Consider the following 144179-nt stretch of genomic DNA (forward strand, 5'->3'; position numbering starts at 1 on the left):
GTGTTTAAGACTTTAAGAGAAGTAGGTAAATGAGACACATTGCCAATAGAACAGGACAATTTACACTTAAAATAAGAGAAAAAAAACGCATTTTCTCAATTCAAGTGAATATTATCTAATTATGATGTATTGCCTTCAAGTTGATGAGTCGATGCAATCAACTGGTTTTCCTTAGATAGAAAACTGTGATTCAATCTGACTGGATGATCTGGTGAACTGTAAAGATTAGATGTGTTGACATGTCCATTGACCCTGACCAAGGCACCGTACAGTAGAACTGCAGTCAGTCCTGGACTGGCATGGCTATCACTGCTCCTACATAGTTAGCATGGCTAGCACTGCCCCTACATAGTTAGCATGGCTATCACTGCCCCTACATAGTTAGCATGGCTATCACTGCCCCTACATAGTTAGCATGGCTAGCACTGCCCCTACATAGTTAGCATGGCTATCACTGCCCCTACATAGTTAGCATGGCTAGCACTGCCCCTACATAGTTAGCATGGCTAGCACTGCCCCTACATAGTTAGCATGGCTATCACTGCCCCTACATAGTTACACTGCAAAAAACATCTAGAAATAAGTACAACATTTCTTAAAATAAGTTTATTTACCCTTGATTTTGGTAGGTAAATAAGATGATTTGACAATGAAATGAGCATTTCTACTCCTAAAATAAGATAATTAGATACAGTAATATTCACTTGAAATAAGACAAATAAATTGCTTTTTTCTTATTTTAATTGTAAATTGTCTTGTTCCATTGGCAAGGTGTCTCACTTATCTCCTCAATTCAAGAAAGAAATCACTTAATTTGAGCAAAAATGAATCATATAGATTTCCATTTTTTGCACTGTAGATACAAATTTCCCGCTGGGATCAGCTTCATAGTAATCGTAGGACTATGATTTTATTTATTTTGCTCAGGCTACTCGTAAACGCACAGCCTGCCAAATGTTAAAAGGGCAATAATATTGCAATTACTGTTAATATATCGTAGAAATTTTACAATTTCAGTAATAAAATGATTTTTATTAATTTATTGAGAAGGGGGATGCTACCCCCCTATTCCCCTTCAACTCGACTACTGGTTGTAATGATCTGAACTTTTTCTGACCACTGTAAAAAGGAGAAATAGTGAGATGGTGACTAACTAAGGTATAATTGTTGAATGAAACCTTGAATATATAAAAAAATGTCTACATTTTTCTCTGTTATTTCAGAAAGAAAAACTCATCTGGGTTTGTTACACAGAGTGAAATTTTTCATTTATTTCTTTGATTTTTCTGGCTTACACTATATAAAAAAATGAACTCAGAGTCTCAGATAATTATAATCTTACATTAGATCAATAAAAAGGATATATAAAGATCAAGCATCTGCAAAAAAGGAATTAGGACAAGAAATAGCTTGAAATATATGAAAATATTCATCTTTCTTTTAATCTGTATTTTTATTAACAAAGATAAAAACGTAGAGGAAAGTCTGCTGTGCTAGTCTTTAAAGAATTGGGAGGATTTTAATTAAACTTGTGCTGTAAAGTCAGACTCATCCGACTGGGTTTCCTAAAACGGCGCCTCACCTGCTTCATATGATTAAGCAAGACAGGTTTAACTAAACAGCATAGAAAAACAGCATATTTAACTCTGTCAGTAAACACCTGTAACAGGTGAAAACGAAGGAATAAAACCTCAACGAAAGTTTAACTCTTAACTATATTCATAGTGATTAAATAGCAGTACAAAAAAACAAAAATTAAAGATTAGAGAAATTCAAAAAAATTAATTAGGCAAAGACTGGCAGAAAACCATGTCTTGATGAATCTGAAGAACATCCAGGTAATGACTGGACCTGCTCTGTGGGAAAGCTGAGCTCCAGCTAAGGCAGTGAGATAGTCTGTCAAAGTCGGGGGAAAACAAGAGGATCCTTCTTATCCTTGAAGAAACAATAAGGTTCTGCAATAAGCCCAGAATATTGAAACTCTAAAAAAGCTTTTTATTTGGTGTTTAATTATATTTTTCGCTTTCCAACTTTGTCTGATGACGTCAGCCGGTCCCATGTCAGCCTCCTTTAAACAATGAACATCATTTACCTGGGCAGCAGTAGCTTCTTGTTTAAAGCTTCATCTCACACTTCCTCAATTCTTTAATCTTGTTCTCCCCTCTTCAGCTTCATTGATTTCATCACGACTTTGCTGCAGAAACAAAGTCAAGGTCTGCTTCTGTCTCCTTGAACCCCAGTCGGCCTCAGCAGATGGTGGCTCACACTGAGCCTGGTTCTGCTGGAGTTTTGTTCCTGTTTAAAGAGAGTTTTTCCTCTCCACTGTCGCTACGAGCATGCTTAATGTGAGGGATTACCTTCGAGTCAATGAGTCGATGCGATCAACTGGTTTTCCTTAGGTAGAAAACTTTGAATCAATCTAATTGGATGATCCGGTGAAGTGCCTTAGAATGACGTGTTTTGAATTGGTGCCATAGAAATAAACTGAATTTAACTGAATTAAAGACAAACAGAGTTTCGCATTGAAGATTATATCATCCGTAATAAAGCTACTTCTTTGAAAATTGGTATTTATTTAAGTTTTTATGATATTTGACTGAAGAGCAAGCAGGAATAAAAACATCAATATTTGCAGCACCAAGCTAATCTGTTTTTTTTTTATTATTATTATTAAACAGCAGGAGATTGGCTGAAGATTTCTGTTTTCTCTACTGGGAAGTACTGGGCAAAAAAACTTTGATTAGTTTCTAAGAAAAGGCATTGTAAGAGTGACACAAAATTGAGTTTTTCTGCCATACTGAGGTTCCCCAAAGCTTCACTTTACAGGCTAATAGTGTACTTACTTGTGCTACTTTAGCCCTACACTGCAAAAAATGTCAATCTTAATAAGTCATTTGCAAGTCAGTGAGAAACTTTGCCAATGGAACAAGATAATTTACCTTTAAAATAAGAAATTGCATTGTCAGATTTCAAGTGCATTTTATCTAATTATCTTATTTTAAGAGTAAAAATACTCATTCCATTGGCAAATCCTCTTACTTACCTGCTCAAATTAAGGGTAAATACACTTAATTTAAGACATCTTTACTTATTTCTAGATTATTTTTGCAGTGTATCAGTAGGATACCCAGAGGGCTGAAGCTCAAAATGAATTGCACAACTGCTGAGAAAAGCCCGACACTGATCAAGATATCCCTTAAACAATATAGGGGGTGAAAGATGTGGCTCCTGAAGAACTGGTCTGACGGCAGGCGATGTAGACACGGATGTTATCGTAGGTGGAAGTGTGGGAGCAGGAATAGCCTGATGGTGCAAATGCGTTAGAATCTCCTGTAAGCTTGATTCAAGCTGGGAAATTAAATTTTCTGCACCAGAATGGCACTGTTTGTCAACTGATTGGTTCATGTTTTGTCCATATTACTCTGTCAAGGTTCAGAACAAAAGGACCCAGTATTTGAGGCGGAAGGACAGGTATCTTTAACAAAACATTTATTTTAGATGGGACTGTAGAGAACAGCGTTGGCATCAGGGGAGGATCTAGGATTCTAGGAGATCAGGGGCTTAGCCCCGAGGGTGAAGATGAGAGAGTAGACTTTCTTCTAAATCCCGTTCTAACGTAAAATATGACAGATTACTGGATTAAAGAAATTTCTACTATACTACATGCTATCACACATAACAATTCCCCCTCCATTACATGGGAATAAATGAATTCACCTGCAAGTGTGTTTATTCCTCTCTTCATCAGCAACTAACTCTGTGGATTTGGTCACATTTGATCATTATTTGCCAAAGTTATTAGAGGGAAATAATATATTTTAGCCACCTGATATAATCTGTTTCCCCATAACATGGGAAAAAATAGACAAATCCTTTGAAACTGTCATTATTTTTCATATATTATGTTTAAAACATTTATTATTTTATATTTTAAAATCCAAAATAGTTGTTGGTTTGATTATCTTTATTTAACGTATTTTAATTCTCAATTCCAAATGTCTGCAGTAGCATTGCTCCAGACATTTTGAATTGAGAAACATCTTCAAACTTGGAAAACAATGTCCAGTGGTTTTGGTTTTAACTTTTTTTTTGGAATATATGTGAATTGTTAGATAAACATTTAAACAGAAAATATATTTCATAAAGATCATCAAAGGGGGGATTTATTATATCAGGTGGCTAAAATATACGATTCCCCTCTCATAACTTTGGCAAATAATTATCAAATGTCACCAAATCCAGAGGAATATGAATAAATGAATAAACACAGTTAAAGTCCTGCAGGTAAATTCATTTCTTCCCATGTTATGGAGTGTTGGGAGCTGGAGAAATACACCTTTTCTCCAGCAGAGTCCGCCCTGGATCCTCCCTGCTGAGCTGCTCTGCACACCTGCAGCTGATGATCTCATCTGGAGGACCTGGACTACTTAAGCTGCCTTCAGACCTTGCCTCGACGCCGCAGTGTCTTAATCAGTTGGTTAGCACTTAACCCATAGATCCCTAGTGAACCAAGTCTCCTTTGAGTCCAACCTGGATTCTAACCCTTTTGTCTCTGCTTCCAGGTTTCCTGTTCTTTCTCCTGTGAAGCTCTGGAAGAGCTTAACCTGCCGAGCCAGCCCTCCGAGCCAAACCTGAAGACTCACTCTCTGGATTTCCTAGCAGCTCTGGATACCGAGCTGCAAACACAAGCCAAGGTCAAAACAGCCTTTAGAAGTAAGACGCTGAAACAGCTTAATGACTCTGCCAACCCAAGCTTTCCCCGGACCCAACAGTTCTGCTCCCAAAGCCTCCTCTACGTTCATCAAGGTACAAACCTGAACACAATCAGTCAAGTCTCAACCAAGCCTTCGCTAACCAAACTGTCTTTCTCACAGATGCCAGTGAACCGGTCCCAGCCCAGAACCATTGCATCAGTCTTTATTATATGTGTGAATTTGCCAATAAACTCTGTTAAACTTTCCATCCGTGTCGTCAGTGTTCTGCATATTGGGCCTCCCTGATACCCATCATGACATGGAGGAGGAACGGATTATTTCAGGCAGCTGAAACATCAAGCCTCTCCTCCTCCCATATCTTTGGGAAGTAAAAAGCATCTGTGTCCAGATTCTCAAAAATTGTTTGTGTGATATCATGTAGTATACTAGGAATGTCCTTAATCCAGTAATCTGTCATATTTTACATTAGAACGGGATAAATCAGAAAGTCTAAACTCTCATCTTTTCAGGAGCTCTTAATATTTGTGTCCTGCTTTCAGCCAATTTCCATCCTCTGATATCAGCAATGAAAAATGATAAATACTCACTACTTGTTGGAAAACTGTGTTTGGTGACTGACTTTTATTTCTGTCAGGTTTAAGTGACAGAAGTTGGAAAAAGACGATTTTCTTGGCGTTTAAAATAACACAAAATAGCTTAAAATGACCTCGTCTATTTATTTATTTTACAATTTTGTAAACAACAGCTGCTGATTAAACTGGATGCTACAACCGTGACATGATTATAGCTGATTTTAGAGAGAAATCGATCAGACCCGTCGTGAAAATGGTCCCATCCGCCATGTCCGCCTCTCTGGCTTCAATGCGCTCCCGACACAAGGGGAACAGAATTCCATAGAACACCGGGACAAACAACGTCTGGAAGTCAGTCAGAGTTTCACATCCATGGAACATCAGTCTGTTTAGCAACAGCCATTGGTGAGAACTTCTTCTTCTGCACGGGAATGCTACAGGCTGCTTTGCTGTGCATGCTGCCACCATCTGGTGAATTCCAGTACTGCACATTTTACTCAGATCAGCTCAGAAGCGAGATCCGGGGCTCTGGGGGAAACATCCGGGACTGCAGCCCAAGTAGCCGCCCCCTAGATCCGCCACTGGTTGGCATCTAAGGCAGGGACCTCTGCATGAGGAGAAGACCACATCAATCTGGCGGAGAGTGCTAATAAATGTGTGAGTCACTAACCTGGTCTTAAAGTTCAGTCCGTGCCCAGAGGATGTGGTTGGTTCCAGCCGGTTGGCTGCCAGACAAATGTGGAGGGCGCAGCTCAGATAGTCCCAGATGCTGATCCCGGAAATTGGAGAACAGGCAGGAGATCAAATCCAAGCAGATGATGGAAGGCAGGTTAATCCAGAATTTGAATCAAGAGCCAGTGTCAAAGACATGCTCCGGAGATAGAGCCAGAAGATCAGAGATCCAAAGAGGTGCCAAAGGGAAATCCAGGAAGTGTCGGAAAACCGTACCAGGCTCAGTACACAGACAGACAGAAATGCAGCAGCAGTCCAAGGACAGGTCAGGCAAACAGATCAGAACAGAAACAGGCAGGCTTAGAGGCCCAGAGACAGAACGGGTCAGGATCAAGCTATCAGAAACACTCAGGAACACTAGAGAACTCTCACGCTCACTGATGACTGGTTAGAAGGCTGGTTAAATAGAGGTGGATCAGATGAAGCGTAATGAGCAGGTGAATGAAATGAGTAATCAGAACAGTCATCAGTGCCTCAATCATGACAGAGTTCACTCTGATAGGAGGATCTTTTAAACAGGTGGGGGTACATGAAGGGCCAGAGATGCAGCATTAAACCCCGAGTACTTCTGCTTTTCTCAAACTTTGATGTTAAACAACAAGTGGTTATCAAAGCACAATGCATTTCTTCACGTTTCCATCCATTAATTACAGGAAACCTTGGAATTAAATTCCAACATTTGGCCTCAAGTAAGGGTCCATTTTGTTTCTGCAGGTAAGAAGATGAAGGAGGAAATGTGTCCGATGCTGAATGAGCTCCATCTGTGTTCACCGTCCGTGTCTGAGCAGCTGTGCATGCAGGAGCATGCAGCTAGCGAGTTACAGCAGCAGTTGGATAACATTACATTTCTGTAAATATATGGACAAGAAAAACAGGAACTGTATGATGATAAATAGACTGATAGCTGATCTATTCTCTAATTAGTTTCCAATTAGCAGCCATTAATGATTCCCAATCCTGATTTTCCGTTAAACCGAGCAGTGAACTCGGTGCCCTCGACCCTCTGCATCTACAATGCAGGCGGTTTAACGTCAAGAACAATGAGTTAGTAACAATGAATTGAGGTTCAACACATCAGGAACATAACATTATTACATTTGGATCATTTATAGGATTTTCGCTCACTTCAATTGTTCAACAAATAAGCTATTTTAATTATAAAAAAGGTTTGACCTTTGACTTTAGTTGAAAGTACTAAAAGCACAGAGCGGCTGTAAGTAGAAGGAGAAGGAGCAGCGATAGGTCTGCTGGTAATCTATGGGTTTCTTGGACAAACTGAAAGTATCCAACTAAAGGGATTTAGCGTATCAAAATGCTGATTCCTTTCTGTTAATTTGCTTAGTCCAGATTGATAAATACGTCCAAAATGCTTTTAAATGACTGAACAAAGACTGAGATTATTGACAATCTACTGTATGACCCTGTAAACCTTTCATACATTCAGTAAAAATTCATGAACAGCTCCATCTTTTCATTACATCCAAGGTTTTGATCAGAATAGAATTAAAATCCTCCTTCTCACATATAAAGACCTAAATAACGAAAATCCAAATGATATCAGAGATCTTATCGGTCCTTATGTTCCTAACAGAGCACTTTGCTGTCTTTCATCCCTTGACTGAAAACTGAATCAGAGATCATCTGATTAACTGTTTCTTTTCCCACCTATGAAGCTAGTTTACTATTAGCTTTTCTAACATAGAAAGTAGCTATAGATCAGTGCTTCTCTGTTCCTTTTCTATGTCTGCTTCTGTCTCCTTGGACCCCAGTCGGCCTCATCAGATGGCCGCTCACACTGAGCCTGGTTCTGCTGGAGGTTTCTTTCTGTTAAAAGGGAGATTTTTCTCTCCACTGTCTCCGCATGCATATTTTGGTGTGAGGGATTGGTGAAGATTTAATATCTATTGTCTCTAGCTGCTCATCCTATAAAGTCAATGACTGGATGCAATCAGCTGGATTTCCTTAGATGGAAACTTTAAACCTTTAATCTAACTGGATGATCTAAATGATCTAGATCTATAAAGTGACCTGATGTGACACGATGAGACTAGCCAGTAATTAAATAAACTGAATTTGAGGAGTACTATTAGTGAAAATCAGAGTTAAGTTTGCTGCTAAGGACGTCCCGATCAACATTTTAGTCCTCCTATCCCGATCAGATCTTTTAAGCCCAAATCTGATCCGATTTCAAGTCCCGATCTGATATTTTGCTTTTGGTAATAAAGTTTATAAACCTCTCTAAAAAAATAATATTTTGAGCAAGTAACTCAATAGTAAATTAAAGCTTTTGTATAAGACAAATAATTTCATCATTAAGCATTACTATTATTATTATCGTAAATCACATAAATTCTAAATCTAACAGAGCATTAAAAGTCAACGTCAAACTGATATTTCAGTTCACCAAAGGAACATCCAATCAGCGTTGGCTTCGAGGCGGGTTGAGGTGTGACGCAACGAGAAGCGCGACAGTTCAGTCTAAAGAACATGGCGGCTTCAGCCGATTAAAGTAGGGTTAGCGTGGCTATCGAGCAAGTTTTATCGGAATTACAGAGTATTTCTTCACTGAAAGAAGAGCAAAACACTGCTCTGGAGGCTTTTCTCAGAGGAAAAGATGTTTTTGCTCTTCTCCCGACTGGTTTCGGCAAGAGTTTGATCTTGTTGTGTTTTCGTCTGTTAGTACGTCATATGCTTCGTTGATCTGATTGGTTTATTTAGCCCGTCTATCACCAACATAGGCGAATCAGCTAACCAGTATTTTCGGCCCTTCCCAAAATTACTTCAATTGTTTCTTGTAACTTTTTCATACAGCTCTGGTATGACTGACGGCAATGTAGTGTCTTGAAGGCGGAGATTAGGGTGGGTCAAAAACTTCCAGCAGGCGGCTAAGTCCGCCATTCTCAGCTACTGAGATGGGCTGGTTTTCAGGACCAAATGAGTCATCAAGCCTGTCTGTATTCGTTTTTTGCACTATGGTTTTTGTCGGAGTATTTGTCTCTCATCATAAAGTCCATACACATCATGATGTTTTGTCTTTAGATAACGAATCAAGTTTGTGGTGTTAAATGTAGCTCTGCTGCTACCTCCTTTTGAAATTGCCATGTTGAAGACATTGTAAGTCGCTTTAGGACAGTCTTCACTTTCGAGAGTAAATATTTCCACACTTCTGACATTCTTGATTGGCACCACCACAGAGGTTTGTATTGCACAGCTACTGTCAACTGTAACTAGCAATACTTTATTGCAGTTGCCGAGCTCCGATTGCCGCAAAATTGAAAAAGATTGGGCTGATCCGATCTCGAGATCGGGACATCCCTAGTTGCTGCATCCTGCACTTTGTATCAGTCTGTAAAGGGGCAGGCAGAACCTGAGTTTGATCAGATATCTACGCATGTGATAGCAGCCAGTTGTTGGAAGGTTAACGATATAAACTGATGTTCTGGGAGAAATTAAAGTGCATCAATAATACATTGTTTTGTTGCAGCTGCAACATTGACCGTTATGGTAACAGAAAATGTCTGCTGTAATTGGTGCAGAATATTTTTAACCGGAGATCATTGAGTGTTAGCAGACTGACCTCCACCCGCTGGAGGTCATTTAGTCTGACCAGCCTCTTCTTAAGGGACTGCTGGAATCAAACTAAGCTGAGCTTCAGTGGTGCTGAAACTGTGTGGAGAAACATCCGTAATAATCCCTTAATTGGAAATATGACGTGCTTTACAGCTAGAGAGGTAAAAAGTATACCTCATGCTTCCTGTTCGGTTTTCAAAGAAGCTGATTTTTTTGTTTTCTGATTACTTTTGACAAAACTTCTACTCTAGAGACTGTGGCAACACCCCAAGACAGCATCTCAACAGACTGCATGAGGTTAGACAATTAACTGTGCCACTGGTTTGGAAGTAAATACTTGAATGCAACCAAAATACTCAGAGTGATTTTTCAGTGCAATGCAAAAGTGAGTGGCAGAGTTAATTAAAGTTGAAATGAGAAGTAGCTCTGCAACAATGTTTGGCAATTTGGGCTTTTTTTTTGACAAAAAAATATTACAGAGATTTGAGAGAACAGGAACAGAGGATTTAATTAAAGCTTTCTTGAAGCTCAACCTGTGAGTTTAAGGGTTCATGGTCGGTATCAGAAATCATTTGGCCTTCAGAGCAAAACATAAAAATTAAAACTTTACCCTGATGATGTGGAGGAATCCAAAGGCATCCAACCCGGTTTTCTGTGGGCTTGTCTCAAATTGATTTCTTGTTTCTAAATAGTCTAAACCTAAATGCTTCAGTTAGAGATTGGATAGAATTAAAATCTACCATCATCTAAATGATAGGTTGTCTTCAAATGAGGAGAGCAGAACTCTTACCTTTCTAGCAAGATAAAGCGTCACAAATTAAGTGACTTCGCAATCTCAGAAAATACATCTTCCCAAAAGCCAACAAATGCATTTGCGTCAATATAGAGATGTATGGACCAATGAAATGCAGCGAAGTGTATGAGGTCATCATTCAACCAGAGGCAGCTGAAGCAAAACAACAGATTTCTGTTCCTTGACTGTTCCCAGCATGATAACGTCACAAGGTGGGCAGGTATTACCTCTTTGCTCCTCTTGTCTTGTTGAACCAACTCCCTGTAAACCTGACACGATTTTAGGAAGTGTCAAAAAGTAAAAGATCCCTTCATCTGTTAATTTTTTTTATCCAGTCTCTGCTGTTTCAAACATCAACACCTTTGTTTATAGATGTTTGCCTGTTTTTCAGTGTAGTCCTGTTTCTCTGACTGTGACTAACTGGATGTGCTCTCTTCATCCTCTGGCATGGGAGCTGGCTAGGAGCTCGTCTGCCTGGCTGTGTGTTTCCTGGACGAAGCCGCCTTTTACTGTTGCCTTTTGTAGCTCTGCTTCCGTCCCCTTGAACTCACACAGAGCCTGGTTCTGCTGGCGGTTTCCTCCTGTTAAAAGGGAGTTTTTCCTCTCCTCTGTCGCTACAAGCATGCTTAGTGTGAGGGATTTCCTTTGAGTCAATGAGTCGATGCAATCAACTGGTGTTCTTTAGATAGAAAACTTTGAATCAATCTGACTGGATGATCTGGTGAACTGTAAAGTACCTTAACATTACATGTGTTGTGAATTGGCGCTTTTGAAATAAACTGAATTGAACTGAATTTAAATAGGTTATTCAAACATGATGTTTTTAAGTTGTGCTTTAATCTGATTAATATTCTGTTCTCAGATTATTAACAGGTAGCCGTTCGTCTTCTAAAATAATCTCTGAACGTGGCGTCAGGCCTTCTGATGAGAATAAAAACCTGTAATTCATTTTCTCAGATACCATCCCTACAGCTCTACTGGCCAATTTGATCTGCTTGCACACAGACAGTTCTGGAGGCTACAGCTCCTATCCGATCCGTTCTGATGGGTTTTAGGCCCCGATCTGTAAACCGCAGAGACTGTTTAAAGGGCACAAAGGAACAAAGGCTTCATTCAACCTGCAAGAAGTTTGAAAGTGACAGAATAATAGCTGCTGATGAGACAGTGAGATCCTCGTTGTTTGTTCTTTTGTGAGATGGCGACGTTTCCATCGTTGCGTGTTACTGACACAGACTGTCAAGCATATGTGATCAGCTTTCATCCCTTCAGTCTCCGTCTGGGATTAGTCATGAGCAGCCTGGCTATTCCAGAAATATGACAATCAAGCATGCGTGCCCCACCTACATCAGCCCAGACAACAACGACAGAGACTAAAGAACAACTTAAGAATACAGATCAAACCTTTCAGACGTCAAGGAAAAAAAACTGAAATAAGGTATGAAGTAACTTAGTGGTCCGATGTGATGGATGCAACAGTTGAATCCGTATCATCGCTGGGTTTAATGGCAGTAGTATTTAGATCTGAAAGTCAAATCCTACAAGCTTTACAAAAAAAAAAATATTACCAGAACATGGGGTAGTTAAAGTCATTGGGCCTAATGCAAAAACATTTTTCATGTTTTTGTCATAAATCTCTTGTCCCGTTTCTCCTTCAAAAGAGTCAAACCATCAGATTCAACAAACAATCTTAACTTCAGTTAAGGATCCTAAATTATCTGGAAAACCAGGTAAAACTGCATAATTGTTGGCCAAATAAAGCCATAGAAGCCTACGACTTGTTCATTGTTCAGAAGGCGTGTTCATTCATAGAAACGGCATTGAAGAAGAAAAACTTTACCAGTTTGGAGATGGAGGTTCTGCTGACTCAGAGTGGAGCAGAAGAATGTAGGTAGCTTGATCTCACATAGAGTCACTGACTGTTCTTTCTTTGGACGAAATAACTAATTAACCAGAGTCCACGGAAGCCAAGGAGTGACTAGTGAAGATGTCAACCTCCGGCAGGTTAGAGTGTTCCTTCAGGACATAAGGTACAGAATAGTGTGGTTACTGATGACAATGACAAAAAGAATGTTCTCCACTTGGTCGCATGTGCAGCCGTAATGCTACAGGTAGCAGCTCAATGGAGGTTGTGCAAAATCTCGGTAACTTTAACATGTTCTGAGATACACCAGCGGTTATTAATAAAAGCACTCCACACCTCCCTCTGCTCTCACCTCTATCGTTGGTCCATTTGGCTCTAATCAGATGGAACTGGTTGCCTGACCTGTCCGCTAGCTTCCAACTGACCTGACTACCTGCCTTATCTCTGCCTGTTGTGAACGGACTGGATTCGTTTCCTGACTACCGAGCCTGCCTGCCCTCGTACAGCCTGTCTACTGGTCTGTGACTCGAACCTGGAACTGTGAACCAGATCCTGGATTCTCCTCTGGCACCTCACCGGATGTCTGACTTTCTGGCTACAACATCCAACAACGTCCCCGGCCTTGTCTTTGGCTTTGCACTGCAGCTCATCCTACTCAGATTCATCTTTGTGATTCTGACTTCCTGACTCTGAGTGGCAACCTCTGCACCAGGTTTGCAGCCCCCCAGCTGGGACCTACCTCTACTCCTGGACTAGAACTGGACATTAAAGGGGAACGCCATTTTTTTATTAGGTTGGGTCCTTGATTTTACGTTATTACATCATGTTCTACTCCCCTTCAAGACTAGGTTAGGGACCCAGTGCAAAGACTGGATCATAATAGATCTACGCAATGGACCGCCTACTTAGATCTTTAAACGGCGCTTCTCCGACTGCAACTGCATTCCAATTGGCTGGTCAGTAGATGTTGGTTGTAGCAGCTGTCACACGGTGCGACGATATAAATATCAGACGCTGTCAGATAATAGTTGTGGTTTGTTTCCAGTTAGAAAACACAAAATGGCCCTTGAACTTGCCTCACTGTGCAACAAAAAGCAGCTGATTTAGAGCCAATGATTCGTCATTAAATCATGCAGCGTAAACATGGCTATACGTCCATTCAGCCAAAGTCTCTCCATTCTGTAAATCAGAACATGACTCCTACCTTCCAGGGAAGCAGCTAGCAATCCTCTGATCCTGTTACCTCTACAATTTCTTCCCAGCTACTCCAACCGCTGCAAACGCAGTCGTCAAACCCGTCCCTGGTATTGCTAAGCTCATGTACGTGTAACCATTCATTTTCAATAAATTCAATTCTATTCAGTTTATTTCTATAGTGCCAATTCAAAACACGTCATCTCAATGCACTTTACAGTTCATCAGATCCTACAGTCAAATTGATTTAAAGTTTACTAAGGAAACCAGATGATTGCATCGATTCATTGAGTCGAAGGCAATCCCTCACACTAAGCATGCTTGTAGCGAAAGTGGAAAGGAAAAACTCCCTTTGAACAGGAAGAAACCTCCAGCAGAACCAGGCTCAGTGTGAGCGGCCATCTGCTGAGGCCGACTGGGTTTCAAGGAGACAGAAGCAGAGATACAAAAGGTAACTGTAAAAGGCGGCCCCGTCCAGGAAACATCTATAAACAAAAGTGTTGATGGCAGCAGCACAGCTGATATTTCACAGCCAATTTTAGATGGCGCCTCTTTTGTGAACCCCGGAGCATCAAGCAACCATGATCCAATGAGATGAGAAGGGGTGAAGTAGGATAGATAAAATAAACCTGACCATCAGGGGGCGCTGGTAAGTTAATGGTTAGATTGCATCACTCAAACCTGGCAGTATTTCAGCGTAGAGACAACATGAAGGTAAACAAGCTTGTTTTTCTCTCCTTCGGTGCCACTTTAGAAATGAAGGACATTAATGAGAACCTCACTAATAATGATAATAAGGATCAATTAAAATCTGAAGCAATATCTAAAATATTTTACTATATACAGTTTCAGGCATTTAAGGAAAAATAAGTAGATAAGAACAGATTGCATGAAATGAACTATATAGTGGATAATAAACCTAGACTGCAGCCCACAGTCGGAGGATGGGACGCTGAGCCTGAGGCCATTTCCTGTCCTCCTCCTTAGAGTGAAGGAGCAGGATGGAGCTTTATGGAGCCGCAGGCTCTCAAAGCATCTGCTGATTGGTTTAAGCCAAAGCAGCTATCAGATTGAAGAGGATATGAAGCACAAGTTTCTGGCCTCCAATTCACCAGAGAGCTGTTGGATGCAGCACCACAGAAGCAAGGAGAGGACAGCAAAAAGAAAAGGAACCAAACCAGAACCTAAATTACAATCAGGATTAAAACCAAGAATCTGAAGTGAAAACTGATGCTAAAACCAAAATAAATGTTTTTCGATCGAGGTTCATTTTAACTGAATTGTGGAAGTTTCAATCACACAACAGCAGGTGGTTTAAGAAGTCACACCTTTATGATATTTTATTAATAACGAAGAATAAACCCAGAAGTTATACAGTTGTCTAAGAAAGTTTAGACCAGATGAACTTCAGCAAACCACAGATTAACCCAAATTTTCTGTCAATCAAAAGGATTATTCTACAGATAAGAACTCCAGACGGTTATTTTACAGTCACCCCCATTTACTCCAAAACCTTTAAATAAAATCCAATGCAACATATTTCCATCAGAAGACAAATGATCTGGTTCTAAATCCACCTCTTCTGTTTTTTGCCTTACAGGAACTTCAGAGAACAACCAGAACCAAAAAGAGAAAGGAGCCCAGCAAAAAATTTATGTTTTAGAGACATTTAAACCAGGGCTAGGTTCTAAAGCTAAACTAATGTTCGGCCATAAACCATTGTAATAATTTTGGACATTGAGAACCAATGTCCCTGTATCGTCTTACCATATTCACTGGAGTAGATGGTGAAGTTCTGCTCCCCAGTGCTGCTGGTCTATATAAGCTTCTACAAACCTCCCCAGAATTACCTCACAGAACTGCTCCCACAGAGGTGTGGCTTTCCAGACACGGGCAAAGGTACCAGGTCTGGCACACTTAGGAACAGATTCCAGTTAAACATTATTTGGCAAAATAATTTTCTATTCTCCTCATGGAATTGCATTTAGAATTGGATTATAAAACATTCCAATCGCTCTAAATTAGTAGAAAGATAATTTGATCTCATCACAAATTCTTCCAGATAAACTTCTTCCATGCTAAACTGTGATACGGTTTTCAACAATGTTTTAGCTTCATCTTTGTACATACTTTAATTTAGTTGAGTTTCACTAGTGTTTTATTCAAGAGTTTTTAAAGGAAAAGTCCGATCAGCAAGGAATAATCAATGGATCATTATAAACACCTAAAACTAATTCATTGGCAGGATATAATGAATTTAGCGTTAATTAGTAAAAAAATAAAAAATAATAGTTTTCCATGCGATCATTGAGTCTGGGAGCGGCCATTTTTGCCTAAATATCAGAGATGGCAAAAGTACTCACTTTCCGTACTTGAGTAAAAGTACAGATACTTGTATTAAAAAATACTCTGGTAAAAGTGGAAGTACTGATTAAACTTCTTTACTCAAGTAAAAGTAACAAAGTACAGGCTTATAAATTTACTTAAAGTATAAAAGTAAAAGTAGAAACCACTTTTTTCATGCCGTTGCCTACATTTTAAATGGATGTCTGCCAATAGGACTAGATCTCCGTTGTGTTCATTTTCAATCATCTCGTCGTCCATGCTACTATGCTAACGCCACCGCCACCAAGCTGCAATGATTTGCCGCGAATGAATACCGCCGAATCTGTCGATTCATCTTGTAGTGGTGCGTCAAATGCAACGTAGATTCCCATCCAATTAGATTGAATTTGGTATTGATGACGTGAAAAATGACAACGGTAACTCCATTGAAATGATTCAAAACTAAAGTAACGAGCCAATTTTTTAAAATGTAAGGAGTAGAAAGTACAGATATTTGTGTAAAAATGTAAGGAGTAGAAGTAAAAAGTCGCCATAAAAATAAGTAGTAAAGTAAAGTTAAAATATCAGAAAAATCTACTTGAGTACAGTAACGAAGTATTTGTACTTTGTTACTACCCATCTCTGCCAAATACAGTAGCCCCTCCCTCCTGTCATCTTCCAGCAGTGACGTCACGGTGCGGTAAGCCTAGCGCCATTCTCCCCGCTTTACAAGCAGAATCAATGGGAACTACTAGACACATCTGCAATCAACAACAATTATTGAAGATTTCCAGAGGACTTCACCATTGAAATTCACCAGAGCTATAGTTAAGTTAGGGTTATTTTACCTTTAAGATTCCTGATCCTCCACGGACGGGTTCGTCATTGGATTGCCAACTTGAAGAGTGAGGATTTACCATCGAACTTCTGGCCAGAGAAAAAACACGTAATATGTAGCCAACATTTGGAAGAAGAATTTTTTCAAGATGACTTGGATAATAGCGCGTTGTGACAAACACCAGATACAGCACTGGGACTTGATCAACAGCCGATACCGCACCGTGACGTCACAAACCAGGAGGTGGCAGTAGTGTTCTTTGACAAACATGGATGCCTCCAGTAAAGCACATTCACATGGAAATTACTCTTAATTAAACATATAATTTATTAAACATTATGTATTAATTTCATATTTAAAGTACTTTCAGAAGTTTGAATTCTGAATATGACCGGACTTTCCCTTGAGCTGAAGGATTTTTATTAATAAACTCTTATACTGTATGGTTGTGGTGAATTAATTCAACGTATGTGCAGAATTATCTGTTTGACCATGATTTGAGCTCCATTTACACTTTCATTTATAATTCTAACACACAGCCAGCTGGTCGTGTTTGTAAACAATATATGAGAGTCTGAAAAATATCTGATTAAATAAGATATTTACCTCCCCTACCAAGTTGGGTAATAAATGTGTAATTTTCACAACACTGGAAGGCTGGACAAGGAGAGAGATGATCAAAGAAGCAGCCCAGAGGACGGCGGTGACACTGGAGGAGCTGTAAAGATCCACAGAAACATGTTAGCTGTGGACTTAGCAAATCTGACCTTTATGGAAGATACACAGAAAAAAGTTCTGTTTGTAATGAGCCATAGATCACAGCAAACAGGAGGAAGAAGGTTCTACACTGGAAAAAATCCAAATCTAGATCAGTCATTTTTTCTCAAAATAAGTGCATTTGTTCTTGAATTGAGGAGGTAGAAGAGACATTATGCCAATGTACACTGCAAAAACAATCCAGAAATAAGTAAAAAATGGCTTAAATTAAGTATATTTAGCCTTAATTTGAGCAGGTTAATAAGATGATTTGCCAATGGAATGAGTATTTTCACTCTTAAAATAAGATAGTTAGATAATATTTACTTGAAAAAAGACGATAAAATAGTTTTTTCTTATTTTAAAAGGAAATTGTCTTGTTCCATTGGCAAAGTGTCTTACTTACCTCCTCAAATCAAGGAAAAACACACTTATTTTCAGAAAAAACAACTTATTGAGATTTATATTTTTTGCAGTGTAACAAGACAATTTACCTTTATAACAATTGCATTGTCTTATTTCAAGTGCATTTTATCTAAATATCTTATTTAAAGAGTAAAAACACTCATTCCATTGGCAGATCATCTCATTCAAATATTCAAATTAAGGGTAAATACACTTAATTTAAGAATTTTTGTACTTATTTCTAGATTGTTTTTCCAGTGTACATAGAGAGAAGACCAGAACTGAACTTCTGGTTAAGATAAGAAATTTTAGTAATGGAGAAAAAACAAGCCTGAATGTCCAGCCACATACATTATTGATGGATTACAATGGCCTAGTCAAAGTCCAGACTGGAGACTTTCAAAAACCAGCTCAAGTCAAACCTGTTTTTTTCCTTATAGTGAAGTAATGGATCATTATTCTGTTCATCTGTCACATTAAATCCCAGTAAAATCCATAACTGGCTGGTTATGATGAATATGGCAAAGATCGGAGGTCACTAAACCTTTGCAAAACTCTTTATTTAGCAACAATAAGGCTGAAGGCACTAGAATCCATTAGTAAATAAAAAGGCCTCAGTGGGAGAAGAAGAGGAGCAAACAAACAGGCTTTGGAGGTAAAGAGTGAGATATGTGGAACAATCAGATGAGGGAATGTTGCTGCAGAGCTTTGGAGCCGCTGATGTGTTTGAGAGGTGGAGGGCCAGCATTATTAGAGGTCATCCCTGTGGATTACAGAGGCAGAGTTCAGCGCGCAGCGGTGCCAGGCAATTTACCTCCATGAAAAATAGATGCAGCGCAGGAATGAAGTGACACATGCACTTACAGAGGCAGACGGACAAGAGGCCGAACGGTTCAGAAAACAAACTGAACGGCCTGGGGAGATAGTGGGCTATCTGAGAGGGTAGGGTCACAACTTCTACTGCATCTTTACTCCGTGGCTGCAGCTTGTATCTAAATGGAAAACCAGCCAACAAACCCACTGGATGCTTATATACAGGCAACATTATCCTGACGCAGCGGAAGCAATAGCAAACATGAGAAAAATAAACTAAATGTTTCAAAAGGAGATGGCTCAGAGTCAGTGGGTGGGGCTTAAACCAATCAACCAATGAGATTTAGAGGATATGTGACAAATCATTTGACATTTGCCAGCAACACAAGAACAATGACGTTATATTATAAAAGTATTTAATCTAAATGAATCAAATCAGAGTATTTTAAATGTACTAAATAAAAGCTATACATTTATGCATCGATTAATATGCATTTTATGTTTGTTCATCATTCTGCCCTATGATTTTTCCTTAATTAGCCCTTAGCTGCTCCTTGGCTGCTCTTTGGCTGGTCCCATACAATTCCTTTTTAAACATCTAAAATATTCTTTCTGTAATGATTTGGGGACATTAAGATTTAAAGAGAAGCGTCATCTCCTGGTCAGACGCTGTAATTCAATTAAAGGGTGGAGTCATAGTAAAAGAATATGCACACCCAGGAGAAATCCAGTGGCTGGAAGATGGAGGGGATTTTGCTGGGAGCTGCAGGGAAGTGGGCTGCCATTGGGCTGGCATTTGACAGGATTTTGACAGGAAGAGTTAATTTGAATGACTGCATCAGAAGAGACATGAAAAACTAAGAATTTTTACAAAACATGAGATGATGCACCGGGGGAGAAGGTCCAGGTATCCAGTTACTCTGGAAGGCTTCCTGCCGAAAAACTAGATAATACTCAGAGAAACAAAGCTTAGGTTAGACTATGCTAATTTCAGCTTGGCTAGAGTATCCAAAACTGGCAACCACTCTGGCGTCGAGGTAGTGACAGCCCACTACTCAAATACTCCTCCAGTAATGATCCAACGAGCCGCAGGTGTGCAGGGAGGCCCAACGAGGAGGGGCACCACCTGGTGGTGGAGAGAGAAAAACACACAAACAACCCACACAAACTGGATTCCTAACACTTTCCGCTCATTTACTTTAGCAAACTTAACAGAGGTTGGGTGCAGCTAACTGTATTCAGAGCGTTTTGAGTCATTGTTTTTTTCCTCTCTCGCCCTGCTCCAGTGTCCCGCCTGTCGGTGTTACATCATTGGATTTGTCATTTTGAGACATCTGATTTGCAGTCGCATTTCACTGATGCACTGAGTTGCTACGTGGTTGGAGGAGAGACACACAGCAGCATTAAATAGGAGCTGCTTCGATGTATGTTTAAGTAAAAGTTAGGAGACGGGTTGATTAAAAAATTAGAGATGCCACCGAAAAATCATTTGGTTAGACATATAAAGAGCTTTTTTTTTTTAGCTAAAAATGGCAACGGCAACAGATTGTAAGATTATACAAGTTAGTATCATAATGCAAGAACAGAAGAATCAGACTGCAGAGCTGCTACAAATCTTGAAATTTAGTTTCTGGCATCTTTATATTAGTAAAGAGGTTCATAAATCTTTTTAAACAGAGAGAAGTGTTGGGATCTGGAGGTCTGTCCACCTTTCTCCAACAAAGGGCGCCCTAGGTCTCCTGGAGCTGAAGGCTGACGACCACACCTGCGGCTCATTGGCTCATCAGGAGACCAGCCTTTAAGCAGCGGCAGGACAACACTCCAGTGCCAGAGTGTTAAGCCAGTTATGGTTAGCAAGCCTGAGCCAACCAGCCTGTCTGATTCTCTGACTCCCCTGAAACCAGAATCTGAATCTAACCAGTTTTTGCCCTCTCTGCTTCTTAGGAAGAAACCTGACTGAACCCTGGAACTCTGGAAGAGTTTCTCAGCTGAAACCTGCCTGCCTGCTCTCAGAAGATCTGCTGAGCTCAAACTATCAGAACCTGCCTGTCCGCTCTCAAGAAGAGAACTGGAAGAAACTCTGAACCTAAACACTGACAAGTCTGAAGTCGAGCCCTGCCGTTGCCTAGCCCTCTGCCGACCATCTGCCTCTGGACCCTCCTGGTTCCCTACCTCAGCTGCTTAGCCTGAACCGCATCACAGGTACAGACTTGCACAACTCCTCTGACAAAGATCATCTGCATCCTGGCTAACAAAACTATCCCTCTCTGCAGAGAACCATGTGTGACCAGTCCCGGATCTGTTTCCCCAGCTTCAAGTTTATTAACTTTGTGTTTTTTCAATAAACAGTCAAACTTTTCATCTGACTCCGTTTGTGTTCTGCATGTGGGTTAGGAACCTTAATCCCATCATGACAAGAAGTAGGGAGAGCTGCAGATTTAAAAGTGAAACTGTTTTACTAGGATATACAACATGTCATAAAATATATCTCCAAGTTTACCAGAAAGTTTACAGGGTAAAAAATATGCTCTGCTATATTTAAAATGCAGCATATCCATAATTTTCTGGGTGGATGGATGAAATTGAAATTGTACTTCTAGGGTTGCATGATTTATCGATTTTGGCATCGGAATCGGCTGTTATTCGTTATTTTTTTAATACATTAATGTTTTTGGGCCCTATATATGTAATGCACTAAAAGGCATCTCTCTAACTATCTATAAATATAAATATCAGTGTATTGTGGTTTTCTCGTGTTCTCAACAATAGGAAAGTGTTCAATAAATAGATGTTTGAGCTCATTTTTGGAAAATACAAATACCTAATAAAAGAGTTCGGGTCGAGTAACTGTAGCTCCATCAGCCCCCACCCTTAGAGTGTCCCCACCAACTTTCATTACAAAGTTACACCATTGACATGATGGATGGATATTTTAGATAGATTAATTACTAACCACAACAGTATAGCTTCTAGTTTTAGACAAACATTATTTCATTTAGGGAGGAACCAAAAGTTCCAGTCAACAGAGGGAATCTCTAAAAGCTGCAGGAAGGTTCCTGAAGCCTTTTTATTTTACCGTAAGAGACTAAAGGAAATCTATGATTAAAACAGAGCAGAAGATTGATTCCCTAAAAGTACTTCAAAATGCCAAAGAGAAGAAAACATCTTATTAAGTAAAGGGAGACACAGCTGGGGTTGATAGTTCATGTCAGGGTGGAAAAGCACCTTCTCTGAATGACACAATAATGTTTATATTTTATTTTATTACAAGGAGCGAATTTGACAAAACCTGTCATCCTCTCTTTATTTCCTGGTACTAAAAGACCAAAGGTCTGATCCTGGTTCTGATCCCGGTTCTGGGTCCGCGTGGTTTGGACTAATGATCTAATGAGATTATATGACGACCAAGATCTGGATTCTCTTTGTTCCAAATCTCTAGGCCAGGGGTAACCACTTAAAAATCAGAAAAAGTAAAGAAGATCATCAACCAGTAAAGGTCTAATGACATTCTTAATTATAATCCATTACTTTAAACAGCATTTAACCATGAAATAAAATGAGGTTTTTATGAATCCATGTTATACAATGGATTTTTAAATGAAAAAAAAAATATATATATAAAAAATTGAAATTTTAAAATCTAAAATGTTGAAGTAGAGAACAACAATCTTGGTATATAGACAATTTCCTGATTCACATATTTTATAAAATACCTGAACCTTTCTTTTTCCTGGCTTAATGTTGGCAGTGGGCTTTATGCTGCCCTGCACGGCTTTAAACCTGGGTTTAAATGGAGACTAAGCCATTCTAAAGCACATATCAAAGAGCTCATTTTGAGCCTGGATCCATATTTATTTTTGATTCTTTTCACGGTGGAGAATCCTGCTTCACAGCAGCAGGTTGAGCCAAACATACTATAAATTTGCAGGGTCATCTTTGAGCACCATTTCACTTTTCTTTCACCAGTTCAAGGGAGCTAGGAGCTCAAGAAGTAATGTAATGTTAACTACCTAAATGATGCATGCAGTATATATAGCCCTTCCTTGTCATGCACATCCTAGTGACGGTTGGCATATGGTGTCATTTTCTACTTCTTCAAACTGTAAAATCCTTGCAACAAACTAAATTATAACAAAACTAAAATTCTTTATTTAAACCAAACCACGATGTTCTTCTTATATTTGAGGAATTTATGTTTGAATATTTCGCAAAAATAAGTTGCAGTGCATGATGGGATTTTGCATCTAAAGGCTAACGTTTCCCTATGTCTTACATGCATTGTTGCCAGGTTGGGATGTTTCCCAATCTGGCAGTTTAGGATCGCCGTCTATGGGTAAAAAGTGTTTTTCCTTTAGATTTACGGCCTAAGAGATCAAAGAGATCTTCAAATTGGGTGAGATTTCATATTCTAAGTGCCAAAAGAGCCAAAAGTCGTTCCCAGTCCAAGCCTGATCACGTGTAGCCTGGTCCCGGACACTCTGGATGGCTTTACCGTATTAACAGGAGAAGCGGCGCAAGTGAAGTTAGACACTGTAGTCGGACAGCATGCGGTAATTTATAAACGTTTTAAATCAGGTTGAGTCCGGATTAGCCAGCAGGTGGGTCCTGATCTGGACCCTGGTTCGCTAATCCGTGACCTCTGATCTAAGGTCTTGCTGAAGACCCATTTATTTTCATTTAGCAGAATGAAGGCATTAAAAACTTATTTCAAAACTATTTTTTTATTATTAATAGTCTTTTAGACAGCTGTGATTAGCTTCTATTGGAATAAATTCACACCTCAGATGAACTAAATCACCAACTCGGCCTTATAGCTCAGACCCTCGAGGCAAAGCTGAAGACCCAAGGCTGAGATTAGCTCCCAGCACCTTGAAAAAGCTTTTAGGTTCCAGCTGCTTTGGTCTAATATGTGTAAAAGTCAGAGGAAAGCTTTTATTTCTTGGATGGAAGAAAGCCTGATGGCTAGTGGCACCTTTTAATGCGCCAGAGGAACCACAGATGGTACAGAAAGGTAAATCCAAGGCCTTCCTACAGGAAGTTAGATGTTCTGTAAATCAATAACAAGAATAGTGTCTGTCGTGGTCAGAGGCTTTGCTACGGACCACACCGAGGGGACAAGCAGAGCTTTATAGCCGGGCAGGCATGCATGTCCGCATCCTATTATAGGATGAGTCTGGATTCATTTAACAAACTGCAGCTCCTTCTCTTAAGCTCAGAGCACCAGGGTGCGATGTACTGCTGCTTCCTGAGCTAATTTGATTCATGGTGCCACATTCTGACTCGTGGTGATTCTCTACCACCCACATAAGGACATTATTTTTCTCCTGGGAGACTCGGAGCTTCTGCAACTCGACAGCTCCAGACTGTACCCTCTGTCACAAAACTGTCAAAGCGCCGCAGGGCAGAAAACAATCTGATAATGTATTCTTCCTAATCCAACACTGATTCCAACTTGGCTCTACGCTTCTTACCACCCAATTTGCCATCAGTTAATGAATGAATAAATCATCACAACTGGGCCCTCATGTGAACCGTAAGTGTGCCTGTGTGTGGCTGACCAGAGGGCCGGCTGAGGTGTATGCTCTGCCTCCTGCTTTGTTGACAGAGGATAATTTGGTTTTGACAGCAGATGCTGCTTGTCCTCTCCTGTGCCCCTATTAGAGGCAGAGAGGTATCAGCTCTGACAAGCAGCAGAATGTGGAAAAGCTCCCTGAACACAACCCATTCTCTGGCTTCTTTTCTCCATTCAGAAACCCAGCAGGCGACAGGACAAAGGAGGCATACCAGTTTCCTCACGCCACACCAGACGCCCCCAACAAAAAAACCAGGGTTTTACATTTGAATTATTGTCACCACAACAAGCGATGTACCAGATGTAGGTTAGAACAACTCAGAGAGGAGAAATAAACGTGCAGCATCCGATTCATTTACCATCAGATGATAACCAAGTCTCAGATCTCTGATTAGTATATCAGCAAATCAGACTAATTCTGTCTTTCCAATCAAACATTATAAGGCATTTCCCGATCAGGGGCTGATTTAGGAAATTAGGGACCTTAGGCAAAGACAGGCAGGGGGCCCTCTGAATTGAGAACACAGCACATAAATCAAACCCATTATACAGTTAAAGACATTTTTATAGAATAGACATACACTATTTGTTCTAGGTTTTACCCCTCTCTTCTTCTTGTTTTCCTCTCTATATTTTGTACTCAGCTGACTTTTCATGCTGTCTTAAAAGGAATGAAAGATTTTTTCCAAGCACTAAGCTCACTTAGCTGATTGCTCCTTCCTGTGTTTCCAAAAAGGCCAAAGTAAATAACCCAGTCCTTCTTTTCACTGTAGACAAGCCATGATCTGCTTCTCTGTTCTCCATTTTTCATTTGGATGAAATAATAGCTGCATGAATCATGACAGCAGACAAGATAGAGGAGAGCAGGAGGCGGGGTTACCAATCTACTTGCTCTGGAGAGCAGAGTTCGCTGCTTTTAGATGTTGTCGCCAAAGTCTCCAGTAGCAGAAAAAAGTTGCTAGATTTGGTGCTAGGTGCTTTTTCAAAATAAAAGTGCTAGAGGGGTCTGGAAAGTCACTAAATATAGAGACAAAAGCGCTCCGTTGACAACGCTCCTCTTCACATCTTTTGTTTTCAAATGGTTTGCTGCTGTCTGTTAGGACTTTTCTGAACATGTGCAGCAAATGGACTGATCCAATTTTGGGGACACTGAAGGGGGGCTGAGACACAGTTAATATTATAGGCATTCTGATGGCATTTTAGCGAAAGGATTTTGATCAAAAACATAATTTATGTGCACAAATAAGTAACAGGAGTATTAATGGCAACTGCCATAAAGTACTAGTTATGGTTGACGGTAGATGTGCAACACAAACCTTAGTGTTGGTGCAATGCAAGCATGTCAGAAGTGTGGAAATATTTTACTCTCGAGAGTGAAGACTGTCCTAAACAGGGGTTGACGTTAAGGATTTTTACCACTTGCCCTTTGGGCAAGTGACTTTCACATTTCATTTGCCCAGAAACAATTTTTACTTGCCCAGTATAATGTTTGATAAAGATAGTTCCTAATATTAATTTTTGTATATATATCAATGAAACATGTTTGTTTTTTAAATTTTTTTGTAATTCAGTATTTTTTAAGTTTACAGGGTGTGTATATGCATGCGTCAGATAATGGGCTCAAGCCGCCATCTGGCGGAAAATCACGCAGCTTTTTCAAATCACGTGAGAATGTGTACAAAACAACAAAAATGGCGCCGGCAACGCTTCCAGGTCGTTTTCATCGAATGTCATTGATTTTAAAGTAATTTTGAGTGATGAATAATTTTTTTGCAATTGAAATTTGTACTCTCCCAACAATAAAAACGACTTGCCCCGGTAGGCGATGGTTAACATCGAGCCCTGGTCCTAAAGACTGTCCCTTGGCAATTTCAAGAGGAGTTAGCTGCAGAGCTATGTTTAACACCACAAACTTGATTGGTCATTTTGGTCATCATGAATCCTTTTTTAAAGCTGCAGATGGAAAGACTGCTAAAGCAAAGCAAAAAAAGCTTGACTCTATGATGAGAGACAAATACTCCAATGAAAACCATAGGGCAAAGGATCACAGAAAGGCTGGTTGAATCTATTGCTACTGAAAACCAGCTCATCTCAATAGTTGAGAATGGCGGACTTAGACATCTGCTGGAAGTTTTGGACCCGCGCTAATCTCCGCCGTCAAGACACTACATTGCCGACAGTCATACCAGAGCTGTAAGACAAAGTTACAAGAAACAATGCAAAGTCAGTTGGACCGGAATGTTCTTGTTAGTTTCACTACAGACATTTGGAGCGCAGATATTTGCCTGATGTCCCTACTGAGCCTCACATCAGGGGGGGATTTACCATTAGACAAAACTAGGCAGTTGCCTAGGGCCCCAAATTCCTGGGGGCCCCATAAAACTCTGTTTACATGTATGGTTATGGAGGTTTTTAACCACCATTAGCCAAAATCCTCCAGAAATAAACTCTTGAAATGTTTCACTGTGTGATTCTATGAGCTGAACCTTTAATTCATCCTCTTTCTGTTTTATGCCAGCGCATGCTCCATGTTACACCAGTTTAACTTTTTACTCCCTCGCCTTAACCAGCAGCCCTGACATTTAAGGCTTTAGACCTGGAACAAGTGTCTTACACATGTTCACACACACACTTCCACTGTCGACCCCTTGGGAAAATCAACTATATTCCTTCTGCCTCCTGTTAAATATTTCATCCTTTGAGTAGGGAGGGGGTTATTGAACCAGCCGCTGCCATTGTAGGGGATCTACTACATTATGCAGCATCATTTATGAATGACTGCCAATCAGTGTCTGACCTTAATGTAACACTCGACAAACAGGGACCACCGAACCACTAGCCTGAGTAACAGAGAGAGGGCTGTTCAAATGAGAGTTAGAAGCTCCAACTTGCTCTTAATTTGCTCAAAGAAAGGGATTTTCCTTCCCCCTCTTCTTAATGTCAACTTCTGGCATAATTATTTTACTTTGTTCTGTTTGCTACGCTGCTTCACAGGAAGATGCACACACAGCAGATAACAGGCATAAAGCTAACCCACTGGCTGCAGGAATAAAGGGGTTAAACAGCCATAAAACTCATAAAAAAATATGGAATAGCACCACTGGAGAGCAAACCCTGACAGTTCTTCTTTTGGGTGGGTGTTTCCATGAACCTGCTCAAACATCAGCACAGTGACACCAGGTGAAGCACTTTTAGTCTCCATAACTGGCCACTTGAACACTGTAATCAAACAGCTCCACAGAGCAAAAAGCTCCTGTAATTATGGACTGTTTGGTCCCCTGCATGAGGAAGACCTCGGTAAAAACCCACATGGGGCGTGCACTGCCCTGCGCTACGGCAGACAGTTCGGTTTGAGATGACAAATCCACACAGAGCAGGACGGGGAGGCCGGTGTGTGCACACAGACCCTCAGTAAAAGACACTAATAAGTCCAAGGAGACCGAGGGCGGGGGGGTTCCTGAAATTAACCGCCTCGGAGAGAAGGACCAGGCAGGAACGGCGGGCGCTGGGGGGGGTGGGGTGATGGGAAGATGCTTCAAGACGCAAATACAAGAAACAAAGAAAACAGGGAAAGATAGGGTGATGAATGCGGACGGAAGGAGAGCAAAATGATGGTATCCATGTTGGTGATGGTGGGTGTTGGGTTGCCAGGGACCGAACTGTAAATTGCCAGCTGTAACCATGGTAACAGGTTCCCATGGTGTATAAGTTTTGGTCTGGGGGTGTGCGGTGCTAAATGCATGGAAAAGGAAGCACAGACCTCCGTTTTGGTCCGGCCTTTATATGCGGCAATGGAGGGCCATATGTAATGGCGCCGCCTCTGAAACATACGGCCTCATTTCAGCAGATAACTCATTTACAAGCAAAGAACTGCGAGCAGCAGGCATCTGATCCACTGGACCCGCAGCGTTTCAGTGGCCTCAATGAATGGAAGCTTTGGGCAAGTGGTGATCCACATCCACGGTCGCCGGGAGCCAGGCTTCAGGGCGGCCAAAGGCCCAGAAAGGACTGGGACCTACCGGCAAGGAAGGACTCAGCAGGGGTCCAGTGTGGATGGTACTGGGAATAGAAGAGATCCACAAACAATAAAAATGGAAAACTTAAGATTCAATATGTTATACCAGTCCAATAAAAATGACCTTTAATCAGGAATTTCTCTGTTAATGAGCCAAACAATCCTGAGAAAACGAATCAGCAGACATGCTGGACTCTGGGAACCATAACCTGAAGTTCAGGTAGGGCCTATTCACCAGGCTTTATAAAACCACCAGCTACATTTGACCTGGGATGACTGGACACACCCCACACCAAATTAAGACTGCAGGGGGCACTGTATGTAATACTCCTTTATATTATTATATTTCAAATAAATATGCACAGCTAAAATCTAAATATTGAAATTTTGAATGACTTAGATGCCAAGATTAAGCATTTTCCCTCTCAAGTAGGCCCATATATGGGTAGTGATGTCATTGGTTGAACACAGATTCTTTTTAAGAAAAAATAAACCTACCATAACAATCTTTTCATAAAAACTCAAAATGGCCTCGTTGTTCTGGTCTGTTGGTCTAGGCAGTATTTCTCAAACTTGTTTCTCAACTCTGCATGTTTTAGATGTCTCTCTGTTGCGGCACACCTGATTCAAATAATTGCTGGACCCCTTAACCTGGCCTAACCCAGATTGATCCGTTTGTTAGGTTTCTACACATCTATCTGGAGAGACTACTGTGGAAAGGGTTCGCAAAAGGGAGGGACATTTAGTACAATTCTTTGAGATGATTGGTTAAATCATCAACTGTCACCCCCTGCGCCCATGTAGAGCTTTTAGCCAATCACAGCAGCTGTAATACATTTCATTCTGGTTTCTTTCACAACTAGAGGAGCTAACTGATAAATCAAATCCGGTCAGGAGGAACATGCAAACATCTTCTCCTTCCATAAAGGCACAAATCATTTTGCCAATCATTAGCCATGTTTGTTTTACCTCAGCTGCCTCTGTTGACATCAAACATGTCACTGCATTTCATTGGTCCAAAACCCTTCTGCATTCAAGCCCGAAGCATCTATTGGCTTGATAAAGATGTATTTTTGGGAGTGTGTAAAGTCACAAATATTAGTACAGTTAATCTTGCTAGGAAGGTGAGGATCTACTTAGCAACTTTCAATTGCTTCAGAAACCTGTCAAACATAAGTCTACATAAGTCAGGTGTTTGACATTAAGGAGGAATCCAAAACATGCAGTGCAGTGGTACTTCAGACTGGAAAAACGATCTAGAAATAAGAAAAAATGTCTTAAATTAAGTGTATTTACCCTTATTTTGAGTAGGTAGGTTAGATAGTTTGCCAATGGAATTTGTATTTTTACTCTTAAAATAGGATAATTAGATAATATGTACTTGAACTAATCAATGAAATTGTGTTTTCTTATTTTAATTGTAAATTGTATTCTTCCATATGCAAGATCTCTCTTTTACCTCCTCAATTTAGATTATTTTTTAGTACAGGAACTGGAATGAGAATCCCTGAGAGAGAAGACATCTCAAACTATGCTGGTGTTGGCAGGTTTATCTCATGGAATCCATCTCAGATATCTAATTTTCATTGTCACATTTAAAGTTATAGCCTGGCATTTTACATAAACAACCTGAAATTGTTTCTGAATGTAGTTTAAACATTGTCAAGATTGAGGCCCCTTTTCTGGTTGGGTATTCAGGAGAATGTGACCTGTGTGTATGCATGTTTATATGGATGTAGTGCTAGTAACATTAGCGGTTAGCCATGGTTGGTTTACCATTGTTTCCTAGTCTCCGACACCATGAGAAAAAGGTTATACAAGCAGAAACACTAAAGACTGCCTGCAGGTGACTTTCTGATTGGTGGAATAGAGAAAGGGTGGGGCCTGGTGACAGCAGGGCGGGCTAATGTTAGCATGGTGATAGCAAGGTGGGCTAATGTTAGCATGGTGATAGCAAGGCTTGCTAATGCAGGCCAGTTGATAGCAAGGCAGGCTAATGTTGGCAAGGCGATAGGAGACGAAGGAGCACTAACTTTGGCCTGGTGATAACAAGGCAGGCTAGCAAGGCTAGCTGATATTGACCTGGTGATAGCAATGGGGGCTAATGTTGGCAGGGCAATAGCATGGCAGGCTAATGTTTGCATGGTGATAGCAAGGCAGGCTAATGTTGGCATGGCGATATTAAGGCAAGCTAATGTTGGCCTGGTGATAACAAGGAGGGCTAATGTTGGCTTGGTGATGGCAGGGTGGGCTAATGTTGTCATGGCAATAGGAAGGCAGGCTAATGTTGGCATGACCATATCGTGGCAAGCAAATGTTGGGCCTGGTGATAAAAAGGAGGGCTAATGTTGGCAGGGCGATGGTAGGGGGGCCTAATGTTGTCATGGCAATAGCAAGGCAAGCTAATGTTAGCATGGAAGGAGCAGGGCTAGCTAATGTTGGCATGGTGATGGCAGGGTGGACCAATGTTGGCACGGTGATAGCATGGAGGTCTAATGTTGGCATGGCAATAGTAAGGTGGGCTAATGTTAGCATGGAAGGAGCAAGGGTAGCTAATGTTAGCCTGGTGATAGTAAGGGGGGCTAATGTTGGCAGGGCAATGGCATGGTCGGCTAATGTTTGCATGGTGATGGCAGGGGGGATAATGTAATGGCAACAGCAACGCGGACTAATGTTAGCATGGAAGAAGCAAGGCTAGCTAATGTTGACCTGGTGATAGCAATGCAGGCTAATGTTGGCATGGCGATATCGAGGCATGCTAATGTTGGCCTGGTGATGACAAGGAGGGCTAATGTTGGCATGGTGATGGCAGGGGGGTCAGATGTTGTCATGGCAGTAGCAAGACAAGCAAATGTTAGCATGGAAGGAGCAAGTCTAGCTAATGTTGGCATGGTGATGCCACTGCGGACTAATGTTGGCATAGTGATAGCACGGAGGTCTAATGTTGGCATGGTGATGGCATGGCAGGCAAATGTTGGCATGGCAATAGTAAGGTGGGCTAATGTTAGTTATTGAAGAAGAGGATGAAAATAAATATTTGTGGAATGAGAACAATTGTGGGAAATTCCTTCTAATTGGAAAATAGAGCCAACTCCACGGAGGCCAAGTTTTTCACACTCTGCTCTGTCAGGCAGCTCTTTACCGAGGTCCAACAATTAAAAATGTTTTCAAACCAACCTGATTCTGTGTTTAAAGAAGGAAATTCACTGTTAAATTGACTAATGTGGTTGACCACAAAATACTGACGGAAGAGAACAATGCTTTTATCAAAGGTCACACAAAGTCCTGCGGAAATATTCATGCCTAAAAGTTGGATTTGAACCCAGGACCTGCTTCCTGCAAGGCAACAGTGCTCCAAACTGGACCCCAATGCAGCCACTGTTTAATGTGAACTGGCAAGGTCAACATCAATGGGAGGTGGAGGGGTCTCCTTTTAAATTTTGGCACACTAGGATTGATTGGAAAGCTTTTCCTAATGATTTGTCTCTATTTACAAGGTATGTCAGAGAAAAACATGTCAGGAGCCACTAGATCTATGTGTTAGAAGGGATCTACTGAACCCAAAGTCCAGAAAGGGCAGTTGTACAAAATAAGGCAAGGTTGGAGTTAAAAAGAGACAATTAAAAAAGGTTTAATACAGCAAAACCATCTGCCACCCTCAGAGCTCAGCAAAGGGCCGGTTTCCTTCGATCTGCTTTCTGGCTGGGTCACAGACTGCAGGTCGGCACACAAACCAAAGATCCCTGAGGGGAAAAGAGAAGCGGAATCCAAGGTGTTACTGTGATGGACCGTACAGGGAAGTTACAAACACAGCAGCTGAACACGGAAAGAACAAGTTATTTCTGCCCGTCTTAGACGACCGTGATGTGTGTGGGTGTCTGCAGCTTGCCTGCAGGCATGCTTTAGAGTGCTGGAATGTGGATTTATGAACGGGGTTATGGATGGCGTGCAACATGAGCAAACAGCAAAAAAAAATAACACCCTGTTCATTGTTTATTTATAGCTGCTGTATAATTCTTTCTTATATTTAATGGTACAGCCTGATTTAGTTTAATTAAAACACATACATTCAGTGTCCAAACAATCCAAAGGATTAGCAGAACATTTATAGACGTTTTGTTCTTCTGGTTTTGGAGCAGTGGTGGGTCCAAAACCTCCAGATTCCGGAGCTGAGCAGTTTCAAGCAGCTGAAAGGATTTCAACCCTAAGCAAGCGTTTAAAAATTCACAGCTATAGTTATAAAGTGCTCCTTTATGCCTCATGTTTAATGTAGGAGCAAAAGATAAGCTACAGTCAGCTGAAGTAGTCAGCGGCTGGAAACAAACACAAGGATCTGACTTTAAACAATGAGCTCTGCACATCGCAGTATTTGTTGTTTTCGGGAAAAATATCTACATCAAATTAAATATTAAAAAGGAAAATGATGTGAGAGAACGGAGGATCCGAGGCGGAGGCTGCTGGCCAGTTGTTTCAATCTTGGCTGGAGAGTCTTTTATGTCAGGCTGTAATCCGGGCCGATCCATCAGAGAGCAGTAATGAGGTCTAATGTTAGGACCCGCTGCTTCCTAATGACACCGCGGCCGTCCCATCTCCCAACCAGCTCGTCGGAGCATAAACCCCTGCTGGGCGGCGCCTACTGGGACCTGACACCTGACCCGCAGTGAGACAGACCCTTCTATCACATCAACAGACCCGGCTGTGGACTACCAGCTGAAATACAACAGAGCTTGGCCATTTAAGGCTTTATATGTGAGAAGGAGGATTTTAAATTCTATTCTGGATTTAACAGGAAGCCAATGAAGAGAAGCCAGGATAGGAGAGATATGATCTCTCTTTTTCATTTTCATCAGAACTCTGGCTGCAGCATTTTGGATCAGCTGAAGGCTTTTGACTAAAGTTTGTGGACTTCCCTCCTTCTGCTATGCATCATTCATGTTTAGATTTGTTTAACATTGAACGTTTGTTTAGACTGAGACGTGTGTTCCATTTGTGTCGGTCTTGCAAATACAGAAGAAAGAGCAATACTAGACTGATGTCAGATAGCAGGCATCAGCACCGCCCACCCTGCATCCATAGATCTCTGGTTAGAAGGTCCCGGACCAAAGTTTGGTTTACCTGAACTGCAGAGATAGATACGCCAAACCTGTGATGATCAGCATTCATTCATCTTACATCCTTTTCTTTCACCAGGACAGTTTCCTTTGACGTGTCCTACTGCATCTTTGTAAGATTCAGCCACAATGCATCTGATGTTTATTTTTCCCTAAACCATCCTCTGCAGAAGGATGTCAGTGCAATACAAGCGAAACACGGCGTTTACAGGAGATTCATGAATTAGAAGCACAGGGGAAAAAAGGTGAAAGCACTGGGACCAGAGTGGGTTTGGTGAACCAGTCCATCCACAGATCACCGGTCCATCCACAGGTCACCAGTCCATCCACAGGTCACCAGTCCATCCACAGGTCACCAGTCCATCCACAGATCACCGGTCCATCCACAGGTCACCAGTCCATCCACAGATCACCAGTCCATCCACAGGTCACCGGTCCATCCACAGGTCACCTGTCCATCCACATGTCACCAGTCCATCCACAGGTCACCAGTCCATCCACAGGTCACCGGTCCATCCACAGGTCACCTGTCCATCCACAGGTCACCAGTCCATCCACAGATCACCGGTCCATCCACAGGTCACCGGTCCATCCACAGGTCACCGGTCCATCCACATGTCACCAGTCCATCCACAGATCACCGGTCCATCCACAGGTCACCAGTCCATCCACAGGTCACCAGTCCATCCACAGGTCACCGGTCCATCCACAGGTCACCAGTCCATCCACAGGTCACCAGTCCATCCAAAGGTCACCGGTCCATCCACAGGTCACCGGTCCATCCACAGATCACCAGTCCATCCACAGGTCACCATTCCATCCACATGTCACCAGTCCATCCACAGATCACCGATCCATCCACATGTCACCTGTCCATCCACAGATCACCGGTCCATCCACAGGTCACCAGTCCATCCACAGGTCACCAGTCCATCCACATGTCACCAGTCCATCCACAGGTCACCAGTCCATCCACAGATCACCAGTCCATCCACATGTCACCAGTCCATCCACAGGTCACCAGTCCATCCACAGATCACCAGTCCATCCACAGGTCACCAGTCCAACCACATGTCACCAGTCCATCCACAGGTCACCAGTCCATCCACAGGTCACCAGTCCATCCACAGGTCACCAGTCCATCCACAGATCACCGGTCCATCCACAGGTCACCGGTCCATCCACAGGTCACCGGTCCATCCACAGGTCACCAGTCCATCCACAGGTCACCAGTCCATCCAAAGACCACCGGTCCATCCACAGGTCACCGGTCCATCCACAGGTCACCTGTCCATTGACAGGTCACCAGTCCATCCACAGATCACCGGTCCATCCACAGGTCACCGGTCCATCCACAGGTCACCGGTCCATCCACAGGTCACCAGTCCATCCACAGGTCACCAGTCCATCCAAAGACCACCGGTCCATCCACAGGTCACCAGTCCATCCACAGGTCACCATTCCATCCACATGTCACCAGTCCATCCACAGATCACCGGTCCATCCACATGTCACCTGTCCATCCACAGATCACCGGTCCATCCACAGGTCACCAGTCCATCCACAGGTCACCAGTCCATCCACAGATCACCGGTCCATCCACAGGTCACCAGTCCATCCACAGATCACCAGTCCATCCACAGGTCACCGGTCCATCCACAGATCACCGGTCCATCCACATGTCACCTGTCCATCCACAGATCACCGGTCCATCCACAGGTCACCAGTCCATCCACAGATCACCAGTCCATCCACAGGTCACCGGTCCATCCACAGGTCACCAGTCCATCCACATGTCACCAGTCCATCCACAGGTCACCAGTCCATCCACATGTCACCGGTCCATCCACAGGTCACCGGTCCATCCACAGGTCACCGGTCCATCCACAGGTCACCAGTCCATCCACAGGTCACCGGTCCATCCACAGATCACCGGTCCATCCACAGGTCACCAGTCCATCCACAGATCACCAGTCCATCCACAGGTCACCGGTCCATCCACAGGTCACCGGTCCATCCACAGGTCACCAGTCCATCCACAGGTCACCGGTCCATCCACAGGTCACCTGTCCATCCACAGGTCACCAGTCCATCCACAGGTCACCAGTCCATCCACAGGTCACCAGTCCATCCACATGTCACCAGTCCATCCACATGTCACCGGTCCATCCACAGGTCACCGGTCCATCCACAGGTCACCGGTCCATCCACAGCTCACCAGTCCATCCACAGGTCACCAGTCCATCCACAGGTCACCGGTCCATCCACAGGTCACCAGTCCATCCACATGTCACCAGTCCATCCACAGGTCACCGGTCCATCCACAGGTCACCGGTCCATCCACAGGTCACCTGTCCATCCACAGGTCACCAGTCCATCCACAGATCACCAGTCCATCCACAGGTCACCAGTCCATCCACAGGTCACCGGTCCATCCACAGGTCACCGGTCCATCCACAGGTCACCAGTCCATCCACAGGTCACCTGTCCATCCACATGTCACCAGTCCATCCACATGTCACCGGTCCATCCACAGGTCACCGGTCCATCCACAGGTCACCAGTCCATCCACATGTCACCAGTCCATCCACAGGTCACCGGTCCATCCACAGGTCACCAGTCCATCCACAGGTCACCGGTCCATCCACAGGTCACCTGTCCATCCACAGGTCACCAGTCCATCCACAGATCCCCAGTCCATCCACAGGTCACCAGTCCATCCACAGGTCACCAGTCCATCCACAGGTCACCGGTCCATCCACATGTCACCAGTCCATCCACATGTTACCAGTCCATCCACAGGTCACCAGTCCATCCACATGTCACCAGTCCATCCACAGGTCACCGGTCCATCCACAGGTCACCAGTCCATCCACAGGTCACCAGTCCATCCACAGGTCACCGGTCCATCCACAGGTCACCGGTCCATAGCAGAGCTGCAGAGAAACACAATCAGGTACTCAGTTTCACTATGTTAAGCTCTGAATTAGATAATAATACCATATTTTTTAGTGCTGCTTGTTTTGGATTTTAAGATTGAAAATTTTTTATTTTGGCCAGTGACATAACCAACTTATCAGACGATAATGCTTCATGTCTAAAAAGGTCTTTTAGGATTAGTCCACTCGTGTCTCGCTAGCTACTGGATCCATGGATTTACCAGAACTAGCTAAAAAATCTTGGAATAATTCACAAAATAGTTATCAGATTTAGGCAATGATTTCAAAGCAGGTTAAGGCAAGTTTATATATATATCAGGGGTTGACGTTAAGGATTTTTACCACTTGCCCTTTGGGCGAGTGACTTTCACATTTAATTTGCCCAGAAACAATTTTTACTTGCCCAGTATAATGTTTGATAAATATAGTTCCTAATATTCATTTTTGTATATATATCAATGAAACATGTTTGTTTTGTAAATGTTTTTTGTAATTCAATAAGTTTACAGGTTCCTGGTGTGTATCTGCATGCATGAGTTTAATTTTAGAGTCACGGTATGTTTATACAAGATAATACTATTAATATAATGTGACTTTTCTATAGAATCATTATACATAGTTATTTTATACAGGGTTTCCACAGTCTGACATAATTTCAGAATTCCCTGACTTTTAATTGACTCAGGATTAGTTTTCCCTGACAAAATAAATGCAGCAACAAGACAATAATAATAACAGGTCACCAATTTAACATGTTTAGCTCTATAACATTTAAATGCACCTCTCCAATGTCTAAGAGAAAAAATGTAATGAACATTTTTTAATGTATGACCTGCATCACTGTACAGAAGACTGCCATATGATAGCCATATTTACACTGTGCGCATGGCATACAATTATGACAATTTTCATAATCATAGTTCATAACCAATAGTTTTTAATCTGGGGTTATCTGGGTGGTGAGTGAAATAGGTGGTGGATGTGTTACTGTACTTTTTTGCCTGCCAAGTCGAAAAAAAATGTGTCTGATTCGCGCCAATTCCTGGACAAAAATCACGCTGTCTGGCGGAAAATCACGCGAGAATGTGTACAAAACAACAAAAATGGCGCCGGCAACGCTTCTGGGTCATTTTCATCATATGTCGGTGATTTTAAAGTAATTTTGAGTGATAAATATTTTTTTTGCGAGTCCGAGTAAGGAGGGGCGATTTTTAATGGCTGCTACTGTAAAAGAAAGAAAGGCATGGATGGGAAACAGAAGGACCCCATATCGATGGCTGAGGCTAAACCTAAAGCTTTTTGCTTTTTCCAACCTTGGAGGCATTTTTCTGTTGTTTATGCCTCCATGTCACCTCAGCTAACAATCCGCTCTTAGTTCATCCCTTTCTTTCTTTCCTTTGAGTGTTTTTTCTTCATTTCGCATGAAGCTGCTTCACATCCATGGCTACCTTACAGGAGACAAAGATCTGCGCAGGAGATGGGAAAACTTGGAGGAACTAATGCGCATGTTTCTCCTTTTAATTAGCTTTGTTTGAGGCTGTGGCAGATTCTGTGGGATGAAGGCCCTTTTGAAGAGAGGTGCTGTGGAAAAACAATGATGAAACATGGTTATAAACACCGGGTGTCAGGCAGTTGAGGAGCAGGGATTTCATTTATCTGCGCTGATGACTGTGATCTCAGCAGCCCGTTTTAGTCAGAACTGTGATAATTTTAGGCGGATGGAAGTGACACTTCAAATAATGCAATAATAGAACCCCTGCTGCTCTTCCACATGTTTCCAGCAACTCATTCTTCACGCACTTACGCAGATAAGATTGAAATGATTGCCATTTCTAAAAATAATCAAATTTTCCTTTCAGGAATTCTGTCAGCAATAGAGGAGATAACAACAGCAATGGGAATTTTTTAAAAGATTTGGCGTTTCAGCTCAAAAACCTTGATGATGGAAAACTTCTAAAGTTGGAGGAAAGCAAAGCCGCTACCGCTGGACGCTGCATCCGGCTAAATGCAAGGCTGAGCTCATTAAGACTGGCCCTACATCACATGTACTTAAGCACACACATTTACACACGGACGCAGCAATCTGTCAGCTATTCTCACATTAAACAAGCAGAGAAAGAGGCGAGAGGATGGAGACAATGCAAGGAAGAAAAAAAAAAACAAGAAATGAGGAGAGCAGGGGGTAAGAGCTGGAAAAACAGGAAGGATCACACCAGAGTGGCGATGGAGAGAATGACAGACAGAGATGGAGAGAAAGACAGAGAAAGATGGAGACACGGAGAGACGGAAACAATGAGGAGAGAGACAAAGCAGGTGGCCTGGGTAATTGCCTGGGGAATATAATGAATGAGCCACAGTGTGTCTGACGGAATAGGAAATCGTCTCTATCTTCTCATTCCGCTCGCTCTATCCTCCTCGCTCTCATTATCTCTCGCCCTCTCCCATTCCACCACCCCCTCCCCTTATCCATCTCCTGTGCACCCTTTTAAACATATCTGCTAACCCAATCTTTCTTGCTCGGCGTTTGCCAGCATTCTTTTTCTCTCCACCGCAGAGCTTTTAACACCTTTTCCTTCCTCTCAACTTGACTCCCCACTAATTTCCACCCCCACCCCCGCTGCCTCCCTCCTCTCCCTCTGCAGCCTGGACAGCCGTACCTTTCATGACTGCATGTATCTGCAGGTTGGAGCTAAATTTCAATCCCCCCGATGAACACGCAAAGGGAAGCGAGCTTTTCACAAGCTGCAAACTTGGTACTGAGCGACTGCAGGACACATATCTTCTCATCATTTTAATTAAAGGTGATCTATAGATGCTTCTTTCACATATGAGCCTTATGGGTCCAAAACAAATCTGGGAGCAGAAAGTCAGGATAGGATGACACTAAAGAAAACCTTTAGATGATCCCATGCCTGGTCAGAAGCTACAGGATTCATCATCTTTGTAAAACAGGAAGATTTAATGAAACAATTAAAGTGAATTCCTCATAAATGTCAAAGATCCTCCTCTGGTAGCCCTGTCTACTTTTAAGGCTAGGCTTAAAACTTTCCTTTTTGATAAAGCTTATAGTTAGAGTGACTCAGGTTATCCTGAGCTATCTCTATAGTTATGCTGCTATAGGCTTAGACTGCTGGAGGACATAGGGACCCCTTTTTCATCATTCTACTTCAATTGCTTCATTCTGAAGCTGAAACCTTGGAGTGATTCTTCTGTTCTCCACACCATCTCTGCTCCCAACAACAACATAAAATGTTTTGTGGGTTTCTTGCTGGCTGTCCTGGTTTCGAGTCTCAATGTATGCACAATCCGGGCTTTGATTAGGACCTTGTTTGATCTCACATGTTTATGATTTGATGATAATTTGTCTGAAAGCCGTCTGATGTGACCAGGCTGCTGGAAGCGAAGCTAAGAGGACCAGTGGATCCAAACACCACTCCTTTACGCTCCCTCCTCATGCTGGCATTAAATCGCTGGAATCAGAGCATCATGATGAGAACATCAAGTAGAGTTGTCCTAAATCAAAGCTCCTGGTTTTTAGAAACCTTGGCCTCTTGTGGCCTGCATGTGACGGAGAACAAAGCATCCGCTTTCATCTGACCGAGGTGCTGAATTCCTGCAGCTGCAGGTAGAAGGTTAGATAGGAGGCCTGTCTGGGTGAGATACCTAAAGAGGGAGGCGGTGGGGACAGATAGCGTCCCCTGCCCCATTCATGGCCAAGTGATGGGATGTCTCCACCATCTGAGCGAAGGAAATGTGGGGGAAGGAAAGAAAAGGAGTGAAAGACCCCTTTCATCACGTCGCCTTGTGCTGCAGAACCCTCCCACCGCCGCCTCCCCGCCGCTCCCTCTTGCCTCCTCTTCCTTAGCACACGAAGATAAAAACACATTCAATCAGAGAGGAACGAGCGGAGGAGAGAAAAATAAAAGAAGGGTTCAATCACTTCCCCCTCTCCATTTCAAAGGCGGGAATCAGGTTGTTGGTTGGTGGGGGGCTTTGACGAGTGTTTGGAACACACCAGGGTGCTAAAAGGAAACTTTCATCCATTCTGGGTCATATGATATGCATTATGAAATACCTGCACTGGGATGTGGCACAGAGACAGAGCTGGCTTTAACTGCAAAACATCTGAAATAATAAGACAAAGGGAAAAATATGAAGCGTTGAGTAAAATCCTAAAAGATTCTCAGGGTATTTGTAGGTTTTGACTAGGCCATTCTGATGTAGCTCTGTTTGTTTGCTTGTTTAGTAGTTTTCTTGTCCGTAATTTACCTCCAACCATTAAAATAAAAGGTTAAAAAATTTCACTTCCCATCCAGGAAGCTTTTTCAATTCAAAATGTCAGGAATAGCGTTGAGTTTGATGTTTTATACAGTAGTCCAACAAAGCCTTGTTTTTGTTTTGAAAACATGCAAATAGAAACGGACGAATGGGTCCACCCCTTTGGAATGGGGGTCGTTTGGCTTCTTTAGTTAGCCTGCAATGCCCCATACCTATCTAATACAGTAGCCTATCAACCATCTTCAAATCAGCAGCGCAATGATGACAGATGGTGTGTTCAGGGTGGTGTATGGCGCTCCGACATCCCGCATGTTTGGATCCAAACAGAGCAAACATCTGTTTACAGCTAACTTTAATTCTTACATAAAATTTTTAAATTATATCTCTTAGTTACCAACAAACCCTAAGTTAGCCTGAAACAAAAAGTATCTCACATCATATTAAAGAGAGGATGAATGTAGGATTTAATTATTCTGGCTTTAATCTCATGCAAATGAAAAGGCTTTACATAATGGAGCATTTCCTAATAATAGCTGTTAAACACTCATCACCGTGACACCGAGCAGCAGGTAGAGCTTGTTGAGCAGCTGATGGTTATTTAACTGCTTTTATCACACAACCATCACAATAGTGACCCTTATGACTTCCCTTATTTCCACCACCGCTGGAAAACCCAAAGTCTGCTGGTCATACTGGTTAGAAAACTCACAATGGACTCTGCGTCCCTCCTGAACTTTCAGGCTTCGGTATTAATCAGGTTCAATTCATTTAAGTTTATTTCTATAGCACCAATTCACAACACATCATCTGAAGGCACTTTACAATTGAACCAGATCATCCAGTCAAATGGATTTAAAGTTTTCTATCTAAGGAAAACCAGTTGATTGCATCGACTCATTGACTAGAAGGCAATCCCTCACACTAAGCATGCTTGTAGCGACAGTGGAGAGGAAAAACTCCCTTTGAACAGGAAGAAACCTCCAGCAGAACCAGGCTCAGTGTGAGCGGCCATCTGCTGAGGCTGACTGGGGTTCAAGGAGACAGAAGCAGAGATACAAAAGGTAACTCAACTGTAAAAGGCGGAACACAGTTCAAATATTCTGAAATGGAAACCAGTCCAGCTTCACTGATATTTCCCAACTCAAACTTCTAAGGGTTTTTTTCCCCCCAGGAAAACACTGCAGCAAATGTTGGAACGTCCAACAGCAACTTTGTTCACTTTCTTCTTCATTTAACGTGTCTTTGACACTTATGTGAAGAAATTGTATGTTTTGGTATCAGGACACCTTTCTTTTGTCCACCTATAATTTCACCACAGCATCTCCTCCTGTTTAAACTGTTATCAAAACAATGTGCTGTTGGTTAAAACTATGTGTCAGATTTTAATGCATCACTTTATTTCTGCCATTAGATAGATATTTAAAGGAGAAGTCTGGTCATATTCAGGATTCAAACTTCTTTACTTTAAATATCAAATTATTCCATACTGTTCAATAAATAATAAGTGTTTTTAATTAGTAATTTTCATTTGAATGTGCTTTACTGGAGGCATCCATATTTGTCAAAGAACACTACTGCCACCTACTGGTTTGTGACGTCACGGTGCGGTATCGGCTGTTGATAAAGTCCCAGTGCTGCATCTGGTGTTTGTCACAACGCGCTATTATCCAAGTCATCTTGAAAACATTCTTCTTCCAAATGTTGGCTACATATTACGTGTTTTTTCTCTGTGGTCAGAAGTTCGATGGCAAATCCTCCCTCTTCAAGTTGGCAATCCAACGACCAACCCGTCCGTGGAAGATCAGGAATCAGAAAGGTGGAATAACTATTGATTTTTTCACTTTTAACGGATGTATTCCAGCATCCAGCTGCCATGCACGTGGGCATTGTCAGTTTCACTATAGCTCTGGTGAATTTCAATGGTGAAGTCCTCTGGAAATCTTCAATAATTGTTGTTGATTGCAGATGTGTCTAGTAGTTCCCATTGATTTTGCTTGTAAAGCGGGGAGAATGGCGCTAGGCTTACCGCACCGTGACGTCACTGCTGGAAGATGGCAGGAGGGAGGGGTTACTATATTTGGGCAAAAATGGCCGCTCCTGGACTGGTGATCACGATTATTTTCATTTTCTTACTGATTAACGCTAAATTCATGAAATCACCGCAAACGTATTAGTTTTAGGTATAAATAATGAACCATTGATTATTCCTTGCTGACCGGACTTTTCCTTTAAAAGCAGAGCAGGTGGGTCTGAAAGTGCCTCATTACGATGGTAACTGGGCGTTTTTGCATTATTTTGGTGTGAAGTGCTGTAGATCAGTCATTTTCTGTCTATAGAACTAAACTAGGCAGATTGGTACATCCAGCAGCAGAGATTTAACCAGCTTCCTATTGATGGTGATATTTCTACAGCCTGCTTAGAAGGACCAAAACGGCTTACATTAACAAGTACAAGTTCTTAAATCTGTGTTTATGGTTTGAATGTTATGGAAATCTAAAAAAAGGAACTCCTCTCGGGTCTTTGGACGTGTCTGAACATCTGTAAACTCACCCACAGCAGATTTCTGAGAGCAGCTTCAGTCCCAGAGCACAGCTGCCAGACCAGTCTGGCTATCAGCCGACTGCTGCTTCGTCTGCAGCCAGGCTCGTGTGTCAGAGCTGCGGTCAGACTGGAAGCTCTGGGAGCTTGTTACTCTGTCTTCAAGTTTTAACCAAGCAGCTGTGGGTAGAGGGAGCCATATATAAATGCCAGAGATCTGTCGGCCATTTGGACGGCTGTGATCCCGCTTTTCACGAAGCGCAAACAGCTCCAGATGTTGATATTTTTAGGGAGGGTTAAATATTCATGTCTTTGCATCCAGATTAATGTCTTTACAGGTAAACAGTTTGGTACAGTCCTCTGAATTATTTACCTCAATGCACAGAATAAGAGAATGCATTAATAAAAAAAATAAAAAGGTGAACAAGAATTGGAATTTACCTTTCTGTCATTCCAGAAAACTCTGCTGTGACACAGAGCTGATTCCATCTGTTATTGCCTGATCATTTTAAATGTCAAATGACAATGAGCTCCTAAAGGGACCACGGCAGTCACGAACGATTTAGCTCATTTAAATAAGGACAAATGTTACAAGAAGAAGAGCTACACAGCATCCAACTCCTCCTGGAAGGTCTTCTTCTTCTAGTTGCCCTACCAAGCTGATGATTACAGAGTAATCATTTCTTATAAGTGAGACACTTTAATAGGTCAGACCATTTTCACAGTCCTGTCTGACTTTTTATTTCCTGACAATTCTTTGTGAACAGGAGTTAGAATGATGTACCAAAGCCATGGGCTTTATTTTAACTTCTTGCATCTGAATCTAAACAGTTAAATTGAAACAGCTTCTCTACCTGATGGAGTAACTCAGCTTCTCTCAATGTTTACTCCGCTCAGATTAAAAGCTCCCATCCAGTCATAGAACAGTCAATTTATTCTATGACCTCATCGGTAGTAATCAAACTAAACAATGTTTAGACTTAGATAGTTGATGATACAATAGCGATATTTTCTAGTATTTTTTTTTGGAGACCAAAACGTTAATACAGATGATCAATTTAATAATTTCAAAGGCGACCGCAGTGGCAGCACCCCCTAATGGCGAGAGGGAGATTTTTTAAAAATGTATTGCACAATTTATACATTTCTTATAGATTTTGGGAAATGATTCAGACCTTTTTTTATTTCACTATTACGTGTATTTTGATTTTAATTAAATTCTTTTGAGGCCTAATCAACACAAGTTCACGGAAGTTAAGTTGTCATGGCAACGTCAAGCAAGGAAGTGGTCGCCGAGTAAAGAGATATCCCGCTCACGGCAGCAGACTAGTACATTTCCGTAGTCTAATGACAGAAATGAGGAGGATATATGGAGCAGAAATGCATTTCCGAGTTTTTTTAGAAACACAACACCAGCGAAGAAGAACACTAGCACCGTAACCCGACAACAGATAGACTCCGGAGTGAGGAGACTATCCGCCCGCCTCTGATGGCAGTGACGTTTAATTAATAGCACATATATTCACCGGAGAAGTGATGTCTGTCTGTTACAGACCCTGGTTGGGTGCACTAAAGTGTATACAACAATAAAGTAGTGTAACTCAATCTATTTATTTATTTTTATTTATGGTATTTTAAATAGGCTGATAGGTCTTTTGTCCAAAGAAAAAAAAATAAATAAATAACTTTCACAGCACCCCCTGTTCAAACTTCCAGCAGCCCTGCATTCAGAGGACTTTATCTCCTCTCAGTGACTGGGGAAGAAAACTGGAGTGAAGTATGCAGGATGACGACTCAGACTTAGAACATTGGTGTATTATGGACAGCTGCGTAAGTTTTCATAGATTCAGATACAGCTATGTCTTCGGGTGGGGTTGCAGCTTTTTGCTCCCACCCATATAATGAAGGTTGCGGCTTAATAAAGTTTCCTAAGCTGCTTTCAAAGTGGGTGAAGCAGGTCAGATGAGATTGGGAGAAGTTGAAGCTGTTGTACCTACACCATACTCCCTGTGAGAGAGAAAAATTATCCGGTGCTTGAGCCAGACATGGACCGATGTTTATTAAATTCGTAAGGAAAAGGCTCTTCCAACGGTTGCATTTCTGAATTATCCCGAGTGATGCCCGACTTTACACGAGTGAATGAAGTGAATGTGACTGGTCGATTATAAAGGGGCAGGATTGTTGTGGCGGAAGGTTTGCAAGCTTTTTGGTTGTGGCCGGTTTGATGGAAGCATCTTGCTAACCAGTTAGCAACTTAGTGCTAGCAGGTTCCCAATGGGAAATTCCATTGGGACCAAGTAGCACTAAATTGGTGACTTAGAAACGACACTGTCAAGGAACGCTATGGACAGAGGAAACATGCAAGAGGAGGAGAGTTTAGTGTCGGAGGTCGTGGATGAGTCTCCTCCGTCATCCATTTTTTTTTTAGAGGAGGAAACCGGAACTCAATGGGAAAGGAAATGATTCTTAGTTCTTATTTCAACTGTTGCGTATATTAGCTGCGACATATGAATCAAGATGCTATGACTGAAAAAAGTTGATTGACAGACGACCGTTGGTATATGATTGACCGAATTTAGGTGTTCAGGCTGATGTATAACTAACTGGCCGGCATAACATAATGAAACCCCCCCCCCCCACAGATTTTAAGACAGGATTCTTTTTTTTTTTATGAAATTTTATAAATTTTGAAACAGTATAGTTTGATAAAGAGTACATTTATATACATGTTTCAGCCAGGATGATTTGACATTCAAATATATCTCCCCTACGACTTTAAGAACCTGCCAATGTCACTACCAGCTCTTCACTTCCAGCTCCACAAGAATCAAGAAGCTTACTGTTATTAACTTCTGTAGAACTGCAGCCTGACGCTAACATCATGGTAACAACATCGCTCTGCATTCTTTGGTAAATGGCCTGTACTTATATAGCGCCTTTTTTCAAGTCAGGAGACTTGACCAAAGCGCTTTACACTACATTCATTCACCCATTCACACACACACTGATGGTGGCAAGCTACATTGTAGCCACAGCTGCCCTGGGGCTCACTGACAGAAGCGGGGCTGCCGTACTCTGGCGCCACCGGGCCCTCTGACCACCATCAGTAGACAATGCAGGTGAAGGGTCTTGCCCAAGGACACGACACTGAAAATCGGAGCCGGGGCTTGAATCGTATCAGGTGTTTCATAGGTTATTGGTTTTAATTGAGGGTGCAGAGGAATTTATGCTGTTTTTATTGAGGTGGGGGTTCACATTATTTTTGGGCTGGAAAAAGGCAGATCTGACCAACCCTTAATGAGAGGAACTTTCCTCTAACCAGAACAGAGTAGAACATTGAGCTATTAGGGCTTCTATGATTGTTTTGTTTTCTCTTTGCAAGGAAGCTTAATTAAATGCTGACTGAGTGAATTACCATCTATCTCCTTTATTTTACGGTCACCACACGTACCTGATTTCAGGGTACAGTCCCCGTCTTGGACCACCTGCTCCCAACTAAAGCCATCCAAGATTTTAGCGTTATATGAATGAGTATGGGTAAGATGAATGGGTAAAATGAAGCGTGTAGAGTGTTATCACGCGTGCGCATTACATGCTTCATGCAGAAATGTATAGATGAGGAACAGAGCACAGCACAATTTTAAAACAGACGAGGAAGTTCTTTGTCACAACAGGTCACAACTGCCCTGTATTATGGTGAGTGTGTTAATCGGTTCATTTGATTTGAATTGGGGTGATCATTGTGATAAATTTTTGGTCCATGCTCCGGTTAATAATAATAAAAAAAAGGCTTTCATGTGTTTTGTGTTATTAAAGATGAGGGCCGAATGCAGAATGTAACATAAACCAAGCTAATCAACAAAAATTAAGACAGACCATTGGCAGCAGCTGGCAAAGGAAATAGACTTGGAAAAAAATCAACAGAATGATCGAAAACTCCTTTTAAGGTCATGATCTGGTCTGTTGGTCCTCCAAGGATCAACAAGGGTATATCTAAAGATGTTTTTAGAACTGAATGGTGATCTTTAGATTATATCCTCAGATAGTTACTGTAAGTAGTTATAAGTTGTTTTATGGTTGTGATGTATGAGTGTAAATTTGTAGGCCTAGGACTACTTTTCCACCACTCAGTTTGGATATATGAAAGTTCTTCATTATAAAAATAAGAGTTATTAAAAGGAAACTGAATGAGACAAGATCTGCATGATCTGAGAATGATGGAGGAAGAGATAACCACCTTTTTAATGTTAATTTATTAGGTTGTTTTGACCATCATCATAATAATCATAATATGTATTATGAGAGTATATGTGTTTTCAAAAGAGTTTTATTGTCCGTGTTTTAGATTAGTGTAAGATTTATAGAAGAGGACAGAAAGAAGATTAGAAAACTGATAGAAGGAAGATTGAATGAGAGAGGAGAAAAATACGATCAGTTGAAAAGAAGGAAGAAAAATCTACTTAGAAGAGTTTAGTAGAGAACAGGCCTAAGTCAGTAAGAAAAATAAAAGATGGAGAGGGAAGAAAACAGAGAAGACCGAATGACCAGATGGCACTAATAAACAGTATCGATTTATTTTATTCATCTTAGGCAATATGAGAGGCAAATTCCTGGATTATACACGTGATTTTTGTTGTTAAAATATTAATAAATCTGTAAAAATGGATGAAAGCATCACTGTTCCCATTTCCTATTTTAATTTTGATGATATGTATTTTTTTTCAATCTATGAGTTTGATGGCAGATGGCCGCTCACACTGAGCCTGGTTCTGCTGGAGGTTTCTTCCTGTTAAAAGGGAGTTTTTCCTCTCCACTGTCGCTACAAGCATGCTTAGTGTGAGGGATTGCTGAAGAGTCAATGAGTCGATGCAATCAACTGGTTTTCCTTAGATAGAAAACTTTGTATCACTGTATTATCTGGTTGAACTGTAAAGTGCCTTGAAATTACATGTGATGTGAATTTGGCGCTATATAAATAAACTGAATTGAATTGAAATGTCCCCAGATTGAATTTCACGTTACTTTATTTGCCTAGATTACATAATCTAATACCTTTTTAAGCTTCACCACCCTCTCCTGAAGTTGTTGTCCTGGATGTTCCGGAACAATCATCAGTGCTTCCAATCATCTCCATTATAGCATGCTAAGCTAGCTCCAACAGTGCTCTCCCTCTGACGTCACCATGGAGATGGGTTTTTACCAGCTGTTAATCAGAGTGCTGTTAAATGTACGATATTTGTGTTAAAATAATAAGCCCGTTTTATTCCTTATAACTCATAAATAATTAATGAAACTTTTTCATAAACTGAATATTTTACACATGATAGGAGCTCAGGAGGATAGAAAACAGATAAAGTAGTGATTCTGTTTGAGGTTCACAAAAACAACGAGGGACGGCAGAAAGCGCAGCTTATCAATCTCCACTGGAAGAAAAAAAATACTTCAGGAGAACAGAAAATAAAGTGATCCTCTTTGAGAGTTGCAAAATAACTAAATGAGGGACAGACAGTGTGGGTAAGAGCAGCTTATCTCTCTCACCTTTTTATGAATAATCAAAAGAAAAACTTCCTCAAACTTCCCAGATCTCTCTCAGAATCTCATCACTTGGCCTCAGTAAGCATAAAAATTGCCCCACAGCCTTTTTTTCCTCTAGTTTTTTATTGTCATTACACTGTCACATATACGGCGCAACGAAATGTACCTCTGCATTTAACCCATCCCCTTGGAAAGTATCGGACTGCCATTGTGGGGCGCCCGGGGAGCAGTGTGGGGTTAAGGGTAGTTTGTTAATTTGAAAACAAAATTGTTTTCAGATTTAGGCAAGCATTTCAAGGCAAGTAAAGGTAAGTTTATATCTATAGCATAATTCAAAGTGCTTTACATTACTTGGATAATAAAAAATAAAAGCAAATAAAGATAAAGAAATGTTTAAATCAAATAAAGCAGTTGGACAAGAACTTTACCTAATGAAACCTCAGTGAAGAGTTTAAATTTAACAGTCAAAGGTAGACTTAAGGTAGTAGTCATTCAAAATTCCCCCACTTTCCTTGATGGGCCCTTTGATGGTCCCCTTAAATTCCTTTTTAAACATCAATATTTGTACTAAAATATTCTTTCTGTCATGATTTGTGGACATTATGATTTAAAGAGAAGCGTCATTTCCTGGTCAGACTCTGTAATTCAGTGAAAGGGTGGAGTCAGAGTAAGAACATATGCAAGTGGGGTCACTCCGGTGGTAGGAAATTGGAGGGGATTTCGCTGGGAGTTGGAGGGAAGTGGGCTGCCATTTAGCTGGGAAGGGCCATTTCTAATGGCTACTACTGTAAGAACCGGCTGATGTGCTCTACTTTCATAGTGCTAGTGAGAACACTGGCAGCAGCATTTTGGATCAGCTGCAGATGTCTGATTTCATACAATATTCTAACAAATAATGTTGTATTTATCTTCCCAGATCTGCATTGTGAATTGATTTGAAAACAATCAAATTATTTTAGTTTAAAAACTAAACTGACCTCATTTTAAATTCTTCAAAATTAATATTGGTTCACAAACTTTAAATCCATGCTGAACTTTGATATTAATGCTTCATTTTATTGATTATGGTTTTCAGCCATTTTAATTTCTTTTTCTATCTGTACATCATATTTATTAAGGGGTCCTCTTCAGACAAAAGTCTTGGTGTTCCTCAACTGATAGCAATGATCTGAGAACATCTGCAATCTGTCTGAGGTCTATCATCCTGCAGAGAGAAACATTCACCAGATGAGGAAATCCCAGGTAGCTTCTAACCTTCCTGGTGTGGACGTCCCAGCAGATTCAGGCCAAGGGAGTGACACTCGGAGCAATGAGCAGAAACCACTTAGCTCTATCTCAGAGGCTAAAGGCTTCAGTTTGCAGGTTAAAGTTCAACAATCTGTCTACTTGGAAGGAGTATACAAAAAAAATGACATTTTGTACAGCTCTCATGACATTCCCGTTCCTTAAAGTGTAGCAGTGATCAAATGTAAACAGTTTGGGAGAAAAAACATGGTGCCAAAAAAGCAAGGATATGGAAGTTCAGAGCATTAAATATATGTGGTGCAATTATTCAGTGTTTTGATTTGGTGTTGACAGTGTGATGCAGAGACTGTGACATGATTTATAGTTTTCTTAACAGTTCAGCTGTCTGGTGGGGAAGAAGCCGTTTTGGAATCTGCTGGACCTGCATGATGGTAGCAGGACCTTGGTTAGCAAAGCTGGATATGTAAAGATTTCTGGAACAGGAGACACCAGCTTAGAGAAGCACATCCACACGATAGCAACCACTGCTTATTCTGCAGCCTGGAGCTGGATGTCTGGGTGTGTCCTAAATCCTCTGTATGGTAGCGAGGTGTCAAAGGGGAAAGCTTTCTGACTGACAGCTGAAGTCCAAACTCAGTCATAAACAGAATCGGGATCCCCAAAACAGCAGCTAATCTACAAGAGCAGAGCTGCAAAAGGAAAAAATCAAGGAGTCTCAACGGAGCAGTCAAAGTCCAGGCCTGAGCCTGGCTGAGATGCTGCCTGGGGGGATTTACCATTAGGCAATACAAGCTAAGTTCCTGGGGGCCCCATAAAACCTTATTTGTGCACATTAATTATGTATTAGAACTAAATCCTTTCTCTAAAATGCCATCAGAACGCTGATAATATTAAGTGTGTCTAAGCCCCCCCCCCCTTCAGTGTCCACCATATTGGATCAGTCCATTCCCTGCACATGTTCAGAAAGGTCCAAACAGACAGCAGCAAACCATTGGTTGCCAACTTATCGTTTTTTTTCGATATATTTAGCGACTTTTTAGACCCCTCTTTTATTTCAAAAAAGCTCCTAGCGCCAAATCTAGCGACTTTTTTCTACTACTGGAGACTTTGGAGACAACATCTAAACGCAGCAAACTCTGCTCTCCAGAGCCAGTAGATTGGTAACCCCGCCTCCTGCTCTCCTCTATCTTGTCTGCTGTCATGATTCATGCAGCTATTATTTCATCCAGATGAAAAATGGAGAACAGATAAGCAGATCATGGCTTGTCTACAGTGAAAAGAAGGACTGGGTTATTTACTTTTGCCGTTTTGGAAACAGAGGAAGGAGCAATCAGCTAAGTGAGCTTAGTGCTTGGAAAAAATCTTTCATTCCTTTAGAGACAGTATGAAAAGTCAAAACATAGAGAGGAAAACAAGAAGAAAAGGTAGAAGAAGAGAGGAACAAAACCTAGAACAAATAATGGATGTCTATTCTATTAAAACTTCTGCATCTGTATAATGGGTCTGTTTTATGTGTTTTCTTCTCATTTCAGAGGGCCCCTTGCCTGTCTTTGCCTAGACCCCCAAATTTCCTAAATCCGCCCCTGGATACTGCTGATGTTAGACCTTCAGAAAACACTGTGGACCAAAACTTCTCCAGTCTAGAGAAAACCTCTGCTTAGAATTAGTCCATAAATATAGTTTAACATAAGAAAAAAATACATGAAGAATAAAGAAACAACATGTTCATATCTCTGTTCGTATGTCTGACCCTTTTCTTCCCTTACTGGCTCCATCAGAACTGCTGGTTGCAGGTTCAGCTTTCTAAACTGAGTGAATTCCTCAGTGAAATTCAACCACAATTACGTACAATCAATTCATTTATCATTCTCTATGAAACTAACTTTATTAATAGACTTGTTAAACGCTGGTAGATTGCAACATGCATCATTTATCGTATTAAATGCATCATCAACATTTCAGTCTGGTTGCTGCCAGCTTGTTTACATCAGTTCACTTCTGCCCTGAATCTGAAACATAAATCCTATTGAAGAACTACCCAAGAAAAGCTGTTATCCATGTTTGCATAAATAATTAGAAACGCCACTACGTCTCCAGCATCTCAAGGTTCTCCTATGGCCCCCTGTAACATTTTGAGGATGTCTCTGTGGGATGGAAGGAGTAGAGTGCAGAATGAGAGGTGCATCCACATGCAGCATGCATTAACTGAACAGTCCAATCATCAAACTCCTCCAGAAAGGGCTTCTTTTTTTGTTTAATTAACAAATAGCAGCTTCTCCAACCTGAGCTCTGGGTATCTGCAGCTCCTCCAGAGTCATCCAATGATATCAGATTCAAGGTTTGTTTTTATGATGTTATTTAAAAACCTAATATCCACTTTTTTCCAATAATGCCGTCAAGGTAAAACATTCTTGTTTTTGGAGGCTAGCTAAACAGACTGTAGATGAGTTTAGTGTGTGTTTCCAAGTGTGGCACAGGTTGCACATGATTTCACCAGAGTAGCCCTGATGGGAGAGCCATGGGTGCGTGCGCCGGTCTTTGAAAATCCAAATGCTTCTGCCTCCATTTAAAAGCTTCAGAAGGAACAGGCACAGCTGTCCTTTGATACTCCGAGGGTTTAATCATCAGAAGGGAAACGCTCGAGTTGCAGCGGATCACTGAAGTGTTACAGCGGACCGCCGAGTGTCATCCAGCTCCTGCTGTCACAGATATGCAGAGATGGAGGGGGGCAGGATTTTGTTCACAGCTCTAGAAAGGTCCTTTTTTTTCCAACAGCATATCTAAAAACATTCCTCTTAGTGACCTTCCTGTCCCACTGTTAGCCGCTAACGGCATAGACTGGTCAGCAGCCTTTCTGCTGGTTTCAGAAACAAGAGAGAAGAAGAAGAGAGGAGATAATTTTAATGTTACAGCACAGAGAAGAGGCTGAGCAGGAAGCAACATGCTGCAGCATCTAAGGAAAAGCTTCGCTCGTTGAATCCGTCCTGAAAATGTTCCTCCCCACTGTTGCCACATGCTTGCCCAGCAGGAACAGGGGCCTGATTCCCTCATATGGGATTCCTTCGATCGATTATGTTTTCCAGTTGGCATAACTCACTGTCTGCGTTATCAGACTGATGGAACATGTTTCTCTGCATATGTTTAAAGGAACAGCCAGGAATATCCAATGGATCATTATTAATACCTTAAACGAATACGTTTACAGTGATTTGATTAATTTAGCATTAATCAGTAAAAAAAAAAACATATATTACAGAAATATTTTTTGTCGTGATCACTGATTCTGGGAGCGGCCATTTTTGCCCAAATATAGTAACCCCTCCCTCCTGCCATCTTCCAGCAGTGACGTCACGGTGCGGTAAGCCTAGCGCCATTCTCCCCGCTTTACAAGCAAAATCAATGGGAACTACTGGACACATCTGCAATCAGCAACAATTATTGAAGATTTCCAGAGGACTTCACCATTGAAATTCACCAGAGCTATAGTGAAACTGACAATGCCCACATGCATGGCAGCTGGATGTTGGAATACATCGGGTAAAATTGAAAAAAAAGTTATTCCACCTTTCTGATTCCTGATCCTCCACGGACGGGTTCGTCGTTGGATCGCCAACTTGAAGAGGGAGGATTTGCCATCGAACTTCTGGCCAGAGAAAAAACACATAATTTATCCGTTACTCTCTGCTTTGCACTGCACTGGTCATCGCCATCATGGATAATAGCGCATTGTGACAAACACCAGATACAGCACTGGGACCTGACCAATACCGCACCAAACCGAACCGAACCGCACCAAACAATAATTGTATGCGAGTGTAAATATTTCTATTATATGGCCGTCTTCTGTACAGTGGTCATACATTAAAAAATTTTAAATTTTCTCTTAGACATTGGAGTGGTGCATTTAAATGTTATAGAGCTAAACATGTTAAATTGGTGAGTAGTAGTAGTGTAAGTTTTTAACATGTCAAGTTTTTTTTAGATTTTTAACATTACAATTTATATTTTTCCAAGCAGCCAACAGTTTAAAGCAAAGTTTAGTTTGTAAAGAATGTGCAGGAAGGATTGAAAAGCATGTTAACACGGTAATGTAGGCTTGAGTTCATTATCTGACGCATGCAGATACACACCAGGAACCTGGAAACTTAAAAAATACTGAATTACTAAAAAACATTTAAAAAACAAACATGTTTCATTAATATATATACAAAAATGAATATTTAGGAACTATATTTATTAAAACATTAAACTGGGCAAGTAAAAATAGTTTCTGGGCAAATGAAATGTCACTTGCCCCATTACTGCAGATTGAGGGCGGTCCAATTATCGGTACGGGACCACAGGACCTAAAGCAGACCAACGTGGACCGGCCCACAGATCAGCACCACTGGATCCCTCTCTAAACTCAGTATTAGACCCTTTGCATTCTAACAGCAGCTGCTTACTGTGATATAATATGGCTGTTGTTTATCTGAGCGTCTTTGAAGGAATAGGTTAATAAGAAATATTAATTTAGCCATATCTGTGCATTGATCAAACTCTTCAGTCATAAAACATTAATGTTTATGATAAATACCAGGGAAGGAGGATATAAGGTTGTTGAGGCTGAATCTTTGGTCCATTAGGATTTTTTTCAAAGAACAAAGAAGAAAACGGCTGCAATGATGGGAAAGTTACAGGCCTGATGTGTTTATTTTATTTCCTAAACAATTTACCTTGATTAAGAATATTATTCACCTGATACGTTTGATTCAGTAGCTGCACTTTCATTGCTGCTAATCGGGGGGGTAGAGGAGAGGTGTGCTGCAGTAAACTGGTGAAGTTCTGCTTTGAAATGGATTCACTTGACTTGATTTTCACATGCGGCTTTGCAGCAGGGGTCATATTTAAATCCCCATCCTGGATGTGTTTTTTATTCCGTTTGATGGAACAGATGCGTTCAGTTGTTCTGGATGAAGCTGTGAGCACAGGCGGCCTGACAGCCCACATCTTCCTTCTACTTTACATGAGAGAAGAATCCTCTTTACTGTTTAGCTGCAGCAGCATTTGGAAAAGGCATTTATGCTCCTGATAATTCCTCAGTTTCCTTTCAGATTCAAACCACTGAAAGCAAATCTGTTAGAAGTTATCTGGGGCTGTTGTTGTCGTAAGTGTGAAACTTTTTATGGTAAGATTCTCTTTGTTTGAAAACCGACAGAAAACTCTGAATCAGTCCAGGAGAACTGGGCATTGTCCTTTCAAAGTAAAGAGATTTAGGATCAATTAGAAAAGGAAAGGTTTACCTGAAGTATAACCAAAGAACGGATGAATTCCTGTCAGTCTTCAGAACAAACAACAGAACCCAAACTTCTAAATTATGATTGACTTTAGAGTTGATTACGCTCCAATGGAATCTTTTCTCAGCCACTTTTTCTGTTTCTACCCTTTATAGTGACTTCCTCTTCATGAAAAGGTCCCAACATTCATCTTCATAGTTTTTCTGTTGATGTTTGCTACGCTAGATGATATGCTAACTCTGCAATCAGTTAGCAGCTGTCCCAAACCAATGAACACGCTAATGATCAACTTTTTATGCTAAAATGAGAAACGGAAATCTCTATTTTTTTTTTCATTTACAGGAAACTGTTCTCCCACTCAGTTTACTTTTAAGGCTAGGCTTAAAACTTTCCTTTTTGATAAAGCTAATAGTTAGAGTGGCTCAGGTTATCCTGAGCTATCTCTATAGTTATGCTGCTATAGGCTTAGACTGCTGGAGGACATAGGGACCCCTTTTTCACCATTCTGCTTCATTCTATCTCTATTCTCCTACTCTGCAGAATCTGTTAGTTTAATCTCAAACACTATGCCCTCTTTGCTTTTTCTCATAGTAGCTTTGCCTCGTCTGTTCCTGTTTGGCTGTGACTCCATCCCGGAGAGAAATACCAGCTGTGGTGCTTCCATCAACACCGACGTTTATTGATGTTGGGGATCTGCCTGTTTTTTAATGTAGTCTTGTTTCTCTGACTGTGACTGGTTGGATGTGCTCTCTTCATCCTTATGGGAGTTATTTTACCTCGACCCTGATCCTCCATGGACGGGTTGGTCATTGGATTGCCAACTTGAAGAGGGAGGATTTGCCATCGAACTTCTGGCCAGAGAAAAAACATGTCATTAATCCGTTACTCTCTGCATCATGGTTAATAGCGCGTTGTGGTAAACACCAGATACAGTACTGAGACTTGATCAACAGCCGATACCGCAGAAATATTTATTATTTATTGAACAGTATGTAATAATTTTTATTAAACTTATAAATGTTCAGAAGTATGTATTCTGGATGTGACCGTACTTTTCTTTCAGAGAAACACCCCTACATTAACTAGCCGTAGGCAGCTGAACATCACCTCCCTCACCCAGGCTGCACCTCCATCATCATCTGCAGTTCAGCCAGCATAGACGGCAACCTACTGTCCATCCTCTGCTCCTTCATCATCATCTGGAAGCTGCTGTCACCAGCAGGGACCAGGGCAGGCTGCAGCAGATCATTGATTCTGCATTGAAGGAGGAACTGTACACCTCCAGGACCCAGAGGCCAGCAGGGTCTCCTCCCACCCTGAACACAAAGTGTTTCAGACTCTCCTCTCTGGCAGGAGGCTGCAGTTCTCCAGGACCACAACATCCTGCTACCAAAGCAGCTTCTTCCCAACTGCTACCAGCCTCATCGACAAGGCCGGTTGTCTGTCAGATGAGCATACCCAGTCAGACCAGCATACCCATATTCAATACCTGTTTAACCCCTTAGTTTTTCCTTTTAATTATGTATGATATATGTATGTAGGCGCATGCGTATTGACTACGCGTATGCTGGTCTGATGGAAGTATGCTCATCTGACAGAACACCGTGTCCCCACTATCACCTGTTCTCTAAAAATAACACAGATATATCTCCTTCAATTTGCAGCCTTGTACTACTTTTCTACATTATTCCTTTACGGCTTGCTTTTATTCCACAAAAAACCTTTAACATGCATTTATGTCATCTGTGTGTAGTAGTGCTGATGCCTCGTAAATGTTAAACATCTCTTGGCAGTAAAGTTTTTTCTCATTCTGATATCTACGTTCAGATTGCATGCAGCCATGTTGGAGTTTCTCCTTCTTCCTGTTGGAGGCGTTAGTTGGGATTGTGAGGAACCGAGCCAGCCAAGCATGAGGACACAATGGTGATTGTCAAGAAAACTGGGTTTTATTTCCCCAAAGTAACAATAATCCAAACAAAAAATGCAGGGCCCTGAAAAAAGGTCAAACGAAGAGATTAACTAAGGGCAAAAAATATCAAGTTCAAACATATGAAACCTCAAACTAACTGAACACACAAAAAACTGACCTGACACACAGCAAACAAAGGGGACTTAGGCCCAGTCCACACGAAGTCAAACCCTGGCCTAAATTCACTAATTTTTTACCAAACCAGCCTCTCATCCATACGAAGCCGGCGTTTCGGGGGTCTGTAAACGATCTTTTTTTTATTAAGCCTTCAGAGTTGGAAGATTTTGAAACGCCGTTTTCGCGTTTCCATCTTTAAGCTCTAACCGCATTTTTTTTTTACACGCATGCGTCATAGCGTCACCTCTAAACACGCATGCTCGACACAGTATCACAACAACAATGGCGCCGTACTGTGTTGAATGGTTGCTGCTCATGCTACTCACCCTGCTGTCGGGCTTACAACAGAATCTTCTTCTTCTGGAATATCTCCAGGAAGAACAGAGCAATATCGACGACATAGTTCATCACCTGAATTTGACTGAACCACGAAAATGGACCCGCAGGGCAACCATGTATAAATATTACTGCGCATGCCCAACATTTCGTTGCCTGTTTTCGCCTATTTTTGCTTTGGCACCACAGCGCCACTTACAGGCCTGGCATACATTTTGCACCGTTTTCATGCATTCGTGTGGACGATCACATTTATTTTACGTCTCCGTCTTTAAGACAAACGTTCTGGAAAATATTAGCGTTTCGTGTTTGTTTTGACTTCGTGTGGACGGGGCCTTAAATACTGGCTGATCAGACCAGACTGACACACTGAGGAAGAGATAGGGAGAACATCTACACCAATTTAACAAAAATAACTAAACAGTTAGCTTAAGGATTAAACTTAAATGACAATCATTAAACAAATTACAAAATGAGCAAATCACCAAAGCAAAAAGAAAAATTATGCAACATATTTAAAATTTGAGTCCACGGTCTTCCCCCATAGTGGAACTCCAGATTGTATCACCCAATCAGTCCATGATCATGTTAGCCACATTCTCCCAGTTGATGGCACTCTCACAACACCAGAAAAGAAAGCAGAAAATATATTCAGCATTTGACAAAATTAAATATACAAAAGTTAACCAAATGTGCGCGCTACAATTGGAACTAATGTCTTCAGTATTGTCAAAATAAACAAACCAATGTATTTATGCTAGTGTGTATTAAAACTTATGAAAAAGTGGTTGTGTGTGGGGTTACTGACCATGTGACCATCACAGGGATTCTACCATTTAAATCTTGTATATTTGTTGCAAAATTTTCTTTATAATCCCCAAAAACTTGATATTCTTTCATGTAATTGTAGGACTTTACTGAGTCGGAGAAGTTTTATAGTTGGTGAAACATGCCCAGTTGTGTTTTTCCAGGATTATTGAAGGACCTGATGACTCCGACATGTAGATCTTTTTAAGGCAGAGCAGTTATCTGGTTACATGACTCTAGAATCATTCTGTGAGCCATTTCAGCATTAGGAGCTGATTTGTTTCTGACCCCTCCAGGATCTGCAGATGAAGACAACAAGGTGACAGGTTGGTCGGGGAGCGAGGCAGGAGGTCGAGATGGAGAGCAGGTTTTTATAAATCTCATTTCTGCTGCTGATTTATCAGTGCGCCCCGGTCCCTGTCAGCCTCACACATGTGACCAGCATGGCAAAAGGCTAACTCATTAGTCTGCCTCATCACAGCAGGAAGCTTTGCAAGCGAGCCCATACACACCGTTACACACACAGTCCTCTTTTCCTCTCGTCGTCCATCTTTCTTTGCCAATTTCCTTTTCTCCACTCGGTCTCTCTCACCATAATGTCAGCTTTCCTCATTTTCAGCCCCTTCTTCTTCTTCCTCATTTGATTCTTCCTCTTTTTCTCCGAGGCTGAGTGGTGGGCTCTCCATCCAGGATTTAATTAAAGTAGTTTAAATGGCCAGAGGTGATCCTCATCATGTCATCCTCTTCCCTGTCTCTTCCTCTGGAGGTTAATATCAGACTAATCCAGTCTCACCCCCCTAAGCCCTTCCTCAATAATGCAAGGCTTCTCTCTGGCCTCCTAGAGTCGCTTCCTTCGCTTTGTACGGACAGATGCACCTCCGTCTTTCCTCTGTGTGTGGATCTACTCTTTGGGTCATCAGAGGTGCTTGAACTTGTTCAGTTTTGCCATTCATGGAAACATTTAAAACCGGAGTTGATGCAGAAGTCCAAGTGCAGCTTTAATGTGAATCTTTCAATTTGGCACCCTGCTGCTTTTTATAGTCGGTGGGTACATTTCCTCTGGATTATAGGAACAGAAATCCAAGTTTTGGGGATTAAAACATTACTGTAAAACAGGGCTGTTTCCATGGTGATACAAATCTGAAGCTTAGCTTCCTACTGGCTTTTGGGAGTTTTCATGTTGATAAAACCAACAACAGGTTTGTTCTGATCTCAAACTGTTTTCTTTGATAATCAAATCTGTTCGTTTTAAAATACACAAAAGTTTTTAGCTGAAGAAACAAGTTGAGGTTCGAACATAATTATTTCATCTCTTTACAAACTAAATGAATTAAATTAAAGCAAAGCTGGATTCAGATGTGAAACTGAAACCAAAATATTTGTAATTTATTCATTAAAAATATCCACATGGTTTACATACTGGGCTGCATTTTTAATGAGAGGTTCTGCAGGTCCTGGATCAGGGGTCCAGCTTTCAACAATCACCGTCCTGCTACTTTAATGAAATCAGAGTCAAACAGCAGATTTACTTCCTGAGCAGGTCGAGGTCTGCAGAGCTCATATTCAGGTGTGCTGCTGAAGATTCTCAGTCATCCAGGTCATAGTCATTCCAACAAATAATTTAAAAACAAACCACTTGACTTTCTTTCCAAGTTTGAAGACGTTTCGCTTCCCATCCAAGCTTTTTCAATTCAAAATGTCTGAAATAGCGTTGAGTTCGAGGTTTTATACAGTAGCCAGTAAAAACTGTGTATTTGTTTGGAAAACATGCAAATTGAAACAGCAGAAAGGGTCCACCCCTTTGGAATGGGGGTCATTTGGCTTCTTTTGTTAGCCTGCAATGCCCCATTTTCAAAAACCTACAATGCAGCAATTGAGTTGATCCCTTTCAGCTGTCAACGCAATCCCAACTCCTGTATATGTTGGGATCTGGAGGTCTGTCCACTTTTCTCCACCAGGGGGCGTTCTAGGTCTCCTGGAGCTGATTGCACCACCTGTTGCTCGTTTGCTCATCACGAGACCAGTATATAAGGAGGCAGAGGACATCACTCCGACGCCAGAGTGTTTCCCAGTTATGGTTAGCAAGCCTGAGCCAACCTGCCTGTCTGAATCTTTGACTCCCTGAAAACCTGAACCTGATCTGTTTTGTCTTCTCTGCTTCCCAGGTTGAACTTGTCTGAAACCAGAAACCCTGAAGAGTTTCTCTGTTGGAAATCTGTCTGTCTGATCTCTGAAGAACCCTGGAGAATCAAACCAGTCAAAGACCTGTCTGCCTGCTCTCTGAAGAATCAGAAAGGGAAACTCAAACCTGGGATCTGCAAGCACTCAAACCAAGCTCTGCCTCCGCCAAGCCCTCAGCCTGCCGACCGCCTCTGGACCCTCCTGGTTCCCCCCCTCTGCCGCTCCGCTCAAACTCCAGAACAGGTACAGACCTGCACACTCTCATCCTGCAAATTACCTGGACATCAGCTAACCCCTCTGTCCCCCTCTGCAGAGAACCCAGTCTTGACCAGTCCTGGATCTGATTATCCCTTGGATCAGTTCTTTATTGACACTGTGTTTACTCAATAAACCTTTGAACTTTTCTTCTGTTTCTGTGTGTTCTGCATGTGGGTTAGGAACCTTAAACCAAACATGACAGTATAGGAACAATAATTTTCGCCGCAATCATTGAGTCTTGGAGAGGCCATTTTTGCCCAAATATAGCAACATAGATTTGTATCACCGTGGAAAAAGCCCTGTTTTACAACAAGTAAAACAGTAAATAGGGTTTGTGCGGATGCTGGAAATCCTTGAAAATGCTTGCATTTTGACGTTGTGTTTTCAAGATTTGAAAAGTGCTTATATTTTGGATGAAATGCTTGAAAATGCTTGAAATTGTAACTATGTCTTTCACAACAAATACCTATCTAACTGAATCGTGCGTTTATTAAATGGAGGAATAAAATGTTGGAGAGCCCGAAAATGAAACCTGCTCGCTTATGTGTGACTGCGATCTGCTAGTCTATTTCCACGTGTGACTCCGCCCCCATGAAACCACTACTGCACCATGGCGGGAGGTTGTCGTTTCAATGAACGTTGGCTGGAAGATGAAAAATACAAATTATGGATTAAACGGGGACAAACCCCACGAGTTGCCTCTTGTAAAGTCTGCAAAAAAGATGTGCAGCTTTTCACAATGGGTGAGTCTGCGCTGTCGAGTCACATGAAGGGTAAGTCATAGACTTTTTAAGTAAGCCAACTGAAGTAGCCTAGTACATGTTAACGTTAGCGCCTATTTGTTTACGCTATTACCTGCTAGCTAGGAATTCACAGGCTAAGTTACTGAGTGACTGAGAGTACGGTGTGATAATGTAATGTTAGTATTGCAGCACTATCTTGGCCTGCCTCGCCAAACTCACACTACTGCCTCGCCAACGTTCCCAGAAAAACAAAAAACAAAACAAAAAAAAGAAGTTTTAATTCACTGCCAGGCCCAGACCTTAAAACAGCATTGATAACTCTACGTCTGATAAAACTGAATTGCAACACCCTCTGGTTGGTTATATTACTACGCCATGGCAGAGGAGTCATTTACGGCGGGGATTGGTTGACGTGTTCGTCGTCTTCTTCGTCGGTGAACTATATGTGGAAAGGTAAGTACTTAATTAAAACTGATGATAGAAAATGAATATCTGCCTCGTGTGCTCTGACAATTTAAGATAGGATTTAGTTTTATGTATTCATTTCGAACCCCCCCCCCCCCGGCAGTCATCCGCGTAAAACTGGTTCTGGCCGACAACACTAAATAATACTTTTGACTATGTATTGGTATGTGGTGTAAGGTGCTGGAAAAGTTTTAAAATGGATCTTGAATGTGCTTGAAAAGTGCTTGATTTTGACTTTGGAAAAGGTGTACGAACCCTGAGTAAAGCACATTCAAATTAAAAACACTTCATTATTGAACAGTAGGGCTGGGTAAAAAGATCAATTTAATCGATTTTGAATCGATTCCTTTACATTTTTGCAGAATCGAAGTCTAGGGAATGGGATAGATTAGTTTTATAGTGACGCGCGTGACGTTCACATTCAAATGAGCAGGAAAGATGCACTAAAGATGACTTCAAGCCAGACAGCTGCAAATATAGCCAATAGGGTGACTGAAGACACAAACAAATGGGGGCTGACCAGCTAACACCCTGTAGTTGATACAGACAATGCTGCAAATATGGTTTGTGCAGGGAAGATAATGCAGCTCATGCATGTCTGCTGTGTCACGTCTGCTTGCTCGAGTGACGCATCACTTTTTCACTTTTCAAAAACAAGTTTGCACTTTTGAGGCAGTTTTGTTCACTTCTCAAGCTTAAACCGTCTGATTTACAAGTTTGCACTTTGTGTTTAATGTGACAGGAAAAAATAAAATATATGTATTTTGAAACACAGTTGAACCACTTTCATTATTGTAAAAACAGATTGAATCGAAATGAATCAATTTAGAACTGTATGATTTAAAATCGAATAAAAAAAAAACCCCAGCCCTATTGAACAGCATGAAATAATTTAATATTTAAAATGCTTTCAGAAGATTTAATTCTGAATATGACTGAACTTTTCCTTTAAAGCTGCAAATTTTCCCGTTTCTGGGCTGAAAGCTGCTTTAATAAAAGACACACATCCTTCCACCTCTCATTTATATAAAGGGCCACATCACTACTGATTTAAACATTGTTTATTAAATATTTTTAACACAGACTGCTGTAAAGAGATGCTGCCAGTACACATTTTGGTCCAAACACAATAAACTTGTTTCCTCAAACTGGGTCCAAAAGTCAATATTCATTTAATCTGGAGGAATATTCCTACATTGGTTCATTTGAATGAAGAGTCTGGGAGACACAGGCAGCTATGAGGAAGAGCGTGAGATTAAATGAAGGAAATCTAATGACCTTTTCCCCCACTTCTAGAAAATGGGAGACGGAGCAGAAGCAGGTAGACTGAGGCCGCTAATGAAGACGGGATATACACCACAACCACCAATTAAAGTTGTCAGAGCCACGACGTTCCCGGAGTTTGGCAGAGCAGCCTGGCACATGCCCTGCAGAGTAATTACACTGTGGTGGGTGTGGCTGTGTGGAAATTACCCCCCACCTCATTGTCTTTACCACAGATATTAAATCAAAGCTGAGTTGTTTGAAAGTTTTAGACAAACCTCTAAAAGTCTCTGACAGAAAATCTCCATTTATAACGCAACAGGACATAATTGGATGCAGACATTACTGCAGGTCCCCATAACAGACAGAGGTCCCCGCATCCTCATCAGGTCCCCCCCCACCCCAATCGGGCTTCTGTAACCTGCAACCTTCTCCCTTGAGAGTTAAAGTGACCAAAGCACACAGCTAATAACGGCTTAATCCTCGGCCAGGAATGGCATTTCGGGGCCGTTCCCAGTAATTTATCATGGCTCAGATGATATGAAGCTATTAGCATTTTACCAGACTGACCTTATCCTAATGAGAATCTCAGATTTATATTAGGAAAACAGACAATTAGGGTTAGGCTCAGATACCAGGCTGATGGCAGTTTAATATAAGGGAGAAAAATGTAGATATGAACGTCTGACAGTGGAGATTATTCTCACCTCATCAGATGGACTTTCCCAGCTTCTACAGCTTCACTGACAGACGCTTGTTTGTTAGATAACAGATTCAGGACATTCGTGTCCAACTGCATCCTGATCTTTACCAATCCTGAACAACATTCCGGTCCCTGCTAAATAAAGGCTTAAACTCCTCTTCACGATTCCAACTCTACATTATCTGTTCATTGATTGAAATGTTTTCAAACTAAAACATTTGCTTATGATAAGTTGATGATTAATTATGAAGGAATCACTGATGGGGATCAAAAGATCTCTAACTATAACTAATATCAAAGCCAAACAGTTATTGGACTCATTTTGACTCACTGTAGAAATAATCTGCTGATAGAAACAGTCCCACAGAGATCAATGCTTAGCTAATAATGTTAGCCTGCATCGTTGGTCTGTGTTGTTGAGGAACATGGACAGACTAAGGAGGAGATGAAACCTCTAAAGCCTCAGGGCCTTGTTAAACTGAGCTGTAGATGCACACTGACAACCGCTGTCACCAGACCTCATATTATCCTCCAAGTCAAACAGAAACCTCCTGCAAAGCTATTTATAACGTCCATTTAAAGTTTAATACTTGCAGAGAAAGTTTAATGGAAACAATCAGGACAAAGCAGGAGAAATGCTGAAATTTTCATCCACCTCCTTCTGGGTTTTTCCTCACAGGAATCAAAAGACGGACCTTTTAATCTCAGTTTAAAAAGCTAATATCCTCTAGTTCCTGATAAATATCCAACATGCAGCAGGCTGGAAACTGCTGGTGACGATTCTCAGTAATCCAGGTCATAGTCATTCCAAAAAAGTTAAAGTTTGTCATGATTGGCTTAAGAGACTTAACCCACATGCAGAACACCACTGGAAGCAGAGTAAAAGTTTAACAGAGTTTATTGAAAGGTTTTCACATAGAGAACATGAACTGGTTCAGGCACTGGTCCGGGGCTGGAATCACTGATGTCTGCAGAGACGGATAGTTTGATTAGCCAGGCAGTCAGATGGTTTGTTGAGTTTAGATTATTCTGAATATACCTTGAAGAGGTCCAAACTGATCTTTGTGAGAGAGGGAACCGGTTGGGTCCAGAGACTGTTGGTTCAGCAGAGTGCTCAGCAGCAGCAGCGTCTAGCTTCTGACTTGTGAGTGGCAGACCTTGATTTGAGTTTCCAGCTCTTCCTTGAGAGCAGCAGGAGGAGTCCAGATTGAAATCTTCAGGTTTGGCTCCCTTAGGCAGGCAGGTTTACAGGCAAAGCTCATCCAGAGCTTCTAGACTTGAGACGGGTTTCCTGTGAGCAAGAAGACAGAGGCAGGTTAGAATCAGGTTTCTCTCTAGAGACAACTAAGATTCTTTTCAAAATAACAGAGGCTCAGGTTCGCTAACCAAACTTGGTCAACACTGTGGCGTTGAAGGAAGGTCTGGCTGCTGCTTATGTAGGAAGGTCTCCTGATGGGCTGATGAGCTTCAGGTGTGCTGGAGGCTCCAGCCCAGGAGACCCACAGCGCACTCTGCTGGAGAAAGGTGGCAAATCTCCAGATCCCAACAAAGTTATCCTAAAAAAATGCAGAACATAACGTTCAGAAGATTAAATGCAAAAATATTGCCATCCGATATGTATTTTGTCCAAACACAAAATCCTAGTACATTTCAAACCAAATAAGACCCTTAAACAGAGACTAGTGCAGCCTAAAGACCTAAGATGAGCAGAGTGGAGTATGCAGTTCAATGCAGTGAGCAATGCTCTGATCTTTATATTGGAGAAACCAAACAACCTCTCCACAGTTGCATGGCCCAACACAGAAGAGCACCCTTCTCAGGACAAGACTCTGCAGTACATCTACGCCTTATGGACAAAGAACATTCTTTAGAGGACCAGAACGTTCACATTTTGGACAAAGAAGACAGGTGGTTTGAGAGAGCATCAAGGAAGCCATCTAGGTTGCAAAAGAAAAAAAAACAGAGGGGGTGGACTCAGATTTCAGCTTTCAAAAACCTACAATGCAGCAATTGAGTTGATAGAGTATTTCTGAATTTAATTTTACTCCTGGAAGAGAAAAGAGTCAGTTCTGGTGGAGAACAGAAGATGAAAAGCTTAATTGCTGATTCTGCACGTGTGCATCAGAGAGGAATGAAGATGGATGAAGACAGTGGAATGAAGACAGGATGGCGAGTTTAGATGAAAGCAGGATGTCATGATGGTGACCAATGAATTTTCCCACGGGGGAATGCCGGGCTGCTGGTCTTTGAAGTCCATTTCAGCAGGAAGCCGCTACCTGTCAAAGCCTCCAGTCTACGGTTTTAGATGTAGGTCAATGGTTACACTGGGAGGCTCGGTACGTTTCAACTGGAGCTCACTGGGTTTAGGACGGGTTAGATAGGAACAATCAGCTGGTCTCTCCACTTCAGTCAGTATTTCCCCACAGTTCAGTCAGTCAGAAAGAAATAGTCAGACCCATCCGGTCCTCTTCTGGATCATTCTGGAAGGTCTTGGTATCTTGATGATGACAGAAAAATAGGAAATCTTTCAGGTTAAAATGTCTGTTGGGAAACTTGTAAACTTTGACTTTAAACCATCTGTTAGACGTCAAGAACCTCAGAAACTGAACTCAAAGTCTTTTTTTTTTTTATGAAGGGAAATTGATTTTCTTAAAGCTTTATTTTGCGGTGTCACTTTTATCAAAACAAACCAAAGTTAAAAAACATCACTGGCTCATAGGACATTTTCTGTTTAATAAAACCTCTAATATTCCCCCAAGCTCTGCTTTAAAGCAGAAGTCCAGTCAGCAAGCAATAATCAGTAGATCTTTATTACCTTAAACTAATAAATTTGTGGTGATTTAATGAATCAATAATAATAGTGAATTAATTAATTAATAACTAATCAGTAAAAAATAAAAAAAATAATTTCCGTCGCGATCTGACTTGTGATCAGGACTGAGTCCTGGAGCGGCCATTTTTGCTCAAATATAGTAACACCTTACTCCTGACATCTTCCAACAGTGACGTCACGGTGCGGTAAGCCTAGCTTCCCTCTGAGGTCATCCAGCTTCAAGGTTTTTTTTCTCAAACTAACGAGAGCTGAGACTTAATCATCTTCATATCATGAATTACCTCATTATATGGCAGCCATGTTGCTTTTCCTCTTGTTTTTTGTCACCATCCCCACCTTCACTGAGTGGGTACCTTGGGCTAAACGTCTCATACCTGATCTAGACTTGATGCAAAATCTAGAATTAAGTTGGAGAAGAGGCTCGCGGTCCGACCGGGGCCTGAAGGGATAGTAGTTAATCATCTGCTTTACAATGAGTGGAGGATATTGATACTGCTTGTTGCCGGCAAAGAAAAATGGAAAAACTAAGTGCCTTATCAGCATTAACACCTTCCCCACAATTCAATTCAGTTTATTTCTATAGCACCAATTTACAACACGTCATCTCAAGACACTTTACAGTTCAACCAGATCATACAGTCAAATTGATTCAAAGTTTTCTATCTAAGGAAAACCAGTTGATTGCATCGACTCATTAATCCAAAGGCAATCCCTCACACTAAGCATGCTTGTAGCGACAGTGGAGAGGAAAAACTCCCTTTTAACAGGAAGAAACCTCCAGCAGAACCAGGCTCAGTGTGAGCGGCCATCTGCTGAGGCTGACTGGGGTTCAAGGAGACAGAAGCAGACATAGAAAAAGAAGCATAGATACAAAAGGCAACTGTAAAAGGCGGCCCCATTCAGGAAACACACAGCCAGGCAGACAAGCTCCGAGCCAGCTCCTATATCAGAGGATGAAGAGAGCACATCCAGTTAGTCACAGTCAGAGAAACAGGACTACACTAGAAAACAGGCCGATCTCCAACATCTATAAACAAAGGTGTTGATGGCAGAAGCACAGCTGATATTTCTCTCCAGGATGGAGTCACAGCCAAACAGGAACAGACCAGATGAAGCTACTATGAGAAAAAACAGAGAGAGCAGAACGTTAGAGATTGAACTAATACATTATGCAGAGTGGGAGAATAGAGATAAAAGTAAGCAGAATGATGAAAAAGTGGGGGTTACCACTGTTGGTAACCCCGCCTCCCAGTGTGAGTGACGGTTCTTTGATGTAAAATAACTTTATTTTAACCAAATTTGAATCCAAAGTTGAGATCAATGTTATGAGATGACCCTGCATTATGTAAATGACTGACTGCTGTTATAGATATTTATGGGGTATATTTTCTCACTTTGGACATTTGATGCTCCTAATAGATCCTCAGAGATAAGAAAATGTAAGGAAGCCTGATCCAGAGGAGGTTTATTCTCCTCCCTGTGATGACAAATTCTGGTTTCATGGAGGGGGGGGGGACCCGACTCATCCTGCTAAGTTTATTTGTTTAACAAAAAAATAAACAAGAATGGGAACATCTCCAAACTGTGGTTAAATTGGTCTAAACTTGCTCAACTGTAACTGGTTTATGCTCCTCTTGGGTTGGGGAGGGGGGACAGTGTGCAGCCAATCAGATGGGGATATGGAGGTAATGAGGACTAAGGCTCTGAGAGGCAGCAGGCTTTTAGAAGCTGCCGTGAAGCTGAGCCCCTCAGACCTGCTCTGCCGTCTTCCACAGCTTGGTGGATTACTGGCCCAGTCGCTATGGAAACCTGCCCCACTTGAAAACACACACACACACACACATAATGAAGATTTGACTTCCCTCGTTCAGAAATGAAAGAGGATAATTTAAGTGCTACTTGTGATTTCCTGGTTCTTTGACATCCCTTAGCCTCCTGGATGTAGTTATGGAGTCATCAGCTCTACTGGGGCAAACAGAAACACGCAGAATAAATCCCAGAATGCCTCACTGTTCACCGCACTCAACACAAATGTTCTCAGGGTGTTTAAGAAAGAAATAACAGGCTGATAGTGAGAGTACAGTCAATCAGCTGAAGTACCGCTCTGCAACCACAATCTGCAGGCTCAATTAATTCCTCACCTGGAGGCGTATCTCTGCGTCTGCCGTGATCCGTCCTCATCCTGTGAACGCTGCAGCCGATAACCTTCAGCTCCTGCTGAAGGCTGCTGATCGTTTCCAAGAGGAAGAGCGGCTCTTTGGAGAAGAGCCAGAACATCCAAAACCTCCCACAGAATCTGAGGGCAAACATGGTGGGGAAAGGACAAACAAGTACGATGAGAGACACAAACGATGTACGATCCAAATACAGAGAAATAGGAGACACAGATTTGGAAAAAGGATCTCTGCTACATCTGTGGAAAAATTATTACAAAAGGAAACAGTTTGAACACAAAGCCATACATGAGAAAAATTAAGAGAAATAATAAAAAAATGGTTCTAAAGGGTTTCAGGATGAACTGCCTATTTGAGTTGATGACAGACCACAAACAGAATTGACTAGACCGCTCCAAGACCCTTACTTTCCTAACCATTCAGAGGTGGAAGAAAGCAGAACTCCTCATAAAGTCCTGCTCAATTATTGGATTATTCTCTAAAATGTTAGATTCTACCTCAGTGAAAATCTCTTTTGGAGAGGTTGACCTGTGACCTTTAAGCCAGCTTCATGTAGTGGAAACTCTTTTAATAAAGTTCCTGATTTTACAGGAAGTCAGTGATTACGATTAAAATTAAACTGTAACGATTCAGGGCAGAATGACACAGTATTCAGGAAAGACAGACAGTGGGATTACTCAAAACGCTTTTATGAAAAAAGCAGAACTGTAGTAGTAGCGGCTAGGACGTCTATCACAGGAAACCCTGTAAAAGGAAACAGGTTAGTGACCAAGCGAACCGAACAGAGAAAGGTCTGAGTCACTAACCTAGTTTAAAAGTTCAGCCCGTGCCCAGAGAACGGGGTAGGACGATTGGCCACCAACAAAATGTGGCGGACACCGCCCAGAGTGTCCAATACGCTGCAGCCTCAGAGAGCATTCAGGAGTCCGAAGCCGGGTCAGGCAAATAGATCAGAACATGCAGGCTCAGTGGTGGAAAGGCAGAAAATGTCAGGATCAGGAAATCAAAAACACTAAGCAACTCTAAAAAACACTCTCACCCCTGGATAGAGAGAACAAGACAATCGTGCCCAGATGACTGGATTCAAGCAGCTTAAATAGAGGCAGGAGCAGGTGAATCAGATAAGCAACGATTAGAAACTGGGCAGTTAGACAAGTGAAGAGAGTTAGTAATTAGGCCAGTCACCAGCACCAAGATCATGTCATAAACTGCTTCACATTTTCAAATTGACTTAATTTCATCCATCCAGCCATCTTCTAACACGCATAATGCCAAATGGGGTCATGAGGGGTGCTGTTGCCTGTCTCCAGCTGTCAATGGGCGAGAGGTCCACCTTGGACAGGTCGCCAGTCCATCGCAGTTGGACTGGCTTTCATAAATATTGTTGAAAGAAAATTTTGTTTTTACTCATATTAGAAGAAATCTGTAAAGAGAAAATGGTTTATTCTACTTCTGCTGCATGGTATTATTATTATTATAATGCAGTTAATTTAACCATCAGGGATCTGCATAAGGATTCCAAGGTGTCTGGATTGTGGTCTGCCACAAATATCTAATAATAACCAAGAATCTATTATTAACAAGAGGAGTTTGGACCACTGAGTAACAGCCCGGTCCTGTTTCTCCAAGGTATCAATAATAGGACTGATCTGTGCGTAGTGATTCTTGATGCTTTGACCTCAGTCTCATCCACTCCCTCAATAGATTATAATAACTATGCTCTCTAGGCTGCGGCTATTACTGATGCTGCCATACCTTTTCCTTCCACTTAACTCTCTACTGCATGAATATGTAAATCCGTTTATCGTCCCACAATGGGGAAAATTCACTCTGTGCATTTGACCAATCCCCTTGGGGAGCAGTGGGCTGCCATTGTGTGGTGGTCAAGGAGCAGTGAGGTTTTAAGGGACTTGCTCAGGAACCCAGAATGGAACCGGCCTAACCACGCTCCACTGCTCATCAACAGTGAGGATGAGGAGGATGAGGAGAGCCCACCTGCCCCCACCCATCCTCACCACCTACAGAAGCACCATAGAGAGCGTTCTGACCAGCTGTCTCACTGTGTGGTGTGGAGGCTGCAGCTCCTCAGACTGGAAGGAGGTGAGAAGAGTGCTGAGAACAGCAGAGAGGATAGTCATGGCTCCTCTTCCATTAATTAAGGACATTTCATCCCAGCGCTGCATGTCTGGAGACCGTTCCATCATCAAAGACCCCTCACACAGAGACTTCGAAGCATTGGATGCCATTAGACTGCTAGACTTTTTATCATCACGTCTTTATCACTGCTGTTTACCTTTATTAAAGCTGCTCTTTAAAAATGAAATAGTCTAGAGAGCTGTACTTAATGAAATTTCTTTTTGTTTACACTGTGTCCAAAAATACATAGTAAAATCTGTCTAAGCGTCTAAGAATGGAGGCTGTAGGGATCAAACCGGGTACTTGCAACCTTGTCAGAGCACAAGTGCACTGCACTGACCACTAGGCCAACACCCCTGGATAGACCACAATGAATAAGCAGCTTCTTCAGCAAAGGTCAGGAAAACCCTGCAGGTGTGTGGAGTTAATTGGCTCATTAAGGTGTGACATCATGATTTTTTAAATTTTTTTATATAAAAAAATCTTATATAAAACTATATGTGGTTTTAATTATCTGTGAGCCATAATTGTTGAGATTACAAGAGCCAAAAGCTGAAAACTTTTCCATCTATGATAATGAACCTATAATTAAAAATAAAACGCTGGAAAATTTAACAACATTGACTTTCTGAAACGAGTGTTTAAAAAAATACTGAGCTGGTTCCCTCTATAAAAAGAGATGAAATCTGCTAAAGTTTATTGTTTCCATCTCTACCAGCGACAGACAGCGGCTTTCTAAGAGCCAACGTTTGGAAGGAAAAGTTTGGTCCTATTAAGAATTCAAACTTCTGAAAGTAGTTTAAATATCAAACTATTACATTCTGTCCAATAAATGATAAATGTTTTTAATTAAGAGTAATTTTCATTTGAATGTTCTTTACTGGAGGCATCCATGTTTGTCAAAGAACACTACTGCCACCTACTGGTTAGTGACGACACGGTGCGGTATTGGCTGTTGATCAAGTCCCAGTGCTGTATCTGGTGTTTGTCACAACTCGCTATTATCCAAGTCATCTTGAAAACATTCTTCTTCCAAATGTTGGCTACATATTACGGGTTTTTTCTCAAGTTGGCAATCCAACAATGAACCCGTCCGTGGAGGATCAGGAATCAGAAAGGTGAAATAACTTTTTTTTCACTTTTCCCCGATGTATTCCAGCATCCAGCTGCCATGCGCGTGGGCATTGTCAGTTTCACTATAGCTCTGGTGAATTTCAATGGTGAAGTCCTCTGGAAATCTTCAATAATTGTTGCTGATTGCAGATGTGTCTAGTAGTTCCCACTGATTTAGCTTGGAAAGCGGGTAGAATGGCGCTAGGCTTACCGCACCGTGATGTCAATGCTGGAAGATGGCAGGAGGGAGGGGTTATTATATTTGGGCAAAAATGGCCGCTCCCAGACTCAGTGATAGTGATGAAAATTAATATTTTTGACATTTTACTGATTAACACCAAATTGATTAAATCACAGCAAATGTTTTAGTTTTAGGACTTTTCCTTTAAGATCAGTGGTAGAGGTCTTCCTTTACTCGGAGCAGACAGATCCAGTGACTGGGGTAAGCCACTTGTTAGGCATGGTAGCAGCCTAGTGATGCTGTGGACCCGTTCTTCCTAAGGCACTGGGAAACTTCCTGAAATCCATGACATCATGAAGCTTGGAATGAGTTGAAACTGGGTCATCTGTGGATCTGTCAGCCGGTCACAGCAACACAGAAATGGTTCAGCAGACATGAGGTCGTCTATCTCAGATTGTGATCCATTCAGGCTCTGGGCTGAGCTGAACATGTATGATGAGAGAAACCAGGACTTCGGACTTTCCAGAGGAAGCATTTAACCAAAGTTGAAAGTTTTATCTGGTCCTGATCAGCGGAACAAAGCTTGAAGGTTTTCCTTCATCTGTATAAATTTACTCAGACTAAAGGTCATTTGATCAGAGAAAGAAAAATCCTTTATTCAAAGCTTTAACATCTTTTAAATGTGTAAAATGCTCAGAGGATTTTTCTTGCTTCCTCCCCATCACCGTTTGATTCAGAAACTTCCTGACTTTTCCTCTCCACCGCTGACATTTGAATTACCTGCAGGAAACACACCACAAAAGAAGACGTTTGGTGGCCCAGCAGCCGGAGAGGAGATCAACGTGGAGAGGAAGCCGCTCCCGTCTCTGAGGACAGCTTTTTATATCCTCCAGCAGCTTTTTCTAAGCGGCTGAGTCGCCTCTCGCTAATGTTCCTCCCGTTAGTGTCGGATCAGATAAAAGTGAGGGTACAGAGCATTTCAGCTCTGCTGCTCGCAGCGATAAGACGCTGCTTCAGAAAACCCTGTTCAAACCTTAGAAAGAAAAAAGGATTGAGGAAACGACGGCTCAGCCGGGCGGTAATCTGCAGCGGCGTCCACTGTGGGCCTTTGAGGGTCAGACTCCAGGTTTGACCTTTGGGCTATCAGCCGTCTGCCTGGGTTCAGGCAGGAAAGGCGAGTCGGAACAGTGGATAGACGAGCGGACGGTAACAGAGGGTCACGAGGAAAACCGGAGATAAAGACAGGATCAAACTGGGGCTTCCAGATTAGAGTGGGAATAAAAGCGAAAGTCTGATCTCCACATCCACCATGTTGACCTTACAGAGCCTGCAACTGACTCTACTTCTCTAATAAATCTATTCTTCGGGTCTGCAGCACCTCTCCTCTTCTCTGCTGCAGCTTCTTCTGTCCAAAATGATCTGATGATGATCTCCAACCGCGAGGATTCAACGGAAAATCTCTTCCAGGTTGTTAAACACAGAAAAGCTGCTCCAGTCTCAACTGAACACAACCGTTCTGCTGCTCTGACTGATGGGGAAACAGGAGGAGTTTCTGAAACCCAGACATATTTGACATTGATATTCATCTTCAAAATGTTTTCATGCCGTCACATTTTTTAAAAGTTATATGTAAATAAAAATGTTTGCATCATCTGCTGGAGTTTTGTTTGACAGAAAGAAGTAAAGTCCAGAATTCAAGGAGAAGGTTTAGAGCAAGGTTAGCTTCTAGAAAAGCCATCAAGCTTCCAACAACCAAACATCTGAACATGGAGGCAGGATCTGTGGTGGCAGTATGATGCTGTGGGATTTATTTTTTTCTGCTGTAGTGAAAAGATGGAGGATGGAAGGAGCTAAATAAAGAGAATCCTGGAAGGAAACGGTTTTAGAGGACCTCCTCGTTTGGCTCAGAGGAGAAACCAACCTTCTTAACGGTTCTTCAAACCATGAAGCTGCTGCCTTCCTCTCTGCATGTTCCTCCTTCACACATTGACTTTAACATTGACTCCAACCTGCAGTAAGGAGCTCCTCAGCTTCACCCCTCCTAGACCACCATCCACCTCCTGACACCTTCAAACTACATCCCTCCTGAGTTCTACTCATAGTTCCCCGGCATATGATGGAGTCACTACCACCAAACCCAGTGTGCAGAAGAACAAGGCAGTTTCATGATTTTATCTAAGGCTCTGACCCACATGCAGAAGACCAAACAGAGAGACCAGGGAAAAGTTTAACAGGTTTTTTTGAGAGTTGGTGATAAGAGTCCAGTGCTGCTCTGAACACTGTCGAACCGGAACTGAAAAATGAAAGGGAAGATTCTGCGGTTAGTTCAGGCTCAGTGGGAAATTTGTGTCTTAGATTTGAAGAAAAGAATTAAGGCAGGAGGACTCACGTTTCCAGAAAAAGGTGTCTCTTGTTGAATCCAGTCGGTGTGGGTTGTTCCAGTGAATGACTTGCTCGTTGGATGGTGGACAGGGTTTACCCAGATTTTTTTACTTGAGGAACGGAGGTACTGACTGCCACTTAATTTTCCTGCGGTACTTGAACGGTACTTGTGGAGATGAATCCCCTGCTCAGAGAGACGTCCAAACAATCCTTGGGGGAAAAGTTGATCCAAACCAAAAGCTCGAATCCTCAGCTCAGTTTGGTGCTCAGAGAATCCTTTCAGGGGGGAGAAGGTCCAAAACATCCAGTTTGCAGGATGACTTCCTGCCGAGAGGCAAAGACAAAACAACAAGGTTAAACTCAGGTTGACAAAAACTCATTTTGACTCAGTAAAACTCAGCTGGGCTAGAGTACCCAAAACTGGCAAACACTCTGGTGTCGAGGTAGTGGCAGTCAGCAGCTTAAGAGTCCTCCGGTAATGAGGCAACCATCCGCAGGTGTGTGAGGAGGCCAACGAGAACCAGGCGCCACCTGGTGGTGGAGGGAAGACGAACAAAAGCACAACCCACACAAACTGGATTCCTAACAGGCAGAAGGAGAAACACTCAGAAGACCTGCAAGCAACGGTGGTTCTTCAGAACCGACCCAGGCTGCAGAGCGGAAATTTGTTTCACATTTTAAACACCAACTTCTTTCCAGTTTAAAATCATCCAAAACTTTGTTGCTTTTTGATACAATCTCCCTAAAATCCATTGAATTATACGTAGGAAGAAAAAAAGGAAGAGAGGGAATCTAACGACTTTTACTAAAAGCCTCCAGCTTGCCACCTCTGACATTCAGCGTGGATTGTCGGATTCTGATCTGCATCGCTGCCGGACCATCACCCACCGCTGGCCGTCAGGTTGACCGGTCCGCTGGGAAGAAAACCTCCAGCTTCTCCATATGGCTCCGCTGCTGTCCGACCCGAGGTCTGCATAATCACTGCCAGCTGGTTGGCCGGGTAACGGTGAGGTCAGCCCCCCCCACAAGAAGGAATTTAAAGATTTTCCAAGGATCCACATAGAGGCAAACTAAAGCAGCTGATCCATTTTCAGGTAACCCGGTCATCAAAAAAAAAAGAGAAAAATTTCAATATTTTTGCTAATTGAATGATTTCAGTCAGAGATACATAATCTGTCATGTATATATAATAATAATGTTGATCTAGCTTCGACCTATGACCACTTTAGAGCTCTTCTAAACGAAATTTCTTTTTGTATACACTCATGAATGTAAAATAACAAAAACTTGTCTAAGTCTAAGTTCGGTGTACAAACGCTGTATCCTTATCTTTGGGTTTCAGCAACTCATCTGGTTCAGGTGATCTCAGAGGTTGGTCTTTCCATGAAGGAGAAAGGAAACTTGTAGGATTCAGGGGATGGATTACAAAGCATTATATCATCTATATCCACTTATCTCTATATTTAAATACAGACAGCATCTCCTGCTGCAGTTACTGATGGGATTTTATTTGATGTAGGTTTTAAAGGGTATAAAACAAGCAGCTACACTGCAAAAACAATGTAGAGATAAGTGATGTCTTAAATGGAGCGTATTCACCCTTAATTTGAGTAGGTAAATGAGAGAGTTTGCCAATAGAATTGGTATTTATACTCTTAAAATAAGATAATTACATAATATGCACTTGAAATAAGACAATGTAATTGTGTTTTCTTATTTTAAATGTAAATTGTCTTGTTCCATTGGCAAAATGTCTCTTTTATCTCCTCAATCCAAGAACAAATGCACTTATTTTAAGAAAAAAATACTTAGCTAGATTTTGTTTTTTTCCAGTGTATCGAGAGCTTTTAGTTTGTCTAAATAGCCTGCAGTCAGCTGCTTTAGAGAAAGGCCCTTTGCTACCAACTCAGCTCTAAACATTTGGAACTAGTTCTAAAGTTAATTTCTTCAATATTAAAATGTTGGATAGCTAGATTTTTATCAGTAAAATGAAAACCACTTTAATCTGGATGTGCCAGACCTACCAGTACCTTTCAGCATAGCTTTAATCATAGTTTGTTTTATTACATTTGGTTTTAGCTACATTTGATTTAACTGAATGAATAATAAAGAAACGCCCTCATCCTCCCATCATGACCACCTTTACGTCTAAAGTGGAACCGAGGCGCTCTGAACAACGCAGGGCAAACGCGATGCTGCAGTAAGACAGAAGCGAGGAACATCAGACATAAAAAAAACTGCAGACATAAAAAACGATGGTCTGATGTAGTGATAGGTGTAGTTTTTTTTTGTTTGCAGTAGGGCTGTGCAATTAATTGCTTTTGCAATATAATCGCAATTCAACAAAACGCGATTTTCAAATCGCAGAGGCATTTAATTTTGGTAATCTCGCAATTAACAAGATTAATTAGCTAAATTTTTATCACAAGGCTGTAAGATACTTGGATTGGGTAAACAACCACACAGCAGTGGCAGTTAGCATCCAAATCCATGCATGCTAGCTCAATTTGAGCAACATTAAGGTTACAATAAAGTCCTGCAACGAAGGACCCTGGAAGGGAGCTTTCAAGGTCATTAAAAAACCTCAACTCTGCAGTAAAAAAATATTTACAGGATCGTGGTCTGGGCAAAGGGAAATCTAAAAAACACAATTGCAATATTGGTTTAAAGTAAACACAATGTTCATTTTTGGCAAAGTTGTCAAATTGTCATTTGCTCTAATCTGCAGTGCAGCAATAACAGGAAGGGGAGGAGGAAAACTGGAGGAGGTGTGTTTTCGTTCCGTGTTTTCCTGCATGTTTGGAAATGCCAGCTCCAGCAGTTATTTTATTTATTCCTTGGAAGCTGATGACCTTTCTCTGTGTGGCCAACCAACAAAGAAGAAATGTGAAGATGGCTCTGACACTATTTTGCCCTTATTAATCTGTTTACCGTATGTTAAAACATTTATTGAGACAATAGGTTGGGTTCACATTCTAAAATTGTTTTTCTTATTTTTTTTTTTCATATGGATTGGCCCAGATATTACTTGTGCATAAGGTTATAGTGTCTATAGGGACGGTTGCAATTCCACACATCAAGATAGAAATGCTAATAACGGGATTTTGGTAAAGCTGTCATGCACAATCATATCGTTGGGAAGTTGGTTTGAAAATGGACGCTCAAGCCGATTTTGCAATATTCATGTTTTAACAAAACAGTAAGGAAATCAGTTGTATTCATGTTTAACTAAGATATCCCAACATAATTTGTTTTAAAAACGTGGTTAATTGTAAAAATATACTTACGTTTGTTTTTTTACTTTTTTTTTTTTTTTTACATTTTTACTTTCACTTTCAGTTCTGGGAAGCCACTTCATTCCTCAACCTCCCCCTGGAAGTGATCATTAAATGGGTTTGGAAGGCACTTCCCCCATGCTCTTTAAATAATCGGGACACACTAACCTTACACGTTAACTCACAAAACCAAGTGCCAAGGTGCAAAACTAGTGCATGTGAGAGAAATAGGACCTATTCTCCCTAAAACCAAAACAGCAGGAGCAACATGATGGTCAGAGATGGGAAGTAACGAAGTACAAATACTTCGTTACTGTACTCAAGTAGATTTTTCTGATATTGTTACTTTACTTTACTACTTATTTTTATGGCGACTTTTTACTTCTACTCCTTACATTTTTACACAAATATCTGTACTTTCTACTCCTTACATTTTAAAAAATTGGCTCGTTACTTTAGTTTGAATCATTTCAATGGAGTTACCGTTATTATTTTTCACGTCATCAATACCAAATTCAATCTAATTGGATGGGAATCTACGTTGCATTTGACGCACCACTACAAGATGAATCGACAGATTCGGCGGTATTAATTGGCGGCAAATCATTGCAGCTTGGTGGCGGTGGCGTTAGCATAGTAGTATGGACGACGAGATGATTGAAAATGAACACAACGGAGATCTAGTCCTATTGGCAGACATCCATTTAAAATGTAGGCAACGGCATGAAAAAAGTGGTTTCTACTTTTACTTTTATACTTTAAGTAAATTTACAAGCCTGTACTTTGTTACTTTTACTTGAGTAAAGAAGTTTAAACAGTACTTCCACTTTTACCAGAGTATTTTTTAACACAAGTGAGTACTTTTGTCTACGGAAAGTGAGTACTTTTGCCATCTCTGATGATGGTTCTAAACCAGTATGACCCAGTTATCTGGATCCAAACCCAGGATAGCGTGGAACAGAACACAGGACGTGTACGCACTAACGGGGCTCTGTTAGCTAAGTGGGCTCTGTTAGTTCGTACCAGCAAGAGGACGACTGACCCAAATGTGGACCAGAACCATTCAATGAAAATAAGGTCCAACATACAACGAGCAACACGCTTCAGAAGCAGCAGCTGCTGGAGTTGGAAAAATAGAACTTTTACTGCTGGAGGAGAAACATCAAGCAATCAGAGAAGCTGATCTGGGAGCTGGCAGGGAGACGGACACAGTGCTGCTGATGCAGAGCGCTATGATCACTCCCTGGAAACAGTTTATTAACGTAAAATATATTCGATGTCATTATCCTGGTGCCTGGAGTTTGGATTACGTACGTGAAAAACACTAACATCTACTTTAGCCACCTCGCGCAGTTGTCGAAAATCGCAAAGAGGCGACCAGTGGCAGCGCTGTGCCGGTGTACACGGTCTTAGCGTGTCTCAGACAGGCAGGATGGTAATCTGGATGAACTGACTGCACAGATCAATTTAATTTTTAGGTGGACTTTCTCACTTAAAAGCATAATAAAACTACTGATCACAACAAATATAGCTGCCATTGTTACAGGCAAAGAAAGGATAGGGTAGCTCCGCCCAACAAGTGTCAGACCCAATTTATGACCGCGCAGCAAGAGCAGCAAAGATGCTTCAGCGGCGTATCAGAACTAAACTCATAAAAGCATAAAAAATGAAGCAGCAAGCGTGTTCACCACTTAACTTCAGCAGCCATTCAGACCCAACCAGGGCTTTTCTTTACAGTTTCACCCTAAAGCTGAGATCCCTGGTTCTGCTGCAGAGCCGCTCTGAAATAAAACCGGTGAGGCAGATCTTTCAGGCTGCGCTGTGCCGCAGTACTCGGAGCTGCAGGAATACGGTATTAAATCTGGAGTATTATGGGATGTGCTTGGGCTGTGATAGCCAAGGCCCCCTGCAGTAGTCACGAATGAATGAGTGAAGTATGAAATATCCGACAGCGTTCCGGTGCTGCTCTGGGTTCCAGGAGCCGGGCCTGGGCTCCTCTGCTCGGAGATCAGGCTTAGCCAATCAGAACCATTCCACTTCATTGGCCAGGGCCATCTCTTATCTCACCGCAGTGGAGAGGCTTTCCCTACTAATGCCACCCAGTTTGCTCGATCCTTCATCCTTTGCTTCACCTCATCCCCCCCTCCATTCCCCAGACTCTCTCTATCAACTGAAGCTCCCTCTTCTTCTACTCAGCTACTGCACTTCATCTGCTTCCATCGCTTTTCATTTCTCAGTCATGCACCTTTTCAGTTATTGGTTACGCATTGCTGAAGTGTGTGATAGGGCCTCTATGCCCGGGTGGAGAAATGGCTCTGGTCACACTGTAGATCCAAGGCAAATTCTAATGACTGTGTGTGAGTGCGTGGATGTGTGTCACGGGATTCACGGGGGAGCAAGAGTGAGAGACGCATAAGAAAAGTCAAGACTACTATTTCTTAAAAAAGGAAGAAGACAATCATGTTGGGCTTAAGGTGTTAATCTTTACATGGAGGATGGAGGGGGGTGTTAAATGATATACGGACTCACAGACAGATTCCGTTTAAGAACAGCTGATGGTGTGTTTAAATTTTTCCTCCCAGAGAAGCCAAAATGCAGCTTCCAGCCTGAAAATAATCGAATATCAAAAGACTCCTAGGAAGCAAGCGATGGCTTCAGCACAGAAACACACAAAGAACCGATGTGTTCGAATCCAGAGCTGTTATTCCACGCATGCTTCTAATCTTCAGAAAGGTTATGTGGACATGTTATGTTTTGAATGTTACATATCAGAGAGATGCTCTACAGGCATCAAACGGCATATTAAAACCGGATTCCCAGTCGTTCAAAGCTCGCCTAAGGACGTGCGCGACTCCATCGAATGCGACCCCCAACACACACACACACATGCAAATCAACAACAAATTCCCATTTATTTATTCTTGCACCATCACAGCGGCAAATTGCTTTGTAAATGGCACAGTTCCTTCATCCTCTTCTGTAAATACTATGTCATGGGCAATGTTAATAATCCTTTTGTTTGCTTGACCAGGAGCTCTCCAACGCCGCCCGTTTCTTTGATTCAATTACTCTGGTTGGGGGAGTGGGGAGAACGGAGGCCGGACCTTGAAGCCCCCCATGTTAATGACATTCAAATTGATCACTGTCACATGCTGTGGTGGTGTGGCCCACTTAAAACTGAGGGTAATGAAAAGAGGAGCTCTCCATTATGGAGAGCATAACTAAACATGACACCAACTCGCTGAGATTACAAGCCTCGCCGCCGCCTGCATGTACTTCAGCTTTGATGCTGCAGAGCCAGAAGATTGGAGACAAGGTTCCTCTTAGAACAAATAATAGATCACCTTTAATGAAAGGAACTTCTTGTCTCATGAGCAGGAAGACAACAGGGAGACAGTAGGAAGACAACAGGGAGACAGTAGGAAGAGAGCAGAAAGACAGCAGGAAGACAACAGGAAGACAGTAAGATGACAGCAGAAAGGCAACAGGTGGACACCAGGAAGGCATCAGGGAGACAGTAGGAAGAAAACAGGAAGACAGCAGGAAGGCAACAATGAGACAACAGGAAGACAGTGGGAAGAAAACATGAAGACAGTAGGAAGAAAACAGGAAGACACCAGGAAGGCAACAGGAAGACATTAGGAAGAAAACAGGAACTTAGTAGGAGGAAAACAGGAAGACAGCAGGAAGAAGGCAACAAGAAGACAGCAGGAAGTTAACAGGAAGACAGTAGGAAGACACCAGGAAGGCAACAAGAAGGCGGCAGGAAGTTAACAGGAAGATAGCAGGAAGACAGTAGTAGGACAGCTGGAAGACAACAGGAAGACAGTAGCAAGACAACAGGAAGACAGTAGGAAGACAAGAGGAAGACAGCAGAAGGGCAACAATAAGACAACAGGAAGACAGTAGGAAGAAAACAGGAAGACACCAGGAAGGCAACAGGAAGACAGTAGGAAGAAAACAGGAAGTTAGTAGGAAGACAACAGGAAGACAGCAGGTAGAAGGCAACAAGAAGACAGCAGGAAGGCAAAAGGATGACACCAGGAAGGCAACAGGAAGACAGCAGGAAGGCAACAGGAAGACAGCAGGAAGGCAACAAGAAGACAGCAGGAAGGCAAAAGGATGACACCAGGAAGGCAACAGGAAGACAGCAGGAAGGCAACAATAAGACAAGAGGAAGACAGCAGAAGGGCAACAATAAGACAACAGGAAGACAGTAGGAAGAAAACAGGAACTTAGTAGGAAGACAGCAGGAAGAAGGCAACAAGAAGACAGCAGGAAGTTAACAGGAAGACAGTAGGAAGACACCAGGAAGGCAACAAGAAGGCAGCAGGAAGTTAACAGGAAGATAGCAGGAAGACAGCAGAAGGGCAACAATAAGACAACAGGAAGACAGTAGCAAGACAACAGGAAGACAGTAGGAAGACAAGAGGAAGACAGCAGAAGGGCAACAATAAGACAACAGGAAGACAGTAGGAAGAAAACAGGAAGACACCAGGAAGGCAACAGGAAGACAGTAGGAAGAAAACAGGAACTTAGTAGGAAGAAAACAGGAAGACAGCAGGAAGAAGGCAACAAGAAGACAGCAGGAAGTTAACAGGAAGACAGTAGGAAGACAGTAGGAAGACACCAGGAAGGCAACAAGAAGGCAGCAGGAAGTTAACAGGAAGATAGCAGGAAGACAGTAGTAGGACAGCTGGAAGACAACAGGAAGACAGTAGCAAGACACCAGCAAGGCAACAAGAAGACAGCAGGAAGTTAACAATAAGACAGCAGGAAGACAACAGGAAGACAGCAGGAAGAAGGCAACAAGAAGACAGCAGGAAGTTAACAGGAAGACAGTAGGAAGACAGTAGGAAGACACCAGGAAGGCAACAAGAAGGCAGCAGGAAGTTAACAGGAAGACAGTAGTAGGACAGCAGAAAGACAACAGGAAGACAGTAGGAAGAAAACAGGAAGACACCAGGAAGGCAACAGGAAGACATTAGGAAGAAAACAGGAACTTAGTAGGAGGAAAACAGGAAGACAGCAGGAAGAAGGCAACAAGAAGACAGCAGGAAGTTAACAGGAAGACAGTAGGAAGACACCAGGAAGGCAACAAGAAGGCGGCAGGAAGTTAACAGGAAGATAGCAGGAAGACAGTAGTAGGACAGCTGGAAGACAACAGGAAGACAGTAGCAAGACAACAGGAAGACAGTAGGAAGACAAGAGGAAGACAGCAGAAGGGCAACAATAAGACAACAGGAAGACAGTAGGAAGAAAACAGGAAGACACCAGGAAGGCAACAGGAAGACCGTAGGAAGAAAACAGGAAGTTAGTAGGAAGACAACAGGAAGACAGCAGGTAGAAGGCAACAAGAAGACAGCAGGAAGTTAACAGGAAGACAGTAGGAAGACGACAGGAAGACAGTAGGAAGACACCAGGAAGGCAACAAGAAGACAGCAGGAAGGCAAAAGGATGACACCAGGAAGGCAACAGGAAGACAGCAGGAAGGCAACAATAGGAGAGCAGGATACAGCAGGAAGGCAACAATAAGACAACAGGAAGACAGTAGGAAGAAAACAGGAAGACACCAGGAAGGCAACAGGAAGACAGTAGGAAGAAAACAGGAACTTAGTAGGAAGAAAACAGGAAGACAGCAGGAAGAAGGCAACAAGAAGACAGCAGGAAGTTAACAGGAAGACAGTAGGAAGACAGTAGGAAGACACCAGGAAGGCAACAAGAAGGCAGCAGGAAGTTAACAGGAAGACAGTAGTAGGACAGCAGAAAGACAACAGGAAGACAGTAGGAAGACAACAGGAAGACAGTAGCAAGACACCAGAAAGGCAACAAGAAGACAGCAGGAAGGCAAAAGGATGACACCAGGAAGGCAACAGGAAGACAGCAGGAAGGCAACAGGAAGACAGCAGGAAGGCAACAAGAAGACAGCAGGAAGGCAAAAGGATGACACCAGGAAGGCAACAGGAAGACAGCAGGAAGGCAACAATAAGACAAGAGGAAGACAGCAGAAGGGCAACAATAAGACAACAGGAAGACAGTAGGAAGAAAACAGGAACTTAGTAGGAAGACAGCAGGAAGAAGGCAACAAGAAGACAGCAGGAAGTTAACAGGAAGACAGTAGGAAGACACCAGGAAGGCAACAAGAAGGCAGCAGGAAGTTAACAGGAAGATAGCAGGAAGACAGCAGAAGGGCAACAATAAGACAACAGGAAGACAGTAGCAAGACAACAGGAAGACAGTAGGAAGACAAGAGGAAGACAGCAGAAGGGCAACAATAAGACAACAGGAAGACAGTAGGAAGAAAACAGGAACTTAGTAGGAAGAAAACAGGAAGACAGCAGGAAGAAGGCAACAAGAAGACAGCAGGAAGTTAACAGGAAGACAGTAGGAAGACAGTAGGAAGACACCAGGAAGGCAACAAGAAGGCAGCAGGAAGTTAACAGGAAGATAGCAGGAAGACAGTAGTAGGACAGCTGGAAGACAACAGGAAGACAGTAGCAAGACACCAGGAAGGCAACAAGAAGACAGCAGGAAGTTAACAATAAGACAGCAGGAAGACAACAGGAAGACAGCAGGAAGAAGGCAACAAGAAGACAGCAGGAAGTTAACAGGAAGACAGTAGGAAGACAGTAGGAAGACACCAGGAAGGCAACAAGAAGGCAGCAGGAAGTTAACAGGAAGACAGTAGTAGGACAGCAGAAAGACAACAGGAAGACAGTAGGAAGACAACAGGAAGACAGTAGCAAGACACCAGAAAGGCAACAAGAAGACAGCAGGAAGGCAAAAGGATGACACCAGGAAGGCAACAGGAAGACAGCAGGAAGGCAACAAGAAGACAGCAGGAAGGCAAAAGGATGACACCAGGAAGGCAACAGGAAGACAGCAGGAAGGCAACAATAAGACAAGAGGAAGACAGCAGAAGGGCAACAATAAGACAACAGGAAGACAGTAGGAAGAAAACAGGAACTTAGTAGGAAGACAGCAGGAAGAAGGCAACAAGAAGACAGCAGGAAGTTAACAGGAAGACAGTAGGAAGACACCAGGAAGGCAACAAGAAGGCAGCAGGAAGTTAACAGGAAGATAGCAGGAAGACAGCAGAAGGGCAACAATAAGACAACAGGAAGACAGTAGCAAGACAACAGGAAGACAGTAGGAAGACAAGAGGAAGACAGCAGAAGGGCAACAATAAGACAACAGGAAGACAGTAGGAAGAAAACAGGAAGACACCAGGAAGGCAACAGGAAGACAGTAGGAAGAAAACAGGAACTTAGTAGGAAGAAAACAGGAAGACAGCAGGAAGAAGGCAACAAGAAGACAGCAGGAAGTTAACAGGAAGACAGTAGGAAGACAGTAGGAAGACACCAGGAAGGCAACAAGAAGGCAGCAGGAAGTTAACAGGAAGATAGCAGGAAGACAGTAGTAGGACAGCTGGAAGACAACAGGAAGACAGTAGCAAGGCACCAGGAAGGCAACAATAAGACAGCAGGAAGACAACAGGAAGACAGCAGGAAAACAGAAGAAAGGCAACAACAAGTCAACATGAAGAAAGCAGAAAGACAGTAGAAGGACAGCAGGATGGCAACAGGAAGAAAGCAGGAGGACAGCAGTAGGACAGTAGGAAGAAAAGTGGTAAAGAGCAGGAAGACACGTTCATCTAGTGACTGAACACTGAGGTCCAAACCAACCCTTCATAAACAAACTTGTTAAAGCTGAAGGAAAATTATCCATTTTAAGTTTCTGTAGAAATGGAAATCTAAACATTATGAGCTGCGTTGTAACAATGAACCAACAAATAGACAATTAGAGCAGCTGCCAAAAATAAAGCTGTTCCACCAGTAAACCCATATGAGGTTCTGTTCGCTAGAATCCATGCAGGAGCTCTAGAAATGGAGGAGATAAGACCAATACTCAAACTGGACAATCATGATGGGAGGATATGAAGGTAAATCCAGGGCAATCCTGGAAGAAAACATGCAGAGGTGCTCTGACTGAAGAGAGGTTCAATTTCCAGTAGGAGAACCTTCCTCAACATCCTCTAAGATACTATGGATGATTGAGACCAGAGCAGATCCATAATTTTAGAATGGACTTGTCAAAGTTCCTACTGTGAATCAACGTATGTTGTTTTACTGTTTAGTAAAGAAAAAAACAACAACTGTTCAGTCTGTAAAGCTTCAAGGAAGGTAGAGAAACCCATCTAGAAAACTGTGGTTAAAGACCATCCACATTATGATTAATTTATGCCGCATTTGCATAAAAATAAAATATAAAAAAACAATCAATTCAACTCAGTTTATTTCTATAGCGCCAATTCACAACACGTGTCCTCTCAAGGCACTTTACAGTTCACCAGATCATCCAGTCAGATTGATTTAAAGTTTTCTATCTAAGGAAAACCAGTTGATTGCAACGACTCGTTGACTTGAATGCAATCCCTCACACTAAGCATGCTTGTAGCGACAGTGGAGAGGAAAAACTCCCTTCTAACAGGAAGAAATCTCCAGCAGAGCCAGGCTCAGTTTGAGTGGCTGAGAGGCTGACTGGGGTTCAAGGAGATACAAAAGGCAAATGTAAAAGGCGGCCCCGACCAGGAAACACACAGCCAAGTAGACAAGCCAGCTATCACGTCAGGGGATGAAGAGAGAACATCCAGCCAGCCACAGGCAGAGAAACAGGACTACACTGGAAAAACATGCTGATCTCCAACGTCTATAAACAAAGGTGTTGATGGAAGCAGCACAGCTGATATTTCTCTCCAGAATGGTGTGGTGGATGTACTGTTTTCATCCCAGTCTACAGTTATGTATTAATCAGAGTTGAGCAAACAATGAAATACTCTGAGGATTGTTGGTGGAACATAGATAAATGTGGTAAAGCTTCAGGGGTGTGAATACTTCTACAGAGGGCTGTAGAGCTACACTTAAACCTGGCCTGGTGGGGGTGGAGGTGTACAAGTTGATTCGAGTAAATGCAGACACAGGTGGAGAACAGCATGGCGATGCATGCACAGCACCAGATAACTTAAATGAGTCTTCTGGGAAATATCAAAGCTGCCAGAAAGCGGGGCTACTTCAGTCATTTTCATTACACCTAATGGGCTCTCGTCTCTCCGCAGGGAAGCGCAGGGAAACCAAAAGCTATGGAATTAATCTCGCTTTTATCGACCAGCGCCGCAAAGTTATCATCTTTACCTGGTGTTTTATGTCCTACTGCTTATTTAAGCTTACTACCTTCAAAAATTTTTTTTCCAGTTTTATTGATTTACAATTTTCTTATAAACTATACCAACACTACCACATTAGAAGAAATAAAAATATGGAGCTCTCATTGCAGAACATGAAACAGGATGACAAAGACGCCAGAAAACATAACATTAAAAGAAAATAAACTAGGAGGAGTTTCCTTTAAGTGTCCTCATAAAAAGAGACATTATGGACGTTTGATGGAGGCAACATGTTTAAGGAAGAACACGAAACATTATCAAGCCTTTGACAAGAAGAATTTAAGACAACTTGCATTGTCAGGAGGACTTCCATCATTACCAGTGGAAACATGCAGAAAGCTGCTCAGCAGTCATAATGAAAAATATTCCACTGATTACTGAAAATTAGGTTCTTTTTAAATTTTGCATAAAACAAACTTTCATGCTTTCTTTTAGGGAAACAGACTGGTGGTTCACAGCAGAAGCCCGAAAAAACTTAAAGGAAAAGTCCGCTCATATTCAGAAATCAAACTCTTGAAACTACTTTAAATATAAAATTATTACATACTGTTCAATAAATGATAAGTGTTTTTAATTCAGAGCTTTACTGGAGGCATCCATGTTTGTCAAAGAACACTACTGCCACCTACTGGTTTGTGACGTCACGGTGCGGTATCGGCTGTTGATCAAGTCCCAGTGCTGTATCTGGTGTTTGTCACAACGCGCTATTATCCAAGTCATCTTGAAAACATTCTTCTTCCAAATGTTGGCTACATATTACGTGTTTTTTCTCTGGCCAGAAATTTGATGGCAAATCCTCCCTCTTCAAGTTGGTAATCCAACGATGAACCCGTCCGTGGAGGATCAGAAATCGGAAAGGTGAAATAACTCTTTTTCACTTTTACTCGATGTATTCTAGCATCCAGCTGCCATGCACGTGGGCATTGTCAGTTTCACTATAGCTCTGGTGAATTTCAATGGTGAAGTCCTCTGGAAATCTTCAATAATTGTTGTTGATTGCAGATGTGTCTAGTAGCTCCCATTGATTCTGCTTGTAAAGCGGGGAGTATGATGCTAGGCTTACCGCACCGTGACATCACTGCTGGAAGATGTCAGGTGATTGTGACGAAACAATAATTATTTTTTATTGATGAATGCTAAATGAAATCACAGCAAATGTATTAGTTTTAGGTAGTGTTGCACCGATGCCATTTCTTGGCCCCTGATACCTGGCTGTGCAGTATTGGCCAATACCATCTGTTTTAAATTGATGTGTGTGTGTACATGAAGAACTACATACTAATTGGATGTAAAATAATTGCCATTATGGCTTTGTCAAGCTGCTGACTACCTTTGTGAAGCAGGAAAAAGACTAATGCAAAGTGAATCCAGTCGAACTTTTCATTGCATACATGGAATGGCTGAGAATAGTTGAATAAACTTTTGGTTCTTAAAATCTTAGCGGTTTTTGGTACCCGCCCCATACTGGTATCGGTGCAACATTAGTTTTAGGTGTAGATAATAACCTATTGATTATTTCTTGTTGACCAGACTTTTCCTTTAAGGTTTTGGCCATAACACGTCCACACCCTGGCTTTCATGGTGCAGGTCTCAGGCAGCAGATGGAATATTTGGTACCTTCAGGCTGCTAGTTGGTTCCTTCATGGTGGAGGGGATGGCGGTCAAATGAAAAACGATTAAATTCTTCCCTGGATTCAGAATCTTTCCTTGGATCAGCTGGTGCAGTTCTTGAATCCTGGTGTCTGGTTGATAGGTGGACAGATGGGTTGGAAGATATTCGCCTTTATGAGGTGATTGATCAGGTCTTTTCTGTTAAAGACGGTGCCAAACGTTGAAGCTCCTGATTCAGACAAAGATGAAGATGACTGAAAGAAACAGATCCTGAATATGAGGCGATAAGAAAATCTTAAGTATTTATTCACTGGATTGCTGATTGCCAAAAAAAAGTGAAGCCACCAGCCGCCATATTGGTACTCCCCACTGCCACGGAGACGCACCATAAAAATGCATCCTCTGTGCAGCATAGGGCTGCAAAAACAAGCAGTTTGCCAGCTCTGGCAGGATGTTTCCTATGTAATTTCACAGTCAGTGGATGTACTAACCAAGAATACTAGCATATATGGATTTTTCAAGAAATCCATATTTACGCCCATGTATCCTATAGTATAGTATGTCGCGTGAAATTAGTCTGGCTATCTCGGACTGAGCCGAAGATAGTGACTGAGTTAGCCATTGACATTGTGTCTAACGTTAGAAAATAGAGTTAATAGAAAGTAATTCACTGTGAAATGTCAATGTAGTAATTCTTTAGTAAGTGTATGATTCTGCCGTTGTTGTAGTGTTTGTTGTATTTTTCAATTGAAAAAGTCATGTGCTGAAATATATTGTTTTCTATATTATTTATATTTTATATTGACGGCAAAAAGCAACTCAAACATTTTTTACTGTTTCCACAGAAGTTGTTGACTCTTTGACTCCAGTCTGTGTGCTGTTGTTCCATCGTTTGTCTGATTCGATGGAGGGCGGAACAGGGTTTACCCAGAATGCGGTTGTTTGTAGGTAAACGGAGAAGCTGATTGCCACTCAGATTTCCTGCGGTACTTGAACGGCTCGTAGTGGAGATGAATCCCTTGCTCAGTGTGAAGCTCAAACGATATCTTGGGGAAAAGTAGATTCAAACCTCCAGTTTAAATCCTCAGTTTGAAGCTCAGATGATCCTTCCAGGGAGAGAAGGTCCGAAACATCCAGTTTGCAGGATGACTTCCTGCCAAGAGGCAAAGACAAAAGACAAGATTAAGACTCAGGTTGATAAGAACTCAGTTTGACTCAGCAAAACTCAGCTTGGCTAGAGTACCCAAAACTGGCAAAAAACTCTGGCCTCTGGGTAGTGGCAGTCAGCAGCTTAAGAGCACTCCACAGGTAATGAGGCAACGAGCTGCAGGTGTGCAGGGAGGCCCAATGAGGACGGGGCACCACCTGGTGGAGGAGAAAAGGAAACACAGAAACAACCCACAAAAACTGGATTCCTGACACCCAGACAACGATAATAACATCATGCAGCGCCCAGTAGCGTGTGTAATCTGTTTATGGTGAACAAAGTAACTGAAAGACCATGATATGAAAGGGGAGAGCTGGGAAGCGCTGTCTCTAGCTGTCGCTAGCTGTTGCTAGCTGTAGCTAACAGGTTAGCCTCTTTTAGCTTGCTCAGTTAGCCATATTAAGCTACACTACTTTTAACTTTGTATCAACAACAACCATTCATTTTCTACAAGTAGAATAACTGTTTTCTTCGTCTAAAATCCCTACGAAATTCATTTATTAGGATGTCCCATTTGACCTCTGCCCTCAGATCTTAATAAAAAGAATTACAAAAAACTGAGACTTTTTGTGTCAGCATTTTAAACGGCAGTGTTCAGTCTTAGAACACATTACTTTCCCTCAAGACTGACAATGATTGTTTCGTACTAATATACCACAATATAGGTAATATGGTGAAACTCCGAAAGAGACTAAATCGTTGAGAAATGGGTGCAATACAGTTTGTCTGAGTGGAGTTGCCATATGATGACGTCATAAAGGGCAGATTATGCGTCTGCAACCGCACACATCAAATGTCGCTTGCGTCTGGTCGCGAACCAGTTTTGCTGATATGCTTCTACACCGTCTGTCTGGAATTTCTAGGGACGCGCAGCAGTTTCCCGCCAAAGCGCTGGGGGAACCTATTCGAGAACTTGCAAGAACTTCGGCGGATGGTCACGAGTACTTCTTTGGCGGCGCCTGTGGGAATATTTATCTTCCAAAAGAAGATGTTTGAGGCATCGTACAAGTGGGTTGTACTTCCGAACGTCCTTGATCAACCTTTCGTCTTGGTTATCCATTATTGTTATTAATTCTCGCTTTTTAAAAATGGAGCGCCCAGGCATCAAATCAAGAAGGACGACCGCACAGACAGCCAGAAAGGCATACCAAGGACCAATCACAGATGCTTTTTAACTGCACACTTCCGCTTAAAGTCTGCGCGGGTTTGCGAATGTCCAACGCATAATCAGAATTTTTGAGGTGCGCGCCGATGGTTGCAGAACCTCTGTGCGGGGGGACATGGTTGCACACTATGCGTGAGAAGCATAAATTTGCCTTAAGAAGGGGCAGGCACCTGAGCAGATCTGACCGCCCGATCTGATTCCTACAACGGCATTCAGAGAAAAGCAGCGTTGGGGGATGCTCATCAGCCTCCTCCAGTGGAAACGAAGCAACAACCTGCATTGCTCTGTCGCCTTTAGGCAGAGCGTCTCAATCAGAATAAATCTGAGATAAAGGCTGTAATTACTGTAGCTGGACAGGAGCTCCCAGTAATGCATTGGTCAATAGCAGCCTCAGGGCTGACAGGGACACACCAGCAAGCGTTCACTTGAAGTCAAGTCACAGAGACAATGTTTACAGAGACGACGTCCGACGGTAGGAGGAGACGAAGACGAGGGTCACTCTTCATCTTTAATTCTCCATCGACAAAGAGACAGACGAGGAGAATCCTCCGTTCCCAGATGGAAAGGCTCTGTGAGCCTCCATTTAATAAAATGGCATTACCTCCAATGGTGTTCAGCCAATCAGAAAGCCATTCCGCCATCATGTGACGTGTAGAAAATATAGCCCATCTCATAAAGTACTTTTACATCCCAGCCCGCCCGATGAGAGCAATATCATCACATTTATGAGAAAATAATGATTTCTTCTTGGAATTTATGAGCATCTTGTAGAGAAAAGGCTTCATAAGAATTATATCAGTATGAAGGAAGAGGAGGAAGTGGAGGGAAGAGGAATCCCTCCCTTTAATTTGTTTTTCCCCTCAAGGGAATAAATACAGCTCTGTAATATCAGGCATAAAAGTCAGTCTTGTCGACAAAGAATAGGCCAATTAGTTGAGCTACGAGGAGATGAATCGGAGGAATCAAAGCAGATCAATGAGGGAGATTCACTCCTGCTCTGCAGCACCAATCAATAGCAGCTCCGAGACATGGACGTGATTAGAGATCGCTGGGTCACAGCTAAAGTGTTCATAATCAAGAGGCAAAGTTTCATAAGTGCGGCGCTCGGCGAGGGCTCGCAACGCGGAGTCCATCATCTGCCGTGGCAGCAAAATTACTTTAGTGCCGCTGCAGAAAGACCAAATATTAAAGCAGGCTTTATGGCTTTATTTCGACAGCAGAGGAAGATGAGGAGTTCTCGGTTTTAGTGATGTTTTAATGATGAAAGCTTTTTAATTTCATAAACATTTACAGATGGTAAATAACCAGCTGAGATGTTTGTATCTGGTTACATGGAGAGGCTTTATTAAACCCCTTAAATCAGATAGTTTGACAAACTGCTGATAACTTTTTTATTACATTCTAATTCATAATGTTATCTAAAACATCCAGAAGCGGATTATGTCAGCAGCATTTCCATCAGCTCAACGGGTGCGATTACAGGCGTCAAAGATGGCTTCCTGAAAGTTTGAGATGCTTCTCCAGTTTCACATTTGGTTTAAAGTTTTGGTTCAGAAGCAGACAGGCAGGGACTGATCTGACACATACAGGACAGCCTGCAGACTGACTCTGAGTAGCAGTGGCTCTGCTCCTCATTTTAGTGACTCTACCTGGATGGAAAAAATAAAATAGCTAATGGTTAACTGTTATCGGCACTAACTTGCTGCCTTAACGTCAGACTCTTATCAGGCAATAAAAAAATATCTCCGTTAATCTATTCTCACAGTTGGGTTGGAAGCTGGGTCAATACTTAGGATGACTTTTACCTTGATATTTTAGTACAGATGTATATCTCGGGGTAGGGTGGATTTGCCGTTAGGTAATAATAGGCAGTTGCCAAGGGCCCCAAGTTCCTGGGGGCCCTATAATACTCTGTTTACATGTTTGGTTAATACAAATGTTCCTTATTTGTGCAAATTAATTATGTTTTTGAAAGAATTCCTTTGCTATAATTGCCATCAGAACACTTATAATATTAAGTGTTCTTTCAGTGTCCACCATATTGGATCAGTCCATTTGCTGCACATGTTCAGAAAGGTCCAACCAGACAGCAGCATACCATTTGAAAACAAACGATGCGAAGAGCAGTGTTGCCAACTTAGCGCTTTGTTGCTATATTTAGTGACTTTTCAGACCCCTCTAGCACTTTTATTTAAAAAAAAAATCAAGAAATCTAGCGACTATTTTCTGCTACTGGAGACTTTGAAGACAACATCTAAAAGCAGCTAACTCTGCTCTCCAGAGCGAGTAGATTGGTAACCCCGCCTCCTGCTCTCCTCTATCTTGTCTGCTGTCATGATTCATGCAGCTATTATTTCATCCAAATGAAAAATGGAGAACAGATAAGCAGATCATGGCTTGTCTACAGTGAAAAGAAGGACTGGGTTATTTACTTTGGCCTTTTTGGAAACACAGGAAGGAGCAATCAGCTAAGTGAGCTGATTGCTCCTTCTTTCATTCCTTTAGAGACAGCATGAAAAGTCAGCTAAAGACAAAACATAGAGAGGAAAACAACAAGAAAAGGTACAAGAAGAGAGGGGCAAAACCTAGAACAAATAATGTTTGTCTATTCTATTTTTTAAATTACTGTATCTATATAATGGGTCTGTTTTATGGGTTTTCTTCTCAGTTCAGAGGGCCCCCTACCTGTCCTTGCCTAGGGCCCAAAATTTCCTAAATCTGCCCCTGTCTGGGAAGTCTTCCAACCTTTGACGGTGTACTGTGAAATTTCCACATTGAATGTGATGTACTGTTGGAGCCTCTTTAGAGTTAGGTTCATTTCTTTTGCTAAATTAAATTTAAATAAAATAAAATGTAAATTAAATTAAATTTTCTTTTACTAAATTATTAATGTTGCAGATTAAAGGTAATTCGAATGGTAGATCTATTGTTATTTGTTTATTTATCTTATTTGACCCTCCTCCTAGTCAGGCCGCCTCCTGACAAGGAGGCTTGTTAATAACAAGCAGAAACAGCTGATTGTAAGGAGTAAAACAGTTTCTCCACCGCCAATTAACATTTATATTTAGATTTTTGTAAGTCAGCTTATTTTTATAAGTAAATAAAACACCTTCTGAGTGGAAAAGCTCCTCCTGAAAACTACTCGGGCGTTTTATTTTTTATTTTTGTGATCACTCACAGACGAACAGAGAAAGCAGCCATTGAGCCGTGAGTAAAATCAGCTGATTGAGTTTGTGCTGCAGAGAAACAATTGATCACTACAGAAAGCAAAGTTGTTGATTTGGGAAAAGGATTTAGGCAAACAAGGATGTTTGTTGATGAACTTTTCCAAAGTGAAGAGATCTTTGTTATCATTAATGATGTCTGACCCTCAAACTCCGCCTGTGTCTGAAGAACATATTAAACATGGATGCAGTAATAAAGACGCCGGGTTTGCTTCAAGAAAAATTTATTAAACAGGCTGCTCATGCCATCTGCTTAAGAAACCTGTTCAAAGACTTAATTTTACTTATTTAGGTAGCTCACACATATCATGAATTCAATCTGAAAAACTCACACAAAGAGAAAAGACAATTAGGAGAAATTTATTGATACAATTACTTTATTCATTGGCGCTCAGACCTCGGCAGGAAACATAGCACTTAATTTTGATAGATATGCATGAACAGAGCAAAGAACAGGGGTGGTTCCCTCCAGGCCTGAAACAGGTGGTGGAGTGGAGATAGATGAAGTTGGTCAGTCTGTAGACTGGTGGTTAGAGAGACGGTCTGCTGAGCTTTATGGGGAGATACAGTGGACTGCATGAGCTGATACTAGAGCTTCACTCAGGGACCTGGAAGATGGAAGTCCAGTTTGGATAACACAGGTTGAGAGAACCTGTCCATGATGAGCAAGCATGAAGCGACAGTGGAGAGGAAAAACTCCTCGTTGGGAAGAAACCTCTGGCAGAACCAGGCTCAACATGGCGGTCTTCTGCCGGACCAGTTGAAATGAGACGTGAAACGCAGTAAGAGTCGGAATGACACTCTGATGAAGTTTTAGCTATGACGGTGAAGGAGGGGCTGGAGGAGGGTTGAAACGGGGCCATCTGAATGAAGTCATAGTGCACCCGCGCACAGGAGCAGACAGGTGCATATCGGAGGCCTTTGGGAGGAGTTTCAGATGCCGATTTGCTTTCGTGGAGGTGTGGTTCAAAGCTGATTGGCTGTGACGCAGGTGGATGTATGAAAATATCTAGATTAATAATTAATTACAAAGAGATTAATCTAGATTAAAGAATATATATCTATGCCCACCACTAAAAATAACCCAAAGATACTTGTTTTCTGAGTTTATTTCTAAAAACAAGGCAGTTTGATGACATTGTTTGGCTAATTGGAAATCAGTTTTAATGAATAAATAAACAGTGTTTTTGAAAAAAAAAAAAATAAATAAATAAAATATATATATATATATATATATTTATATATATATATATATATATATATATATATATATATTTATATATATATATATATATATATAATGACTTTCTATTAATATTCATAATTTGATAAAATAATGAACTCAAGTAAAACATCTATTTGAGTCTATTTGATTTTAATAGTAGAAATTAATCTTTTTCTCTTGAATCTAAAAGTTATCACATGAACTGTGTGACCAAATCAAACTCATGGTTTTTTCTTTAATGACTAATTGACTCTTTTTGATTCAGCGTTTTGTGTTCAGAAAAGCTTCTTTTGACTTTCAGTATTTTGCCATCCTTTATATTAGGATGAAAATATGAGGCTTTATGCATTTTTTGACATTATAATGTTTATAACATCTCTGCACTTGAATCCTATTTTTAAAATGTTTCTGGATAAAATAGTTTTACATTTTTCAACCAATATTTTCATAATATATCTTCATCTGTTCCTGTTTGGCTGTGACTCCATCCTGGAGAGAAATATCAGCTGTGCTGCTGCCATTAACACCTTTGTTAATAGATATTGGAGATTGGCCTGTTTTTCAGTGTAGTCCTGTTTCTCTGACTGTGACTGGCTAGATGTGCTCTCTTCATCCTCTGATATGGAGGCTGGCTCGGAGCTCGTCTGCCTGGCTAAATATTTCCTGGTTGATAAGTTCCTTTTGTATCTCATCTTCTGTCTCCTTAAACCCCAGTCGGCCTCAGCAGATGGCTGCTCACACTGAGCCTGGTTCTGCGGGAGGTTTCTTCCTGTTAAAAGGGAATTTTTTCCTCTCCACTGTTGCTACAAGCATGCTTAGTGTGAGGGATTGCATTTGAGTCAATGAGTCGATGCACTGGTTTTCCTTAGATAGAAAACTTTGAATCAATGTGACTGGATGATCTGGTGAACTGTAAAGTGCCTTTAGATGACATGTTGTGAATTGGTGCTTTAGAAATAAACTGAATTGAATAAACTTCTGTGATGTAATTTCCCTCTGAAAGATCGCTGGCTTTGATTGGTGTTTGTTGAACAATGATCCTGCTGACGAGAAATGGCTTCAACACATTGATCATAACTGTTTATTTGTTTCATCAGGTTAGATAAGTAATTAATAATATTTCTCAGGCTTAAGAATAATATCCATTAAGTGCTTTTTATGCTCCACAGAAATAAAAACTAAAAGTCAATAGTAATGATTTAAGGAAACCGAAGTCTAGAACAAGAATGCAGCCAAGCCAAACCTGACCCAATGCTGTGGGAACTTCCTGGTTTTTAGTTTAAAATAAAGCAAGTAGAACCCAACATCCTAAACATTCATATATAAAAAACATTCATTCAGATAGAAATCTTAAATACCTCAAACAGTAGTTGTCAGCTTTGAACAGGGAGTGATTAGCTGACAGAGGAGGTGTGATGATTAGCAGCTTAGGGACAGATGTGCAGAAACAGCGACTGACTGAAGCTGTTATTTTACCAGCGAGTTGGCTGTAGGACTCCAGGGTAACCTGGGTCCTATTCTACTAAACCAAGATAAGGGAATAAACCTCCATCTACTGTGGCTGGACTGGAGCATAAATGTTACAAATACTGAAAATATAAAAGCAGGCTGCATACTGCCATATTAAAAACAGTAATATAAATTGTTAATTAGCCAAGTAATCTAATTATTTTTTCCTTATTATAGTAGCCTATACAATTACTACCTTTGTAATTGTCTATGTGCCGTTGCTACTGTTCAGTGTTTATAAAGATGGGTGTTTTTCTAAGTTAATATACGATTGCTGTGTTGAAGGGAATAAAGAAATTCCCATATTTAATTTTTTTGAAATATTTAACTGCATTAAATGTTAGGTTTTTTTAAGGATGACATGGGGTTTGATGAAGCAGTCTCAATAAACTCAGACTTAAGCCCAGACTCAGACTTAAATGGCACGCAAAACTGAACCAGACTGTGCCAGACCTAACCGAACTTCGCTAAACTGGTGCTTGTTCATGGTTAATTTCTGGCTCTCAGATAACAAAGAGCGCATGAGCAGATCACGTCATCTCCTTATAGTCAATTCAATTCAGTTTATTTCTAAAGTGCAAATTCACAACACATGTCATCTCAAGGCACCTTACAGTTCACCAGATCATCCAGTCAGATTGATTCAAAGTTTTCTATCTAAGGAAAACCAGTTGATTGCATCGACTCATTGACTGGAAGGCAATCCCTCACACTAAGCATGCTTTGACCTTTGCCTCCTCAGGAGGTGGAGGCAGCTCTGGCCCTTCTTATACCGGGCATTGGTGTTATGAGTCCAGTCCAATTTATTATTGACACGAACATCCAGAGATTTGAATCTCTCTACAGTTTCCATTTCCCGCCCCAGGATGTTTACAAGGGAGTGAGGTGGGGGTCTTCTCCTGAAGTTGATAACCATTTCTTTGGTCTTACTGGTGTTAAGACACTGGTGGTTCTTCTCACACCAGTCCACAAAGTTCATGATGACCGATCGATACTCCAGCTCGTTCCCCTCAAGAACATAGCCTACATTGGCCTAGCGATTGGAGAACTTCTAGAGATTGCAGGTGTCCGAGTTGTAGGTAAAGTGAGAGGTTTATAGGCTGAAGATGAATAGAGACGGAACGCTGCCCTGGGGACCCAGTACTGCAGACTGCCACCTCTGACTGGCGGCCGATCAGCCGCTCATACCGATGGTCATACTGCCCATAAACTACCTCATGGTAGTAGATGTCTTGTCACTCTAAGCAGGCATACAGTAAGATGAGGAGAGAGAAACATCCTGGGATAACATGAGAAAGCATCTTTCAACTAAACTGAAACAGGAAGAAATTAATAAAAGGAAAATTCAGTCATCTTCAACTTGCCCCACTGCGTTTTTTGTTTGTTTTCATGTTTTTCTATTTCCAAAGTGGTTTAAAGACCAAAATAAGTTATATAAAAAAACCTCAATGGGTTCAAGAGGATTCCTGTTTGCTGTTCAACTATTTTAGATTTTTAAAAAGTTGATCACATGCTGCCTGACACGTTCAAAAGAGTGAATAACATAAGAGGTCTCTTCAAATTAGTTCTTTACAGAAAAAAATATTATCTCTTTAATGAAGATGATGTGATAACTGGAGGTTAAATTTAATCATTAGTTTAATAAATTTGACTGAACTGTAAAGTGCCTTGAGATGATGTGTTGTGAATTGGAGTTATATAAATAAACTACTAATGTGGACTTTCAGACACAACGACAATGCAAAAAAGGTGGTGTTAGCCTTCTAAGGTTAGCAAAGTTTTGGGGCATTAGCAAACCAACGTTCTCTTGGTAGGGCTAACAGGGTCAGGCCACAGCTTTGCGTTTAAGATGAGTAAACAAACACGTCTAATTTTACCCTAAAACAATGTTTATTTCATGTCATCCGTTACAACGAATTGTCATCTCAAGGCACCTAACAATTCACCAGATCATACATTCAAATTGATTCAAAGTTTTCTGTTTATCTATAACCAGTTGATGCATCGATTTATTGACTCGAAAGCAATCCCTGACACTAAGCATGCTTGTAGCGACAGTGGAGAGGAAAAACTCCCTTTTAACAGGAAGAAACATCCAGCAGAACCAGGCTCAGTGTGAGCAGCCATCTGCTGAGGCCGACCAAGGTTCAGGGAGACAGAAGCAGAGATAGAAAAGGCAACTCTAAAAGGCGGCCCTTTCCAGGAAACACACAGCCAATAGTTTATGTAGAGCAAAATATATCTGGAAATAATTAAAAATGTCTTAAATTAAGGGTATTTATCCTTAATTTGAGTAGGTAAATAGATGATTTTCCAATGGAATTAGTATTTTTACTCCTAAAATAAGATAATTAGATAATATGCACTTGAAATAAGAAAATGCAATTGTTTTTTTATTTTAAATGTAAATTGTCTGGTTCCATTGGCAAAGTGTGTCACTTACCTCCTCAATTCAAGAAAAAAAGCACACATTTTGTCAGGGCTCCACAGTCTGTGTGTTTGTTTAGTTTTTTTTTGTCTCCCTTCCACCAACAGGAGGCGCCTGTTCTGGTCCGCCTTCTCACACACCTGATGATGGTTACCTCGTTAACAGAGTGTTCTTAAGCTGCTGACTGCCACTACCTCGACGCCAGAGTGTTTGCCAGTTTTGGGTACTCTAGCCGAGCTGAGTTTTTTGCTGAGTAAGACTGAGTTCTTGTCAACCTGAGTTTAAACTTTGTTTTTTTGTCTTTGCCTCTCGGCAGGAAGTCATTCTGCAAAGTGGATCTTTCGGACCTGAACTCCCTAAGGCAGCGGTCCCCAACCTTTTTTGCACCACGGACCGCTATATGTCAGACATATATATATATTGGGGGGCTACGATGAAGTAAAATGATATGACTGGCATAAAATCAAATACAAACAGCATAAAAATAAAACAACAAGCCGGTCCCATCGAGGCGTAATCGGAGACAATGACAGACGAAGTGTGCTCCTGATGTCCAGTCTGCTCCGTAGCTTTGTTTTGGTCGCTGTAACCGCAGAAAATCCCGCTTCACAAAGATAGGATGTTATAGATAGGATTAGTCTTGAACTGAATTAACCTGTGTCAAGAGGCACAGATGCACCGACTGATGGAATTGGGAGAGAATGCTGCAACTTTTTATATTTTTCAAAATAAAACATCACTCAGACTCTGATTGTTGATAAATTATATATATATAGAAAAAATATTTTTCTGTGCGGCCCGGTACCAAATGACCAATGGACCGGTACCGGTCCGCGGTCCGGTGGTTGGGGAAAGCTGCCCTAAGGGATCAACTGAGCCTCAAACTGAGCTGGGGATTCAAACTGGAGGTTTGGACACAGTTTCCCAGAGAGGACGTTGAGTTTACACACTGAGCAAGGGAATCATCTCCACTACGACCCGTTCAAGTACAGCAGGAAATCTGAGTGGCAGTCAGTTTCTCCGTTCACCTACAACCAACCATGTTCTGGGTAAACCCTGTTCCGCCCTCCACCGATTCAGACAAACACTGGAACAACAGCATACAGACTGGAGTCTAAGATTCAACAACTTCTCTGGAAACGTGAGTCAGCAACCTGATCCTCTTCTCCTATTTCGCGAATGAAATTTCCCGCTGAGCCTGAACTAATTGCTGTGTCTTCCCCTCACTTTTCAGTTCCGGTTCGAGTTCAAAGCTACACTGCTCTTTGCATTTTCTCTGCATATGGGTCCGAGCTTTAGATAAAACCATGACACATTTTAAGAAAAAATTGCTTTTTTAGATTAAAACTTTTTGCAGTGATCAACTAATAAACTTATTTAACTACATTACCTGCATAAAAGAACACTCCATAATTGCACCATATATATGTAATGCTCAGAACTTCCATATCAATGCGTGTTTTGCACAATGTTTTTTTTTTCCTCCCACATTGTTTACATTTGATCACAAGCAATGGAAATGTCATACAGTAAGAGCAGTTTATTATGCGATCTATGTATACAAAATGACAATAAAAGTTTCTAAGTCTACCGTTCAAAAGCTAATTGGGTTATGATCATGATTTATTTGATATAAATATGCCCAGCTGTGTTTTACTGTATCGTTTCACGATAATGAAAAAGTCCAATGTACGTTTAATTCTTTGGAAGGATTCTCTCCCTTTTTTTCTAGTTAATGTTTATTTCATTAAAGTCAGCTTGCAGAAACTTTTAATTGATGACTTTCATTCTGACAGCAGCTCTGTTGTCTTTCTAAACATTATTTTTACTTTTTTTGTTGCAGAATCAGGATCCAGATTAGCATCAACGCTGTCACTCGCTTCCTTAAAAGCGATGAATGTGAAAAGACTTTTTCCAATTATCCAGTATTTCTTGCCCAAATTTATTCTTGGCGAAGTGAGAGAAGCTCATTATCAACATATATAGAGGGTAATAGGACACTAAAACCCAGCGTAACAAGACGAAATATATTCAAGCACACTTGTGTGGAACCCAATCAAAATGTCTCATTAGAATGATTTCAGCTTAATGGTTCCCCACAGAAATTGATCAATTAAACACTGTCATGAAACAAACTGCGTCGCATCCATCATGGCGACCAGTATCCAGCTTTGAATAAGTAGTGACCAGACACATCAACGAACCAATTAATCAGTGCGACCCGACGAGATGACGTCCCTTCACCGGGGTTCAGGCTCGGCCCCTCAGTCCATTTGGTAGCTAACAGCAGACTGAAGAGGTGAAATCAAGCTATTATAATGTAATTATGATGTCAGCTTCCATCGGACTGAGTTAAGTAAGGGTCTGGGGAGGCTGCGCTGGACCTACGACTCCTCCGGCCACTTGTCGCCAAGTGTTTCACGCTGGTCAAACACGAGTTCTCGCTCCGTGCCTCTAAAGCACCTTTCCTTTTCCTCATGCTCAGCATCTGTCCCCTGGGTCTGGGTTCTCGTCCAATCACACACAGCATAAATCCATAACTTGTGCTCTCCCTTTTGCCCCCAGGAAAACACAATAAACTGCGCTCATCTTTTATGCATGATTTTTCTCTGTCTCTGTAGCTAGCTTCGCTCTTGGTGTGTATCAATCATCAGCGGGACGCTGCGGGGCAGGGGAGACACGGGCGGGAAGAGGGAGCGACGGTGGGTATAAAACATACATGGTTGCACAACAAGGCGAAATGAAGAGTCCCGTTTCTGTTCTGGCTTGGATTTCTATTTCAATTTCCTCCTAGACCTTTTCCTTCCTTCTTGTTCTTTCTTGGATTTCTTCTTCCTCTTTCATATCAGCCTTTGCAGAGTTAAACCCCCACCTCTGACTGACCTGCTTATTTCTTTCAATGCATCTACAGCAGAAGGACAGATGCATGTTTGTGTTTTAAACAGACACTTTTTCCCCTGGGCTAAAGGGAGTCAAAGCTGAGGGCACGCTTCTCCTCCTCCTACTCACTTCAGCATGGTATGCTTTGCAAACATATGCAGAACGGGCCGGTGCGGCTTCATTGGCATGCTAAGATATTCACAGACAGACAGAGCACAGCTGGCTCATTGTGGGAGAGGGCAGCGGTTAGACCTGACATGCAGAAAATAAATGACTCCCTGTAGCTGCAGAACATTACCTGTTCAGGGTTCAATAATAATTCTGTTTATGGAGAACGTTCTTCTGCACAAGTGTTTCCTGGAGGTACGTCGATAAAACACAAGAGGAGGACGTTATTGGCTTTCAGAAAGCAGTGAGAATTACACCGAGCATCAAATATTCATGCATTTTACAAAACTGAGCATCACTGAAGACTTTTATCAAACAAAGCTGGTCGTGTCATCATAAACACTCAGCCAGTTTATTAGGTACACCTGTTCAGCTGTTTCCTAACTCCAGTTAGTGCCAGCCACTTAGCTTGTTTAGACATCTAGAGGCGGGGAAGCTTAGTGCAACAGAATGAGCAATAAAGTGGATTGGTTGTTGGTGCAACTCCTGATTTAAAACGACCCTAACCCTGGAGAAGGGTCTGAGGAAGAACAAATATAACGTATAATGAGTGAAGCCATAACAAGCTGCAAATGAAGAAAACGTGGGAAAACATTAAATTCTGAGAAAGAGAGATTTTTGTTTTACTACGAAATGGAATGGTGAAGTTCTGGAGAAACCCCTTAGTGCCCCAATATGACACTTTCAGAAGTTTTAAAATGATTTTTGTGTTTAAACTCTGCCTGTTTTAAGCATAAAACACAGTTGGTCCTGGATGTTGGGGAGGGAAAGCCCAAAGCTCATTCACAAAGCGGCTTGGTTTGGCTCTGCACTAATGCGTACCGACCTATAAGCAGTATACTTGAAGAAAGAACCTGGGCCGTTTCTATTAGAAGTCTTTGATGAGATGTGTCTGTTGGTGCTTGAATTGGTGTCCCACAGAATTGCCTTTAGAGATGCAGACTGACTGAAATGTGTTTTTTGTATATGGACATATGAACTGTTTTCCAGTGTAGTCCTGTTTCTCTGACTGTGACTGGCTGGATGTGCTTTTTTCATCCTCTGACATGGGAGCTGGCTCGGAGCTCGTCTGCCTGGATGTGTGTTCCCTTGACGGCGCCTTTTGTATCTCTGCTTCTGTCTCGTTGAATCCCATTGTGCCTCAGGAGATGGCTCTGGTTCTGCTGGAGGTTTCTTCCTGTTAAAAGGGAGTTTTTCCTCCCCACTGTCGCTACAAGCATGCTTAGTATGAGGGATTGTCTTCGAGCCAATGAGTCGATGCAATCAACTGGTTTTCCTTAGATAGAAAACTTTGAATCAGGTCGCACAGTGTGAGAACATACATCGTGAGCTGAGAACTTTTAAACCCTTTTACTTTTTCTGTCATACAGTTTGAGCTATAGTTGTGTGCAATAATTGAAAACGCAGTGTATGCCCTGCTTAAGAGCGCATTTCAATCCATGTGCATTGTTTCCAAAACACTGGTTTGTTTAACTGCAGGTTCATTTACTCTCTTTATTAAAACTAAAATACATTTTATCTATAATCTACATTTTTGTTCGTTTTATGCCCAGCTATTGCCACTGATGTTCCTCCCCCAGACATGAGAGGCACTCCACACTTATATGTTAAGCAATCATCCAAATATGTTCATCATTGAATCAAACTAATTACAACAAATTGGTGATTAAAGCAGCAACTGATCCAATTAAGGCCCCCTTACAACATTCTTTGATGCTGTGGGCCTGTCGTTCCTCTTTACAGATTGGGAATCTTGTTATTGGATCATCACCTCAAGGTTAACAACAATAACGTCAACATATTACAGAGTTTATCAGACATTGAATCCAACTTCCTCCAGAACCATGCCAAACTCTAGACCTACAGTGAATAAATGTATGTTGACTGAGGTGGAGAGAAGAAGCTGCAATTACTTTTCCAGGGCTGTAGCTCACCTGCTCATCAATTTCACTCTGGAAGCAGCAGAAGAGGAGCAGGAGGCCAGTCAGTCTTTGCCTGATGTTAAGGATGTTCCTCTATTACCACAGACTTGCAATCCAGTTTCTGGTATTACCAGAGACTGTATTACCAGTATATTATACTATATATTATAATATATAATAATAACATATGTGACTGCTTCCAATACCCGTCCTCTCATGCAAACATGGAGGCCAGTTGGTTGGATTTATGTCATTTACTGAAAGGGATAGTCAACAACACACAAATAGCAAAGTGAGCTTCCCACTGGTCCAAATTCTAACTAGTAAATTAGCCTTTTAATATAACAGGAAATATTAGTCAGAAGAGAACAGGATTACCTGGTTCACCACAGCAGAGCGCTGAACAGACTGGGTGGAATTTTTGGCTTCTTTTCATATTTATAGGCAACCAGTAGGGGGCGCCATAAACCACCCATCATAGGACAATTATGAAACTTTTTTTGCAAGAATGTATAATACAATAATATATATATATATATATATATATATATATATATATATATATATATATATATATATATATATATATATATATATATATATATATATATATATATATATATATATATATATATATATATATATATATATATATATATATATATATATATATATATATACTATTGCTTAAAGCAATTTCACTCCAGTAATATTTCTGTCTGCTTCTTTAATGGGAACCACCTGCGGTCCAGTTCCCAGTGTTCCCAGTGTTCCTGCTCCCCAGTCAACTTACTTCCACTGTTCCAAGAAGCTCTTCTGTTATCTGCTTGCATTCTCACTACTGCTCTCTGCTCCACTGGCTGCACCATCAAACTGTGTAAACCTGTGATGCTCTACCTGTCTCATAAGAACTACGCAGTCTCATAATTCTGTGGACTTCTCGCCTTCTGTGAACCAAACTCTACCTGATTCCTCGCAGTAGCCCACTGATGGCTCACCTTCCCCTGGTGGACCTTCTGACCTCGTCCAAGTAAGATCTATTAGTCCCCGCCCCCACCCTTTTGTGACAGATTTCCACTCACCTCTTCCTCTCTTCCAGAGCCTCTACAGTCCCCCCACCCCAAGACTTCGTTTATCAGATTCCTGAGAGTTTTTCCTGCACCATGAAGGTAAGGTAAGGTACAACCCAAGAATGCCATTTAGGAAAAATAAAAACATATTTTCTGCTAAATTTTGTATTTCAAGTCCTATCCACATTTTACATGATCGGCAATAAGATGTAGCTCGAACAAATCAATCTGAAATCAGAGCAAAGACTAAAGCCTATTTCCCACTGAAAATAGCGTGTTAAAAACTGTTTTCAGTCACGGATCGACTCCCTAACATTCGGCATTTGGCTCCCTTCTCACTGGTAAAGAAGCTAGGTCTAATCCCTCGCTGGCAAACTGCGTGGCCTTTGTCCCCGCGGCTGCGTTTCTGGTGATGCCTATCTGGTGATGGGTTAGCATGGATGATTCCATCAGGGCGACATCATCAACCAGAAATCAGGACTCAGAAATCAGGAAAGTAAACGATGGAGAGAAACATGTACACTGGAAAAAATCAAAATCTAGATAAGTCCTTTTTTCATAAATTAAGTACATTTGTTCTTGAATTGAGGAGATAAAAGAGACATATTGCCAATTGATCAAGACAATTTAGGTTTAAAATAAGAAAACACAATTGCATTGTCTTATTTCAAGTGCATATTATCTAAATATCTTATTTTAAGAGTAAAAATAATCATTCCATTGGCAAATTATCTTATTTACATACTCAAATCAAGGGTAAATACCCTTAATTTGAGAAAATTTACTTATTTCTAGAAATAAGTAAGGAAGGAAGCCTGTGCACAGGTAAAAATTATCTAGAAATAAGTAAACATTTCTTAAATTAAGTGTATTTCACCTTAATTCAAGTAGGTAAATTAAATAGTTTTCCAATGGAATGAGTATTTTTATACTTAAAATAAGATAATTAGATAGAATGCACTTGAAATAAGACAATGCAATTGTGTTTTCTTATTTTAAATGTAAATTTTCTTTTTCCATTGCCAAAATATCTCTTTTACCTCCTTAATCCAAGAACAAATGCTCTTGGTTCTTGCACTTGATTTTTTCCCGTGGGTGTAGATAGTGTGCTTTACTGTTTCACTATTTCGTTCCTCCGAATCCCTCCCACCAGCGCTGTGCCACATTCATTGAATGTAAACAGAGGTGTTTTGGCTTGTTGGGGTCTGTACATTGCGTTCATTGTTGTCAATTAATTTAGCGGGTCAACGTGGTTCTGGTGTTCCCACAGCATGCCGATAAGAGCCAAGGTGATTTTAACACGGGTCGCTTTCCGAGTCATTTGACCCAAGTAGACAGGTGTCAGTGAGCTGTTCCCACTCCCACTAAAAGCTGATAGTTCCTGGGTTTAAACAGGTTTTTCAGCCAGTGGAAAAGGTGTATATTCATGCCCATCTTCAATGGACTCTATGCATGACTCTACTGAATTCAGAACTTAAGGCAGCTCTTTTGTTTCATGGTTTTCTTTACTTGATAGACAGATTAATCTGGCCATGGTTACTGAGGTCATGCACACCTGGATTGATCAGTTCATCCAATAATGATAGACAAGAAACAAGGTTCTTTAAGTAGTGGGTTTGTGGATAGTTGATAGAGTTTACGTTTGGTGAGGACTGAGGGATAACTGTGAGGAAACTGGCTGTAATGACCTCCACAAATACTGAACATGAGGATTTCTAAGGCTACAGGTTCCCCCTCGGACCTGAGAGCAACAGCAGAAAATATCCATATGTTGAAGCAAATGGAAATAATTGCAGAATGGTGCAGAAACCAGCAGATCACCTGTCAAACAGCTACAGCAACTTTACCACACAGGTTGAACATATAATGGGATCCATTATCAGCTCCTGTTTATGGCCAAAATCTTTATTTTTTCTAATAAAATTTGCAGTGCTTAAGCTCCTTTACGTACCTGAATCAGTCGGTTAGTAAATGTTTCACTAACAGCTGCTGATGTCAAGGTCTAAGACAGAAGAGCTTTTAGTTTTTTACTATTTTCAGAGGAAATTATTCCTCAGACTGCACTGCAGTCCCAACATTACAGACCTGTCTGAATATGGCTTCCAGATCACCGTTTTGTGCTAATTTGATCCTTGTGGTCCTATTCACTGAGCTTTAATGTGCTTTTGGTCATTTCGGTCTGCAACTTTATCTGCTTCTGGTTCTTATTTCCCTGAAAAAAAAAACTGAGCCTCATTATTCTTCTTTATTTCCCAGACAAGATTAGCTGCTCAACATTCTTTTGTAAATTATTTTACATCTATTCTCACATAGTGAGGCTCTGGTGGTTAGAGGCGTGAGGGGGTTTACCATTAGGCAAAACTTTGCAAATTGCCTAGGGCCCCAAGTTCCTGGAGGCCCCATAAAACTCTGTTTACATGCATGGTTAATACAGCTATTACTATATTTAATGAGTCCATTTGCTGCACATTTGCAGAAAGGTCCAAACAGACAGCAGCAAATTTCATAACAAACAGTACGAAGAGCAGAGTTGCCAACTTAACAATGCAACTTGCTATTGTTAGCGACTTTTCAGACCCTTCTAGGGCTTTTATTACAAAAACGCGCCTAGCTCCAAATCTAGCGACTTTTTTCTTCAACTGGAGACTTTGCAACAACATCTAAAAGCAGCGAACTCTGCTCTCCAGAGCGAGTAGATTGGTAACCCCGCCTCCTGCTCTCCTCTATCTTGTCTGCTGTCATGATTCATGCAGCTATTATTTCATCCAAATGAAAAATGGAGAATAGAAAAGCAGATCATGGCTTGTCTACAGTGAAAAGAAGGACTGGGTTATTTACTTTTGGAAACACGGGAAGGAGCAATCCAGAGGCGTAGCAAGAAAATGTTAATAAGGGTGGCCAGGCAGTAGCCAATGTAGACTGAGGGGTGGCCGAAAGCGGGGAGGCACCAGAGCCTCAGGGTCAACCTACACTCTTCCAGGAAAATGAACAATCACAACATCTATATTTTCTAAATAAAGACAAACTATACTTTCCTACAGCCTTCGCTAACAAATAGATGCATATATTTAATCATCCATGCTGTCGAAATTAAAGGTGTAGTGGACAAAATTCTTTCAGTTTTTAGTTCTGGCGCGAACATCTTATTCATTATCATTACTAACCTACTTTTATTAATAATCATTCAGCATAAAATGTACATTTACATGTACTGATATCTACATTAAATGGATTACTTACTATTAAAGTAGTTATTTATCTCTAAATTCAGTGAAGACTCCTAGATGACTTGCAGAGACATAGTTTCCTCTTTACCCCATATAAGACTAAATCTAGTTCTGAAAAGAGCATGAATTCTGTATTTAATGTTAGTATATTTATGTGCATAATTAACCACATTTTTGTTGTTGTCAGGTAATTGTTTACATATAGAAAATGTAAATGTTAAATAAGTTAGAACATTCCACGGAGTATTACTGCTGTCACCGTCTGTATTATAGTGAAAAAATGGTAGGGGTGGTCAATGATTGGTTAAGGGTGGCCACGGCCACCCCTGGCCCACCATCTAGCTCCGCCCCTGGAGCAATCAGCTAAGTTAGAAAGGGCTTAATGATTGGAAAATCTTTGGTTCCTTTTGAGACAGCATGAAATGTCAGCTGAGCACATTGCCAATATGATAAAAAAAGGACAAAAGAAAACAGAGGAAAACAGCAAAAAAGGGACAAGAAGACAGGGACAAAACTTAGAACAAATAATGGATGTCTATTCTATTAAAACTTCTGTATCTGTATAATGGGCCTGTTTTATGTGTTGTCTTCTCAATTCAGAGGGCCCCCTGTCTGTCTTTGCCTAGGGCCCCAAATTTACGAAATCCGCCTCTTGTTAGAGGAGAGAAGATTAAACAAAAACTAAGGTTTGCAGTCATTGAATCTTTTTAGTTGACATTTCACCTTTTCCTTCCCTAAACATCAATTTAAGTCCAACAGAAAGCTTCTTCATTGTTGGATCATCACCAAGTTTGTTGGAGAAATGCACAGAAATGCATATTTTTTAAAGCTTTCATTTTTTGCCTCATTAAAGAAAACTCATTTGCTAATTTCTTGGTCCAAAATATTTTTCCGATTAAATTTTTTAAGTGAATATACAAAAAGTTTAATTAATCAGATTGCATTATATATTTGACACCATGAGGCTATCAGAAAAACACATCTCTGCATCTAGAGAAGTAAATTAACTTTAGGTTCCCAACATGCCTCATTTGTATTTATCAATCATTTTTTCTGCATGAAAATAATTGAATTTATCAGACTACATTTTATTAAAATAATAGCTTACTAGCAAGTAAAAAGGTGGAGTGTTGGCCTAGTGGGTTAGAGCAGTGCGCTTGTGCTGTGAGAAGGTTGTTCAATCCCCACAGCCTGCACTCTGGCTTCCTTAGCAAAACCCTTAACCCCTAACTGCTCCCTGGGCGCCACACAATGGCAGCCAATTGCTCCCCAAGGGGATGGGTTAAATGCAGAGGTAAATTTCTGCAATCTGAGATCAATAAAGTTCTATTACTTTATTATTATTATTCAGGAAAAGAAAAAACGAAAAAGACTTGAAAAACCCCTGCACAGATTTGAATGATATTTTTTACCAGAGTAACTCCTCATTCTAAGGAACAATCCATTACATTCTGGTGATGATCAAGATTACGTATAATCAGATTACAGGGCATGTTACTTTAACATTATTTGGAGGGACAAGAGAATCGCCCTCTAAACCCAGTGTATTCTCATTATCAGTTTGTATGAAATCGTATGAAAAGTTATGCACAGTATTTCGTAGGTTTTTGACGTTTTTTTCGTCGTATTTCGTTGTCTTTTTACGTCTTGCCTCGAGACAAGATATCAGTGTGCATGCGCATCTTCAATAACATACAATTTAACATACAATTAACCTTAACCCTAACCCTAACATACAAAACAGCAATCAACCTTTTTTCGTCTGGCTGGCTGCGCATGCGCACTGATCTATTTTTTCGAGGAAAAACATCAAAAACCCACAAAATACTGTGCATAACTTTTCGTACGATTTCATACGAACTGATAATGAGAATATGTTGCTAAACTAGAGGGTGGCAGCAGGAACTACTGGCTGTATGAGACGTATCAGATGTTATACTTAAGACCCGAAAATGCGTAAAAACACAAGAAAGATGAACCCTGCTTCGCTCCAAGTCTGGATCTGCTGATCAAAGTAGAAGGCAGAGTGAATGAAGTAGGTGAGAGCAGAACAGCCACCAGAGGCTGCAGACAGACGCTGGGCCTTACTTACTAAATTATCAAAAGATTTTAAGGACAATTTTGGCAGAGGTGTGCCTCATGCTGAGAAAAAATTTATTTAAGTTCAGAAATGATCAATTCAGTTTCAATTTATTTATATATAGCACCAATTCACAACACATGTCATCTCAAGGCACTTTAGTTCACCAGATCATACAGTCAGATTGATCTAAAGTTTTCTATCTAAGGAAAACCAGTTGATTGCATCGACTCATTGAGTTGAGGGCAATCCCTAATATTAAGCATGCTTGTAGCGACAGTGGAGAGGAAAAACTCCCTTTTAACAGGAAGAAACCTACAGCAGAACCAGGCTCAGTGTGAGTGGCCATCTGCCGAGGCCGACTGGTGGTCAAGGAGACAGAAGCAGACGTAGAAAAAGAAGCATACCGTATTTTCACGACCATAAGGCGCACCGTACTAAAAGGCGCAGTCTCAGTTATGTGTGCCATTTCTGTATTTAACACACACATAAGGCGCACCGGACTATAGGGCGCGGGTTTTATATACAGGTACATGTCCTCTACTACCTTTAAATACCTCTACTGCGTATTTAAAAATAGAGCGGGAGCAAAACTGAGTATGTTTGTGCTTTATTCATGTATTTATTACAAAGTATTAATCAAACCCATCAAAGTCATCATCCTCTGTTTCTGAATTAAACAGCTGCACTAAATCAGACATGCCAATTTCCCCTTCTTCGCTGTCAGAGTCACTTTCTGTGCCGGGCGGCTCCTCGGAGATGATGCCGGTTCGACAACAGAGCCAGCAGACACGTTAGTCCGAGCATCTACAATCCATCCGCAAACGGTGGCGTAACTTGCCCGGCGCTGCCTTCCACTTTTCGTCATCCATCGCTCCCACGCCGCTCGCAGCCTTACTTTGAACGGCCGGTTCACACCGATGTCGAGCGGTTGAAGTTCCTTTGTGAGACCTCGCGGAATAACAGCAAGCACAGGGTTCATTTGTTTCACCATGTTTTTCACATCGGCTGTGAGATGGTGGGCACGCATGGAGTCACAGATTAACAGCAATGGTGATGAGTGGAAAAAAACACCTGGCCTCCTCACGTACACCTGCCTCAGCCACGCTTTCATCATCTCCTCATCCATCCAGCCCTTTTCATTTGCCTTAATAACGACTCCAGCTGGAAAAGTCTCTTAAAAATCACCATTGTTCTTTTATACACAATCCACACTTCCCCCTTTAACGTTCTCATGGTGGCCTTGACAACGTCCGCAGTAACAACACACATAGGGCGCACCGCACTATAGTGCGCGCCGCACATTTTGAGGGAAAAAAAAGATGCTTATATGTGCCTTATAGTCGTGAAAATATGGTAGATAAAAAAGGCAACTGTTAACCAGCTCCACAGACAGCCTAGTCCAGGAAACACACAGCCAGGCAGACGAGCTCTGAGCTAGCTCCCACGCCAGAGGACAAAAAGAGCACATCCAGTTTGTCACAATCAGAGAAACAGGAGTACACTGGAAAATAGGCATATCTCAAACATATATAAACGATCCTGATCATGTTCCAGTTTTAGCTTTAGGTGGGCTGGGCACTCTGAGTGTTTTTCTAGTTAGTGTTATACATTCATTTCTGAGGCTATAAAATGAAGAAAAAGTTATTATGCAACTAATTTGGAATAATACAGAGGAGGAGAAAACAGCAGAAACCTGCTCATTGCATAAAAAAAACTGCAGATCCTCATTGAACACATGCAGAACTGTGACTTTCCTCATAGCTAATGCTTGGTGTGTATAAGACAAAAGTTTAGATAGAAATTTTAGAAGAAAGCATTTGCTTTGCATAACCACCCCTGACATGCAGGTGCTCATTATTCTGATCCACACCCCTACAGGCCAATCCATCGCAAAAACAATCAGTCAATCAAATGCTCTTTTTGTCATGCTTTTAACTGAACCATTTGTCACCCTTCGCCTGCCGTTCCACTGCGCCGTGCTCAGCAGGAAGGCAAAAGAAGTGCAAAACAAAATGTTTTGCACTTCTAATGGAACAGTGTGAGGCTGAGGTGTTTAAAAGCCTCCGTGTAACAGCGGCGAGCGTGTTGGCAGGAACTGAGTGGCGGCCACAGGGAGGCCCAGATTACAGAGTAAAGCCGTCCTCCTCGTCCCTCAAGTAATAACAGTGAAATGAGAGTGACATTTCACTTGGAAGAAATGCACACTCAGTCAGCAGGTCTCACACACACACAGCCACACACACATGAGGCTGAGAAGACGACGGTCCAAGAGTAAGAAGGAGCAGGACATGGATCCCACCCACAGACGATGGAGACAAAAAAATCTAAAGAAGAGGAGAAATTTTTATTATTTATTGAATTTTTTTATTAGTTCCTTATTTGCAAAATTATGAAATCATACATGATTATCATATTTTTGTCCATTTTCACACATTTAATCTGGAAGATTTAAAGAAAAAGTCCGGTCAGAATGGAGAAATCAATGGATCATTATTTATACCTAAAACTAATATGTTCAGGGTAATCAGTAAAAGAATAAGAATAAGAATTTTCGTTGCGACCACTGAGTCTGGGAGCGGCCATTTTTGCCCAAAATATAGTAACACCTCACTCCTGACGTCACGGTGCGGTAAGCCTAGCGCCATTCTCCCCGCTTTACAAGCAAAATCAATGGGAACTACTAGACACATCTGCAATCCACAACAATTATTGAAGATTTCCAGAGGACTTCACCATGGAAATTCACCAGAGCTATAGTGAAACTGACAATGCCCACGTGCATGGCAGCTGGATGTTGGAATACATCGAATAAAAGTGAAAAAAAAAATTAGTTTCACCTTTCTGATTCCTGATCCTCCACGGACGGGTTCGTCGTTGGATCGCCAACTTGAAGAGGGAGGATTTGCCATCGAACTTCTGGCCAGAGAAAAAACCCGTAATATGTAGCCAACATTTGGAAGAAGAATGTTTCCAAGATGACTTGGATAATAGCGCGTTGTGACAAACACCAGATACAGCACTGGGACTTGATCAACAGCCGATACCGCACCGTGACGTCACAAACCAGTAGGTGGCAGTAGTGTTCTTTGACAAACATGGATGCCTCCAGTAAAGCACAGTTGAGTTAAAAACTTAACTAATTAACTTTATTAAAAACACTTATCATTTATTGAACAGTATGTAAATTATTTCATATTTAAATTACTTTCAAAAGTTTGAACTCTGAATATGACCAGACTTTTCCTTTAAATTGGCCGTCAAATCAGCAGTTTGCCGGAGGGTCCCTGAACTTTGCCTTGTTCATAATTTCTCTGAATTATTATTGTTAAAGTCTCAAAAGCATGTTCATGTGTTAGCATTAGGGCTGCAGCTAATGATTATTCTGCAAATCGATGAATCGAAAAAAAAATGTTTTCGATCTGCAGAATAATCAGATGGCAAAAGGTTCATTCACATAGACTTTTTACCAAATTAAAGTAAGTATAACTAAAACTTTTCCACTTAAAGAATTCTGGATAGAGCATATTGACAGATGAAATTTTTTTATTTTTTTTTTACATTAAATGCAAAATTTTTATAAAATCCTGGAATAATTACTGCTCCATCCATCCATCCATCCACCCATCCATCCATCCATCCATCCATCCATCCATCCATCCATCCATCCATCCATCCATCCATCCATCCATCCATCCATCCATCCATCCATCCATCCATCCATCCATCCATCCATCCATCCATCCATCCATCCATCCATCCACTTGAGCCATCTCCTCCAGAGGAATCCCAAGACGCCGAGAAACATACTTCCAACGATTAATCGGTTACTGAAATAGTTGACATTTATTTCAAAAAACGATTAATCCGATGATTGTTTCAGCCCTAGTTAGCATTAAGGGTTTTAAGGAAGGTTTTGTATTGAAAAAGTCAACCATCTTGTTCATCCTTTTCCTCAAAAAGTAATAATGTTCATTTAAAGAATATAACCAGAGATGCTCTCCTTCCTGTGATGTCACTATGTTGGAGACAAACAACCAGTCTGTAAACCCTGAACCAGACTCCAAATATACTCAGACTGAATGGGTTCTGTCAGATGAGCATACCCATAGTCAATACCAGTTTATCCCTTTAGTTTATCCATTTAGTTTATTCCTTCAGTTTTTTATGATAAACTTTAAAATATCTCAGCGTGTGTGTATCCCTTTAGGTCATGTACAAAAAAAGCCTAATTAATTACTTACTTTTCTGTGTTTTTTGAAGTGTATGGCGATCTGATCTTAAACTAAAGGGATACACGCCTGTTGAGGTAGTTTAAAGTAGTGTTGCACCGATACTGATACCTGATCCAGCACTAAAATGGTGGTATCAGTATCGGCCGGTACCAAGAAATAGGGCACAGATACCATTTTGAGAGCCAAAAGTTTATTCAATTCTATCTGAAGTTTATTGACTCTTGTCACCCATTCCAGGTAGGCAATAAAAAGTTCTACTGGATTCACTTTGTTTTAGACTTTTTCCTGCTTCACAAAGGTAGGCAGCAGCTTGACAAAGCCATGATGGCAATTATTTTAAGTCCAAGTAGTTTGCAGTTCTTCATATATACATTAACATCAATTTCAAACAGATGGAATCGGTATCACAGCCAGGTATCCGGGTCAAAAAATGGCATACATTAGTTTAAAGTCTTTTTTTAGTGCGAAACTAAAGGGATCAATGCAAATCTGATGTTTTGCGCATTCATATTGACCATGGGTATGCTAGTCTGACAGGGTATGCTCATCTGATAGAACACCAACTCCACATTCCTCTACAAAGTTTTTACTTTCTCATAAACTAGATTAAACCACAATAAGATCATCCTACAGGGAGAATATAAGGACTTACATTTATTTCTTTTCAATCCTTTCAAATGATCATTTTATAATTTAGAAAAAAAAATATGAAGAGAAATCTGTCCTGAAAGACAAAGGAGGGAAGTAAAAACAAGAAAGCAGATAGAAAGAGTTATTAAGCGCATATTAATGTTTGTTCTACTCTGCTGTGGCTTTCTCTCTCGAGATCTGCCCGTCGCTACTTTAAGCATGAATACTTAATCATACACTGTCTAATTCCTCTCCCCAGAACATGAGGAGCCACAGAGAGACAGAGGATGAAGAAAAAAATGCTGCGGAAAAAAAAAAAAAAAGAGAAAGATTGAAATGTCACAGAGGCAATGCTAGGATACTAATAAAGCCATGCAAATAGCAATTAGCTGAGCCAATAACCTCTGAGTCAATAGCAAGCCACTCAGCTGGGAATACGGCAGCACAAGGCGCCTGAGTTCATAGGTCACGCTGTGATTAGAGGTCCCAGCTCAGGCCTGTAGGTCACATAACTCTGCTTGGAAAAATACATGTTAGAAAAAGAGTTTTTATTTCTGCAACTCCTCCAGCTTCCTTTTTTTTAACCGTGATCCAAAGCCCAGTAAATAAGATCAGCCCTTATAGATGACTGATGCTAATTAGCTTCATAGCAACGCTAGAGCTGAAACAATTAGATTAATCGTGATTAATCGATTATTGAAATAGTCATCAACTAATTTAATAATCAATTAATCGTTAATTCGAGTATACAGACTCTAATAAATGACTTTAGCTAACAGAGCGAGCCGCTTAGAGCAGAAATTATGTATATCAAAATTGTAAAGAAATTTATAAACAATATGCTATATATAGAACTCTACAAGTTGAAAAGTTTTAGTTTGATTGACCTAGTTTAATTTAATAAAACGTCTTCTTTGATGAATCTTTGGCTACCAGATTATTAAACACTTAATTGAAAAAAAAATAATCGACAGATTAATCGATTAGCAAAATAATCGTTAGTTGCATTTCTAACCAGCTTAGATCTAAACATGGTGTCTGTATAACATCAATGGCTCAATTACCGAGGAGAACATTAGATGTTACCAGGGGCAGATTTAGGAAATTGGGGGCCCTAGTCAAAGACAGGCAGGGGGCCTCTGAATTGAGAAGACAGAACATAAAACAAACCCATTCTACAGATATAGAAATGTTAATAGAATAGACATCCATTATCTGTTCTAGGTTTTGTCCCTCTCTTCTTGTTGTTTTCCTCTCTATGAATCTTTCATTCCTTTTCATTACTTTTTGTCTCTAAAGGAATGAAAGATTTTTTCCAAGCACTAAGCTCACTTAGCTGATTGCTCCTTCCTGTGTTTCCAAAAAGGCCAAAGTAAATAACCCAGTCCTTCTTTTCACTGTAGACAAGCCATCATCTGCTTCTCTGTTCTCCATTTTTCATTTGGATGAAATAATAGCTGCATGAATCATGACAGCAGACAAGATAGAGGAGAGCAGGAGGCGGGGTTACCAATCTACTTGCTCTGGAGAGCAGAGTTCGCTGCTTTGAGATGTTGTCTACAAAGTCTCTAGTAGCAAAAAAAAGTCTTTAGATTTGGCGCTAGGAGCCTTTTTAAAATAAAAGTGCTAGAAGGGTCTGAAAAGTTGCTAAATATAGCGATTAAAAGGTGGCAACACTGCTCTTTGCATCGTTTCTTTTCAAATGGTTTGCTGCTGTCTGGTTGGACCTTTCTGAACATGTGCAGCAAATGGACTGATCCAATATGGTGAACAATGAAGGGGGGGCTAAGACACACTTAGTATTATAAGCATTCTGATTGTATTTTAGCGAATTTTTTTTAATCAAAAACATAATTAATGTGCACAAATAAGGCATAGTTGTATTAACTATACATGTGAACAGAGTTTTATGGGGCCCCCAGGAACTTGGGGTGATCAGAGTAAGAAGAAGGATGGATTATTAGACTGCAAAGAATCTGATGAACTCATTAAAATGTCTGATTCCCATTTAAGATGAGCAACAAAGGAAAAATAAGTGATGAATTGAGCATCTAACCAAAATAACTCAAACTAATTCTGACAGTTGAAAGCTCCTTAGCTTTACTAGATGATCGTTAGCAATACAACTAAATAAGATGAATAAAAACATGGAACACCACAAATTCTTCTTCCTGCTGGATGATTTAATTAATGCTTCTTTAGTGCTCTTTGATAAGGACTGCTAAAAAAAGACATTTGCTGAAGTTTTATTAAAGGACACTCAGTTTATTAATTCAATTCAGCTCAGTTTCTTCCTATAGCTCCAATTCACAACACATGTCATCTCAAGGCACTTTACAATTAAACCAGATCATCCAGTCAGATTGATTCAAAGTTTTCTATTTAAAGAAAACCAGCTGATTGCATCGACTCATTGACTTGAAGGCAATCCTTCACACTAAGCATGCTTGTAGCGACAGTGGAGAGGAAAAACTCCCTTTTAACAGGACTCCCTTAAAACTCCCTTTAACTCTATTTATCAAACATATTCCTCCAAATACATCTCTGAAATGAATTGATTTTTATTAGAAAACTGTACTGAAGCTGATTTTTGGTGAAGTGGGCTCACACAGTTCAGCATGCTAAGGTATATCGTGATTGCAGTCATAAAGATGAGACGCAATAAGAGTCCAAAACTAAATAAAAATTATATCAACACATATCCTATTAATTTGTTCTTTATCTACTTTAGTTAGGAAAGCAAAAATAACTTCTCCATTTCTCCTCATATTTGCATTGTTGGTTTAGAGTTGAAGAACCAATAATTAACAGATTAAGACCAATACGGAAAAGAATTATATCAGTTATTAATGTTGAAGTTTATTTTATTATTCTATTTCCTGTGTGCTGAGAATGAGCGAGATGCATGCAGCTTAAAGGGAACGTTGATAACATGTCCTGTTATTTTAATAATATCATTTTATAACTGATCTACGTAAAGACTTGTTTATATCGACTTCTTTCTATGTGGGACCATTGGCTGCATGTCATGTAAATCATAGTGGTGATAAAAAAAACCTTTTGAATGTTGAATAAGCATCACTCCTGCTATATAGGAAAACACTCAGAAAATAGTCTTACTGCATCAACTGAGAGCCTCTTTTTCAGTCGCCTTCAAAAGGTTTTTGAGTCAAGATTTGTAGATGCAGAGCTTTGGCAATTTATTTCTATGTTCTTGTTTTTTCAAAGACATCTGGCACGGAAAAAAAAGATCTAAGCTCCAAGAACAGCTTTGCACTAATACTTTTACTTCTTCTCTAGAGATAAAATTAGCATGGGCAATCAGCAGTAAAAAAACAACTCTGGCGGTTACTGGGTTTGTGTGCACGGGTGGCAGGCGTGCGGCGTGTGTGTTCTCAGCTGAAAATAAGGTAGAACAAGGAGGGACTGACAGGTGCAGCGATTGCACTCCTCCCATGAAACATACCCTCACAGCATGCAGTAAACAAAGAGGAACAAATAGCACCGTGCAGCTCCTGATTGTGTGTGTGACAAAAGGTGCAAATTTCACTCGAGTCCCTGGAAGTGTATCATGCTTTCACACATTTTCCGTCTCCACACTTAAGACGCGCGGCGAATAGATTCACAAGAAAGTGTAGGTGACTTTCGCCTGAGGACTGTGTTGCTGCTCTTGGCGGATGTCAGAGTCGGAGAAACTCCTCAAATCACAGAGCATGTGCTCTGCTTCTGTAAATATAGATCTAAATACAGATTGGGAACGATTTGTTTGTTTCTATGGGGATTATTTTAGTTGCTGTGATGTAGGCCTTTCCTCTAAATATATGGAGGGTTAAAGGGGACAAAATAAACCAAAATATATCATTAGCATTAAACAAAAATTGCATTAAAGGGAAAGTCCGGTCATCAGTGGATCATTATTTATATCTAAAACTAATATGTTGGCAGTGATTTAATGAATTTACAGTAAGCAGTAAAAACATAAAACAATAATTTTGGTTGTGATCAATGAGTCAGGGGGCGGCCATTTTTGCCCAAATATAGTAACCCCTCCCTCCTGCCATCTTCCAGCAGTGACGTCACGGTGCGGTAAGCCTAGCGCCATTCTCCCCGCTTTCCAAGCAAAATCAATGGGAACTACTAGACACATCTGCAATCAACAACAATTATTGAAGATTTCCAGAGGACTTCATCATTGAAATTCACCAGAGCTATAGTGAAACTGACAATGCCCACGTGCATGGCAGCTGGATGTTGGAATAAACTGGAAAAACAATCTAGATAAAGGAAAATTTTCTTAAATTAAGTGTATTTATCCTTAATTTGAGTAGGTAAATGAAATATTTTCCAATGGAATGAGTATTTTTCCTCTTGAAATAAGATAGTTAGATAATATGCACTTGAAATAAGACAATGCAAATGTGTTTTCTTAGTTTAAGTGGAAATTGTCTTGTTCCATTGGCAAAATATCTCTTTTACCTGCTCAATCTAAGTGCAAATGCACTTATTTTAAGAAAAAATGACTTATATAGATTTTTATTTTTTTCAGTGTACAGCGGGTAAAAGTGAAAAAAATTAGTTATTTCACCTTTCTGATTCCTGATCCTCCACGGACGGGTTGGTCGTTGGATCGCCAACTTGAAGAGGGAGGATTTGCCATCGAACTTCTGGCCAGAGAAAAAACCCGTAATATGTAGCCAACATTTGGAAGAAGAATGTTTTCAAGATGACTTGGATAACAACGTGTTGTGACAAACACCAGATACAGCACTGGGACTTGATCAACAGCCGATACCGCACCGTGACGTCACAAACCAGTAGGTGGCAGTAGTGTTCTTTGACAAACATGGAAGCTTCCAGTAAAGCATATTCAGATGAAAATTACTCTGAATTAAAAACACTGATCATTTATTGAACAGGATGTAATAATTTCGTATTTAAAGTACTTTCAGAAATTTAAATTCTGAATATGATTTTATTATTTTTAAATATCCATTTAAATATTCACATTTTTTATTTATTTAATACATCATTTAGTGCTGAAAAAATGAATTGGCTCAACTGATTATTGAAATAATTGTCAACTAATTTAGTTATGGATTAATCGTTAACTGGAGTATAGAGACTCTAAAACATGCTTTAGTTGACAGAGGGACCACTTTGTGCAGTAATTATACCAAGATTGGATAAAAATATATGAATAATTTGCATTCCGTAAAAGTAAATAAAAATATCTATTGGACTTGATTTCCAAGATATTAAGACGTTTCTCCACCTCTCCAGGAAGCTTTCTCAATTCAAATGTCTGGATCCGCAGTGAGTTTGAGTCTTATATAGACAAAGCCTTGTATCGCTTGGAAACATGCAATGGTAACCGATGAGTGGGTCGTTTGGTTCCATTGTTAGCCTGTAATACCTGAAACCTGTCTATGATTGTTAGGGGTCGGTCGTTAAGGAGGTATTGCTTTGTTCCTCTGTGATGGGGTAGGGGGTGTGGTGATATCTGGAAGGGATCATCTATATAACTAAATTCTCCATTTTTGGAAGCTGGAATATGAGTCCTCAAAAGCCTTGTCTATATAAGTCGCCGGATCCAGACATTTGAATTGAGAAAGCTTCCTGGAGAGGTGGCGAAACGTCTTCAAATCTTGCAAACCAAGTCCAGTGGATATTTTTTGAACTTTTACGGAATGACTATGACCTGGATGACTGAGAATCTTCATCAGCAATATTTTGCATTAAGATTAAACAATTTTGTCAGTCAATCTGCTCTATCCAGAACTCCTCAAGTGGAAAAGTTTTACTTTCACCTGGTTTAATTTTGCAAAAAGAGTTAATTAAGGAACCTTTGGCTATCAGATCATTAACTGAGAAAATAATCAACAGATTAATTGATTTGCAAAATAATTATTGGTTGCAGCGCTAACATCATTACATCACCCGCACTAAATAATGAAATAAATTAACCACTGTTTCATCAATTATTAAAAATACCATTTACTCTTTTATCTATAATTTCATTTTTAATAGTGCATTTATATATTTTATTACATGATATATATCCATTTAATTTTGTCCCTACTGAACCCCCATACATCAATTTACCAATCAGACTAATATTTATTCTCAGAGACCCAAAGCTTCATCACACCCTTTCCCACTAAGTCCCATTGCATCATACATCCTCTACCATGCTTTACAGTATGAATAAGGTTTCCCTGTCTCCACATGACTTGACCCTCCCTCCATGTTGCCATAGTAACAGCACGATGAACCTGGAAGCAGCTTTTGTTTTTTTACTGATCGCATGTAATTAAAACCACTATGTTTGCATGTTGTTGGCTCTAAGAGTGTAAATAAAGATTCAACAAAAAAGCAAAGAGAAGTTTTCATTGGATTATTGGCTGATATCCAGTCGCCTGTTCTGATGGCTGCAGCAGCAGGAAGGAACTTTTTCCAAAAAGTTGATGTCTGTCTGAACGACAAGAGTAGATCAGACACGGTTTATTATTACATCTATATACTGATAGATTAAATTTTAAATGTTCGTATAGGGTTGTCAAAAGTATCGACACTCAAAAAAGTATCGATACTAAAATGTTGTATCCGGATACAATACTCGTTTTTAAAAGTATCGATACAGTGCCACCACCAGTGGCACCTAAGCAGTCATTCATTTAAAGTGCAGAATAGAGGACAATGCACTTTCTGAACACTGTGTGATTAAATAATTCTGTGCACTTTTCAGTTTCAGACTTTTTTTTTTGTAAGAACTGCAGCTGCTGAGAATTATTTTTGTTTCTTAATCGGTTTGGCTAGTTTCATTGTTATGTGTGCGAAGCATAGCCAAGGAAAGAACACTTAATTTTAATTTTATAAGTTTTTTATCAAGCTTGCTTAATATTGTGCACAGCATACAACCTTTATTGTATTTATTTATTGTATTTTATTTATTAAAGAAAATATTTCTGTAGAATTTTGGATTCTTTGTTTTTATCCTTGTGGTATCGAAAATGGTATCGAGTATCGAATATTTTCCTTAGTATCGGTATCGAGTTGAAAAGTTTAGTATCGTGACAACCCTATGTTCGTATCATTTCCATTCTACAATCATTCCAAATTTGACACTAAATATAGACTTATATCTGCAGAAATATCCGTCCCTTTCATGGAAAACAAGCTTGTTTGTTTTCCCTGCATGCAGCATTTGTTCTGCTCCTATGGATTTTTACCAAAAACACATCATCTTTGCACCTATTTAGAGACACCATCGATATCCTGCAACTGTCAGATGTGTCTTTCCTCCAAAACACCTGAATTCAGTGCGTAGATGATTTAGACCAGAGAAATTGGCGATATTTACCTATTTATCTCCTTTACTTCCCAGAACCAGTTGGTTAAGGCAGTCATATTTCACACCGTGTTGTTCCTGAAGCATTTGGTTTTGTTTTTGATGAATTATGCCATTTTCCCTCCATGGGTTGCTAAATGTATTTAAATGAACCGTCTGCAAAGGCAAAATCATTGCATGGTTGAAGTGATTAGAGCTCATAAAGCACATTCAGCAGTGATGAAGGGTCACAAATGGGCATGGCTTTGAAAGCTGAACAGATTAGCATCTACCAAGCCAAATCACCATTATAATGCATGTTGCAATCAACAATTGAAATCAAGAAACATTCTGTGTTTACATATTGTCAGACACAAAATGGTAAATACCAACAGTTTAACCCTGGATGTCAAAATAAGACTTTCTGACTGACTGTAGATCTTTAAAGCAGCAGAGACCAAAGGCAGAAATTAATTAGCCGTGATTTGATTTGGGCTTTCTAATGCATGTTAAAGGGCAATAATGACCTACGCTATGCACAGACACCCCAACGGGCCAGCCCTGCGAGGGGCCACTTTTGATGTGCCGTTAGTCTGGGTGCAGAGCGATGAAGAGCAGCATGTAGCCCGAGGCTAGCAAGACCCGGCAGGACTCAGAGCGGCACAGAGACGCAGCAGTAAGTGAATATGTGTCGATTGGTGATTTCTGAGGAAAGTGTTTACAGACGGCAGAGCGGATATAAAAGCATAGCGTGGGAGTTTGTCCCTCTGTGGATTCCTGGAATATTTTTATTTCAGCAGCTTCAGAAGAAGGAAGAGCTTTCAGGACTCTGCTACTGCTGCTGATGGAGCGCCTGCTTTGCTCACATTAACACCCCGGATGCACACATCCTGCTTGGACATATCTCATGGCACAAAATTTTCATATTTTATAGTAAAACCATGAAAATTAAACAACAACCCACTCAGGAAAAGACCCCAAACTAAATTAAGATCCACATTAGGATTCAGATCAACAGTTCATTCAAGACTGAACTGTCCTCGGACTGAGCAACTTCAAAATGTAAAGGAGCCCAGAATTAGTATCTCAGTAGTTCCTTAAAGTCATAAAATCATAGTTTTGATCTATTTCAGTTAGATCCTTTAATCAAAATTTCTATAATCCCAATTTCAAAACATGTTTCAAAGTGATGCTGATGAAGATTCTCAGTCATCCAGGTCATAGTCATTCCGTAAAAGTTTAAAAACTGCGGAGTCTTGTCCTCTTGTCCTCAGTACATCTACACCTTGTGGACAAAGGACATTCTATTGAGGACCAGAATGTTCACATTCTGGATAAAGAAAATAGGTGGTTTGAGAGGAGCGTGAAGGAAGCCATCTATGTTAAGAGAGAAAAAACAAATTTAAATAGAGGCGGTGGATTTTTGGATTCCAGCTTCCAAAAACCTACAATTCAGTTATAGAGATAATCCCTTCCAGGTATCACCACACCCCCCACCCCATCACAGAGGAACAAAGCAATACCTCCTTAACGACCGACCCTTAAAGGAATAGTACACCCAAAACATGATTAGCCTTCATTTTCTACTCACCCCCATGCTGAACAACACTCTGGAGTACTTTTTTGATATCTCAAATGCATCTGGAGATCTGGGAGGCTTCTTGCTGTCTGCTGACATTCAAATAATGGAGGTCTATGGTGACCGAGACAGAAAGGTCCATAAAAGTCCACAAAAAACGTGTCAATCTTCCTCCATACTGCTCGTCCAATGTATTCCAAGTGTCCTGAGTGGGTAGCGTCCATAATTTACTCGAAACGAAGTCATTTAGAATGTTTTTAGAGCATAAACAGTAGTGTATAGGATTTCCTAAAAGCGCGCACATACGCGTTCACGACGCTACGGAAGCCGCGGCAGAGTGTTGTTCAGCATGGGGGTGAGTATAAAATGAAGGCTAATCATGTTTTGGGTGTACTATTCCTTTAACTATCATAAACAGGTTTCAGGTTTTACAGGAGACAATCCCCCCCTTTAACGACCGACCTTCAGAATCATAGACAGGTTTCAGGTATTACAGGCTAACAATGGAACTAACGACCGATTCATCGGTTTCAATTTGCATGTTTCCAAGCAATACAAAGCCTTGTCTATATAAGACTTAAACTCACTGTGGATCCAGACATTTGAATTGAAAAAGCTTCCTGGAGGGGAAGCGAAACATCTTCAAATCTTGGAAACTAAGTCCAGTGGATTGTTTTTTAAACTTTTACGGAACAAGTTTAAAGTGAGTTTTTCTCCACACTGAAGTGCACTAAGTTGCAGCCAGCAAACAGATTGATGAATGAGAGTATGGAATTAGTAAAGATGCTGGTGAAGATTCTCAGTTATCGAGTTCAATTTTCATGTTTTTTTCTAAACCAAAGCAAGGCTTTGTATTTGGTCCACTCAATAAAGCGTCAAACTCAAAACTATTTCGGACATTTTGAATGGAAAAAGCTTCGCGGATGGGAAGCGAAACTTCTTCAAACTCAGAAACAAAGTCCAGTGGATTGTTTTTTTAAAACTTTTTTGTAAAAAATTAGTAAAGACTTTTTCAGGCAACATCAAAGTCCTAAAACAAGAGACTCCAAACTAGAGAGCATTCAAGGCCATGAAAACAATGAAATTGTAGCAGGCAAATGTTTGTATAGAAATAAAATCACAACTTTAAGAAAAAACACAGATTTTTTTGGCAGAGTAGCACAGCTGTATTTTATTTTGATTCTGATTTGGTGCCATTAAACTTGACAGAACCTGACCTCAGATTTGACAGATAAAGTTTTACAGCCGCAGCATAAACTACCTGAAGGTTCAATTGTTGCCAAAGTGAGAACAAAACATCCCTAACATGAAACACAGCGAGTAGAATCTTCATTAGGCAGCCTGCAATGTCTCATTCAGGGCAAGAAAAGGGTCCAAATCGACCAGAACAAACTTTGAAAAGCTCAGCCAGTTATGGCTCACTGAAAACTGGATAAGCCAGAATAAAATCTAAAAGAAGTTAAAGGCCAATCAATTCATATTCATTTCATCTCCAGCTTTATTTGAATCAACATGCTTCATTTTTAGCAGCAGTGGGGACAAAATATAAATTTTAAAAGCTGGAAACCAGTAAAAGCTTGATAGTCTGCAACACAGGTCCAGTTGGACTTGGTAGCCCGTTAGAAACCACAGTCATTGTTCCCACAGTCACATATGCTGCAATTTTAAAAGAATTAATAGTGACATGGAGAGCTCGACCGAGATCCAGAGTTTTAATTAAAAAGCTTGAGCAAGAAAACAAGCAGTGGCAGAGAGGAGCTGGTGGAGGCTGCTTGGCGATGTCAGCCTTCTGGATATGAGTGGAGCAAATGAGGAGGAACCAGTCAGAGCTCCAGACAGGCAGCTGAATAGACAAAAAGGAAGGGGAGACAGGGCTGCGGGGCGAGGGAGAGAGGAGGGTTGGGGGGTGTTATTGTGAGCTGCGACATATGATGGCAGATTCTGGGTGCTGGATGTCACTTTGGAACAATCAGGACTGACGTCCCAGGTGGTGTGCACTGGGAAAAGGGGAGTTTGCAGCTTTTTCCAACCTGATCTTACTTGCAAATGACTGCTGTCCCTGAAAAATACCTGAGAGAATTCTACAGGACATGTGGACAGCACCCCTCAGGCCGGAGAGCTAGAGCCGTAACAGGAATTTTACATTAAATCCCTACTGTGAACATCGCACTGTAGAAGCAGCAAACAACTGATGTGGTTTGGTTTGCAGATCCAGGTCAGAACTCCAATCTCTCATCATTTTTATCCTGGAAAAAACCTTTGCTGAAGGTTGCTTAATATTAAAAGGAAAGTTCTTTCCACTGCTGAGTATGAGGGATTGCTGCAGAGCTTCCTCAGAGAGAAAACTTTCCACCAATCAGAAATCAGTTTTGAGACCGGTCTTTATCTGTTACGGTGTTCTGTCAGATGAGCATACCCCATCAGACCAGCATACCTATAGTCAATACGAATGTGCACGACATCAGATTTGCATTTATACCTATAGTCATGTAAAAAAAACAACTTAAGGTCAGAACACCATACGCTTCAAAAAACATCAAAAAGTAAGTAATCAAATAGTTTCTTTGTATATGACTAAAGAAATAAACACCTGTTGATGTAGTTTTAAGTCTATTTTTCATACAAAGCTAAAGGTATAAACTAAGGGGATAAACTAAATGGATAAACAGGTTTTGACTATGGGTATGTCTGGGGGACAGTGATCGCCTACATGTTATGGATGCTGGTGTACCATAAATGATAAATTATAAGCAGTTTATTTATTTATTTGAATAGGGACAATTCACATTGATGAACATCAGTATAAAAACAAATGTAAATATGTTGGATTATAGCTACAAAGCTAGTTTTCATCCGTAGTCCCTAGGCAGGCAAATACATAAGAAAGAACATATAATATACAATATAAGCATCACAAGGAAATGTTAAGAGTTTAGTGGTTACATGACTGGTTTGTTTTCATCCGTAGTTTGAGTTGAGCTCTAAAGCTGATCAATGTAGGGCTCTTCTGTATGTGTGCAGAGGAAGACTGTTCCAGATATTAGTGGCTCTCAGAGAGTGTTCTGACCAAAAGTTGTTCTTCTGTGAGGAACCTCACAGTCTCCTCTGGAGGAGGCCCTGGTTCTCAGACCACTTGAAGTCTAGGGTTTGAACAGAGTAGACACAGGAGGCGGGGCTAGTCCATGTAGCGCTTTATAAATGAAGCATACATACTTAAAATTTATACAATTTAAAAGATTTTACTTGTTTAAAATATTACACACATGGAAAGAATTAGAACTAATTTTAAATTGGTAACTGTGGTGAGAGACCAACTTGTGATCCAGTATTCAATGTGAGATAAAATCATTGAGTGGAGAACAATTCTAGCAGCACCAAGTGTTAAAAAAGACCTGATTTGTTTAAAATTTTTAAGGTTAAATTTCACAGTACTGGCAAGTTTTTTGATATGATTTTTAAAGGACAAAGTGGAATCAAGTATCACGCCAAGATACTTGAATTCTGTAACAAGTTGTAATTCTTTTCCTCACAAGAATACACCAGAGCTTTTCATTTCTTTTCTTTTGCTTTGAGAACATCAAACAGACCCTTTTTTTTGAAATTGAGAAGCAAACATGATTTAAAAAGTCATTTACTTGCTCCATGGCTGAGGTCAGAATAGAAGCTGCCTCTTTAACACTCCTTGCATGAGTATAAATTACAGCGTCATCTGCATACATTTGAAAATTCACATTATAACATGTTTTGGGAAGATCATTTATGTACAGGGAGAATAACAGGTGACCAAGTATTGATCCTTGTGGCACACCAACAGAGACATCCAAGACCGATGATTTTATACTGTCATTTTTTACACATTGTTTTCTTGAGGATAGAAATGATTTAAAGGAGAAGTTCGGTTTTTAACACTTTAAGCCCATTTTCTGTAGTGTCCAGGATGAAATCGAATGATCGACACCAACATTTTGACAATTGGTCCTGTCTCTGCTATTTGGCTCATGCAGAATCCCCCCCTGGCTGCTTCAGAATGGCTTCCATAGTGCATGTCCGATAATGTCCTTAAAACAACCTTAAACGTTCTTTTTTTAAAATATGCTACTCACCGGGTCGTCAGCGCTGTTCAATGACGTTCCAAAAAAAGTTTCGTGAAGAAAAACCGTTCCTGTCTTGTTTTATTTAGCATTTTGTAAATCCCAGAACTATTTTTTCCGATACATCACAACCTCTTATAAACTTCCGCTTCCCGTTCTAATCTGAAGCGTTGCACACTCCAGACCACTAGTTGGCGACGGTATCCTCTACCGTCAAACTCAAAGTCCAATATGTCCTCCTCAAGAATCCACCTTTCGTATTCCATTTTCAGAGTTTTTTAAAGTGTTTAACAGAGACGTTAGCACCTCGACGTCGGAGTACACAGAGTGAAGCATAAACACTTGGGCCTTGCGAAAAGACTACAACTGTGTAAACAGGCCCCATTTCCGTTTCCGGTGGTGGAGGGATATTGACTATTCCAACAGAACTCAATGGGATTTACAAAATGCTAAATAAAACACTACAGGAACGTTTTTTCTTTACGAAACCTTTTTTGTAACGTCATTGAACAGCGCTGACGACCCGGTGAGTAGCATATTTAAAAAAAAAGAACGTTTAAGGTTGTTTTAAGGACATTATCGGACATGCACAATGGAAGCCATTCTGAAGCAGCCAGGAGGGGATTCTGCATGAGCCAAAAAGCAGAGACAGGACCAATTGTCAAAATTTTGGTGTCGATCATTCGATTTCATCCTGGACACTACAGAAAATGGGCTAAAAGTGTTAAAAACCGGAATTCTCCTTTAAGCCACTGACTTGCCTCTGGCGAGAAATTGAAGTCTGACAATTTTGTTAGAAGAATTTCATGGTTGACAGTGTCGAAAGCCTTTTTAAGGTCAAGGAACACTGCACCAACACAGGGGTATATATCCAATTTACTTTTCACCTTTTCTATAAAAAACCTGTTTGCTGATTCAGTGGAGTGGTTTGCTCCGAAGCCAAATTGCATTGCTTGTAGGTTTGTTTAAGTTCTAAACATGGGGACTCAGGGTATCAGTCTTGATCTCATACTTGGTCTCAGTCTTGGCCTCAGTCTTGGTCTTAGTCTTGGTCTCAGTCTTGGCCTCAGTCTTGGTCTCAGTCTTGGCCTCAGTCTTGGTCTTAGTCTTGGTCTCAGTCTTGGCCTCAGTGTTGGTTTCAGTCTTGGCCTCAGTCTTGATCTCATACTTGGTTTCAGTCTTGGCCTCAGTGTTGGCCTCAGTCTAGGTCTTAGTCTTGATCTCAGTCTTGATCTCAGTATTGATATCAGACATGGTCTCAGTCTTGGCCTTAGTCTTGGTCTTAGTCTTGGTCTCAGTCTTGGCCTCAGTGTTGGTCTCAGTCTTGGCCTCAGTCTAGGTCTTAGTCTTGATCTCAGTTTTGATCTCAGTATTGATATCAGACATGGTCTCAGTATTGGCCTCAGTCTTGGTCTCATTCTTGGCCTCAGTCTTGATCTCATACTTGGTTTCAGTCTTGCCCTCAGTCTTGATCTCATACTTGGTTTCAGTCTTGGCCTCAGTCTTGGCCTCAGTCTTGATCTCATACTTGGTTTCAGTCTTGGCCTCAGTCTTGATCTCATACTTGGTTTCAGTCTTGGCCTCAGTTTTGGCCTCAGTCTTGATCTCATACTTGGTTTCAGTCTTGGCCTCAGTCTTGATCTCATACTTGGTTTCAGTCTTGCCCTCAGTCTTGGCCTTAGTCTTGATCTCATACTTGGTTTCAGTCTTGCCCTCAGTCTTGGCCTTAGTCTTGATCTCATACTTGGTTTCAGTCTTGGCCTCAGTCTTGATCTCATACTTGGTTTCAGTCTTGCCCTCAGTCTTGGCCTTAGTCTTGATCTCATACTTGGTTTCAGTCTTGCCCTCAGTCTTGGCCTCAGTCTTGATCTCATACTTGGTTTCAGTCTTGGCCTCAGTCTTGATCTCATACTTGGTTTCAGTATTGGCCTCAGTCTTGGCCCCAGTCTTGATCTCATACTTGCTTTCAGTCTTGGCCTCAGTCTTGATCTCATACTTGGTTTCAGTCTTGGCCTCAGTCTTGATCTCATACTTGGTTTCAGTCTTGGCCTCAGTCTTGATCTCATACTTGGTTTCAGTCTTGGCCTCAGTCTTGATCTCATACTTGGTTTCAGTATTGGCCTCAGTCTTGGCCTCAGTCTTGATCTCATACTTGCTTTCAGTCTTGGCCTCAGTCTTGATCTCATACTTGGTTTCAGTCTTGGCCTCAGTCTTGATCTCATACTTGGTTTCAGTCTTGGCCTCAGTCTTGATCTCATACTTGGTTTCAGTCTTGGCCTCAGTCTTGGCCTCAGTCTAGGTCTTAGTCTTGATCTCAGTCTTGATCTCAATATTGATATCAGACATGGTCTCAGTCTTGGTCTCAGTCTTGATCTCAGTCTTGGCCTCAGTATTGATTTCAGTCTTGTTCTCAATCTTAATCTTTAACTTGGTCTCGGTCTTGGTCTAAGTCTTGATCTCAGTGTTGGTCTCAGTCTTGATCTTAGTTTTGGCCTCAGTCTTTGTCTCAGTCATGACCTGATATCAAACAATATCAGTGGGAACTACTACTACTACTACTATCTGCAATCAACAACAATTATTGAAGATTTCCAGAGGACTTCACCATTGAAATTCACCAGAGCTATAGTGAAACTGACAATGCCCACGTGCATGGCAGCTGGATGTTGGAATACATTGGCTTAAAATGAAACAAAATTAGTTATTTAACTTTTCTGATTCCTGATCCTCCACGGACGGGTTGGTCGTTGGATTGCCAACTTGAAGAGGGAGGATTTGCCATCGAACTTCTGGCCAGAGAAAAAACCCGTAATATGTAGCCAACATTTGGAAGAAGAATGTTTTCAAGATGACTTGGATAATAGCGCGTTGTGACAAACACCAGATACAGCACTGGGACTTGATCAACAGCCCATACCGCACTGTGACGTCACAATCCAGTAGGTGGCAGTAGTGTTCTTTGACAAACATGGATGCCTCCAGTAAACACATTCAAATGAAAATTACTCTGAATTAAAAACACTAATCATTTATTGAACAGTATGTAAGAATTTCATATTTAAATTACTTTCAGAAATTTGAATTCTGAATATGACTGCACTTTTCCTTTAAATTGGCCATAAAATCAGCAGTTTGCAGGACGGTCTCTGAACCTTGCATTGTTCATAATTTCTTTGGATTATGAGGATTAATGTCTCAAAAACATATTAATTAGTTAGTATTGGGGCTGCAACTAATGGTTATTTTGCAAATCGATTGATCTGTGGATTGTTTTTTTCTTTTTTTGATCAATTAATTAATAATCAGATAGCAAAAGGTTCGTTAAGAATACCTTTTACGAAATAAAAAAAAGGGAATTTATTAAGCTTAAGGATAAAATTCAACCTTGTTTCTCCCCGACAAGGAAAGATGCATCTGATATAAAATTGTTGAGTTCAGTGATTCAAAAAACTTGATCAGAAATCCTCGAGAGATTCAGGACTTGACATGGAGTCTCCTCCTTTAAAACAGGATCTAGCCTTTTTTTTCTCTGGTCAACTGGAAGAACAGCGAAACAGAGAAGGATCAAGAAAGGGATGAGGAGAAAATATTCAGATGGTTTTAAGCATAGAGAGATGGGCTGACTCAGAGAGACAGAGATAATGTTTTTTTATCTTCCTGCAAACCGTTTTTTCCTCGCCTTTCCATCCTTTTCTATTTTCATCCCACTTCATCCCCCCCCCCCATCTGCAGCATTGTTCTCTCCATCTGGAGTCGTCATGACAAGGCTGTTTATTTCTAATGGTTGACATTTCGCCCCGTGCTTCTCACCTGAAAGAACACGCCACCATGAATGCTCTGCAGTTTTCAAAGGAACATCTTGTTATTAGCCGGCGTTACATGCTAACACTTTTGGCACACAGACAAACACCCAATCAGCACACAGACACGCACCCCAGCGCAAGGAGACTACACACTTAGATGCAGAGGTGCGTTTAAAAAAGGAAAGATCTATCGGGCTTCTTAACCTTTCATCTAGGAGCCAAGAAAAGCAAGTTTCTGACTCCCTCATCATGTTCAGCCCTCAGCAGCTTCCTCTCCTCGCTTTCTCTTCCTTTCCTCCACCTTGCTCCATCTCCTCCTCCGTCTGTGGAATCAAATTATAGCAGGGATTAATAAAAAGATGTGGGCTCTGGTCAAAATGTGAGCTAATGGGTTACAGGCCAATCATGGCGGCTCGCTGGCAGTCACACTCGAGGAGGATTTAGATCCTTTCTCTCATTCACCTCCTTTTTTTTGCCATTTCAATCTTCTATCTCCTTTGTAATCATTTTCTCATCTCTCTTGCTTTGTCTCCGATTTGCCTTTTTTCATCCCTATTATTCATGCAATCATTACTCCTCCTGCTTCCGCTGCAGCTTTTAGAAATCAGTTCAATTGTTTTCTTCCAACCTGGGTGTGAAATTGGACAAAAAGCTCTTCTAGTAGTTGGTCCGGAGCAAAGGTTAGAGGTCTGGTTACAGCAGGAAAGGCAACTGATTTTCATGCAGTTATAAAATGCTTCTGTTATTAATCATCTATAATCGCAGAAAAGGAATTCTGTTTTTCCTACAAAGTTTTGAAATATATGGTATTTAAGGAAAACTACAATATCAGCCATCAAAAAGGTCCTTTCCTGTCAAACGCCAGCCGAATGGCAGCCTACTAACCTGCAACTTCCAGCAAAATCCCCTCCAACTTCCAGCCACTTCTCCTGGGCGTGCATTTGTTTTAGTCTGAATCCACCCTTTCACAGAATTACAGGTTCTGACCGGGAGATTATGCTTCTCTTTAGATCGTAATGTCCAAAAATTCAGCTTATTTCAATTTATTTCTATAGCACCAATTCACAACAAATGTCTTCTCACACAAGCCAACTAAAAGTTTTCTATCAAAGAGCCAGTTGATTACATCGACTCATTGACTCTTCAGCAATCCCTCACACTAAGCATGCTTGTAGCGACAGTGGAGAGGATAAACTCCCTTTTAACAGGAAGAAACCTCCAGCAGAACCAGACTCAGTGTGAGCGGCCATCTGCTGAGGCCGACTGGGGTTCAAGGAGACAGAAGCAGAGATAGAAAAAGCAGCTGTAAAAGGCGGCCCAATCCTGGAAACACACAGCCAGGCAGACGAGCTCTGAGCCAGCTCAGTCACAGTCAGAGAAACAGGACTACACTGAAAAACAGGCCAATCTCCAACATCTATAAACAGAGGTGTTGATGGCAGCAGCACAGCTGATATTTCTCTCCAGGATGGAGCCACAACGAAACAGGAACAGAAAGAATATTTTAGTGCAAAGACTAATATTTAAAAAGGAATTGTAGGGGGCCAGCCGAGGACTGTTCTCCCTGCTGCACAAAAATGCAGGACCAATGCAGGTCCAGCAGATCCCAGATGTCAGGTTCCCAGTTTTTGTGTTCGTCTGTTTGTCTTGTCTTTTGTGTTTCTCCCTTCCACCACCAGGAGCCGCCTGGGCTCGGTTCGCCTCCTCACACACCTGCAAGCTGTTGCCTCATCACTGGACTGCTCTTAAGCTGCTGGTTGCCACTACTTCGACGCCAGAGTGTTTGCCAGTTTGGGGTACTCTAGCCAAGCCTTGTTTATGCTGAGTCTAATCTGAGTTTTGCATTTTGAGTTTTTGTCCTCTAGTCAAGCTGAGATCACATAAAGTTTTACTGAGCGCTTGTTTCTCCCTGAGACTAAACATTGTTTGTTCTTTGCGTTTCGGCAGGAAGCCTTCCTGCAAACCGGACCTTTTCGGACCTTCGCCTTCTCCCAAGCGGGATGAACTGAGTCGTACACTGAGCGACGGATTCCAAACAGGAGGTTTGGATCCAGCCACCTTTGAGCACACTGAGATCTCTCTGAGTAAGGAAGTCATCTTCACCACGACCCGTTCAAGTACCACAGGAAAACTGAGTTGCAACCAGCGGCTGCATCATTCCACTCCGTCCGAGTTCTGGGTAAACCCTGTTCTGCCCTCCACCGAATCAAACAAACTCTGGAAGACCAACATTCAGACTGGAGTCTACATGTCTCTTCTTCTCTGGAAATGTGAGTGGCAGCAAATCCTCTCCTTCAAGATTGACAACTCCAATTTCCCACAGAGCCTGAATCTAACAGTCTGTCTTCCCTTTGTCTTCCAGTCCCTGGCTGAGCAGAGTTCAGAGGAACTCTGCACCAAACTCAAAATACTCTTCAATAAAACCCGTTGAACTTTTATATTGTGTCTCTCTGTTTTGGTTTCATTGCATGTGGGTCCGAGCCTTAGAAAGAATCATGACACCAGAGGCAAATTACTTCTCTGCATTTAACCCATCCCCTTGGGGAGCAGTGGGCTGCCATTGTGCGGCACCCAGGGAGCAGTGTGGGGTTAAGGGTGTTGCTCAGGGAGCAAGCTCTCCCGCCACCTCCCCTAAATGTCTATATGTTTATATTATCTCTGATGTACTGCAAAAAAAAAAGAAAAGAAAATGTCTTTAAAGTGGTCTTGAAATAAATTTATTTTTGTATACACTTGTTTGCACAAAATGACAATAAAATCTGTCTAAGTCTGTATAAAAAATGAAAGATAGAGTGTAGAAATATTTACAGTTCCAGAATTGTCTCCCTGTCATATTATCAGCAGTTGCCCACCAGTCAGATTGTTTATGATTTATCTAGGACAGTAGAAGCACCAGCGTTTCCCATAGAAAGTACCCCTGACCCAATAATTCTGTTCATGACTTTGTCTGATTTATGGACAGAGACATGGCTGATGTCATTGTCGACATTAGGGTCATAAACTCTTTGATTTAGCTGCATCGTCTTCCAGGAGAAAACCTCTGAGCTGCAGCTGCCATCAGCTAGAAGTAGAAGTAGAAGAACTGGAGGCAGAGTTTCTCCTGCAACGTTCATTCGCAGCTTGGAGCTCTCCTGGACGTTTAATGATTCGGAGGATATTCTCCTGGAACTATTTGGACCCCTGCTAGCGACTGGGCATCTTTCAACATGCATCCTTTAATGAACGCCATGCAGCAGTGCTTCGATGGTTGCTTCCAGCAGGATAATGGTCTGTGCTACAATGCTCCAATCACCAGCCAGCTGATGACTTCTCTCTGCTCCACTGGTCTCCACAGCCAGCAGGTAGGATCCGTACAGAGAAGCTCTGGGCAGAGGAAGAGCTGGAGACCCACCAGACCAAAAGTCTGCAGTGATTCTGCGATTCAGTCATGCTAATATGGAATTTTAATGTGAAAAACTCACAGTCAATGAAAAGAGAATTTTATTGATACAATTACTTTTGTCTTTGGCGCTAAGATATCGTCAGGAAACATAGCAAACAGAGATGTTTACCCCCCAGGCCTGAAACTGGTGGTGGAGTTGAGATGATGAAGTTGGTCAGTCAATAGACAATAGCTGTATGGAAAGATCCAGTGGACTCTGGGAGCTGATATTACACTGGAAAAACGATCTAGAAATGAGCTAAAATGTCTTAAATTAAGTCTATTTCCCCTTATATTGAGTAGGTAAATCAGATAGCTTGCCAATGGAATGAGTATTTTTACTCTTAAAATATGATATTTAGATAAAATGCACTTGAAATAAGACAATGCAATTGTGTTTTCCTATTTTAAATGAAAACTGTCATGTTCCATTGGCAAAATGTCTATTTTACTTCCTCAGTTCAAGAACAAATGCACTTATTTTAAGAAAAACACCTTACCTAGATTTTGATTTTTTTTAATCCAGTGTAATGCTTTACTCAGGGACCATAAAGATGGAAGTCTATGGAAGTAAATCTGTGTCGCTTAGATTTGAATTAAAAATGCCACTGAAATTTAAATGTTGTTTGTTTGTACTTACTGTTTCAGTGTAAAAATATATTCAGAACACATTTGTTTTACCTAAAAAAAATTCATTGTCATTATTTCATTTGTTATTTTCTGTTCAAGCTAAAAATTCACATTACTTTTTCAAAGTGATTACATTTTAAATACCGGTACTTATTTTTTCTGTTTAGTGTTTGACTGTTAAAAAAATCTGCATATAAAAAAAAATGTTCAATATTTTCAGCCTCCTGAGATTCAACTGGCTCTATTTCTCTTAAATTCGGCGTCTAAATTCAGTGTAAAAAGGGAAGGGGTTACTTCAGGTCATAGACATTAGCAATGGATTGTGGCGTCCAACACTCAGCCAATCCCGTGACGCGTGTGGCGCTTATACGGAAGGAAAACCAGCATGTTGCAAGCTAACGTTAACTCAACTACAGAAAAATGAAAGTAATAAACTCACTTTTTGAGTTAGTGTTAGCTTGACCGGCTCCATCATGCTGGTTTTCCTTCCGTATGAGCGGCACAAGCGTCACGGCATAAGAAAACGTAACGGGATTGGCTGAGTGTTGGACGCCACAATCCATTGCTAATGTCTGTGACCTGAAGTAACCCTTCCCTTTTTACACTGAATTTAGACGCCGAATTTAAGACAGTGAAATAGAGCCAGTTGAATCTCAGGAGGCTGAAAATATTGAGTTTGAAATTTCAAAGGTTGATTTTTTTTTATATGCTGATTTTTTTAACACTGAAAAATTAAACTGAAAAATATATATTGAAAATGTAGTCACTTTGAAATAGTAATGTGAATTTTTAGCTTGAAGAGAAAATGAAATAATGACAATGAATTTTTTTTTGGTCAAAAATGTGTTCTCAATATATTTTAACACTGAAACAGTAAGTACAAACATACAACATTTAAATTTCAGTGGCATTTTTAATTCAAATCCCAGCGACACAGATTTATTACCGTAGAAGTCCAGATTGGATAAACACAGTTTGTATGAACCTGTCCATGGTGAGCAAGCGTGAAGCGATGGTGGAGAGGAAAAACTCTAGCCTGGGTGCCATTCCAAACTTAGTCCCGCCCACAAAGTTTGAGGTCGGGAAGTTCGGTCTGGCTCTGCTCCATAGTAGCGCGAGTATTATCGCCCACTGTCAGGCGATCCAATCAAATTGTCAGGGCGGGCTTTATACGATGATGGACAGATGACCAACAGTAACGTAATCAACCACGTGACCAATGCGCGCTTGGGTGACAACAATAATGGCTGCCGCTGGAGAGTTGAGGTGAGTAGATTCTGCTATTAGGTCTGTTCTAGAAGATATCGACAGCAAATTAATTTTAAAAGAGGAACAGAGAAACGCGATAAAGTCTCATCTTCTTATTATAGGCGTGCAACTGCACGCTTTGATTTTGTTGACAACAACTATGCTTCGCTTAACATACGTCACGCACTCCGTTGCTCTTATTGGTTGTAGGTCTATCCAATTGAGTGCAGAGGCATTTTTTTTCCTGGTTCGTTCGAATCACGCCCCATAATCACAGCTCTATGGAGCAGTATCAGACTCATATTCTGACTAGAATTGAGTCGGACTACGTCAGGCTAGGAAAACTCCCCTTTGGGAAGAAACCTCTGGTAGAACCAGGGTCAACATGGCGGTCTTCTGCTGGTCCGGCTGAGATGAGACAGGAAACGCAGCAAGAACCTGGAAGGAATTACACTCTGATGAAGCTTTAGCTACGATGGCGGAGAAGGGGATGTAGGTGGGTTGGAACGGGTTCATCTGGAGTCATGCAGTTGTGGATTGGAGAAGGTTAACTTTGGATGCTGATTGGGCTTTCGTGGAGGTGTGGTTCCAGCTCATTAGCTTGCATCTGAAGTGGATGAAGGTGAGTAATCAGTTTATTCAGTTGAACTTCCGCCTAGGCTCCATAACTGCTGGAATGTTTTAACCCCTAATAGCAGAAATCTGGATGTCTCAGTCTGGAGAACATCCTGCATTATGTTTGCAGAGAATCTCTAGATAAATAAAGCAGTTTGAATGAAGCTGAACATGTTCATGTTTCTATCAGGAGGAAAAAGGTCCATGTGTCAAAAGAAAAACATGGCGGCTTGGACAGGGAGTCCTGATTTTTAAACATGACAGTATGGATCCAATAAAGCCTTATCAAATGGTGCTCCGTGCCTTTAACTGGAGCCTGTGTGGAGCTCCATCAAGTGAAAACATTTGTTCAGGAAAGATAGATAAGACAGCAGTACAGCTGGGAGCGGGTCGATAGGCCGGCACATAAAAACAGGATTTGATCAAAATGGATTAGATAGCTCCCCTTCTTAACGGTATATTGCAATTGACAGGTGAGGCCAGGATCAAACCGGCACCATGTGAGATCCTGCCAAGCTTTGGTCAATTCCCATCAATTCAGCTGGACGTGGAATTTGTCCATGGGTGCCTGATCCAATTGGCAACCCTGACATGGACGAGGAGTGAAATTGAACAGTGGAGTGAATGCACGCGGCGGGATTATTGGTGTTTTCCTCCGCTGACGGAAACACGGGGAGAAGGCCACTCTCTCCGAGGTGCTGTGCACACCTTGTAGGCTGCCAGGTCCCATTAGAGGGTGACAAACAGACGTCCAGGCGGCTCGGCGCTGTCACACCGCGGTAATGAAAGACACATCAGCCTCAGAAAAAAAAAGCAGAGGAGGAGGAACAACAACAGGCCATGCACTGACACAAACACATTTTAAGACTAATGGCTTAAACGCAGCTGCAGAGTGTTGCAATGCAGGGAGGGGGGAAAAAAAGGCATTCTGAACTATATAATGAGGTGAAGACAAGGAGCATAAAAAAACAAGGAGCAACCGGGTACAAATAGATAAAAGGAATAAAAAGGAACAAGATAAAGGAGAAAGAAGGTTCAGTAAAATCTAATGAAACAGAAAAAATGTGAAAAGGCGAGATGGGATAAAAGAGCCCGAGCCCTCTGCGTCTCATTGAGCTACACGTGTCGGTGCCACACCATTAAACAGCAAAATACAACATCAATAATTATCTCTTTTTCACCCACATGGCTGCCGAATGATTTAGTAGTTCTAATAAAGGCCGAACATAACAAAGCATCCGTCTTTGGCTGCTCCGTAATAAAGCTGCTTTACAGTGCTGTTATTCCCTTTGCAGGAAAACACCACTACATACAGTAATTATGAATTATGCAGAAGACAGGGGACAGGTGTAGCTCCACTCTTAATGGATGGAGCAGTTTAGGAGTCTTGTCATCTTTAGCTATTGTTGCTGATGTAGGACTGGCTGCTTATTTATGTGGAGGCTGATAGCGTCATTCACCGACCTGGGCTACTCTGTAATCTTTCCCGGAGAAGAAGGATGAGGCTCGCCTGAGTCCGCAGGGAAATGTCTTCTCTCTGCATGGATGTGGAGCCAGAGTCGGCGGCCTTATCAAATCTATATTTCTTCCTCAGTGACACCTGAAAAGGAGGGAAGACTCTCAGAAAGCAAGTGAACGGGGTCATCAGACTGATTAAGTTAACGGCCTCTGTGGCTCTTTTCACCGTGGCTGACTCTCAGGTCAACAGGGTTGAACCCGGAAAGTTATTAACCCCAAATTCCAATCAGGATGAAGGAAATACCAGTTAGACCAGCATCAGACTAGGTTGGCAGAACCTGATTCTCAGTCTGGAAACTAGAGAGCGACCGACGCAGCTTCGTTATCAGTTGAACTGATCCCTGAGATCAGCTGAAGATATTTTGAAAAAATATTCATTTTCTTCCTTTATGACTAAATTCAGTTCAATTCAGTTTATTTCTACAGCGCCAATTCACAACACGTCATCTCAACGCACTTTACAGTTCAACAGATCACCCAGTCAATGATTCAAAGTTTTCTATCTATGGAAAACCAGTTGATTGCATCGACTCATTGACTTGAAGGCAATCCCTCACACTAAGCATGCTTATAGCGACAGTGGAGAGGAAAAATTACCTTTTAACTCGAAGAAACATCCAGCAGAACCAGGCGACAGAAGCAAACCTGGAGAAAGAAGCAGAGATTTAAAAGGCAACTATCAAACACAGGCGGCCCCATCCAGGAAACACACAGCCAGGCAGACGAGCTCCGAGCCAGCTCCCATGTCAGAGGATGAAGAGAGCACATCCAGTTAGTCACAGTCAGAGAAACAGGACTACACTGAAAAACAGGTCGATCTCAAACATCCATAAACAAAGTTGTTGATGGCAGCAGCACAGCTGATATTTCTCTCCAGGATGGATGGTGTAACTGAAACATGAACATTGTTAGCAAAGGCGGGGCGTGGCTACAGTATGCATGCGTTCAGCATGATGTATGGATGCTAAATAACCTGACTCCGCCAGATGGATTTGCTCCGCATATCCATCTGGAAACCTTCAGTTGCAGTAATTTTGGGAAGAGGCAAAAAATACTGGTTAGCTGATTGGCCTATGCTGGTGATAGACGGGCCAAATAAACCAATCAGATCAACGAAGCATATGACGTACTAACAGAGCGACGACGAAAACACAACCACAAGCCAGGCTACTCTTGCCGAAACCAGTCGGGAGAAGAGCAAAAACATCTTTTCCTCTGAGAAAAGCCTCCAGAGCAGTGTTTTGCTCTTCTTTCGGTGAAGAAATACTCTGTTATTCCGATAAAACTTGCTCGATAGCCACGCTAACGCTAGTTTCATCGGCTGAAGCCGGCATGTTCTTTAGACTGAACTGTTGCGCTTCTCGTTGCGTCACACCTCAACCCGCCTCAAAGCCAACGCTGATTGGACGTTCGTTTGGTGAAGGGCTCCAAATTTTCTTTAATGGAGAGTCTCCAGACTGATTAGCAAGTGAAACCTTGAAAGCTCGCGAGATCAGGATGGTCTCACGAGGCTAGTTTACCGCCTGCCCCCCAAAAAAGAATAAATAAAAAGAAAAAAGAAATTGAAAGAAAGAAAGTTTGCAGTTACAGCAGATTCCATGTCATGTCTGCTAGGAAGTTTGTTGGTGGTGGTCGTGAACACAGTAAGGATCCATCACACTCAGGTTCTCGCTCACCTTATGGTGGGGATGAAGTCTGGAGGAGAACTGATGATTTCATCCTGTAAACCCCTTTATACCAAAACGCTGCCAAAACGCCATTTTACAGTAGCTGGAAGTTAGACACACCGGTCATCTGGAACACGTCAGATACGTTGATATGCGTTGGAGATAAGTTCTTGATAAGTTACACAGAAGTTACTCATAGGTTTAGGGATAAGATAGACGCCACGACTTATGAGTAACTTACACTGAACGTATGTCAACAATCAGATAATTTACCTGTAATTTATGGCGCACGTATGGCAAACGCTGGCATACGTCTATGTCTCGTTTGTTCGGCTTGCTCCTAACTTATCCAGCAGATTTTCTGTACTTCAGGCACATCCTGATCAAGGTGTGACAGGGGATATAGAAACATCTGGGTCTGATATCAGAATCGGAAACCAGTCTCATATTGATCAAAAACACAAGTATTGGATTATATCAGCCTGTATCTATAATCTGAGATGAAACCATGCTGATAGAGGTAATCTGTTCCAGGAAATAATCCAGTCCAGGTTTTAGACCGCTCCGGCAGCTCAGCAAGACAATAGCACTTATCTATTGGTCAGATTTTTTCTAAAGATTAATAATCTAACAGAATCTGCTGTTGCTCAGTATATTAATCTCAAAACAAGATCAAAGTGTCATGATGGGGTTTCTGGAGTAAAGCCCAAGATGCAGAACACACGTAGGCACTGGTAAAAGTCCAAAGAGTTTATTTAAAGACAAAGCACATGGATAATACTGGAACAATACAGGCAGGGGGCTGGTTCACTGGGGTTTGTGCAGGGAAAGGGAGATGGCTGGTAGCTGAGTCCATGTGAGGCTAAGCGTTTAGCTTCAGGCTTAGCCTGGCAGTCCTGGGTTTGAGAACATCAGGGGAAACACAAAGGATTTCTCAGGCTGAGCTTCCAGCTCTAGCAGGGAACAACAGGGGATTAACTCAGAGGATTCTTCAGGCTGAGCATCCAGCTATCAGCAGGGAACATCAGGGGAAAATCCACATGGGAACCTCTAGGGAAACTCCACATAGAAGTCGTCAGGTTTCAACCATGTAGGAATCTTCGGGTTGGCTCACCAGGGCAGTTTAGCAGGTTAGCTCTCCTTGAGCTTCAGGCTTGTGACTGCAACTCTCCCAGAGCTGCAGGCCAGAGACAGGTAGCCAGAGAGACAGCCCTTCCAGAGTTTCACGAAGAGACAGGAGGTTAAGCTCATCCAGAGCTTTCACAAAGAAACAGGATTCCTGTGAGGCAGAAACAAGGAAGAGTTAGAAACTGATCTCACACTAGAGATAACCAAAATACTTCTGTCAAAGAGGCTCAGGAAGCTAACCAACTAAGATCAACACTGCGGCGTGGAATCAAGGTTTGAAGGCAGCTTAAATACTGTGGTCCTCCTGATTAGTAGATCAGCCACAGGTGTGTGAGAGGCTCAGCTCAGGAGGACCCACGGCGCACTCTGCTGGAGGCAGAGGGTAATCTCCAGAACCTTAACAGTGACTCCAGCCCTAAAGAAAAGACAAAGAGAGCAGAAGAGGATCCTCGGCGCCCTCTGGTGGGCAAGCCTGAGGATCCCAACACAAAGACTTTTTGACTGGATCTGAGATTGTCGGACTTGGTCAGTCAGTCAGTCTGCTTACTGCACCTACACTGCAAAAACGATGTAGAAATAAGTAAAAATGTCTTTAATTAAATTTATTCAACCTTAAGTTTGGTAGGTAAACAAGATGATCTGCCGATGAAATGTGTATTTTTACTCTTAAAATAAGATAATTAGATAAAATGCACTTGAAATAAGACAATGGAATTGTTTTTTTCTTATTTTAAATGTAAATTGTCTTGTTCCATTGGCAAAGTGTCTCACTTACCTCCTCAATTCAAGACAAAATGCACTTATTTTAAGAAAAATTTACTTATTAAGATTAAATTTTTTTTGCAGTGTATAACTCACTTACAGCTGATGCTTTTTAATAAATCGTTTAAAATCATTCTGAAATGACCGATTCAATAAATGAGAAAATTAGTGGAAGGTTCATTTCTTTGTGTAACATTTCATAGATTATTGCAGCTCAGATTGACATTTCAAAAAAAATTTTCAGTTAATATTTTTGGCTTAAGAAAAAAAATAATGGAATATTACCTCAGATAATTAAAATCATTTTAATACAGAAATGTGGGCTTAATGAAAACTCTGTTTAATTTCTTTATTAAGGTAATTTATGTAAAGGTTAATTTGACCAATGGGTCTCATCGGAGCGCCGATCCTAATTGAATATGACTTTAAACACACATGTTGTTGGTTTAAGTCCCATAATAGGAGCTTTCTAATGAAAAGGGAACCTCTTTTCATGGAAACGCTCAAACCAATAAGAGACCTGGGCTCAGCGGTGTATGTCCTCAGAGGAGAAGCACACACTGACAT

This window comes from Cyprinodon tularosa, unplaced genomic scaffold (assembly GCF_016077235.1).
Source record: "Cyprinodon tularosa strain WSP-4 unplaced genomic scaffold, ASM1607723v1 ctg216, whole genome shotgun sequence".
NCBI classification, from domain to species: Eukaryota; Metazoa; Chordata; class Actinopteri; order Cyprinodontiformes; family Cyprinodontidae; genus Cyprinodon; species Cyprinodon tularosa.